Source organism: Pipistrellus kuhlii, unplaced genomic scaffold (assembly GCF_014108245.1).
Source record: "Pipistrellus kuhlii isolate mPipKuh1 unplaced genomic scaffold, mPipKuh1.p scaffold_m20_p_2, whole genome shotgun sequence".
Classification (NCBI taxonomy): Eukaryota; Metazoa; Chordata; class Mammalia; order Chiroptera; family Vespertilionidae; genus Pipistrellus; species Pipistrellus kuhlii.
Genome location: NW_023425515.1, coordinates 51,837,558 through 51,950,986, shown reverse-complemented (window position 1 = coordinate 51,950,986; position 113,429 = coordinate 51,837,558). Strand labels below are relative to the sequence as shown.

General features: G+C 40.6%; 1 protein-coding gene and 1 long non-coding RNA gene across 19 annotated transcripts; one reads left to right on the top strand and one right to left on the bottom strand.

Moving 5' to 3' along the window:
* The first annotated feature begins 16,318 nt into the window (after positions 1 to 16,318).
* On the top strand, positions 16,319 to 91,442 carry CD86 (CD86 molecule). Of its 18 annotated transcripts, XM_036445906.2 has the most exons (10): positions 16,334 to 16,427; positions 38,348 to 38,353; positions 57,302 to 57,351; positions 64,570 to 64,908; positions 67,463 to 67,768; positions 70,398 to 70,547; positions 77,752 to 77,797; positions 79,043 to 79,113; positions 89,494 to 89,614; positions 91,146 to 91,442. In XM_036445906.2, the coding sequence occupies exons 1-9, from the start codon at positions 16,420 to 16,422 to the stop codon at positions 89,577 to 89,579; spliced, it is 1,062 nt and encodes a 353-aa protein (XP_036301799.1). In that variant the 5' UTR covers positions 16,334 to 16,419; the 3' UTR covers positions 89,580 to 89,614; positions 91,146 to 91,442. The 18 variants fall into 18 exon arrangements, 13 of the variants coding, with proteins under 13 accessions (XP_036301798.1, XP_045439907.1, XP_036301799.1 ...); XM_036445905.1 differs by lacking the exon at positions 38,348 to 38,353 and having other exon boundaries at positions 16,319 to 16,431; positions 57,300 to 57,351; XM_045583951.1 differs by lacking the exon at positions 38,348 to 38,353 and having other exon boundaries at positions 16,319 to 16,433; positions 57,296 to 57,351.
* A 1,204-nt stretch (positions 91,443 to 92,646) lies between these two features.
* Positions 92,647 to 93,227, bottom strand: LOC118723530. The gene is made up of 2 exons (XR_004989290.1): positions 93,040 to 93,227; positions 92,647 to 92,803 (listed from the first exon to the last, which is right to left on the bottom strand). It is a non-coding gene; the product is annotated as an uncharacterized LOC118723530 (long non-coding RNA).
* Positions 93,228 to 113,429: the final 20,202 nt, after the last annotated feature.

Here is a 113,429-nt window from a genome sequence, read left to right as displayed (position 1 = left end):
CACAGCAGGCCTCGGAGGGCATCGTTTGCATTTACTTCTTCCTTGGCAGGAACTCACCGGGAGGGGAAAAGGAAAACAGGAGGAAGGCTCACTTTGCCTCTAGGATAAGGTGGACGCTTTTGGTGGGACAGTTCCGATTTTTAACGATTTGTCCCGCGTCCCCCGGCGTTAAAACTCTGGGGAGGGAGGGTATGTATGAGAGGGGCGGGGCAATGTTAAAATATGTACACAGATAATAATTTAATTAAAAAATGTAAAAAAAAAAAAAAGTCCCGATTTTTGGAAAGAATGCTCGGCAAGGTAGGGAACGGCGGCGGGAGAACTGGAAGGGAATATACGGTTTTCCGCGCCCATGTGCCATCTGCCCTTGCCCATGACTTCCTGAATCTACTTCCCATTTCCTGAAAGAGAAGAAACTACAAGAAAAACATTTAATGCGAAGAGGCCTATTTGGGGAACCAGTTGTCAGACCCAGTAGTGGAGCGGGGGAGGGAAGATGGGGAGAAGGGACTGTAGAGACCTCCCATCAGATTCAGGACAAGGGCAATCCTCTGAGGGAAGTGAGGCAGGGACACCTATACCGTGATTGAAGAGGACTCTGCAGAGCAGAGCAGGGCAGGGATACACTTAAGAGAAACAATATTGACTTCTAAGGTCAGTGCCCAGAATGGAAACTTCCAGAGGAGCAGAAACCATGTTAAATGCACCTTTTTAATGCTTTTGTTGAGGAAAAAGCTGGTAGCTAGGAGGGAAGAGAACTGTGTACCTTACAGAAGGGGGAGCATGATGAAAAATCCCTGATAAGCCGGGACCGGTTTGGCTCAGTGGATAGAGTGTCGGCCTGCGGACTGAAGGGTCCCTGGTTCGATTCCGGTCAAGGGCATGTACCTTGGTTGGGGGCACATCCTTAGTAGGGGGTGTGCAAGAGGCAGCTGATCGATGATTCTCTCTCATTGATGTTTCTAACTCTCTCTTCCTCTCTCTTCCTCTCTGTGAAAAATCAATAAAATATATTTTTTTTAAAAAAGAAAAATCCCTGATAAGGGAGAGGCTTATAAAACAGCTTGCTGTCTATTCACATTGACTACTGTATGGTGATTTTCCAAATTAACATGGTTGGTTGGTTCCTAACAGTATGTTTAGGAGCCTTAATATCTTGCACTGTGGGAGCCCAGCACAGCAGCAGCAAGATGTAATGTGAGTGAGGGGTGCTCTCCTTCCCCTTTCCAGAGACCCTGTACATACTCCCAGGAACAGTGTATGTGTCTGAGTGTTTGTGGCCCTGAGGGATTTTGGGTGGTTGCTGGCTTAGAGAATTGTTGTGGGCAAATTTTCAATCTCAGTCTAAAAAAGTATGAACACTCTCCTTCCCACACCTACACCCATGCCCCTCAGCCCTTGCTCTGGTATAAAGGTCATTTTAATATTCATTGAAGCCAGCATTTCTCCATGTTTATTTCATGGAACAGTAGTTTCATGGAATGTTAATAAAGAGTATATGGGGGAAAGGCTCTGGGATCAAATAAATTAAAGAAATGCTGGATTAAATGAAATTAAACATTTTTTTCAGAACTTGTCAAACCTTTACGGTGCTAGTGTACATTTGAATTTCCAAGGGAATATTTCACAGCATTATTCAATCACAATTCCCCCCCACACACACACACACATATCTCAGGCAGATGTTCCATGAAACATATTCTGAGAAATCCTAATTGGCAGGGGTTGGAGACTTCTATAGGAACAAAACAAACAAACAAACAAAAACACACACTACTTTAACAAAAGTTATCCAAGAGCAGAATTACAATTTTCTTATTTTCTCTTGGGAATCACTTAGTTGAACTTCTACCTTCATTGCTTCTCTTGCAGTGAACTCTTTATGGTTAGCTTTATATGTTCCTTTGTCTATTACACACATCATTTTCCTTCACCATTTAAATATTATAAACCAAGCAATGTTCTATGTAATTTACAAGCATTATCTCATTAAGTTCCCATAATTGCTGTATAAAATAAGCACTTTTAATCACATTTTAAAATAATTTTGATTCATTCAAACCAATGGCTATTGTACTGCTGTTGTAATTTTAAAAAATCTTCATTGTTGAAAGTATTACATACTCTTTTCCCCATGGACCCCTTCCCCCTCAACCCACACCCGCTCCCAAGCCTGTGGCCTTCACTACACTATTATCTGTGTCCATGGATTAGACATTTATGCATATAAATTCTTCTCACTCACCCACCCCTGCCTCTGAAGTTCAACAGTCGGTTCCATGCTTCTGTGTCTTTTTGCTGGTGGTGAGTGTTGCCTTCAATTTGTAAAAAACACAACATCTTTGAAGCACAGTAAGGCGAAGCTAAATAAAAGATATTCCTTTTTTTTAAAAGCACAATAAAATATATTCCTATATCTTTTCTTTATTCCACAAACTAAATTCCAAACTGATTAAAATCTGTTACAAGAAAAAAAATTCAAGCTTTTAGAAGAACATCTGATAGAATACCCATATGATATTGAAGGAAAGAGTAAATTCTTAATAAAAACAAAAAGAATAATTTATTAAGGAAGACATACATAAGATTAAATTAAATTTAAGAGTTCTACAAACAAAAGATAGCATATACAAAATGAAAAAAAAACAAGTCACAAAATAGAAATAGATATTTGCTATGCATTTAAAAACCAGTAAGATTTTAAAAATTTCTAAAAAGTAAGTAGGAGACAACCCAATGGTAAGGGAGATGAACAGACAGTTCACATAAGAGAAAATCTGATTAACTATTAAGGATACTAAAAGATGCCCAACTTGACTGGTAACCAGAAATCATAAATTTAAAACAATAAATGCTATTTCACATCTGGAAAACTGGTTAAGATATAAAAGTCTGAGCCAACCAAATGTTGGTCAAGATGTCAGAAGTGTAAATTGCCTCAACTACTTTGGAGAAAAATTTGAGAAAAACCTCATAAAATGGAAGGTGCACATATCCTAGAACCTTGAGATTTCCCTTCTAGAGGTTCTCACTCTGTGCAAACAGTTACATGTGCAAGGATGTTCATTGCAAAGCGATTTGTGCAAAACTGGGAAACAAACTTTTCATCAAGAAGAATAAATAATCTAGGGCCTATCAATGTAATAAGATAATATGTCATAGTTAAAATGAATTAACATCTACAGCATGGATGAATATTGAAAATGTAATGAATAAAGAAGTTGAAAGATACTAGGTATAGAAATTTGTCAAATGTTATGACCAAAAATAAAACAAACTACCAGTATCATATAGGGTGTCCCCCCAAAAATGTATACATACACTTTGAATAATTCTAAAGGTACATTCATTAAAATACACTTCATTTTTTAAATTAGCTGTTGGAATTGTGTATACCTTTTTGGGGGTCACCCTGTATTGTATTATGGAAGATACATATATATGCAGAACAAAGTATTAAAACAACCAGGAGACTTGGTATTCCCCAACCTTAGATTGTCATTACTCCTGAGAGGAAAAAGGAGAGCAGTGTGTCGGGAGGGACATTAGCTGAATGTGTACCCTTTTTTATTAATATATGAAACAAATACACTAAAAATGCAAAATCCGTTACATTTAAGTGGTAAAATGGTACTAGTTATACTATTTTATGTACTTTTCTGTACCTTTGGCATATTTTGTAATTAAATATATCTTTTTTTTTTTATTGGTTTCAGAGAGGAAGGGAGAGAGATAGAAAGAAACATCAACGATGAGAGAGAATCATTTATTGGCTACCTCCTGCATGAGAGGGGATTGAGCCCACAATCTGGGCATGTGCCCTTGGCCCGAATTGAACCCGGACCCTTTAGTCCGCAGGCCAGCACTCTATCCACTGAACCAAACCGGCTAGGGCTTTAATATACTTTTGAGACAAAAAAAAAAAAAAAAAAAAAAAAAAAAAAAAGGCAGTAGGTGTGGAATCAGACCAAGTATGTTTGTGTCAGGACATTCCCACCGACATGCAGTGTAACGTTATAGATAAGTCACTCTTGGGAAACTGGATGAGACTCAGGATCTGCTAAAGTCATGCATGAAACCAAAGTGCTTTAACTGCATGTGTCCTGTAAAGCCTAAGAACCCGGTTCTCTCGGTATTTCATTCTAAGAAGAGAAACCAGTGGGGGGGGGGGGGGGGGGGCAAGTAGGGGACTGCATTCCTGAGACCAAGGCCATAGAGAAGTCACAGAAGCAAAGGTAGGGAGCCTGAACGTCTCCTACCACTATAGGCATTTTTTAAAAAATGTACAGTATTTTTTCTTTATTGATTAAGGGATTACATAGGTGTCCTTATTCTCTGGTGTTTCTTCCTGTTGTGGGAAGACCACAAGAGCAGTTTTCTGTTCAGTCTCTTCTGAGATAACGAACCAGTCCATACACCTCTTAGTAAAGCTCCAATAAAGGTCAGAATATCCAGTTCTTTCCAGCTCCCTCCAGAAAGCCTGGTTATATTAGTCCTTGGGGAGGCCCAGGAAACAGTATTTTTTTAAAAAGTTCCCAGGGGGTTCTAATGTGTAGCCAGAGTTGAAAGGCTAGTTAAAGGGTTTGTTGCCAAATAGGGCTTTCCCCAGGGTTGTCCCTCACTGGAACATTCTCCAACACATTTCCTATCTGCGCTTCTCTTTGCCAACATTGCTTTGCCACTACATCGAGTGATAGGAGAGTTTCTGTACCAAAGCCCACGCTCCTGAGATGTGTAACTTCCTCTTCTGGCTTCTTCACCAAGACGGTGTAAGAGACTCATGATACCAATGGAAGTTAATCTTAGGACATTACCACCAAGCAGCTGTGTAGGACAAGTAACACCGTTTCTCTACGTCTCAGTTTCTCTATTTGTAACACAAGGAATGTCGACTAGATCAGTGGTTTTAATACCGTGTTCTAAGAAGCTCTGGTATTATGCGATGTCATACCAAAAGGGTTTCCTTTGTCAGAGAGGTTGGTTTGAAAAAAATCACTGGATCAAATGATCCAAAGGTCTTTTCCAGAATCCATTTGAGATAATTCTAAATTCTACAGGAATAGATTTATAAGCTCCTACCAAAGTCTATCATAACACATATGCTTTGAGGCCTGCCAAAGACGGTACTTACCAAATGTGGTCTATAACAGATACTACAAACTGTCTACTTGACATCCAAATTTAGCACACAGACAAGCCTGTTTTGTTTTTGCCTGCAGAATACTTTTTTTTCTTTCCTTGGTATCTTTTCTAAACTTTCCAAATGTGAAGTATAAGATAATTCTGAAATCTGTACAAATCAGAGGTGCATGGCTCAATGAACTATCATGATGTACAAGACACCTTTGCAACTACCGCTCTGGGCAAGTTATGTAGCGGTATCCCCATTTCAGAAGCTCCCCCTCATATCCCTCTTATTCATACCTTCCTTTCTCCTCTCCAAAGGTAGCCACCATACTGACTTCTTATCCTGACAAATTTTGCACCTTTTAACATTTATATAAAAGAAGTGATGTAGTATACATTTTTGGAGTTTGTCTCTCTCTCTCTCAATATTATGTTAGTGAGATTCATCTATGGTTTTGCATGTATTGGTAGTTTAGTTTGTTAATTGCTATTTTTGAATAGTATTCCACTCTTAGAATATACCTCAAATTATTAATCCATTTTATTCTTGATAGACATTTGATTTGTTCCTACTATTTAGCTAGTAGCCCTGCACATGAATCCATCCGCCAGTTGCTCTCTGCAGGGCCTGGCCCCTCCACGCCCTCTGCTCAGAGGCTCTCCATAGTTCAGAGGCCCATCCAGGACTGGGCACAGAACACTTGCCTCTTTGTTAGGATGATGACACAAGTGTCATCGTCGTTGTCGTCCCCCGTCCCCCCCTCCCTCCCGTATCCCAGCCACTCTGTGCCTGCTGCTCAGAGGCCCTCCCACCTGGGGTGGAATGCTTGCCTCATCGCCATGGTTATGAAGCAAGCATTCCACCAGGCCGCTCACGCTCCCCACTCTCAGCGGCAGCTCCCACTTCCTCCCAGTACTGGGGGACTCTGGCGGAGCTGAGAGTGGGACTCTCCACCATCTTGTGGCTATAGGTGCCACCATCTTTGTGATGGAGCAACAGTTAATTTGCATATTACCCTTTTATTAGGCTGTCTATAAGACTGTTTATAGCACCATCCGGGCCTGGAGTGGCCAGGCCCAGATGGTGCTATAAACAATCTTATAAATGTCTGAACACTCAGCCATTTTTGCTTCTACAACTTGGGGTCAAATTGTTTGGTCAATAAAGTGTGTGTAGTAATTTTAATATATGTCCATAAATTCTTTGATCCTTCTCCCTTCAAAAGCAGTGAGTGTGTGTGTGTGTGTGTGTGTGTGTGGGAGGCTTGGGAGGGTTAGGGTGCTTAAATCTATGACCCTCAAGTGTATGCATTATATCTTCTTCCTTGTCCGCCCCGGGGAAGCCAGCTGCAATATCATGAGGACACTCAGTCCTATTGAGGGGTCTACATTGTTAAGAAACTAAGTCCTTCTTCCAGTAATCATGTGAATGAGCCATCTTGAGAGGAAATTTTCTAACTGCAATCAAATCTTTAGAGGAGCTAATATCTTGACCATAAACTCATAAGAAAACCTGAGCTGAAAACCTAGAGAGATAAGCTACTTTTCAATTATAGCTCTACTGGTGGGTGTGTGATAGTATTGCATTGTGGTTTAATTTGCATTTCTCTGATGACTAATGAAGTTGAGCACTTTTTTTTGTATGATAAGTGAACTTTTGGATATACTTTTGTTGGCTTTAATGGAATCTTTAGCTTATTTTTCTATTCAGTTTTATGTTCTTATTGATTTGTAATAGTTTCTTATATATTCTGGATATGGTCCTTTTGTGGTTATATAGGTTAAAATATCTCAATTGTGACTTGCCTTTTTGCTCTCTTAACTATATTGATTGGTAAACTGATATTTTTATTATTTATATTAATTAAGTTAATTTGTTAATCTTTTCATTTAATATCCCAAGGTTTTAATGTTTTATTTGAGAATTACTTGCCTTCCCTAGGGTTATGAAGATATTCTCCTCTATTGACTTCTAGGAGCATTATATTTTGCTTTTCACATTAAATCTGTAGTCCACATAAAACTGAGGTATGAGGTAGGAAATCAACTTCACTTTTTTTCATAGGGATATTCAATTGACCAAACCCAATTATTGAATATTAATTTTCTTCTCAGCAGTGTCAGCTTTTCCATAGTCAAGTGTACATACATGTGTATATCTGATTCTGGATTTTCTGTTCTCTTCCATTGCCATTTGCCATTTGCCATTTGCCAACCCTTTTGCCAATACCACACTTATTTAATTATCATAGCCTTGTAACAAGTCTTGATATCTCCTAGAGCAAGTCCTTCCACATCATTTTCTTCTTAAAAATGCCTTGACTATTCTTAGTCTTTTGCATTTCAACATACATTTTATAATCAACTTATAATTTCCACAAAAATCTGGTAGGATCTGAATTAAGATTGGAGGGGTGGGTTGCCATTTTTATATTATTGAAATTTCCAATTTTTGAACTCAGTGTGTACCTCCATGTATTTTTATATTCTTCACTTTATTTCAATAATTTTTTTTTAGTTTCTTGAGGGGTAGGGGGTAGAAATGTCACACAAAAGGGTTTCCTTTTGGTATTAATATAGTTTGATAGTAAATTGTATCATTAATTTTTAAAATATTTTTTTATGGCTGGCATATAGAAATTCAGTTGACTTTCTTTTCAGCAAACTTGTGTATCTAGTTATTTTTGTTGAGTCCCAAAAATTCCATCTGAAGAATTATAGAAATTAATTCTGGTTTTACCTCAGAGATATAGAGAGCTATAACAAGAATTATTCCCACCCTTACAATAAGAAAATGCTGGACAAACTGCAAATTAATGTACATTCTTGACACCTTAGGAGAACTTCTGTCACAGGACAAAAATGTAATCTAAAATTTAGGAGAGACAAGATCCTACATGGTAAAACAAGATCAGAGCACTTGAGGCAGATGCCTCCAGATATCATATAATCAGTAACAACAGTCAGCTGGAATCTGTATATATAAAAGCCTACTATATTAAGTGTCTGACTAATTGGTTTACTGGTCAACTGCTCGGCCAGTCACTCTGATGTGCACTGACTACCAGGGGATGGATGCTCTGACCAGTAGGTTAGCTTACTACTGGGGTCTGGCCGATCAGGACTGTGTGAGACAGGCCAGACATGCCCTGGAGCCTTCCCGCAGTCCCATTTCAGCTGGCCAGCCCCTATCATCCCTGATTGGGACTGGGAGAGACTGCCCCAATCAGCCCTGATCACCAGCCAGGCCAAGGGACACCCCCCCCCCCAATGCACAAATTCATGCACAGGGTCTCCAGTAAAATAATAAATGACTAAAGGTTGAATATAGGCTAGTGAAACCCCTGGAGCTTTGCACCTTTTTGCAAGGTTTTTCAGTGAGATCCTCACCAGGAGCTCACAAAAAAAGATTGGAGAAAATCCTGTGGATATTTTCCTCACAGGGATGGCTGGATGATGGGAACTAGAAATTGCTCTTAAAATTCTGCCCAAACCCATCTATTCTATCTCCCTTGTTGAACAAAAAACTTAATCTGCAGAAATAATGGAAACAAAAACATTGGTGTGAGCACCAATCAGCACTGGGGAAGAAAACAATATGAAAAAATTTACCCCAATTGATTTTGACTCAGCACTAGAGATCTGGAGGAGGGGAAAAAACACTAGTCAAGGCCCACAAGAAGCAGGTTGGCAATGTCTGACTAAAACTGAAACAATGAGAAGACCAGAGAACTTTGACTTCCTTACCCCCCTCCCATAACCACTCTAAAAAATGTCAAGTAAAAATAAAAATGGAATACAGCTAAAAAAGATGTAAAAGACAGATTCTTCCTGGGGAAAATTTCAAAGGAAGTACTCAAAACAAAGCAGAGACATAAAGCCATGATTCCCCGTGTTTCCCCTGATAATAAAACATCCTCCGAAAATAAGGCCCCCCTAGGGTCCATCTCAGAATGAAAATTAATTTACCGTAAACTGATCACTAGGGCCACCCTGACTGGTGTCAAGCAACCAGTGACGTTACTTGGACTCCTGATGTCACTGCTGTGTGGAGGCGGAGCGGAGGTCAGAGGGAGCGGTGAGTGAGCGCGGGGCAGGAGAGAGGAGGAGACTTTCGCAGATGTGTGTAGAAGAACGAGGATTAGAGCAAACAGGATGCGGCGAAGGTGGTGAGTGCTGGTCTGTCTCTGGTGACACTACCTGATGCTCGCGGCTGCCCTCATGATGACTGAAGGTTCTCAGTCAGTGGCAGACCCTGCTCCAGCCCAGATCCAGGCCCTAGCAAGCCCAGCGACAGTCCCCAGGCAGGCCCCAGGGGGTAAATGTCTGATAAAGGGGTAGAGGGAATGTCTGGTGAAGGTGTTCAGTGGCACAGGGGTTGGGGGAGGGAGATCACTTAAAATGACACAGGAGGATCAGAGGGGGCAATCAAAATGGCACAGGAGGATCAAAAGGGGTTACTAAAATGGTAATCCCCCCTCTGATTCTCCTGTGCCATTTTGATTTCCCCATCTGATCCCCCCTGTGTCATTTTAAGTGATCCCCCTCCCCCACCTTGAGACCCAATTCCTTTTTTTTTTTTTTACCCCTAGAAATAAGCGCAAAAAGAAAAAGCTATTCTGTGGAGTACAGGAAAGAAATCGTGGAAGACTCTTGGGGCCAAAATCTTACTGCTTTTTGCAAAGAGAAGATGTTGAGTATCCGATTGGTCCAAAAATGGTGAGCAGAGTATGGTAACCTCATTGAACAAGTGGACAAGGGAAATGCTAAAAAGCGCAAGTGTGGATCAGGTCGGCAACCATTATTTTTCGAGCTGGAAGACCTGATCTGTGAATGGGTTGTTGACAGGAGAACAAAGGCTTTGGTTGCGAATAGGGCTCAGATTCAAGAATTTGCCCTTGCAATGGAACCACAGTTTGACATAGCCCCTGAAGACTTCAAAGCATCACAACACTGGCTGGATAATTTCCTTAAGCAAAGTGAACTGTCTTTAAGAAGATCTACAACATTGTTTAGGTTGGAAGATACTCAAGTTATTAAGTGAGTACTTGCATTCAAGTCCTTTATTGATGATGCTGACTTCTCTAAATACAATCTTTCCAACATGATTGCTATGGATGAAACTGCAGTGTTTATGGGCCAATCATCTCAAACAACCATTGAACAGTGGGGTGCCTTCTTAGTGTACATTTTCTCCACTGCTTATAAAAGTGCACGTGTTTCCTGTATTTTGGCAATTCATCTGGATGGCATTAAAAACCCACCTTTAATCATTTCTAAGGGCAAGAAGGAAAAGATTGAACATGTTTTGGGCGTTTTTATTCTTGAAACTGAAAAAGCCTGGGCCACACAAGCAGTTAAAAGGAAGTGGGTCGATTTAATGCTGCTGCTTGTTATGCGAGGGAGCCAAAGAGGTCTGCTAGTCTGGGATGCAGCCAGCACTCACTGCACTAAAGACATGAAGACATTTCTTCACGAAAGCAAAATAGATCAGATAATGATTCCTTTAGGAGTGACGGCCTATCTTCAGACTCTTGATATTGCAATAAACAAGCCATTCAAAGACAATTTGTGCATGGAAATTAATGACTACATTGAAAATAGAATGGAGAGAAATCAGCGTGGAAACTTTGTGAAACCTAAACTGCAAGAAGTTGTGACTTGGGTGAAGAATTCATAGGAGAAAAATCACTGACAGTTGCATTGCAAATGCACTGCGAGCAGGCTACCTTGACAAGAAGTACTCATTTAAAGACTGTGCTATTGCTAAACATGAGAGATTTGGTCCACTGATTCTGAAAGAAATGGAGTCACAAGAAATTCACCAGGAAATTCAGGAATTGGATTGTTATGATAATGTTCCAGAAGATGATGACATGATTGTCATTGAATAAATTAGTAAATTCTTAATGCTGTAGGATTCACAGTTTGTCTGGTTTGTGTTGACAACTACCGTACTACTATACCCTATACAGGTAATAAATTTCCTTTATTTTCATTTAACAATAAATGTGTACCATATTCTTCTTCATGGAAAAATAAGACATTCCCTGAAAATAAGACCTAGCACATCTTTGGGAGCAAAAATTAATATAAGACACTGTCTTATTTTTGGGGAAACAGGGTACACACACACACACACACACACACACACACACACACACATACATATACACACTGAGTGGCCAGATTATTATGTGTTCAGAGATCATAATAATCTGGCCACTCTCTCTATATATATACTAGAGGCCCAGTCCATGAAAATTCATGCACTGGAGAGGAAGTCTCTCAACCCGGCCTGTCCCCTCTCATAGTCCTGGAGCCCTCAGGGTCAGAAGTCGACCTTGTGATCAGAGGAAAGTGACGCCCCATCATACCTCTGCTGCTGCCACTGCTGGCAGAGTAACCTCAGCCAGCCCTGGTTACCTGAGCCTCAGGTGGCCCTGGGCAGCTGGGCAGCCGCCATCTGAGGTTTGCCTGAGCCTCAGGCCTTCAGGCAGACCCAGCCTTGCCACATGCCTGCCACCCCAGCAGGGCTGAGGGCATTGGGTGCTACCATCTTGTGGCTGTGGGCACCATCATCTCTGAGGGCAGGATAGTCAATTAGCATGTTCCCTCCTTATTGGCTGTGAGCACTGCCATCTTTACGATGGCGTGAGTGTCGATTAGCATATTCCCTCTTCATTAGATAGGATAAAACATCTGAGTTTGACAAAAAATAATTGTGAAATATGGTGCTCAGACTACCATTAAAAAAAATGCCATTGACTAGGTGGCTTAAACAGCATAAATTTATTTTCACAGTTCTGGAGGCTGCAATGTCCAAGATCAGGGTGCCAGACTGATTGGGTTCTGAGGAGAGCTCTCTATCTAACTTTCAGATAGCTATCTTCTCAAGTCTTCATAGGATGAGAGAGAGAGAAACATTTACTGGTGTCTCTTATCAGATTAGCACTAATCTCATTATAATGGCCCCATCCTTATGACCTTATCTAAGCTTAATTACCTCCCAAAGGCTCCATCTCTAAACAGGGCCTCAACATATGATGGGGTAAGGGGTACACATACAAAATGGCAAGAAAAATAAAAATCTTAAGAGACAAAGCAATAATCATAACCAGACAAAAATATGACACAGTTGTTGAAACTATATTACAAGGAATTTAAAATAATTATAATTAAAATGTTAGAGGAACTAATGAAAAAGTTAGATAGCATGCAGAATCAGACAGATAGCAGAGAAATGCCAACTGTAAGAAAGAATAAAATAGAAATGCTAAAAGAAACATATTCACTAACAGATATGAAAAATGTCTTAAAGAGGGCCATCAGTAGACTTGACACAGCAAAAGAAAAATAATGATGAAACTTGAAAATAAGTCAATAGAAACTCTATAAACTGGTAAGGAAGAGAAAAAAATAAAATGTGGAAGAAACAGAGCAACCAAAAGCTGAAGAAAAATATCAAGTGGTAAAATACACATGTAATTGGAGCAGAGAGAAATAATATATGAGACAAGAAAAACATTTGAAAAGATAATGGCTAAGAATTTTCCTCAAATCACAGACCCAAGGAGCTCAAAAAACACCATGAAGGATAAATACCAAAACCAAAACAATAACCCAGTTCTTGGCATATCAAATTTGTATTAGTTTGCTAGGGCTACCGTAACAAAATTCCACAAACTGGGTGGCTTAAACAACAGAAATGTATATTTCACAGTTCTGAAGGCTGCAAGTTAAAGAACAAGGTGCTTGGCAGGACTGGTTTTCTCTTAGCCACCTCCTCTTCGCTTGCAGAAGGCTGTCCTCTTGTTGTCTCTTCACATGGTCATCTGTCTGTCCATGGATGTCAACCATGGCGTCTCTTTCTCTTCTTACTAGAGGCCCGGTGTATGAATTTGTGAACCAATGGGGTTCCTCAGCCTGGCCTGTGGGATTGGGCCAAAACCAGCTCTCTGATATCCCCTAAGGGGTTTCGGATTGGGGGAGGAACAGGCCAGGCCATAATCAGGGCCAGGGAGAGACATGGAAGGTTGGCCAGCCAGGGAAGGGCTGCAGGAGCACTCCAGCGCATGTCCAACCTGTCTTGCTAGTCCCGATTGGCCGGACCTCAGCAGCAAGTTAACCTACCTGCCAGAGCATCTGCCCCCTGGTGGTCAGTGCATGTCATAGAGACTGGATGACCGGTTGAATGTCTGCCCCTTGGTAGTGCATGTCATAGTGAGTGGTTGAGCAGCCTTAGGATATCATGAGCATATTACACTTTGATTGGTTGAATGAACGACCAGACACTTTGCACATTAGGCTTTTATTATATGGGAAAAGGATACCAGTCATAATGGATTAGGGGCAAACTTTAACAGTCTCATTTTAATTTAATCACTCTTTTGAAGGCTATATCTCCAAATAAGCCACATTTGGAGGTATTTGGGATTAGGACTTCAACATATGAGTTTTGGGGAGATATAATTCAATTTATATCAATATTCAAACAGCTAAAAACAAAAAGAAAAACTTACACAGAAATATACACAGAAAAAATATTACCTACAGAAGGACAAGGATAGAAATTACAGCAGACTTCCTACCCCCAACCCCGAAACTGTGCTAGTAAGAAGACAATGTACTAACATATTTAAAATGCTGAAAGAAAGAAAACTGTTAACCTAAGTTCTTTGCTCAGCAAAAATACTTTGATTTTTTTACAGAGAGGAAGAGCGAGGGATAGAGAGTAAGAAACATCAATGAGAGAGAAACATCGATCAGCAGCCTCCTGCACACCCCCTACTGAGGATGTGCCCATAACCAAGGTACATGCCCTTGACTGGTATAGAACCCGGGACCCTTCAGTCCACAGGCCAACGCTCCATCCACTGAGCCAAACCAGCTTCAGCAGCAAAAATACTTTTCTTAAATGATGGAGAAATACTTTTGCAGACAAATACTTATAAAATTCACTGCCAGTATACATACTTTGCAAAAAATACAAAAGGACAAAACAAAAACCCGCAAACTTTAGGCATAGTACTTATGTGAGATGATGATGTTAATTACCACTGTTGTAATTATTTTGTAATATGTATGTACCCTATATAATAAAAATGTAATATGCAAATTGACTGAACAGCAGAACAACCGGTTGCTATGACCACATTAACCACCAGGGGGCAGACACCCAGGAGCTGCCCCCTGTGGGAGTGCACTGCTCAGCCAGAAGCCAGGCTAACGGTTGACTAGTGCAGCAGCTATGGTAGGAGCTTCTCCCACCTCCGCAACAGCATTAAGGATGTCTGATTGATAGGTTAGGAAGCAGGCCTAAGCCATCAGTTGGACATCCCCTGAGGGCTTCTGGACTGGGAGAGGGTGCATGCTGGGCTGAGGGATCCCCCCCTTCCCCCGAGTGCACAAATTTTGTGCACTGGGCCTCTAGTATCAAATAATCACACACTGTACATCTGGAACTTATACAATGTTGTATGTCAATTATATCTCCATAAAGCTGGGGAGGAGGAGGAACTTTAGGCACAAAGAATGTGAAATAGATCAGAAAATTGGATATACACAAAAATTAAAATGGAATAATGGAGTAAATGAAATGGAATAAATGAAGGTAAAAATCTATTTTTCTTTAGATTTAAGTGTGCTAAAGGATAACATCTGTTTAAAGCAAATTAATAACAATGTGTTGTCTTATATATAGCTTATGTAAAATTAAAATAAATGATGAAAATAGCACAATTATAAAATTTACTGGTAAGTTTTTAGAATACTAAAGGAGGATTTATTTTTAAATAAAAAATCACTCCAGAATATAAGCAGAAAGAATAATAACTATTACTTGAAGATTTTGAAAAAAAAAAAAAAAAAGAAGAAGAAGAAGAAGAAATAAAAGAAGATAGGCTTAATAGACACTACAAGTATCTGTTGTGGTCTGAATTGTGTGCCCCCAAATTCATATGTCTCCTTAGTAATACATTTCTATTGATTTTATATTTAACTGGAATCTTATCTCGGTAGAGAATGTTCTACGTCAAAACTTTAGAGAGTCCTGGCCAGGTGGGTCCGTTGCAGGTTTGATTCCCAGTCAGGGCACACACCAAGGCTGCAGGTTCTATCCCCATTCAGGGCAAATACAGGAGGCGACCAATCTATATTTCTCTCTCAAATCCATGCTTCTCTCGCTTTCTCAAATTAATAAAAACATATCCTTGGGCTGAGGGATCCCCCCACCCCTATCTATGGAGGTTTGTTAAAAAACCAACAAACCTCCATAGATATGGCTTCATGTTTTTCTGATGTTTAGGGTTGAGTAAGAGCCAAGCTTATCTTTCTTGGTAGTTATCCTACTTTTAAATTTTGTTTTTAGCCCTTTTTGTCTTTGAGATTTAAAATTTTCACAATAATTATCTAAATAAAAATGTATCTTCATAAATGTTTTGACAAACCCTTTGAGTTCTATAATAGTACCCTTTTTAGTTCCTATGTGGAGATTTTTTTCTGGTAATAGTCTCTGCTTCATGAATGTTCTGTTTCTCCTACAAGTACATGTCTTAAGGTTAGGATACTGCTTTTCCTTAAGGCCTCTATTGAAGAATCTTCTATGTGACCATTGTTATCTTCGGCTGCAGCAGGAATGAAATAATAAAAGCAGTAGCTTTTGTGGCCATTCTTGGTTGTGCAGGTCTTACAGGAGGACACACCCTTGCCCTCAAAGTTCATTAAAATCCCCCATCATCCCCGCGGTGGAAATCAGCAGGAGGAAAGCTGCTCACTCCCAGTCCAGATGCATAATAAATAACCTTTATTTTCTTACCAAAATCTACAGAATTTTCTTTGATTCTATTTTATGAAAATATACCCGCACCCCTCCTCTTTTTAATTATTTTATTTCCTGTGTGTGTGTGTGTGTGTGTGTGTGTGTGTGTGTGTGTGTTTTATTAAGGAAATTCAAGAAGGGGGAAACTCATTTTTAGTCTGCCTCTCTCCATGTTGTACCTGGAATTCAAGCTACTAATTATTCTTTAAATATATTTTTAGATAAGGTCAATGAATTCAAATGCAAGGAAAGGGTTAAATTTCTTCCACAAGTGTCAGCAAAAATCTAACAAAACAGAAAAGAGGAACAGCTTTTATTAAAGAAAGTTACGGGGTACACAGTCATTGAGAAAGTCATTGAGGAGGAAGGAGTGGAAGGGATTGCTCCTCCTTTCACTATAAGGCAGACCAGCGCACACAGACAGACAAGAGGAGTCATTCCCAGACGTTAGCCCAACGGTGAACACAGCCAAGATGGCTCTCCGACGACGGTAAGTGGGAGTTCTTCTTCTTCTTTTATTGTTATTTTCTTACCAGAGGACCGATGCACGCAATTCGTACAAGGAGCTGGGCCCTCGCAGCCCCAGGTTAGACCAGAAGATCATCCAGACGGTCCTCTGGACCATCGTTCTGCTGTTCTTTCATATTAGCATATTAGCTCTATTCAAAAATAATACAAGATTATTTTTGAAAGGCAATTTTTAATGACGTGACTTCAGCGGCAGGCTGAGGTTAAGGTGCTGTTTTCTTTCTTTCCTGCCCAAGATGCTAATACGCATTAAGGATGGTCTATGCCATGAAACATTAGCTAAAGTCCCAAATCCATTCTTCCCTTCTTGGAGTATCCATTTTAGGTTGATTCCAGAGTTCCAAGACAGGGAAGCTTTTTAAACATTTTCTATCAAAGACATTTGACACGCCACTTGAAGGAGGGAATTATTGAGCTGCTCAAATTGTCATTGCTTCTTGTTTTTTTTTTTAAGTGGTTAACGTTAATTTTGTAAAATTGTTTTTCAAATATTTCAGTGTTGCGGTTGTTGACTTTAAAAATCATGACATTTAAAAATGTCTGCATAAGCATGACTTACAGAGAGCAAAATTGTGTGTATATCAACGTCAGTTTGGCAGGGGGCTGAGTTAATGCGACAGAGAAGGTAGAAAGGGACAGGCTGCGGCTCCCGAGCCACATGCGGCTCTTTGGCCCCTTGAGTGTGGCTCTTCCACAAAATACCACAGCTTGGGCGAGTCTATTTTGAAGAAGTGGCGTTTGAAGAAGTTTAAGTTAAAAAAATTTGGCTCTTAAAAGAAATTTCAATCGTTGTACTGTTGATATTTGGCTCTGTTAACTAATGAGTTTGCTGACCACTATGAGTTTTCCTTAGCCGCTAAGGAAAAGGAAGAGGAAGAAGAGGTATAAAAGGAAAATACAGACCCCAGGTGATGAGTAATAAATAAACCATGGGAGATTCTGAGTAGGGTGAGGTGATGGAAAAAAAGCAGAGTAATTCAATTAGCTACTCAGCGTTGAACATGCTTGGTGTGCTGTGTACTTTACTGTTATTTCACTGAATTTTAATCTTTGCGCTGACTCTCAGGCAAATACTATCATCACCGTGTTTGATGAATGAGCTAACTAACTGAAGAGGCTAAAGCTCACACTGCTCACAAGGGTTAGGGCTAAAACCTTTCTTGCTGGTTGGCTGTACACCACAGGGTTTCTCCATGCCCTGGCAGTCCCCTATGGCTGTGACTTACTGGAAGGGGTCACACCTCCCTTTTCTTGGATCATGGCGGCTGGGGTCAGTTGTTATTTACTACTGGTCTTTGAAAATCTAAGTAACCCTCGTCTACCCGGTGCTTACTGGTTTGGAAAACGGATTTGCTCCTTTTATTTCAGAAGATTGGAATTTGATTTCCAAGTAAAGATTCCTTTTTCCCTCCAGTGGAATTTTGAAATGTTACACATGTCTGAAAAATATTTTCATAATTTATAATTTTTATGGAGCCACAGAAGTGGTACCACTTAATTGTGTTAACACTGCTTGTGGATGTCTATAGAACCACAGGCCACTGTCTAGATTCTCTTTGTTTCAAAGTGCTTGAAAATTGATTGTGCACAGGAAATTTTAGACTGTAAGTGACCAATAAATAATGTTTAGTCTTATCTGAAATAAGAGAAATACAAATTAAAACAGTGAAATCTTATTTTTCTTTTATCAAAGTGTACTTCTCAGGAGGGAGGAACATTTATGTCCTTATTACCAGACAATGGTAATATCTTTCTGGACAATAATCTGTTGATACATATCAAAAGCTCTTAAGGTGTATATTTCCTTTAGCCAACCAGTTTAGCTTTTAGGAATTTATTGTAAGAACATAATCACGAATGTCTGTAAAGTTTTAGGACATGAATATTTTTCTTGCCATTGTTTCTAATAGGGAAAGTCTTGGAAATAAGTGTGTGAACATAGGTAATTATGAGATTTTTAATGTAATAATCCTTGTAAAGTGCTTAGAACCTAGTTCTGATAATTACTTAGTAATTATTACTAGTTGTCTTTACTACTATTACTCTTAGGATTTAGAAATAGAGAAAAGTGATTTGCCCAAGGTTATACAACTATCAATGGCAACATGATGGCAATAGGAAGGTTTTTTTCAAGCAGGTGGTTAATACCCTCTGAGCCCGTAAGACAGCCCCAGGCTTGGCTGCAAGGAGAGCTGACCAGAGCCTAAGTGCAATGCCAGCCACTTCAAGGGAATGACTCTGATCACAATGGGAAACCAAATGCTGGAGAGGAGGGTGCAGCTAAGGAAGCTAAGAACCAGGCTAGGCACAGAGATAAATCCTGGAGCAAAGAGCTAGTGTGGGAGGAAAGAGATAATGCATCATTTTTATAGACCGTCATCTGTGGGCTTCATGGGGAAGGGTGTCACATTGGTTTAAAGATCCAAGGTTTGGGTGATTAAATAGACAAATAAGGTGCATGATGGAATTGCAAGCATAGCTACAAGAAGGTGCCTTACAGATAGTGATAAAAGAGGTTGAGGTAGAAGCTTGGAGGGACGGGGACAAGGAGCCTTCAAGGCCCAGGCATCCAGTCAAGATTATCCTAAAGTCATAGCCTAAGTTTGAACAGTCATACATAAACAAGCAGAGATAATGATAAAATTTGCTTTAAAAATTCTTCTGGCAGCAGAATGCAGAACTGATTTGATATGACAAAGAGAACATTTAGAAAACTATTGTAATAATTCAAGAACGGGTGTTAGGGACATGAAACCAGGTACTTATGGTGGGACCAGAGAGGCAAGGATGCATTTAAAAGATTTTCAAGAACTGCAGTTGTCAGGATTTTGGTTTTGACAGACGTGGAGCTTGGAAGAAGAGATCTAAATACACAGTGGCATCCTTCCACCCAAAATAGGGGATATATAGGAAGTGGATTGGGTTTGGGCTGGGGGAGAGGGCAGAAGTTGAGTCCATTTTTTAATAAACTGAATTTGAGATCATGTGGAGCAGATGAATAGTAGACAAGTGGATATACAGGCAAAACTCAAGAAAGAGGTATGGGCTGGAGTAGACATTAAGAGTCTTTAGCATAAGTACAGCTGATAATTGAAATTCCTGTTGTGGGTGAGATCACTAGGGAGAGATGGTAAAATGAGAAGAAGCCAAGGATAGAACCTGTAAAACTTTGACAGTTGAGGAGGTAGATGAGGATGAAGAGTCCAAAATAAATTCCAAGGAGAGACTATCGGTGGGAACAAAACAGGAGAGAGATGCAAGAAAGAGGAGGATGTGTCCATGGAAAGACAGAACATAGTTACCAAACTTCTACATGGAGCACATGAGATACAATAGAAAAAGTGACTCTAGGAACTCAGTGTTAGGTTGAATTGTGTCCCCTCAAAATTCATATGTTGAAGTCTAAACCATCAGTACCTCAGGACAGGATCATGTTTGGAGATAATCAAGTTAAAATGAGGTCAATAGGGTAGGCCCTAATCCAAAATGACTGGTGGTTTATAAAGAAGACATTTAGATGTAGAAACACAGAGAGAAGATGATGTGAACAGACAGGGAGAAGAGGGCCACCTACAAGCCCAGGAAAGATCTGTCCTTGGAACAGATCCCTCCCTCACAGTTCTTGAGAGGAATCAGCACTCCCAATATCTTTATTTTGGAACTCTGACTTCCAGAACTACGAGACAATACATTTTTGTTGTTTAAGCTACTCAATTTATGGTACTTTGTTTACTACATCCTGTCAGCATAAGAATGTCTAAACCTGTAGAGGATTTTTGTAAGAGTTTATTTGATCCAAATTGATGACAATTGCTGGGAAGCAAGATCTCAAATGCTCTGAAGAGTGACAGTTTTGCAAGTTTATTTTATGCATTTGGAATTAAGAAGGGAATATAGGGAAGATAACATGAAGGTGAAAGAAAGCAGGCAGGGATTGAATGACAGGCTAGTTAATAAGATTATGTGCTCTCTTGAAAGTGACTACACTTCTGAGGGGTCTGAATAAGAAGCATTTCAAAGTTGTATTAACCTAGATGCACAAAAACAATGGATAGGGCTTGGTCAAGGCAAAGATAACCCTTTGACTAAAGAAGCTATATTCCTAGGATCTGTCCAGCTAGGATTTTTTGTTTTTTTTTATCAGATCACTCTGTGAGGTTACTCTCAGTTAGATTTCTTACAGTGCCCCTTTTCATCCACTACCCCTAATAAACTAATACATTTGGTAAATGCACATAACACCTTAATAAGAGTGCATACAGCCAGAGAAAGAAACTGAATACATGTCTCAGATGTGGGAGGGGGAGTGTCCAAAAAGATTAGGTTACCTAAGCAAAGAGGAGAAAAATGTTTCACAAAGCAGAGGGTAGTCACAGGATCAAATTCTGCAGAAAGGCAAAGTAGGAGAATGACTGAAAATGTCAATCCCGAGGCTTTCAGTGACCTTTGTAGAATACGCCCAGTTAAGTAGGAGTAGACCTCAGAGAGCTGAGAACATGGAGACAGACAACAGTCTTTTGCTGCAAAACATTCGCTGATGAAAGGGAACCTCTTCACTGGACCAAACTCACCTCTACTGTCCATAGAGAGCCACATGGAAACAACTTGAGTTGTGTCAGCTGATCCTGGAGTATTCTCTAACTTAACAGCTAAACATGGGAGAAAAAAAGTCAATACTTCTTATTCCATTCAAAACTGGTTTGGGAAGGATTTCAGGAAAAAACGATTTTTGTAGTTGTCATTTTATATGTTGGGATTGTGGTACAAACACAGATTCCACTCTGTTTTGTTAAGCAAAGAAAGTTATTATTCAAGGCTTCTCAAAGATGAAATCCATGTTAATTTGGTGATGAAAAGAAGAAAACAAGTTTGAGTGAAATTTTGGGGATCACCTGTCATTTATTTCAATAAGTAGGGGAAAAAAAACCCCATAGACTTGGAATGGAGAAGTATTAAAGCACTTTCTTAGAAAACTTTGAACTCAAAATGAGTCTTAAATTTTCTTTCTGTAGTCTCAATGATTTGATTGGCCAAATAACCCAATGTCACAGTTCTATATTAGGGAATCAAATAATCAGATTTGACTTTTAAAAATCTGATAAAAGACTGAATAATAATAAAAAGAATGAAGTAAACCAGTCACTACCAGTCAGAAATTCCCATGGAGTAAAACCTTAAGTAAATAACTACCCAAAAGATAAATTTAGGTCCTCACGCCCATCTTAAAAATATTTTCAACCAACTAAAGAATAAATCTTTATCAAGAACCTGATAGTTCTAAGGCACTGAGAATAATAGCCACCATGAAGTTTTAATAGTCTAACTGGGAATATAAAACAATTATAAAATGACAAAACATTTATAAAAATGCCCTACCTGGTGTGGCTCAGTGGGTAGAGTATAAGCCTACAGACAGAAGGGTCTTGGGTTTGATTCCAGTTAAGGGCACATGCTTGGGTTGTGGGCTCGATCCTCAGTGGGGTCATGCAAGAGGTGGCTAATCAATGATTCTCTCTCATCATTGATGTTTTTATATCTCTTTCCCTCTCTCTTCCTCTCTGAAATAAATAAAACTATCTTTTAAAAAAATAAAATTAAATGACAAGAGCAATCCAGTGCAGTTAATAACTGTGATTAAAAAAAATAAATATAAATGACAAAAACATTCATTCTCATTTGATATTAAAGAAACATCAAGTCAAATACCAATTGGATATTTTCACTTATCAAATTAAATAGTAAACAAACAAATGAATGAGCCAATTAAAAAATGGGCTAAACAGATAAAAAGATACTTCCCCTAAGAGGATATGTAAGTACAGGTGACAAGTAAGTACATGACAGGATGTTCAATGTCATTAGCCATTATGAAAATTCAAACTAAAACCACAGTGAGCTATCACTACACACCTATCAGAATGGCTAGAATCTATCTATATATATATATAAAAGCCTAAGTGACCGTTCAACCATTCAACTGTTTCACTGGTCAACCAGTAACGATGATGTGCACTGACCACCAAGGGGCAGATGTTCAATGCACAGGCATGGAAACATGGAACAGATTGATGGATCTCAGAAGGAAGAAGGGAAGGGGGATAGTGGAAAGAAATTAACCAAAGATCTTATATGCATACTAGAGGCCTGGTGCACAGATTCATGCACCAGTGGAGTCCCTTGGCCTGGCCTGCGGGGATTGGGGGAAAACTGGTAGTCCGACATCCCCTGAGGAGTCCTGGATTGTGAGAGGGCACAGGCCAGGTCGAGGGATCCTAGCAAAAAATAAGAAAATAACCCCATTGTAAATTGAGAAGCATCTGTACAAGCAAACTCCCATTCTGCCCACTGCCTATTTCTCTATGGTTTAGTGTTCTCAGTTCATTCAGCACCTTTGTTCCAGGCTTTGTGCCACACATTAGAAATACACCAAAGATGAGTAAATATGATGTCTCTCCTCAAGGAGCTTCAAGTTAGTGGTAAATATAGCAACTGTGATGATTTGGAACACAAAGGTAGCTGTTTCATTTGTCTGTAAGGCAGCATTGTGTCTTGAATAAGTGCCAGAGTTTTTAGTCAGTCAGGCTGCTGTCAAATAATAAGTAGTTTTATATTACTAGCGGTATCACCTTGGGGAAGCTACCCAGCTCCCTAAATGTCAGTGCCCCCATCTGTAAAATGTGGCTATGAGTACTTACCAGTGCCATGAGGCTTATATGAATCTATAATAGATATAAAAGCTTGTGGAAATAAAATATTTTAGGCTTCACATTATTTTCTTTAAAATCTATTCTTTCTTTTTAACTTTATTTTTTCAAGTACAGTTTGCATTCAATATTATTTTGTAATAGTTTCAGGTATATAGCATACTGATTAGATTATCTATACTTTACAAAGTGTTCCCCCTGATATTGCCGTACCCAACTGATACCCATACATAGCTATTACAATATTGTTGACTGTATTTCCTATATTGTACTTTACATCCCCAGTATTCTGTAACTACCAATTTTCAGTTTTTAATTTCTTCATCTTTTTCCACCTAGTCCTTCAACCCCTCTCCCCTCTGGCAAACATCAGTTTGTTTTCTGTGTTTATTAGCCTGTTTCAGTTTTGTTTGTTCATTTATATTGTTCTTTAGGTTTCACATATAAGTGAAATAATATACCGTGTTTCCCTGAAAATAAGACCTAGTGCATGGAAAGATAAGACATCCCCTGAAAATAAGACCTAGAGCAACTTTGGGAGAAAAAATTAATATGAGACACTGTCTTATTTTTGGGGAAACAGGGTAGTACTTATCTTTCTATGGCGAGTTATTTCACTTAGCAAAATATCCTCCAGATCCATCCATGCTGTCACAAATGGCAAGATTTCATTCTTTTTTATGGCTGAGTAATATTCCATTGTATGTATGTATATGTATATATATATATATATATATCACCTTTATACTAGTATACATTTGCCTATTGGTAGGCACTTGGGTTGCTTCCATATCTTGGCTATATTACCTAATAATAGAGAAACACGTAAATTGACCATACCTCCTCTACACCCACTGCCAATCAGAGTGAATATACAAATTAACCCAACAAAGATGGCGGTTAATTTGTATACATACCTGGGTCCCAGGAACCTCCTCAGCACCCAGAGGGAAGGGGGAAAAAAAAATCAATGGAAACATATCTTCAGGTGAGGATAAAAAGAAAAATAAAGAAAGAAATGTCATATCTTATAAAAGACACATCTTGAAAATGCTTAAAGAAAGTTGTCATTTTTTCATGGTGAAGGGACTGGAGTCCATGTTGATAAAAATACCTTGGCACCTGCAGCGACTGGCAGTGGCTGTAGCAGCGGAGTGATGTGGCTGGTGCCTTCCCCTGATCAGCCCAGTCACCTCCCAAAAAGGGAGGCCAGACTGTGGCTTAGGCCTCCTCCCAAAGGGGAGCAGGCCTAAGCCATCAGTAGAACATCCTCTGAGGGCTCCCAGTATGTGAGAGGAGGCAGGCTGGGCTGAGGGACCCCTCCCCAGTGCACAAGTTTTATGCACTGGGCCCCTAGTTGTAAATAATGCTGTAATGAATATAGAGGTGCATATAATCTTTCAAATTAGTGTTTTAGATTTTTTTGAATATATACTTAGAAGTGGAATCTCTGGGTCATAAGGCAGTTCCATTTTTAATTTTTTGAGGACTCTCTATACTGTTTCCTATAGTGGTTGCACCAATTAGCATTTCCACCAATAGTTCACAAGGGTTCCCTTTTCTCCACATCCTCATCAACACCACTTTTTGGATTCCTATATTTTAAGTTAAGACTCAATTTTCTTTAGATCTGCCTTTTCTGATTCAGTTCTAGCAAATAGATTTTTACCTATAATCTAGAAGTTGCCATAGTAGAACTCCTAATTATAGACAATGAAGGTGAATAAGGTGAAAGCCACCTAAAATATATTTTATGTAAAAGTAGGATGCCAAAAACATTAAAATAAAATCCTGTTCTATAATTTGTAATCATGAGCATATGTTCTGAACTTTAAATAACTCATGCTTATCATGTCTGCTTTTAATTTCTAAAGACACTAGGGGCCTGGTGCAGGAATTCATGTAGGGGTAGGGTCCTTCAGCCTGGCCAGCGATCAGGGTTATCAGGGCCAGCCAGAAGGAAGTGGGGTACGGAAGGGGTGGAGTGGGGGGTGGGGGGAAGCGTGTGGGTTGGCCAGCCACAGGAGGTTGGCTGGAGGACGTGCACTGACCAGCACGGGGGCAGCTCTTGCATTCAGCATTTGCTCCTTGGAGGTCAGTGTGTGTCATAGCAACCAGTAGAATATCATTCGGTCATTTGGTGGTTGGGTCACTTAGGTTTTTATATATATATAGATGTTTGCTTATTAGTCATCATGGGCAATCTATTCAAATTTGTATTTCTAATTCCAGAAGATATGTAAACTACCATTTTTCTTTATGAAAAGTGCTCATTCCTCTTGCTCTAATAACTTCACATTTAGGGATTTATATGATAAACTAATAATAGATATGGAAATATATGTGTGCACAAAAATGTTCATTACAACATTATTTAATATAATGAAAATAAGAATTAACTAAATTTTTCATAATAGGTGAGTGGTGAAGTAAATTAAAAAATGAAATTGATAATGACTTTAAATGACAGAAGAAAACATAAGGCTATGAAATTATAAAGAAAATAATGCATAGGAACAAGAGAGCAAGTGAATATGTCAAAATAGTCATAATGTTTGCCTCTAAATTGCTAAAGTTACAAAAATAAGGTTTTTCTTTGCTTGAAATCGTTAAATCTACAGTGAATTCACATTACTCAGCAAAGCAGGATGAAATCAAGTTAAAACGTAATCTAGAGGTGAGGTATAGAGTGTCAAACACAAGGCCCGCAGGTCAAATCCGTCCTGCCAGGCCTTGCAATGTGGCCCGCACCGCGCTGTCATCACTGCACTCCGCTGCGTTTCCATCACAATGACAGTTTATGACTGTTCAGTAAACCATTCGGCCCGCGATTTAGGCTGGATTTTAGATTTTGGCCCCTTCTCTGATTGAGTTCTACACCCCTAGTATAGACTATGAGTCAGGAGTGGCAAACCTGGAGTGCCTACAGAGACCCTTGATTATAAGTGAATAAAGGAGGCCTGTAGGTTATTACACCTTCATGACGTGTGTGTGAAGGGTGGAGCCACGCTACACCAGCAGACGAGCCGCATCTGGAGCATTGCTTCTCATCACCGCTGTGCTGTCCTGTGTGCAGGAGTGTGGCCCAGCACACCTCAGTCTTATTTTTCAAGGGAAGTCAGAAAGGTAGACTAGTAGGTGAAATGTCCTGATGTTTACATACATAGTACCTTGTTGTCCGGATGGGTTGATTTGGCCCAGGCCACCAGCATTTACCTCTGACCTGTGTTGTGCAACAGAGGATGAGAGGAGAGGGAGGCCATTGTGAATGGAGTGGGTAAGGAATATGTCATGTTCCAGGCTGTCGGGAATCAGGGCTAGAAGGGAGGGGGCTGGGACTGTCTGTTTATAAACTTATTCAATAAAGTTTTATTTAATCTTGAGACAATGAAAATGAATCAAATAGAGCTCTATTTAGAAGCTACTCAGGAAGGAGATTTCCCCCCAGCTAACATGGCTTACCATATGGCAGGCATTTTGGTATACCGTATTACATCGTATATTATTTCATTTAATCCTCACAACGCCAAGGGGTAGATACTATTATTGTCGCCCACTTTCCACACATGGAAACTGAATCTTAGATGTGTGAAGTGACTTGTCCAGGTTATGTAATTGGTAGCAGGGCCAGAATTCCAGACCCCCATCTGATTCTAGACCATCGCTCTAGACAAGCATGTTATACATTATGAAGATCAGTGGAGGAACAGATAACTCTCAGGTAGCCAGAAAAGTGTGTGGATGGAAAGGTGTGAGGTTGGAAAGAGTTGTGTTGGGTCAGGGTCTAAAATAAGCTCTGGCAACCGAATGACAGGGAGCCATTGGTCTGAGGAAGAGGTTAAAAACTAAAGCTGGTAAACCAAAAATACTACATGGACAGTAGACTTTAAGAATGATTTTTTTAAAGAAACTTTATAATTAATTATCAGTACTTTAAAAATCTGGAGAAGTCACATAAATTTGGATGTCCAGCTCCTCTGGGAAATCAGAATACCTAGCAACACTGGGCCTATGTGCCCTTATGGCAGCAATTTTCAACCCTTTTCATTTCATGGCACACCAAAAAACATATCATACTTTGTTGCTGATCTGACAAAAAAAAAAGATATAATTTTGATTCATTCACACCAGATGGCTATTGTTGTGTTGGTTGTTGCTATTTATTTATTTACTTGACAGTCTAAAGGAAAAGAAGTCCATGACCCTGACTTAAATAGTCAGATACTGCATGTCCTAAAAATTCCTCCGGCACACCAGTGCCTGCCATAGCACAATGGTTGAAAATTGCCGCCTTGTGGTAACAACTGGTGAATCAGGATGTAGGAAGGAATAACTCAATGGAGCAGGGCGGGTGAGAGGAGTGCAGAAGCTAAGGGTGTTGGGAAGTATGAACCTAGAAAGACACTTTCTGAGGCCACCAGACCCTAAGGCAGAGGCCGTTTATCTTGTTCCCTTCTGGCTGGGTTGGACATGGTCCCAAGATTTTCAGCTGGGGTTGGAAGGAAGTGGATTGGGTGCTTGATTGAAGGCTCAATGGAGAGGTGGAAATTAGAGGGATATGGAGGATTTAGACCACAGGAATAAAGAAGTTAATGTGACCATTTAGTGGCTCACTCAAGATTCTGGTTCCTAGAGAATTTCCTGAGTTTCTAAGTATTCATGATTGCCAGGAAAACTAGTGAGGGGAAAAAGAAACAAAAAATCAAACCCAGTCTTTTTAATGTCTCTAGTTATATCTTCACACATACATGCAGAGTGATTCCTTTACACACTACTGAAGTATTGATCTGAGAGTCCCATCAGTTCTGGGGACCTTAGGAAAAACTTTCCTTAGGTTAAAGGAACTTTGGACAGGTTACTTATTTATCTAAGCCTCAGTTTCTTCATCTGTTAGAACCATGGTCAGCAAACTGTGGCTCCCAAACCACATACGGCTCTTAGACCCCTTGAGTGTGGCTCTTCCACAAAATACCATGGCCTGGGTGAGTCTATTTTGAAGAAGTGGTGTTAGAAAAAGTTTAAGTTTAAAAAATTTGGCTCTCGCCAAGACCAGTTTGGCTCAATGGATAGAGCGTCGGCTTGGGGACTGAAGGGTCCCGGGTTCGATTCCGGTCAAGGGCATGTACCTTGGTTGCAGGCATATCCCCAGTGGGGGGTGTGCAAGAGGCAGCTGGTCGATGACTCTCTCTCATCGATGTTTCTAACTCTCTATCTCTCTCCCTTCCCCTCTGTACAAAATCAATAAAAAAATATATATATATATATATAAAAAATTTGGCTCTCAAAGGAAGTTTCAATCATTGTACTATTGATATCTGGCTCTATTAACTGATGAGTTTGGCAACCACTGTGTTAGAAGGTTTAATAGTTTCAAATTTTCAGAGGGTAAAGATTAAGTGAATGAATGAAGAAATATGAAGAGCATGGCTCATAGGAAGGAATAAATGATTGCTGTGATGAGCAGGGATGGGGCTAGAAACCTTACTTATGTTGTCCCTGAATCTTTAGAATGACCTTGTGAACGAGGTGTTATTCCCCCCCCCCCCCATTAAATAGTAAAATGAGAAAATTGAGGTTTAAATTGGGTGTAGTAACTTACCCAAGGTCATACTATTAGTAGGGGGCAGAATGGAGAGGCTTACTCAAAAAGTGCCAAGCTATGCCCCCAAAAAGTATGCTACCATCTGTCTGACATTCTAATGATAGTCATATAGTATTATTGGCTAGTCATTCAAACAGATTCAATTCTATATCCTGCTAAACTCTTGAGGTCACCAGCTGTGTGTCTCTGGGCAAGTAGCTTAACTTCTCTGACATTCAGCTTTCTCATCTATAAAACTTTGATATTTATTATATAGATTAAATAAACCAATACTTTTTAAAAATATATATATATATTATTGATTTTTTTACAGAGAGGAAGATAGAGGGATAGAGAGTTAGAAACACCAATGAGAAAGAATCATCGATCAGCTGCCTCTTGCATACCCCCTACTGGGAATGTGCCTGCAACCAAGGTACATACCCTTGGCAGGAATCGAACCTGGGACCCTTCATTCTGCAGGCCGATGCTCTATCCACTGAGCCAAACGGGTTTTGGCAATAAACCAATACTTTTAACATTCTTAGCAGAATGTTTTAAAATTATAAGCAATCAGCTCAGAGTTATTAACTTTAAAAACATTTACTGGGCTTCTTACTGTACTGGGAATGCAGGGGGGAATGAAAGATGTTTCCTGCCCTTAACTCAGGACAGGACAGATGTATACGAACAGTGGCATTAAAAATATATATATATTTTTGCTTGGCTGGTGTGGCTCAGTGGTTGAATGCTGACCTATGAACCAGAAGGTCATGGTTCCATTCCTGGTCAGGGCACATGCCTGGGTTGTGGGCTCAATCCCCTGTGTGGGGCCTGCAGGAGGCAGACAATCAATGATTCTCTCTCATCATAGATGTCTCTCTCTCCCTCTCTGAAATCAATAAAAATGTATTTATAGAAAATTTAAATCTTTACTTGAGGACATTTTTCTATTGTTTTTTTTTTTTTTTTTTTTTTTTTTTTTTTTTTTTTAAAGAGAGGGATACAGAGAGATGGGGGGCATGGAACATTGATGTGAGAAAGAAACATGGACCAGTTGCCTCCCTCCCTCCCCTAAGTACCCTAACTGGGAATCAAACCTGCAGCCTAGGAATATGCCCTGATTGGGAATCAAACATGCAACCATTTGGTGTATGGGATGATGCTGCAACCAACTGAGCCACCTGGCCAGGGCATAAACAGTGAATTTTTAACACAATGAGGAAACTGTCTTAATGGAAGAATAAATATTGTTATTCAAGAGGGAGAAAGATACAGAGATGGTGAAGAGAGGGAAGGATGGCTGGGAAGTGTTCAACTGTGAACTAAGGAATAATCTGGATCTCAGAGGAATAGGAGAGTTTTGCAAACAGAAGGCAGGAAAGACATTTCATGCAGAAGGAATATCTTGTGCAAAAGCAAAGGAGGCAAAAAGTCTAAAAAGGTCTGAGAATCAGGGAGTATTGAACAGTTCATGTATGACTGGAGGGTAAGTTATATGGGGTGATTGATAGAGGCAGAGGAGAACAACTAGATTCAGGCTTTGAAGGGCACTTTGAGTGCCCTGGTAAGAAATATGAAGAACAAAGGTAAAGTCTTTAAAGGATATTTCATAATCAGATCATTTTGATGAAGGGCAGTAGTAAGAATAGTGAGAGTGGGAAGGAGACTTGACTTGGGGTGTGTACATATACAAAACGATATATAGATGATATATTATAGAACTGTACACCTGAAAACTTTATAATTTTGCTAGAGCCCGGGGCATGAATTCATGCATGGGTGGGGATCTGATCAGGCCCACAGGCTGGGGGTAAGGGCCACAGGCGTTTGCTTTGGTGCCGCCCCCTCACCTGCCTGTGCTCTACTATCCTGCCTGTGGGGTGATCAATTGGGACTGGGCTCCCTACTCGGCTCCCTCCGTGCTGGGAGCTGGTTGGTGGCCCCAACCCCTGCCGCCACCATGGGGCAACTGGAGAGGTGATTGGGGGTCCCCACTTGCACCTGCCTTGATCTGGCAGTGCTCACTCACCTGCCGCGGTCCCACTCATCCTGCCGCTGTCCCATTCTCATTGGGGCCCATAAAGGCCAGCAGCACCTCCACTGCCTCCAGCTGCCAATGCCATGTTGCCAATGCCTGCCATGTTCCGCACCACCCCCTGGTGGTCAGCGCATGTCATAGCCCAAGGGGACAATTTGCATATTAGACTTTTATTAAATAGGATTAACCAATGTCACACCAATAGATTTGATTTTTAAAATGTTAAAAAAAAAAAAAGAATAGTGAGAGGGAACCAGCCATAGGCTATTACAGTAGTTCAGACAAGAGATGATGTAGACTCCCCCAGATTAGCTGCCAATGAATTGGAAGTGGGTGGTGAGAAATAGAAAGTGAAGGGTGACATAAATACAATAGTGAAATCCAAGGTATGAAAATGGTTTGGTCCAGTCTTGCTTACCACAGTCATCCCAAAGGACCAAAACAAAAACAAAGTAAACCTCTTTTAAAAATAATCTCTTTTGTTTGTATGCAAATAGGCCGTGCAGAGTGAAAATGCAACTCGAGTGAGATGAGAGTGCAATATTTTGTTTCCAATCCATAAAACGCAAAAATTGAATGGGTTTGCCAATGTTGTCCGTTTTAAATGTTCCAATTCCTCACATTAAAACGGTAGCCAACCAGTACAAGACTGATGTGTGATTGTTTTCGAGCATAAATCAGATTTGAGGAACGCTATTTAAGGTCCTTTACTCATCGCTAAAGAGTAAGAGGAGTAGCATCTTATTTTACTGGAAAATTCCTTTAAGTAGCAACAGCTCTGTGTAGTAGCGGACTTTTGCAATATTTTAGATAAAGATATGCAAAGAGAGCTGCAAAAATGATGCCTCTTTGGTTCTGCACCAATACTTGAAAACTACAAGTACGAGTTGATAAATGCATATTTTAAGGGTTCTCAGAAGTCTAAGAGCATTACTCTTGGTTACTAAGACGCCACAAGGAAGTGAACCTTGGGGGTGCAATGCCCTCTCCCTTAACCCTGTTGTGAAATGGAAGCTTTAAAACATCCAGTTTTGTTTTGTTTTGTTTTGTTTGTTTTGTTTTGTTTTGTTTTGTTTTAAACAAGCTTAGTCATATTGTCTGTGTTCTGTATGCTCCAATCTATTTTATCTTACTTTGTAGTGCACGATTTACTTATACTCTTATATAAATACTTTGCATAAAAAGGTGCTTTCACACATCTTCATGCTTCCCTAAATTTGAAATCTGCTGCTATTTGTTAAAATGTGCTAGTTTTGTTATGCATTATGTTTTTTCCTCTGCACACGTAGGAAAAAAACATATGGACTTAACTCTTCAAGCAACTTTTACATTTGGGAAGTTAGCTCATTTTATTTCTTATGAGGTTGTAAAGAAAATGGCAGGTGGCAGATACTTTATGAAAGAAATGACAGTTTATCAGAATGTGTGTGTACCCTTAAGCAAATGGGCCACTTCCCATTCAGAGATCACCATCTTCTGAATTGGGGTTTAACATTCCCAGGGAACTGTAAAATTGAAAGGGTAGTAAGCTTGGAATCAGATATTTACTTTGTTGAATTTTGATTTTTAATTTTATTATTATTTTTTTTTTATTTGTACAGAGAGGAAGGGAGAGAGATAGAGAGCTAGAAACATCGATGAGAGAGAGTCATCGATCAGCTGCCTCTTGCACACCCCCTACTGGGGATATGCCCACAGCCAAGGTACATGCCCTTGGACCGGAATCGAACCCGGGTCCCTCAGTCCCCAAGCCGACGCTCTATCCATTGAGCCAAACCGGTCTCGGCCTTTGTTGAATTTTGAAAGTGCCATCACTGATGCTGGTAATTTATTGATAATTTGTAAACTTGCTGCTCTATGTGTTTCATTCATCTTGGAAATATTTTACTTAGTCTTATTTGTTCACCAAGAGGCCATCCTTTGTGTATTGTATTGTAAACTTTACTGAATGGCTACAATATAGAATTACTAAATTAGGAGTTCAGGACCACTTAGTTTACTCTTCCGGTGAGTGAATTGTCTTTACTGGGTCATCCATGACTAATTGTCATGTAGATACCATGGCCATTATAAATTATAAAGTGAAGGAGAACCCATATCTCTTGGAGAAGCCCATTCCTGAGATAGATGGCCTGGGGAATTTTTTGTTGAATTTTTTTTTTTCTTCTTCTTTATTGACGAGAGAGATACAGACAGTCAGAGAGAGAGAGAGAGAGAGAGAGAGAGAGAGAGAGAGAGAGAGAGAGAGAGAGAGAGAGAGAAAGAGAGGGAGAAACATCAACTGGTTGCCTCCTGCACACACCCTATCCATAAATCAAGCCCACAATCTGAGCACATGCCCTGACTGGGAATTGAACTGGTGACCTTTCATTGCACAGGATGGTGCTCAATCAACTGAGCCACACTGACCAGGCCTGGGGAATTTTTTCTTAATTGTGACCTATATGACCTAGTAAATATACATCATGCTCTTAAGATGGTATTTAATCATTATGATACATTACTGAAGTTGTTTATGTTGAAAATCACTTGGTGGCAAGTACCTTGACATTATTAGATGGTACAGGTTTCTTACACTCACCTGCAGGCTCTGGGAAGGAAGGACCCTCTGCTTGTACTCACCTTGGATCTCAGGACCAGCCCAGGGCCTGTATTCAATCAGGACTGGTTAAGTATTTGTTGAGTGAATGAAGGCAAAGTAAAAAGTGGAAATTCCAAATGGCGCAATTATAGCTATTGATACTAAAGTATTGTTGGAAAATATTACTGGTATACAAAAATGGGTAGGAAGAAATGTGAAGCATAAAAATGTGTGAATTTGTGTGTCACTAGAGCCTATGTTTACTACCAGTTCTGATGGACACCCTGGCATCACCCCTACAACTCTGTCCATGCCCTTTCGTGAGGTGTTTGTGCACGGCCAGACAAGCAAGCTGGGACAGCTGCTCTGGGTGTGCTCTTGCGGTTGTAATCCTGATCTCTAGTCTCCAGGGTGTGAGTTATGAATCCCTCAGTTCCACAAACTGCAGTCCTTCTCTGGCTTAGCCTCATTTCCTGACCCATCGTCCAGTTCCCCATTGGCCGCTGGGGCTGATCCCCCAGGGATGGACCTCATTCCACAAGGAGAAAGGATGATGTGTCTCCTTCCACCACACTATAAATAGCACACTTCCCAGAAGCTCTGGATTCTGGGGGTGCCACAGCACTCTCTCCCTCTCCCCCATTCTGCCATGTTTCCACCAGAACACCAACCCCTCTCAGACCCTGGGTATAGAAAGATTGGCTCCTCACTCTCTGGGGTTGTCATCCCTAGCCTGAACTCCATCCAACCCCATCTTCCTCTTCTTGCCCACTTACCCACACTGCTAAACTCACAGGTCAGCTGAAGGCCACACCTACCCCTGGTAAGACAGTACTCCTTTTTTCTAAACTGCATGCATCATGATGCTTACCCTTTCGACATTTTTTCTTAACCTTTTAATTCGTGCTAATGTAATTTTCACTGTATTTTGCTGCTGAAGCCAGGTATGTTTTATTTACCCACTGTTTGATTTTGAGAGAAAGTGCAGACAAGAATCTTTTTGCATTCACTTGATAGAATCTTACAGACAACTGTTGGTGTCTTACAAATAACTGGCTTACCTTTCTGAGTTTTTCTTTTTTTTTTTCAGCATGCATGAATGATGGTTGTGAATTTGCATCCTGAGAAAGTCATAAAAGACGGTACCTCAGGGCAGGGAGACCAAACAAGCCAGCCTGTGGTAGAGATTATAAGAGTGAGGGTCTTTCCCTAACTCAGACTCAGTTATAGGATATAAACATGGAGGCAGCAAAATTTTGACTCAGACAAAAAAAAAAAAGACTTAACCTCTAATGCTTTACTGTATTAAATTTTCTTTTAAGTGTAGGTCAAGACTGCATCACCACCTCAAAAAAAAAAGAAAAAAGAAAAAAAAAAGAAATTTACTACATTTCTAAGAATGTTCCTCCAGAAACATGGAACTGAAAGCTATTTTTTAAATTGCTCTGGTCCTGAGAAAACATGGGGCTTTTTCTTTAATTTACCTAAGTAATTGACATAAAAATCTATGGACCTGCACCAGCAATCTGCAGAAAATGTCAAAATAGAGGGCAGAAATACAAAACTGGAGATTTTTCACAGCAACGTGGTGTGTATGGTGTTTGATTATGTGTCTGCAGTGTGGAGAAGTGAACCTTTGGACTGTGAAATTGATGCTAATTTTCTTACCCACTAGTCTACAAGGCCTCTAAAATGTCACACCATTAATTTCGTTGCTTTACCAGGAATCAGTGCATGTGGTTAGTGTGTGTGTGTGTGTGTGTGTGTGTGTTTTAAAAATGAATAAACTTTTTTTTAGAACAGTTTTAGATTTACAGAAAAATTAAGCAAACAGTACAGAGAATTCCCATATACCCCCGCCCTTCCCTACACAGTTTCCCCTATTTTAACCATCTTGCATTAGTGTGATATGGTTGTTACAATGAATGAATCAATATTGATACGTTATTAATAACTAAAGTCCATACTTGATATTAAGTTTTTCTCTGTGTTTTATAGTTCTATGGATTTTGACAAATTTATAATAACAAATCCACCATTACACTGTCATAAAGAATAGTTTGACAGTACGCCACATATTTATCTGTCCCCACATCCCCTGGCAACCATTGATTTTTTTTTTTTTTTTTTTTTTTTTTTACTATTTCTGTGGTTTTGTCTTTGCCTGAGTGTCATCTTGTTGGAATCACACAGTGTGTAACCTGTTCAGACTGGCTTCTTCTGTTAGTAGGCAAAATGCATTTAAAGTTCCTCCATATCTTTTTGAGGTTTGATAGTGTGTGTCTACTTATCATTGAGCTATATCCTATTGTATGGATGTACCATAGTTTGTTTATCCATTTACCTATTGAAGGACATCTTAGTTGTCTCCAATTTTTGGAGTTAATGAACACAGATGCTATAAATATTTATGTGCAGGTTTCTGAGTAGACATAAATTTTCAACTCATTTGGGTAAACACCTAGGAGCATGATTGCTGGATCATATGATAGGCTTATGATAATTAATTTTTTTAGGAAACTGCCTGAATGTGTCCCAAATGCCTATATAATTTTTTTTAACCAGCAATGAATGAGAGTACTTATTAATCCATGTACTTGCCAGCAATTGTTGTTGTCATTTTTTTTTTTTTTTGAGGGGGTGGATTTTAGCCATTTGAAAAGATATGTGCAGGAGTAGCTCATTGTTGTTTTACTTATCAAATTCTTAATGACATATGATACTTGCATCTTTTCATATACTAATTGCCATCTGTATATCTTTTTTAGTGAGGTGTATGATCAGATGTTACCCAGTTAAAATGTCATTTTTCAATTACAGTTTACATTTAACATTATTTTGTATTAGTTTCAGGTGTACAGAATAGTGGTTAGGCAATCATATACTTTACAAACTGGTTCCCCCATCTATATTTCACATACCCACCTGATACTATACATAGTTATTACAGTACTAGTGGCCCAGCACACAAAATTCATGCACATTAAAAGGGAATTAATTAGAGGCAATATATTAATATTGCTACTTACCCTTTCTCTATAATAGAAGTGTCAGAGATGAAAGAAAATTAGTAAAATGTATATGAAAATCTCCCTCCTGACAGAGTATGGGGTGCGATGCAGGACCTAAGTCAAGTCTTCGCCCACCCGTGTGTGCCTCAAAATTGCACAAGACCCAGACCCAGCCTGCTCCACCTGCATCAAGCCCCACAAGGGGGAGGGGGGGAGGGAGAGGGGCGCAGCCTCAGGTCCCCTGTCAATCCCTGCCAGTCAGGGGGGGTGTGGCCTCAGGCCCCCCAGCCCTAGCACTGGGGCAGAGAATGCGGCCTCAGGTCCCCCATCAAGTCCCGCTGGGCAAAGGGTGCAGCCTCAGGTCCCCCGGCCTGGCCTCATGTCCCCTGGCCTCAGCATAAGGGCGCAAGGGTGTGACGACCATTTGCATATTAGCTCTTTATTGTATAGGATTATTGGTTACATTCCCTATGCTGTACTTTACATCCCCATAACTATTCTATAACTACTTTTTAATCTCTTCGTCTTTTTTATCCAGCCCCCAACCCTCCTCCCCTCTGGCAACCAATCATCAGACTGATTTCTGTGTCTGAGTCTTGTTTCAACCTTGTTTGTTTATTCTTTTGCCCATTTTTAAATTGATTTGTCTGTTTCCTTAACTTTGAGTTTTCAGAATTCTTTGTACATTTTGGATACCAGTCCTTTATCATATATATGTTTTATAAATATTTTCTCTCAGTCTGTGACTTGTCTTTTCATTTTCCTAGCAGTTAGGATATCTATGTTTTGAAGAAAAAGGGTTCTAAAAAATGGAATGTTACCACAGCAGCAAAAGGAAAATTTCACAGCAATGCTCTGTGTTCTCCCTCAGGCTGTGTCAGGAAGCCCTGCCTGTGAACCCAGCAAAGTTCCATTGGAAGGGGAGGGTCGGGTCCCGGAGGCTGTGGCTGACAACCCTGCCTCACTAGAGGTTGTGCCACAGGGTTGGGAATAAGAACAGGACTCCACCCGGGGCTGCATCACTTCTAAATCAAGAACAATTTGGGAACTGTGTTTACAGTCCAATCCTGCCCTCTCGCTCCCGCATAGATTCTACTATGCATCGGATATGAATTGCTGACCATGAATTCAAGTATGCAAGAGATTATCCCTCTTTTGTCTCCTTTAATTCAACCTAATACCACTTCTTAGCCCTTATTTTACCAATTGGACAGGAGACTCTATCTTGATCATACAGGGGTCCCCTATCCCTCTTTCAGCCCAGTCAGAATTCAGGAAGCTTACCCAGTGTGCCTAGAAAGTGGTGGAAGGACCTCAACTCCTCTGTCTGTCTTGGTTGTGATTGGTAACATCACTACCTAGTCCATAGTGGTCTGTGAAGTCTGGCAGCTGTCTGTCTCCATGCCACAGTGGGGGACGACATTATCTGCTAGGCTGGGCCCCCTGAGCCAAGGGCACCTCCTTTGTGGGAATGAGCCATCACCCCTGAAGTTGTTATCCCCTTGGGATCACTGAGACAGGATGCCTGGTCCCACAGTTGGCAGTATCCTCACATCTGTGCCCTTCCCTCCCTTCCTCTTGCATATCAAAAGCACTCTGTCTCTTTCTCTCACCTTCTAGGGTACCTGTATTCCCTGGGTGTTCTCAAGAGTTCAGAAGTACCTTTGATATAGGTTTCTTCTATTTTCTCCCCCACCAAAACCCCTGTGTCAAGAAAACTCAGAAAACAAACACTAATTAATAGTGTTTCAGTCAATAATGTTGCTGCAATTATTTGTGGAGACTATTTTATCCTATACTGGCACCCCCACCACCTGGCATAGTTTTAGATGGCCTCTTGACCACAGGAAGCCACTTACAGAGAGCAACAAACACATGGCTGGAATGGAAACTTTCAGGTAAGTGTTTAGATGTTTCTGAAGCTTCCAGCTTTGCCTCACAGAGTGGATCCTAACTAGATGGTCCTAGGGACCTCTCTTGTGGGCAGTGTTGACCTGATACACCAGGAAAGTGTCTGTTTCTCCTGCCCCACTGCTATCTGTAGCCACTCCCTTCCTGATGCTTAGCTTTGGCTTCCTCAGACTGAGAGCATCCGGGAGTGAGGCACTGGAGGAAGCAGCCCCACACAGAAAGCAGCTTTCTGAGGTTACCAGCAACTTCCTTCTCTCTAAACACAAAGAATTAATCTTTATTCTTCCATACCTCCTCTCAGTACTTGATATTGCTGACCACTGTTTGGCCACTATCACAGTCGAAACTTCTCTGTGTTTGGCTCTTATAACTCTTGGGTAAGGCCTCCTTCTCAGATTTTGGAGTGGCACAAAACTCAGAGAAATGGCAAATACAGTGGATGACATGTGGGAGATTCAGAGTTATTTTCATTGGCCCCAAACCCTGACACACAAACAAAATGAGGCCAAAGGGGTAGTGATCTGATTTGACATTAAAATTTTTCTTTTAAAAAAATCATGGCCAGCCCTGACCGGTTTGGCTCAGTGGATAGAGCTCGGCCTGAGGGCTCAGGGTCCCAGGTTCGATTCCAGTCAAGGGCATGTACCTTGGTTGCATGCACATACCCAGTAGGGAGGGTATGGGAGGCAGCTGATCTATGTTTCTCTCTCATCAATGTTTCTAATTCTCTATCTCTTTCTCTCTGTAAAAAAATCAATAAAATATATATTTTTTAAAAATTATGGCCAGCCACTTTCCCAATGCAAGTGTTTACAGGTAAATTTGATTTCTGACCCATGAATGAAAGTAATCTTGTCATTGCCCATTCCATCCTGTGAGCCCCTCTGCAAAGAGGTATGTTGACAAATTCAGTGGCCCTGGGTGCCAGAGGGAGAGCTGTCAAGTTAATTAGGTCTAGAGACCACATCAAATGAGGAACAGTTGAGGACACTAATAAAATCTAGTTGAGAGAAGAGAGTATTAAGGAAACTTATAAAATCTGCTTTCCAGTATTTGGAGTGTTTTATATAAAGGGAGAAATTTATATATATATATATATATATATATATATATATATATATATATATATATATATATAAATATTTTATTTTTCACAGAGAGGAAGAGAGAGGGATAGAGAGCTAGAAACATGGATGAGAAAGAAACATCGATCAGCTGTCTCTTGCACACCTCCCACCGGGGATGTGCCAGCAACCAAGGTACATGCCCTTGACTGGAATCGAACCCAGGACCCTTCAGTCCGCAGGCCAATGCTCTATCCACTGAGCCAAACTGGTCCCAGCGATATACATATTCTTATAATTCCAGAAAACATGACAGGGACAACTGGATGGTACTTACGGGGTTGAGGAGTGGGGGCTGGGAGATTGGGGGTTATTGGAAGTTAGACTTTTCTTTCATAACTGTTTTACCAGGTAGTGAGTTTTTCCAACATAAGTGAGAAAACAAAGCCTACCCATCTATCAGAGATGACATCAGGGGGTCCTTGCTTTAGTGAGAGACTGGAATGATTTCTGAGATTCCTTAAATACCTTGCAACTCTGTCTTCGAATAAGAGAATTCCATGACACCATCTCCTTCTTTATTTCTGCTGCCTGGCTCACAATATTGAGGGAGAGCTGCTCTAAGAAGAAATGAAATAAGTAGATGAAGGGAGGGTCATGGAAAAAAACAATAAAACAGTTTTTTGTTTTTGTTTTTTTGTTTTGTTTTTAAAGAACTTACTATATGCTGGATCTGTGCTAAGTACCATATGTGTGTCATCCTCTTTAATCTTCACCACAAACTCGTGAGATAGTATTACTTCTGTGAGAAAACTAAAGCTCAGAGGAACTAAGTAACTTCCCCCAGAACACATAGGCATTAACTAGTGCAGCTAGGGTTTGAACACAGATCTCTGTGATTCTAAAGCCCAAGGTGAAGTGTTATTTTTACCCATCCTTTATTTATGGCAAATGGTATTGCTTTGGAAAAAAAAAAAGTTTTAGTATTCACATAAAGATACTGTTTAAAATAAATTTACTTAGAGTTAAGAGAAAAATATTGTATAACAAATGACACAGATTTTACATGGCTATAAAGTGGTACTAGTAGCTAAAAGGAGTATAGTTTGGGAAATACCATTCCAAATATTTTGATACCAAAATTAGCCTATCTTGTGTTTTGACTGCTGAATACCAGGAAAAGAAGAAAAGTGAAAAACTAAGTAGAATGTGAATTAATTATCCTGTGCTCTGATGGCGTGGGTTATTTCGTGTGTTACAAAAAGAAACCAATGGACCCTTGCAGATTAAAAAAAAAAAAATGATATGATTGTAAAATCCAGAGGAAAACCCCAGGTGGAGCTACTAGAATAAAGGATGAAGTTTCCAAGGTATGCACATAGACTGGCTGAGAGGAAGTGATGACCTGTGAGTCAGGGCCCAGGACCCACACAGGAGTCGTTTGGGTTGGAGAGGCCCTGTGTGGAAGGTGAAGGGGTTTACAGACCTGTTTGGGGAAGAATGATCATCACCTTTCCAGTGATAGAGGGAAGATCTTTGCGGAAAGTTCAAAGTTAAAATTGGAAAGTCCACAAAGAAGGTAGGAAAGTAATCATGAAGACTAAACAACCTGCATGGCATGCTCTGTGCCAGGTGACTTACTTGCAAATCTCATTTGTTTTGCACAACAATGCAGCAAGGAAGCTGTTGCATTTCACAGGTGGGAGGACTGAGATCTGGAAATGCTCAGTCATTTGCCCAGAATGCCATGGTCTAGCCAGGATGTGACTGTGGACCACCAGTTCCAAGCCTGCACCGCCTCCCCTGCACCACACATCCTTGCTTGAGTGAGCGTCCTCAACCCAGACAGCAACAGCTTTCACTTCGTCTCTTAATTTCTCCAGCCATGCAGGCCCTGGCCAGCCTCCAAGAGAGTGGGGAGATGGGCTGGGAGAGGGCTGCCTCTCTCCTGAGCTCAAATGCTGCAGACTCAAAGGCACATAAATGTCTCCCACCTTGAGCAGGAAACTTTGCAGGGGCCTGACAAGGTCAGAAAAAGAAGCCATGAATGTGTGAGCAGGATTGAATTTGTAAAGCCTGTCCCTGCTGAAGTACTAGGCTTGGGAAAATTCACTGGGCATTCACATCCATTTCACACTTCCACTTGGACTTGTTCCCAGTCCACAAGCGTACCGCTCATTTCTAGGAATAGTAGACCAAGGCAACAGAAACCTTCTACATTAGGACATCTAGGATTAGATTAGGATAATGTGAAAGTAGGGGCTGTGTGTATTATTGGCTTCTAGCAGGATCCATGGAGAGGTAGGTCCTCCATGAGTGATTTGGGGAGAAGGAGGCAGGTGGAACGCCTGGTCTCCTTGCTCTCTCTGGTCTTGAAGTCCTTCCACTCCAGACACGGTGCGTGGTAACACATGGCTGCCCGGTAAGACATATGTTGAACTGAACCGAATCTTTACCTTGTTGGTAAAGGCTGCACGCCTGGATCTGTTACTCTTTTAGGGAATGTGCCTTTCTCATGTTTGTGGCCGGGGCTGTCTTTGGGGGTTTTCCTCAGGGCTTTACACTCACTCTCTGAGAGTCATTCGTAGTCATCACAATCAGTGGAAATGCCCACCTGTCAATCTTAACGGGAGTCAGAGCCCAGCCCTTTTGGGTGTTATTTCTCTCTAGTCAGTTCCCCTTTTTGCATTTGAGTTCTGGCCTCGGTCCTCCTATTTCTCTCTCCACGGAGTGTTGGGGGAAAATGGGTGGCTCACTGTGGCTCCTCTTCATTTATTCTTGATGCCTTGCTGCGGTGTTCCTCGGGAATGCCACTGGGCTTACACAGCTGGTCTCCGGCGGCTACGGTGGATGGGCGTTTATGCCAGGTATGTTCTAATGAATCTCCTGTGCCTGGGGAGCACGGTGTGGGGTGAAGGTGCATCTGGGGCAGATGTTCAGTGGTCGGGCTGGTGGCTAGCAAGAGAGAGGGTCAGAAGGGGTGCGGAGTACATGCTTAAAACCATTGGCCATGAGGCTTGATTCTCAGGCTGGCTATCTACAAGGCAGGGCATTACAAAACTGTGGTTCAGCCAGATTCCTTTGTTTGCTTTGATGAGCTTAGCAACCGAACAGGCAGGAAATAGAAGGGGCCACTTAAGCCACTGATACCCTCCCTCGGCCCCAGAGTGCTGGGGCTCCAAGCAGCTCTGCTTCAGGAGAAACTATCCAAGGATATTGGTCTGAGCCCTTTGCGCCGGTGGGAAGCCAGTGGTGGTGGTGGTGATGGTGAGGAGTCAGTAAAACCCACAGCCTCCGTGGTGGCATCTGCTTTCTTCTTTAGTCCAGAAACCGTTCCCCATTTCTTCTTCCCATCCCAGTGCCCCAACCCAATACTGGCCCCTCCTGGCATCAGAGACCCCAATAGCTCATTTAGAAAGAAATAGGAAATAGTCTGGGCAAAAAAAAAAAGAGCCGAGGCAGTGGTTTACTGTGTTCTGCATACCATGAACACATTTGCATTTGCAAATAGGCTTAAAATAATGCCTCCATTAATAGTTATTTAAGGTTCTGGAGAGACAGGTGAAAGTAATTTGGGGCCGAGGGAACTTCCCACTCCTCTCACATTTTTATAACTAAGGAGATGACCTGCTTCTTTGACCTGTAACCTCAGTCTTGGGACTAAGGCTCGGAACTTAAGTGAGTCTGTTTAATTATGTGCACAAGTTCACAGTTCTATAAGATGTCTTCTGCAGACACCATTAATGCTATTTACACGAGCTGTCCTGTATATCAGGGGAGCTTTTTAAATTTTTTAATTCTCTCTTCATTTGTGTCTGTAAATATGTATACTGAGTGCTTACTATGTCCCAGGTGCATAAAAGACATAGTCCGTATATTCTTGAAGCTTCTAGCCTAAAAAATAAATGCGTAGCAACTGCGCTTTGAAGAGAAGGAAATAAGTCTTTGTGGTTGTGCTCATGGTTTAATAACTATGTCTTTGAGTTTGATATTTGGTTACTCTGATATCCCTGGAGGTCAGATGTCCCTTCTTGGTGGAGTGGGAGTGGGAATGGGAAGGAGAGGTGGAGAACATGAAAGGTGAAAAGGTGAGCCAAGCCAGGTTCTTTAGGAGAAAATCAAATACCAGAGAGACATGGGAGTGAATTTAGCGGTCTTTGGGCCAGGAGATCAAAGCTATGAAGAGACAGAACTAGAACCAATGGTGTCTGAAACTAGCAAAAAGGTGAGGGAAAGAGTGGGGAGGGTGGTGGGTGGTTATCCAGAGTCAAAGCAAAGGTTGACAATTAGCCTTTTATGGTCAGACAGATAAAAGTCTTGGGGAGTTAGGAAAGGAGAATGTCCATAGGCTGAGCACACAACCTTTATTGGACCCTTATCTTCCTCTTTATTCTTATATACAGACTTATTTTTTAACTGTACCTTGGCATATACTCAGGCTGAGGTTTGGGAAATAGCTGAGATTTTTGAATTGTTAAGAAGAAAAGTGTCCTCTGTGCTTTTCATCTCCCATCAAGATGAGAAAGGCCCCATTTTCTTCTCTCTCTTTTTGTGAGTCTGATTACTCTCTGAGTTCCATTTCCTACTTAGATAAAGTAACTTGAACTTAACTTTGAATGGCTAAAAAACAAAAACTCATTTCCCCCTCCCAGCTAGCACTCACATTTTAACAGGGGTTTTAAAAAACGCCTTAACCCATAGAATGAGTAATTTGGGAATTCCAATCACCAGAATAGGGCTGGTAACTTGAAATGGAGAGAGGAGGACACCTCTCAGATTGTGCCTTTGAAATCTCTCTTTGGCCAGAATTCTGGTCCTGAGAGAACAGGAAGGGGCTTTCTTCAGGGGCCAAAGTTTGCATGGCTGCCTTTTAGTGAGTTCTGTCTGTGGCTTTTGTTCTTGGCATGTAGAGCACTTGACTAGATGTGCATGGACTCAGAGCACCTATAAAACTTTGCATAATGCTTACCTATAGGCACTTTTTGGCAAAATGGAAGAAGTGGTTTTCAAAGCCATTGCCAATTTGAAAAGACATGCTACTCCTTGACCCAGAAAGGTCTGATTCTAGATATGCCTAGGAGAGCGGGGCATCTGTCTTGCATACAGACTTGCTACTGGGAGATGAGAAAAGATGAATGCTATTTCCATGCTGTGCTCCTTCTTCTGATTGTGTGAGGAAAATGGACTCTTAATTTTAACCTTTAGTTCTTACAATATTGGGGAGTGAATAAAAGCTTCCTCTGCTCCTTAGGGTTCTGCATTGACATGTCTTCTTGGTACCAAATACCTCTTTGTGCCTATACCCTCATGTCCATGTGGAAATACCATCTTCCCAAATGGGTGAGGGAAAAGACAGCTAATGAAAGGAAGACAGTGTTAAGTAGAAAACTTCTCTGAAAATGGGGGCTCAAGAGGACTTTCTCCAAGAAGAGATCGGAAACCAAGTCAGACATCTGATCCAGCCTGAGCTAGAAGGAGACGTGGCTGGTGGGGGAGCACAAGGAAAGCAGAACTTGGGATCGATGACATGGATTTATAGCCAGTCATCTCTCATATCTACCAGACACCGGCAAGTGTTCATGTTTTCATTAAGGTATCACCAATGCTCCTCTCTTTTGTATAGGTCTACTGTCTGAGGCTGGTTCAGCCTCTCCATGTCAAGTCCATGAGCCGTTAACACTGGCATTCTTGAGCACTCTGCTGTCAGTCCTCACTTCTTTTCTCAGGCTTCTGATAGGCTTCTGATAGTTTTCTTTAAACTTTCATTATATAATTGTTCTATTCCCAAACTCCTAATTCTATATAAAATCAAATAAAAACTCATTTTCTCATTGTCTAGGTCCCATTAAGCTATCCTACCCTATTTATAGAAGCTAATGTCCCTCTATTGTCCAAAGGCAACCTCTCTTCCAGTCCAGTCAGCTTTTCTTAGTATCCTACAAAAGGCCATGACCATGCCTCCATTTCCATGTGTCCTTATAGATTACAGATCCTATTTATCTGTGATTTAGAAAGTTGCCAAAGACTATTATACCAATAAGAAACATTAAACATAGAGTGATGCCTCTGTTCTTATACATGTGTATATCAAGAGTATGGCCAAAACATTTATCCAGTGGAATTCAATCTAACATTTAAAAGTGATTCATCAGGAGGCAGTAGTTCTTGGAGACAAAGCAACTGGATGCCTGGGATGCAGGGTTATACCTCTTTAAGAATTTGCTTGAAGGGCTGTCATAGAGAATTGTTGTAAGCTTAAAAGCGTTTTAAGGACAGAAGCAGAAGGTCACTACATTGAATTCTAAGAAATCGACAAATGCTAATATGAAAACAGCAATTCTCTATAATATTCTGTTAAGCCATGTAAGCCATTCTCCGGAGTGAGAGTATCAGAATGAATGGACTCAGCTGTAACTAATTCTGGGTAAAAGCCTCCTCTGCTCTAACAGAAATTGACTCTCCTGCAATTGTCATTATGCTGACCTCACCATGTTCTGTCACCAGGTTACAAATCTGAGACCAAGTCTGACCTACTTTTAGAACTTCATCCCATCCTCTGAGCTATAGGGTTGCTTGCAATTTCTTCATCTCTTCTGAGGTCCTGGGCCACGTGTAGTCAGCTCAGCAGATCCTCTATAGACAGGTGGATCCTGTAAATGCACCTTATTGTATACTATGCTAAAAATTAGAGAAATGGACTCTGGGGCGGAGGAAGGGGGCAGAGAAAGGTGGTGTGTCCAGGTTTTCTCCTTTATTTTTGCTTCTTTCTTGGAATGTAAAGAGAACCCTAAAGGAAACTTAAAAGTTATAGAATTCAACCACCCACCCAACTCAATAATTCCTCCTGACATGTCTCCAAACATTGTTACTCCACTTTTGCTGGCGATGAGGAACTCATTATCTCGCAAGAACATCCAGTCTTTGATCGTAGCACTCTATTCAAAGTTCTCCCTTAGCTGAAACTGAAATTTGGATCCCCGTGGCTTCCAGTTATTGGAACTACTTGCCCTCCAGCAACAATATACGTGTCCCACAGAGGGCCTTTAAATATTTGCAGACAGCTGTCATGTGCTCGCAGGTTTCTCTTCAAGTTTATTGCCCCTGGTTCTTTTGACTGTTCCTCATTTGACACACTTTCATTATTCTCTAGAGAATTTGCTGCTGCTTCTCTTAAAAAACTCTGATTTGTCATTGTCATTCATGTATAACCAACCTCACTGAACGTGATACCACAAGCAATGTGGTCTGATAAGCACAGAGTATAGCAACCACATTCTCCACTAAGATTAGAATTAATTTTTTGTTAGCCATGCCACACTAACATTTATGTGATTTTTTACATTGACTATGGATAAGCTATTCTAGTTCACAGTGGTTATTTTAAAACTTAAGTTCTTTATGCTTTTATGGATTATGAGATTCATCATATTAGCATCAGACTCTCTTTTCAGGATTCATGATTATTAATTCAGCTGACCAACTGACCAGTAGCTGCCTGGCTCATTTTTGGGCCATCTGCACATTTGAAAGCAGAAGCATGTTTTCTGTGTCTTCGTTCATAGTTTTACTAAATATGTGAAAGTGAAAAAGTAAAAAACTGAGCCTTGAACATCCACTCTGATATCAGCCTACTAAACAAGAATGATTCCTGGCACTTGGTTGTTGAATAAATAAATGAACGAATCAATGAACTAATTGATATCTTGTCTTATCCCCCATATTTAATCTAATACCGTATCTTGTTGATTATAATCCTACATACGGCTTCTCTCAACTTCTGCCCCTTCCAGCCTGGCCAAACAGCCATCTTCTTATACTTGAATGTCTGACACCTGATTGGTCTTCTGGCATTTGTTCTGGCTTTCCTACTGTCCATTTGCTACACAGCAGCCAGAGTCATCTTTTCAAAATGCTAACTTGATTATGTAACCTCTCTGCCTTAATTTCTTCAATGTTTCACATTGCTCTCAGAATAAAGACCAAAATCCTTATCTGTCCCATAAGGTAAGCATGTTCTGGCTTCTACTGACCTCTCCAGCCTTGTCTCCCATCTCTTCATTCACTTTAGCACTTCTATCTTTTGCTTCAGTGCCTTTGCACATGCTGTTTCCTTTGCCTAGAATTCTCCCAAGCCATTCCCCAACCTTGGACCTACTTAGCACCTATTCAGTCTCCTCTGACTATCTATAGGTGCATCACGAACTGCCCCCAAATTTATCAGCTTGACACAATAAATATTTCTCCCCTGCATATATCTCTCTTTCTCTCTCTCTCTCTCTCTCTCTCTCTCTCTCTCTCTCTCTCTCTCTCTCTCTGTTGTGAGTCAGAAATTTGGGCAGGCTTCTAAGTGATTGTTTTGGTTCTCATGGCATCAACTGAGGTCAGTTGATATTAAGCTAATGAATGAATGGACTCTTCTAGAGTTTCACTGTCCACTTTGGCAGTCACTAGCCACATGTGCCTACTGATCACTTGAAATGTCGCTTATCTTAATTGAGATGTGCTGTGAAGTATAAAATAACCACAGATTTAGAAGATTTGATACAGAAAAATATTATAAAATTTCCATTAATAATTTCTGTACTGATTCCATGTTGAGATTATACTTGACAGATATTGGATTGAATAAAATATATTATTAAAATTAATTACACCTAGTTTCATTTTTTTAATGTGGCTACTAGAACTGTTCAAATTATGTGGCTTGGCTTACATTTCTATTGGATAATGCTGATCTGGAGCAAGGTATCTATACTAATAAAAGAGTAATATGCTAATTAGACTGGACATCTTTTTGACAACTTCCAGATATCCTTCCAGACAAAACCATGGTGGCAGGGGTCGAGGCAGAGGTAGTTAGGGGTGATCAGGCTGGTAGAGGAGAGCAGTTAGGGGGCGAATCAGGCTGGCAGGAGATGGCAGTTAGGGGGTGATTGGGCTGGCAGGGGAGCAGTTAGGGGGTGATCAGGCCGGTAGGCAGAAGTGGTTAAGGGCAATCAGGCTGGCAGGGGAGTAGTTAAGGGCATCAGGCTGGCAGACAAAGGTGGTTAGGGGCAATCAGGCAGGCAGGCAGGCAGGCAGGCAAGCAGTTAAAAGCCAGTGGTCTCAGATTGCAAGAGGGATGTCTGACTGCCGGTTTAGGCCTGCAGGGATTGGGCCTTAACCGGCAGCCAGACATTCCCCAAGGGGTCTTGGGTTGGAGAGGGTGCAGGCTGGGACGAGGGACCCACTTCCCATGCACGAATTTTGTGTACTGGGCCTCTAGTTTTTTTCTACAAAAGGCCAGATAGAGGGTATTTTCAATTTTGTGGTTACATAGTAGTCTCTATTTCAGCTACTCAACTCTACCATTGAGTGCAAAAGCAGCCACAGATGATAACTAAATAAATGAGTATGGCTGTGTTCCATGAAAACTTTGTAAATATAGTTGATTGCTAGATTCTGTTTGATGACCTCTGATCTAGGGAATTCCAGCTACATGCCTGGTGGCTTGGCAGAAATGGAAAGCTGGGCTCAGCTGAGACTATTGAACCAAACACCTGCACACAGCCTCTCTAGCACAGAGGTCTCAGGGTAGTAGAACATCATAGATGGCAGCTCCAAACTCCAGAAAGTGTACTCCAAGAAAGACAAAAGCTGTGAAGCTTCTTTTCATCTAGCCTCAGAAGTCTCAAACCTCCCTTCTGCACATTCTATTGGTCAAACAAGTCTGTGAAGCCAGCCCAGATTCAAGGAAAGATTAGATTCCACCTCTTCATGGGAGGGGTAGCAAAGAATATATCCACGTTTAATCTACCACATTGTCCTTCATGTTTAGACTATTCATGGTATAGACTTTCCTTTATAGCACTTGTCATTATTGTAATTATATATTTATTAGTGTGATTATTTGATCACTATCTTGCTCTTCTACTTAACTGTAAGCAACCCTATGAAGGGAAGCTGTTGCTGGTTTTGTTTATTGTTGTATTCCCAGCATGTAGCATCATGCCTGGCTCAAATAAAAATTTGTTGAACGCCAAAACCGGTTTGGCTCAGTGGATAGAGAGTCAGCCTGTGGACTGAAAGGTCCCAGGTTTGATTCCGGTGAAGGGCATGTACCTTGGTTGTGGGCACATCTCCAGTGGGGAGTGGGGGGAGGTGCAAGAGGCAGGTAATTGATGATTCTCTCTCATTGATGTTTCTAACTCTCTATCCCTCTCTCTTCCTCTTTGTAAAAAATCAATAAAATATATATTTTTTAAAAAAATTGTTGAACAAATGAACAATATTAGGGCACAGCTTTTCAGCCAAGTAAGCATACTTTAATATCAATCCCACATTTCCCCATACTGCTCTTAAGCATATCATGTGACATCTTGTCAAAAGCCTTGTGAAAATTCAAATACATTTAATTCCCAGAACTCTTCCTAATTTGAAGTTAAGGGACTTCATTGAAAAGGGAAGTAAGCCTAGCTTATTCCTCCTGGTACCTTCAAGGTAAGACTAGCTATTCTAAAGGTTTTGGTGCTCTGAGAAGTAATCCAGGAAAGCCAGGGCCTTGGGCAGCTTGTGCTCCTCCTGCATGTCACTCTCCTCTCACCTGGCTGACAGTGCCCAGCCATCGAGGTTGCCTTGTCTGGTCACAGTATGAACTGGTGAAGGCAAAGGGCCAGGCCCTGAGCGTGGGCTGAGGCCACCCTGGTACTCCCTCCCTAAAGGCTGTGGTGTCCTGCTTTTTTGCTTGGAACAAGGACTCTTGTATTTGCTAGAAAGAGTTAGGTATTGCCACCTTCCGCACTAGTCCTGGAGCTCGAATTGTAGTTATTTGTGGACCCTATATTTCTTTTTAGGGCTGTGTGAGGGACCAAGGCCTACACATATTTATATTCCCCCAAAATCTCTAAAGCAAGCCTGACACTAAGTTCAATAAATGTCTGCATGAGAGCCAGTCTCAGTGAACAACCTTCCTAAGACAACAATAAGCTTAGCATTTTTTTTTTCTAGTACCCTGATCACCACTAATATGTATTCTAGACAAAGTTGTGAAATAAGGAACATTTTATCTGCTGCCCCCCAACTTCTGCCTTGGAATCCTTGTCTCACTTTCCGTGTCGTCATTTCTGTACTTCCCTGTTCCACCCCGTTGCTGGCCACCAGCAGTCCATATCCCTTCATACTACCTCTTGCCTGAACTAGATCTCACATGTGCTTCAGACCGGAGACGCAAAAGGTCCCTTCTGTGTATTTCCTCCTTTTTCTACTCAGTACTCATCTTTGCCCAGAGCTCTTCTGGGTGAGGCTTAGTTGTAACACGTGCCCGGAGCTAAACCCACAACAGGAAACTGATGACCTGCCCAGGGCTGGAGGGAAGAGGAGCATTCTCTGCCTGGCTCAAGCAATAGTTGTGGAATGAATGGAAGCTCAGAAACTCCCCTGATACAAAGAGACTCTTTGGGACCCCTCCCACCTCATCCCATCATATTACCCTGAGCATCACACTCTGATTCAGTAGCTGCCAGCACAGCTGGCCTGGGGACGTGCTGCTCCCGGTTACTCTAAGCGTGGGCAGAATTAGAATCCTTTCCACTTGCTCCCACGTCACAGCTGAAACTGGCTGGGACTTTTAAAGGAACCACACCGGTGCTTGAAAAGAACACAGAGAGGATGCGTGGGTGTAAAACCTCAGCTCTGTCATTTACTAGCCAGTGGCTAGGACAAGTTTCTTAACCCCTCTGAGACCCCATTTCTTCATCTGTAATATGAGGGCAAATAATCCCACCTTGTCACAAGGACTAATAGTATAGTCATTCAGCTGCTTCTCACTCACGCTCCATGATGCAGAGGTGTGGAATGTCCTGTGGTTGGCAAACTGAGGCTCGTGAGCCACATGCGGCTCTTTGGCCCCATGAGTGTGGCTCTTCCACAAAATACCACGGCCTGGGAGAGCCTATTTTGAAGAAGTAGTGTTAGAAGAAGTTTAAGTTTAAAAAAAATTGGCCTCTCAAAAGAGATTTCAGTCGTTCTACTGTTGATATTTGGCTCTGTTGACTAATGAGTTTGCTGACCACTGGACTCTGGCCCATGGGCCATATAAAGCCTGCAAAATCATTTGGTCTGGCCCAGCCAAGGCATTAGGAGTGAGTGAATTAAATGTTTGACCAAATATAGCAGGCTAATTTGTAAGTTGATAGTTTTGTATGGTCTGCGCAAATGATGTTCTGGATATCCAAATGGCCCTTGGCAGAATAAAGGTTCCCCACTCCTGAAGTAAGGGAAAGAGGTGTAGAGTGGGGGTTCTTCTTTGTTTCTGAAGTGACCCTCCAGCTACACGAAGGCTATTCATTTCAGGTGTGCGGCCAGTTCATTCACCTACAGACCCTATTCTGCTCACAGATGACAGGAATCTCTCAGAGAATCCCCCCTGTAAACTCTTAGGTTCTTTCCTCTCCCATTCCCCTTTTGGCTCTCTCCCTCCAAAAGCAAGAGTTTCTACTTTGCAGGCACTCTGGAGAAAGCAATGACTCATGGTGTGGCTGAGACCTCATTCCTGAGGGAGCAGAGACACTTCTGTTCTTTTTCAGAGCCAACAACATTGAAGAAACGGGCTTACTAACCAACCCTTCCTCCTCTCTTCCCCCGCCCCCCCGCCTGACCCCCCCAGCCCACAAGACAGCTAGAGTTGAAATTCTTCACATGAGGCATGTATACTTTTAAAAGAGAATCATGTCAGTCTCAAGAATTTCAACACCATATTTTATTAGGTCTCTGACAAATCTTGTGTCCAAAGTGTTGTCCAAGACACCACACACTCTCCAAATTAATATTATGAAGTTCACTAGGACTGTCATGTTGGGCAGGATTTTGAGGAGGAATGTGATCACTGTGCCCAAATCCCTGAAGGGCTTTGGAAAAGTGTGTTGGGCTTATCCTGAGCAGTTTCAGAGAAGAACACCAGTATCGATGAGAGGAAGTTACCAGGAGACAGCTTGTCACTCAGGGGAAGAGAGTTTCCAAATGGAGAAGTCAAAAATGGTGTTGACTTCCTTGTCATGTCCCAGTGCTCCTTCCCATAGTGCAACTTATGGGGATGGATCATTTATCCAAGATTTCTCAGGGCCAATAATTTTTTGTGATTATTTGAATTCAAGGTGATTTGTTAAATTTATAACAAAGTATAATTTGATGTTGGCCCCTGTTTATTTATTTATTTATTTTTTATTTTTTTAAAATATATTTTATTGATTTTGTACAGAGAGGAAGGGAGAGAGATAGAAAGCTAGAAACATCGATGAGAGAGAGTCATCCATCAGCTGCCTCCTGCACACCCCCCACCGGGGATATACCGGCAACCAAGGCACATGCCCTTGACCGGAATCGAACCCGGGTCCCTTCAGTCCCCAAGCCGATGCTCTATCCATTGAGCCAAACCAGTCTCGGCGATGTTGGCCCCTGTTTAACTAATTATTGGTTTGAAAACAATGGAAGATTACTATATTACCAATTGGTGGGAGTTCAGATTCAAAGGGTTTCCAGCTGTCAGAATCTGTGATTAATAGGATGTTGGTGATGATTTAATATGAGGAAGTGCACAAGAATCAAATAGAGAGCTCTGTTTCCAGGTTCTACCATTGAGCAATGTTAGCTTTGGCTCAACAGATAATGCCCAAACTCTGAGATCTATTGAACTCACTGAAAGGGCAAGAGAGAGCCGAAATCGGTGTGGCTCAGTGGATAGAGCATCGGCCTGCAGACTGAAAGGTCCCAGGTTCAATTCCGGTCAAGGGCATGTACTTTGGTTGTGGGCACTTCCCAGTGGGGGTGTGTGCAAGAGGCAGCTGATTAATGATTCTCTCTCATCGATGTTTCTAACTCTCTATCCCTCTCTCTTCCTCTCTGTAAAAAATCGATAAAATATATATTTAAAAAATAAATAAAAATAAATAAAATAAAATAAAAGCCAAGAGAGAGCAATCAGGAGCAGAGTGAGGTTCATATGTTGACACTCACTGTGTATTTTACTTATTGATTCCAGAGAGGAAAGAAGAGAGATAGAGAGACAGAAACATCAATGATGAGAATTATTGATTGGCTGCCTCCTGGCATGTGCTCTTGACCAGAACCAAAGCCAGGGCCCTTCAGTTTGCAGACTGATAATCTATCCACTGAGCCAAACCAGCTAGGACTCACCTTGTGCTTGAGTGACTAAATATATTTGCACCTCATTGTTACAATGCACTAATTTTCTAATTAGTTAATAACTAGCACTATTTTTTTTTTAATATAAAAGAGCTCCTACAGATCAATAAGAAAAGGACCTAAATGAAAAGTCAGCAAAAGAAATGTATACACAGCATGGAACCAAAAACATAACCTCTTATACTTTTGAAAAGGTGCTGATATTAATAATAAAAAACATCTATTTAAAAGTCACAGTGAGAACTACTTCACACTCATTGGAATGATACAAAAAACCCACATACACACAGAAAATAAATGTTGTCAAGGATATGGTGACATTGGAATTCGTGCACTATTAATGTAAATGGTGCAGCTGCTATAGTAAACAGTATAGCAGTTCTTTAAAACAAAACAACTTTAAGTGTGACTCAGTAATTCCACTTCTGAATATATGCCCAAAATAAATGAGATATTTATGTATCCATGTTTGTGACAGCATTACTCATAGTCTCCAACAGGTAGAAGCAACTCAAGTTATCTTATACTCTGCCACATATGTGATTTGACATATGATCAAGGTTTCCTCACTGCAACATGACTGGAAACAACATAAATAGCCATTGAAAGGGGCTGGAAAAATAAATTATTACCATCCAATATATGCAGCTGTTATTATGATACACAGTATGTGCTGACATAGAACAATCTCCAAGTAGTGGTTAGTGTGTATAAGTATGTATACTGTGCTACCAGGTGTTTAAAAATAAATTGGAAAAAATGTTAGTTTGTTTTTCCTAAAATAATTACAAGTAGAGGCAAGAAACTGCTAATAGGTAACAGTGGTCACTTCAGTTATGTCTACGGAGGAAAACTAGAGAGCTAAGGGACAGGGTTGGGAGAGAGACTTGCCTTCCACTAGTTATCACCTTTTAAATTTAATACCATATGCAGGTATGATGTATTCAAAAATTTTTTTAATTAAATAAAAAGAAAGTCAGCCCTAACTGGTTTGTCTCAGTGGATAGAGCATCGGCCTGCGAACTGAAAGGTCCCAGGTTCGATTCCAGTCAAGTGCATGTATCTTGGTTGCGGGCACATCCCCAGTAGGAGGTAAGCAGGAATGAGGCAGCTGATCAATGTTTCTCTCTCGTCGATGTTTTTTCTAACTCTCTATCCCTCTCCCTTCCTCTATGTAAAAAATCAATAAAATATATATTTTTTTAAAAAAGAAAAAGAGAGGTCACTCTGGCCAGTGTTGCTCAGTACAGTGTCAGCCTGCTCACTGTAGAGTCTCGGGTTGGATTCCCGCACAAGGACACATACCTGGGTTGCAGGTTTATCCCCAGCCCTGGTCGGGGCACATTCAGGAGGCAACCAATCAATGTGTCATGTGTCTTGCATTGATCTCTCTCTCTCTCTCTCTCTCTCTCTCTCTCTCTCTCTCTCTCTCTCTCTCTTTCTTTCCCCCTCTTTCCCTCTCTCTTCCTCCCTTCCTCTCTCCCTCCCTCCTTCCCTTCAACCCTTCAAATCAATGGAAAAAATATCCTTGTGGGAGGATTAACGAAAATAAATAAATTGATTGATCAATAGGTAGATAAAAAGAGAGATTGCAATGCATTCATATAAGCATAATCAATGGGCACACACAGTAGGGGGGTGAGGGCTGTGCTAGGCAGTGGGAGCGGATGGGAAGAGGTCAATGAGGGGGAAAAGGAAACATATGTAATACTTTCAACAATAAATAATTTTTTAAAATAAATAAAAAGAAAGGTACCTGTGGACAAGGGGAAAAAACACAGAATAGACACTTTGAGCTCAAAGCCCTGTGCTCAGTGCCATGGGGACAGAGGAAAGGTAGCTCCCATAGCCTGAAGGGATAGGCCATAGCTGCTATCCACCCTCAAGGAAGAACTTTCTGCTACTGAATCAGGAATAGTTGTGCACATTTTCCTAAGCATTGGTTTGATTGTATCTTCTAGACCAGTGGTCGGCAAACTCATTAGTCAACAGAGCCAAATATCAACAGTACAACGATTGAAATTTCTTTTGAGAGCCAAATTTTTTAAACTTAAACTTCTTCTAATGCCACTTCTTCAAAATAGCCTTGCCCAGGCCCTGGTACTTCGGTGGAAGAGCCACACTCAAGGGGCCAAAGAGCCGCATGTGGCTCTCGAGCCGCAGTTTGCCGACCACGGATCTAGATAGATCTATAAATAAATTCACCAGTTAGGTTTTCCTTTCACTTTGGCCGTTGAACACTATAAGCCAAATTCCTGACCTGCCACTATGCAGCGTGGGCAGATTTCTCTGGTAAGCATTTAGCACTGGCCTTGTACTTGGATCCACTGTATATTTCTGCACTTGGTTTTCTTTTCACCTCTTTCTAATGCTCATCTTTCCTTATTCTATGCTTCCCTGTAAGCCACTCTATAGCCTTTTTGGTCTAAGTTGGGATAAGTGGGTGAGTGCAGAAATGGGGAGGGAGTGAGGGGAAGAAAGAGGAGATAGAGGTTATAAAGCAGTGCCTATCAATTTTATTGGCTCCGTCATGTAGATTCAGTGAATGCTGTAGCGCCATTGTTCTCAGAGTGGGGTTCTCAGACCAAGCAGCAGCATCGTCATCATCATCTGTGAGTTTGTTATACCTGGGTCTTCGCCCAACCTACTGAATCAGAATCTTTGTGGATGAGGCCCAGAAAACTGCTTTCACATAATCTCCCTGATAATTTGTATGCACATTAAAGTTTGAGAAGCACAGGGAAACAAAAGGAATGTTGATTTCTAAACATAAATACTTTCCATTTGCCCCATCATATCCTTTGCATTGGCCAAGTAATGCTAGCCACTACAATAAATAATGTCAAAAATTTTATTAGCTTTCTACAGTAAAAAAATATATATTGTTTTTTTTTTGCTTGTGTCACAGTCCAGTATGGATCACTGTGGGGTGGAGAAAGCTGTCTTGTTAATTTGTTCAGCCAAACAGCGTCCTTTCACAGTGAGGCTTTGCCATCCTCTACTACACCAAACATGTCAAACTCAAAGGCTAGCACGGCCCAAATGAACAAGGTTTACATTTATGTGGGCCACAAAAACACACACTCACACACACACACACACACACACACACACACACAAGCTTCAATTTTCATAAAAACATACATTTATTTCAATAGAGACATGCTGAATACAAAGGGCTGAAATAAACAAGTTATGAGTATTTGTTGTGGGCCACGTGCGGCCCGCGGGCCCCAAGTTTCACATTCTTGCTCTATACCCTTGGACTCCTCCTCTGGATCCTCTGCATTCAGGAAGGCAAGGGAGTGGTGGGTCTGAAAGTAACACCGACTTTTCTGTCCACAGTTCCACTGGCCAGAACCCAAAGCCATGAGAAGCTAGGAAATAGGTGTATCTGTGGAGCTATGGCCATGGTCGGCAAACTGCAGCTCACGAGCCACATGCAGCTCTTTGGTCCCTTGAGTGTGGCTCTTCCACAAAATACCATGGCCTGGGAGAATCTATTTTGAAAACATGGCATTAGAAGAAGTTTAAGTTTAAAAAATTTGGCTCTCAAAAGAATTTTCAATCGTTATACTGTTGATATTTGGCTCTGTTGACTAATGAGTTTGCCGACCTAGGGGGAAAAGGAAATAGCTTTGGTAAACCATCTCTACCCCACACTCATGGACCTAAGTGAATCTCATACTTCACTTGTCATGTTTTGTTTTTGTTTTATCTTTTTAATCATGTTTTATCTTTTCTTTTTAACTCCAGCACTATGGGACTGAGTACCACTGTCTTAGTGATGGCCTTCCTGCTCTCTGGTAAGAACCTTTGGTTTTATAAAGTCCTAGAATCCTTCCATTGTTTTAAGTCTGACAGATGCAAGCCCAGGCCTGAAATGAGGTGGGTTGTACTCATTTTCTACCCTGTGTTGTACAACATCACAGGCAAAAAAAAAAAAAAACTGGTGGAGAAGAAGGAACCATCAAGATTGAGAACAGGTATCTCAGCTGATGGCAGGCCTGGCCTCAGATGGAGCCCTATTTCTCCTGCGCATCCTTCTTTTCCATCTCACAAAGGAGAGTAGATTCTCCTGTCCAGTGGCACCTAGGGAGCAAAGAGAAGTCTGCTCTGATATCCCTTTTGCTCCACACATTCTCCTTTCTGGTATTCTCTGTTTCATTTCTGGAAGTCTCGGGCTTTTAGGAAACAGCTCATGGGCTTCTAAAAGCCTCCTTTCATTAAGGAGCATTGCTTTCCATGTTCCATACCTTTCCTCTCTTCCTCCTCTACCTCCCCCACCAGCCCATACCCATAGGTCATGGTAGCCACTGCTTACTGGGAGAATAAAAACCCAGCCCTGCTACTACCTACTTCAGTGACCTTCAGCTAATTGTATCAGCTGATTTACTATGACGCTAATGAAGCTGAGCTGCAGGGTTTCTCACTCAAGCTCTATCCAAAACCCCTTCAAGATCCCATGAGGGGCCTTACCAATATGGTCACATGTCTTTTGCTTTGGTAAAATTTTCAAAGGATATCTTACCCACAATAAGTCAAGAACACTGCCTTTCTTTATTGCGACTTTTCTCTCCATCTCATTCTCTGCCGGGTGGCAGGTATTATACTGGCCGTGGGCATTTTGAACTTGAATTCTGCATTTCTTAAAGAGCTCCCTGCCCCCAAAAAAGGAATTTTAAAAGTGTCTGTGTTTCACAGAAATAGGATCTTCCCTGTTTATAGCTCCACTCTGAGTTTCAATTTCTTCATCTGTTAATGAGTTGGTGGTTTCCTGCCACCCTGTGACTGGATGCCGTTAGTGTCCACTGCCCTGCCCCTTTCAGCTGCTCAATTACACCACCCTCAGCACAGAGAGGGAGCCCTCTCACACACCCAAATGGTGTGGGGTAGACAGGGAGGGGGGGCTGAGCCTGCACTTTGGCCACAGCAGCAACAGGCCACTCCTGACTCCCCAGCCCAGCCATGAGCTCAGCTCTGCCTGTGGTAGTTCTAGATCTCCTCAGCCCCACTTGGCAGACCCTCTTTGGTTGTTTTCTCTTCAGCCACACCTGTGCAGACCCTCCTTAGGTGTTTCTCCTCAGCCACACCTGTGCATGCCCTCTGGGTTTTGTCAACAGATGATTGGTTACTGACAGCAGCAAGTGGGGAAATCATTCACTGAGACAGAGGACAGGGAAGTGTGAAGGGGAGAAAGAGTAGCTATGGATATCTGAAAAGCAGTATCCAGTAGGCAATTAGATATGGATGTCTGGAACTCTAGTGAAAGTTATTGGTTGGAGATAAGCATATTGAATTATTAGTTTATATACACTGAGTGGCCAGATTATTATGATCTCTGAATGCATAATAATCTGGCCACTCAGAATATATATATTTATTTATTTTAGAGGCCTGGTGCATTAATTCATGCATGGGTGGACAGGCCAGCCTGGCCAGGGGGAGGGGACATGGGTAGTTGGCTGGCCTGCCTGCTGGTTGAACTGCTGATTGAGGGGATAATTTGCATATTAACCTTTTATTATATAGGATATACACTGAGTGGCCAGATTATTATGCTTTCAGAGATCATAATAATCTGACTACTCAGTGTATTTGGTAGATGAATCATGTGTATTTGTCCTCATGAATTTTCTTTTACTAAAGAAAAGCTAGAAAAAGTGTAAAGAGTAAGGAGATCAAGAGCAGGCACTCAAGATAATCAGTGATCAGAGAAAACTGACCAGATCAGAGATTGGGAAAGAATAGTTTCAAGGAGAGATGACCAGCAATGTGATGGTCAACAGAGTGGTCAAATAAAGTGAGATATGAAAAGAGCTCTGAATTTAGCAATGGTAGGAAGTCACTAACAATCTTTGCCAGGGAAGTTTTGGCAGAGAAGTGGGGGACAGAGGTTGGAAATGAAAGCAGCAACTGCTGCTTACTCTTTCAGGGAGTTTGACTATAAAAGAAAAAGAAATTAAAAGTAGTAACAGAGGGAACTGTTGTAAGGAAGGGAGAGGATTGTAAGCAGGGTGAGCAGCTCAGAGGCCAAGTTAAATGGGATAAAATTTATAATGTGACCAGTTCAAATAATTGAATAATTTCCTTCAGGGGTGCTCAAACATTCAGTTGTAAGAAAAGATATGTAGATCAAAAGTACAGTGTTTTTAGGATGAATTCTGCACAAAGGGGCAAGTTTATTGGAGTTGCTGGCAAAAGAATAATTGAGCCCTAGCTGGTTTGGCTCAGTGGGTAGAGGGTCGGCCTTCAGCCTGAAGTGTCCTAGGTTCATTTCCAGTCAAGGGCATGTACCTCGGTTGCAGGCTCCATCTCCGTGCATGTGGAAGGCAATCAATTGATGTGCCTCTCTCACATAGATGTTTCTGTGTGTGTGTGTCTCTCACACTCTTTTCTATTCTCTCTAAAAAATCAATGGGGGAAATATCCTTGGGTGAGGATAACAGAGGAGGGGCGATCGGGGGAGAGGGAAAGGGAGAGGAAGAGGAAGAGGGAGAGGGAGAGCATGATTGAAAAGATATAATGTCGCCCTGACCGGTTTGGCTAGTGGATAGAGCATCGGCCTTCAGACTGAAGGGTCCCAGGTTTGATTCTGGTCAAGGGCCTGTACCTTGGTTGCGGGCACATGCCCAGTAGGAGGTGTGCAGGAGACAGCTGATAGATGTTTCTCTCTCATCAATGTTTTTAACTCTCTATCCCTCTCCTTTCCTCTCTGTAAAAAAATCAATTATATATATATATATTTAAAAAGATATACTGTCACTTTGCTGTCCAATATGATAGCAATTAGCCACATGTGGCTATTTAAATTAGTTAGAATTAAATAAGATTAAAAATTCAGTTTTCAGTCACACTAGCAACATATCAAGTGCTCAGTGGCTCAGTGATAGTGGCTGGTGACTGCCATATTAGTCAGCACAGATATAGTACTTTCCATTGTTGCAGGGCTCTTTTGGAAAGCACTGAGCTATAGGGTCTAGACTGGTTGGAGTTGAGGTCTTGGTGAAGTAAAAATCAGATATAGGTGAAGTAATTGAGCAAATCTTAGAGGAAGAAATGCTGTGGACAGAGATAGGTACATTGATGTTTAAGGTTCTTAGAGCCGAGCTGTTCTTGGAAATGAGGTTTAGAGTTATGTCATGGGAGAGGGGGCTGCTAAAATAATCTGTGGATGAAGATCTTTGAAGTGGAAAAGATCAAAGAACTTTTTAGCAAGTGTGTTGGTGAACTCGTCCTTGCTGAAGTCACTCAAATTGATAGTAATAATTAATTGAAAAGAAAGATCTGTATAGGATGCTAAAATGCACGGTGAACAAGGAAGTAATGATGTTGCTGTTAGCAGCTGACAGCAATGAGACACAGGGGCACCTCAAAGGGGAAGGGTGTTGTTGCTCAAGGTCTCCATGAAGTATGCCAAAAGAAGCAGTGGCTGGGACAAATGACGTCCTTTGGGTAGGGCCAGAGTTCAATGAAAGCACAACCTTGGAGGAAACATTTGATGAAGATTGAAGATATAGTTTACTACAGTGGAATGAAGCTTCCAGAGGGCCTCATACAGGGCGTGGCAAAAGTAGGTTCACAGTTGTGAGTACATGAGACAGTTTGTTCTTGTATTAATTTTTAACTAGAGGCCTGGGGCACGAATTCATGCACGTGTGGGATCAGGCCAGCCAGCGCTGATTGGGCTGATGGGGGTGGGGCCAGCTGGGGGAAGGGGCTCCGAGTGGTTGGCTGGCGGCCCCACCCTCTGGTCAAACTCCCAGTCGAATTTCTGGTTGACGGGACAATTTGCATATTAGCCTTTTATTAGATAGGATGTCTTATTTTCCATACCAACAACTATAAACCTACTTTTGCCCCACCCTTCATAACATTGAAGGAAGTTTAGTAAATGGAGAAAAATTACTGAGTACAGATGATCCTTGACTATGTAAGACATGCATTTGGGGTAGTAGGCAGGGAATAATGAAGTCCCACATGGGGTCAGAGACCTCTCCGGTTAGAAGACTATAGTTTTTGTGTGATAGTCAAACAGCACACTGCTGAGGAAGTTCTCGTGTGTCTTTTGAAACAAACTCCTTTAGCTGTTTAGGGAGGTATCTAGATGGATTCTTGAGTGCCTAGCTCCTGACATCATCCTAGCAGCCAGTTATGTCTAGACCCAAAACACATCTATCACCCACGTGCTGGAGAAGGCGAGAACCTCAGTGCTTTCCCACCAACGGAGTCTTAGTGAGTCCGGGAGCTGTGTGGTCTAGGATTTTGGATCTTAACAGGGGATGCCTGAAGCCACTTAGGGAAAATAGACGTTTAGCTAAATCTTTCCCATATTGTAAGAGAGGGGCTTCGCATGCCTAGCTCTACGTGATGTCATGGAAGACAGTGGTTGGTGAGGAACTGTGGAGTGAAAATTGTGAAATACTTTTAGTTCCACCCAGAATGGGCTTCAGAGTGATTTCCATTCCAGAGTAGGAAAGAGGGTTTGGATGGAAACAAACATTCTTGTCATAATCTCCTCTGTTTTACTCAGAGACAGAGGTAGAAACCCATTATTGCAGCTTCTCAAACTGGAGGTTTTTTTCCCCCCCTAAATATATTTTTATTTATATCATAGATAGGAAGAGAGAAGCAGGGAGATAGAAACATTAATGATGAAAGAGAATCATTGATCAGCTGCCTCCTGCATGCCCCCTACTTTGAATTGAGCTTGCAAGCTTGGCTTGTGTCCTGAGTAGGAATTAAACCTTAACCTCTTCGTTCATTGGCCGATGCTCAACCACTGAGTCATACTGACCGGGCTCAAACTGGAGCTTTTATTAAAATGCAGAATATGGCTTAGTAGGTCTGGGTGGGGCCAGAATATGTGCATTTCTGACCAGCCTTCCCTGATGCTGATCTCTTTAGAACATAGGCCACACCTTTGGCTGGTAGGTGAAGAGGGGAGCAGTTAGACATATGGATGAAAAAGCCCTTTTAATCTTTTGGAGAGGTGTCCTGGGTCAGAGAAGTTGGACTGATTTGTGAGTGAAGGGAGTGGTTGGGAAGAAGAAAAAGTTCAACAGAGAAACAACCGAAAATCAAAAAAGCAGAAGCCTAAGGTTAAGTCAACTCCAGGCCCAGTAGGCACAATTGATCACCCACAAAAGGTAACGTTGACCACTAACTGGCAGAATTTCCAACCGTGTTTGGTTTCTCTGTTAGGGCATTTGCCCTGTATCATTTGGCAAGTCACTGATGTAACACAGTGATAGCTGCTAGAAGCTTTTACAGTAGGTGGCACTCTTACCTTATCTTTTGGATTTTAGCAAAGAAGGAGCAGGAGCCTCAAGGTTGATTTGTAAGATGATTACTCAATATAGTAAATCTTTAAGGCCTCTTTTTATTATTGTTTCAGGTTCCCAGGTAGGTTTTTCCACTTCCCTCCAATATGGGAATATATTCTATATGGATCCTGCATTTGTATACTTACAAGAGGTTCACAGATTTTACTGAGCAGAATGTAATAGATGGTTATTCAAATTTGTGCCAGCTCTCACTGATGTCTAGAGTCCTCTTCCCTTCAAATTTAAGACCACTGCAAACCCCCTTGATTATTTGTTCTCACTGGGCCATTCTGCACACAGTCCAATTTTGCCAAGTGCATGTCATTGTTATTTGCCCTTCTACTTTCTCTTGGAAGAGAAACCCATGGATCAGATCATTTTAACTTCTCCTACCAGCCCTCAACGAACACCTCAAATGAAACTACTCTTCTTTCTCTCACCAGCCCAACTCACTTTCCTCCTTAATATAGTCCTAAACAATGGAGCTTTACTTAAAACTCACCTTAATTTTCTCTCCAAGGTGGAAGCTAACTTCATATTAACTAAGAAACAGCATTTCCTCCCAACCCTGCAATTCTCACCCACCACTAATTTCTTGGCCATGTCTGAAATAATTCTGTGACCCAGAGTAGGTCCTACAAAAACCCTATAATCAATCACCTTTTTTTTAAAAAAAATATTTTTAATTACAGTTTACATTCAATATTATTTTATATTAGTTTCAGGTTAGACAATCATATACTTTACAAAGTGTCCCCCTGATATTTCAAGTACTTGGCACCATACATAATTATTACAATATATAATCAATTACACAAAATTCCTTCCACAAACTTCAAATGTCCTTGGGGAGGAAGCCCTTTCTCTGAACTCTCCCAGCTTGTCCTCCAGGGGTTGCAAAAACTGCCAGAACAGTGCATCCTGGGAAGAGCAAGTATATAGTAATTTGGGTTTCCCCAATACTCCAAAAAGCTCATTCTCACCTTCCCATCTATAATTCATTTTTAGTCTTTCATTCATTACCTCAAATAGTCTTTGACTACCACAACCCCAAATAGCTATCGCATTTGCTCAGTTATCTTTCTGATCCCTGAAAGAGCTTAGAGAGGTCAGAGATTAGAAGCCCTGGTTGACTATTTATGTCATTTCCAAACTGTACTGTATCCTTGGAAGAGCTGGCCATTAAATATGCAGTCATAAGGGAAGCTCTATATAGGCTAAGGAATAAGGGGATGGGGAGAAAAAGGGAGCATTTTTAGTGATAGTGTAGAAGTAATGGGGGCTGTAACAGCTATAGTGAATTAGTGTTCAGGTTATAGGAAGGTAACAGATGGACGAATGAGTTGTCCAACTGCTGGTTTTCCCTGTTCTAGGATTTAAATTCATAGACCCATAGTACTGGACAGATTCTTAGAACGTTTGATTCACTTCTTCATTAAAAAGAAAAAAACTGAGCCTCATAGTAAATGAAGTTTACACACGGCCACACAGATTTAGTTAGCAATAGAGTGAGAACAAAAATCCCATCCTCCAGATGCCAACACGTATGCAACTGTCCCAGAGTTTAACATCTAGTTCCTCGATCTCGTTTCTGATAAGGTAGCATCTGGGTATTAAACAAAGAAAAATGGAGTTGTTGCTGTTGTTCTTCCCTCTTGTTTCTCCTTCCCCAATAGCCACCTTTTTTTTTTTTTTTAGGTGCTGCTTCCATGGAGAGGCAGGCATATTTCAACAAGACTGGAGACCTTCCATGTGAGTTTGTAAACTCTGAAGAGATAAGCCTGGCTGACCTGGTGGTATTTTGGCAACACGAGAAAAAGATGGTTCTTTATGAACTATACAGAGGCCAAGAGAAACCTCAAAATGTTAATGCCATCTACAAGAATCGCACAAGCTTGGACCAGTATAATTTGACCTTGCGACTCCACAATGTTCAAATCAAGGACAAGGGATTGTATCAATGTTTCATCCATCATTTCAAAGAGTCCCAAGGAATGATTCCCATCCACCAAAAGGATATCAACCTATCAGTGCTTGGTATGTTGTCAATGGCATATCCAGTTCCCTGGCCTTTTAGATGAGACTGCAATAATCAGGGAAACACTGGTGGGGGTCAGGGGTGACCTAGAGAGAGAAGGCAAGGGACAGTCATTTCTGGGAAGTCCACTTGAAGGTAATGCAGGGTTTGGGAGTAGGGAACTAGAAGTCCTTTACACTTTTTATAGTTTGCCTCTGAAGGATCAGTAAGAATCCACTTTGGGAACAAAATTAGCTAACTAAACAGAAGTATTGTGGCTAAGTGAAAACCATGGGTAATTTTTCCATTACTAAGTTTATATATCACATAGACCTCAAATCTCTTTTACATTCATTTTCTCCTTTGGTCCAAGATTTCTTACCCCCTGAATCCTTGCCTGTAGCTCCTAGTGAGGGTGGCAGCTAATTAATTTGGGTTTTCCCTTCAACCTTCCAGAGATTGTTTATGAGTTGTTTGCTGCCCAACCATGAGCCTGGCAGACAGAAGGGAAATTGCCCAACCATGAGCCTGGTAGACAGAAAGGAAATAACCCAATGCATAGAGTTTAAAAACTAGTAAACCAGCTCCTTTGTTCCTCCAGGCCTTGAAGAACCTAAATGTCAATATAGATTTTTAAAAAATTATAATACAATAAAATGTGTTGTTTTTAATTTTTTAAAATATATTATTATTGATTTCAGAGAGGAAAGAAGAGGTAGGGAGAGATAGAAACAGCAATGATGAGAGAGAATCATTGATTGGCTGCCTCCAACATGCCCCATATTGGGGATCGAGCCTGCAACCAGGTCATGTGTCCTGACAGGAAATGGATCCATGACATCATGGTTCATAGGTTGATGCTCAACCACTGAGCCATGCTGACTGGGCATAGACACAGATTAATTTTTTATTAAACTGAAAAAGGCAGATTAACAACAATTCTGAAACCAGAGTAAAGCAAAGTAAAAATAGAATTAGAATGGGAAGTTGCTCCCTTTAATCCCTGTGTCACCAACTGGGCTGTAGGGCTTTGGGGACATGTAACCAAATGCTACAGTGATGCTTTCAAAGTGTGGTCAGGTTCTATAGAGAAACATGGTGTGTTTTAGGTGGGACACAGACATTCATGTTTTAAAATATATATCTTTATTGATTTTAGAGAGGGGGAGGGAGACAGAGAAGCATCAATGATGAGAGGGAATCATTGATTGGCTGCCTCCTGCATGCCTCCTACTGGGGATCAAGCCCTCAACCCTAGCATGTGCCCTTGACCGGAATCAAACCTGGGGCACTCTGCAGGCCAATGCTCTATCCATTGAGCCAAATGGTTTATATTATTTTAATATGGCTTTATATTATTTTAATATGTACTAGAAAAACTAATAAAACCTATAATTTCATAGATATTGCTAATAAGGCTACAGTAGGTGTACCATGGCATTCCACCTTTGATAGACCACATATAGTTACAAGCAGAATGCTTAAGTAGTGTGTTGATATAGCAGAACTTGTAGTATGGCATGCAAATCAGAGACATATGCTAAAGTATACATTAGTATGTAGAACCTGAAAATGACCTCATAACTCTTGAAGGAGAGTGAGTTATTTTTCTGGCAGAAGGAATAGGTGCCAGCATTCCTCAACAGCCATAAAAATCTGAATGGTAAACAAGGCAAGAGAAGCTCTGTGTTTATTAACAGCATATATTTTTTCCTAAAAATAGCTGGGTTTGCCCTTCATCTTAAAGTATATGATGAAGATACTTTGACAGTCCTTCCCAAAATCAGTATTCTAAATCTAAAGTCCCCACCCACTCACTTCCCACCATCCTATGTGGATTTCTGGAAAATAAGGCCCAGAGAAAAACCAGCACCCAGAACTCTGTTGATTCCTAGTGGAACTTTAACCTCAATCCCATTCTGTTCTCTTGGTCTGGTGACCTGAACATATTCCATGGGACACTTAGGTCCTAAAGTCAGACCACTTCTCCTTCCAAAGACTTTATTCCTTAGAGAAATGGCCTCATTATAACTTTTTTTAATTTTTGTTAATCTTCACCCAAGAATATGTTCCCATTGATTTATAGAGAGAGTAGAAGGGAGGGAGGGAGACACACAGAGAGAAACATCGATGTGGAAGAGACACATAAAATGGTTGACTCTTGCATGCACCCCAACCCGGGCCAGGGATCAAGCCTGCAACAGAGGTACATGCCCTTGACCAGAATCGAACTCTGGATGGGCTGACACTCTCCACTGAGCCAAACCAGCTAGGGCTCATTATAAAATTTTGATTATTTAAATTTAGTCCTCCTATCACTCAGACAGCATTGCCTTGATTTGGGGAAACAGAAAGTAAGCATGGTCCCAAACTCAATTCTTAAAAATTCAATATGGGGCCTTTATGTGGCTCTCACCATGGTCTGAGAACCATGCATGAGGCACTCTGGGGCTCTGAGATGGGCCCCCTGAGAGTTCACAGAACAGGTACCTAGCCATTTGCTATTCTCTTCTAAATGCTCTTAAATTTTGATTGACTTTTCTCTCTCTCTCTGTATCTCTATTCTGATTTCAGCGAACTTCAGTCAACCTGAAATAATGCTAATTTCTAATAGAACAGAAAATTCAAACATAAATATGACCTGCTCATCTGTACAAGGTTACCCAAAACCTAAGAAGATGTATTTTCTGCTAAAAACCATAAATTCAACATACGAGTATGATGCTGACATGAAAATAATCCAAGATGATGACACAGGACTATACAATGTTTCTATCAGCTTGTCTTTTCTGGTGTTTCCTGAAACAAATACGAGCATCTTCTGTGTCCTGCAACCCGAGTCAACCCAGATACAGCTTCTTTCCCAACCTTACAATATAGGTAAGGCTTCTCCCCAAGACAATGTCTTTTACCAGGAATTATATACAAATGCTATGGCAGATCATCAATGTCCCAGGAAACCTCCAACTGAGCCATTTTATACTGACAGAGGTCGTCTGAGTGCTGCAAGGTCCAGGACGCTATGAATCTACAGCCACCTTTGTGAACCTATGCTGCACTGGAGGAAGCATGTTCTTACGTCCTGACACTAACCCCGTCTTTTGGGCTACCTTTGGATAGACAATTCTGAAGTTTAGGTCAGAAAATGCAAGATTTCTCCAGGCTAGAATTCTATCATTCATTAAAATACACACAATACCCCCCCCCCACACCGACCCGTCACCCCCAAAACACACACCAGGCATATACATACATATAGCACTTGTTGTGAATATAGAACCATTCTAGAAATTCTTGGTTGCAAAGATGAAAACTAAAAGGTATGAGATATGCTCTCTGTCCTCAAAGACCTCCCAATAGAATTAAAAGTCTGTGATGTAGACACATGAAAATCTGCATTTTTAAAAAGATTGGATTGGAATCTAAATTATATTCCATAGAAATAAGTTGTAAGATTAAAAACTAAAGTGATGTAATTAGTTTTACAAGCAATCAGATATAGGCAAGTTCTTGAGGGTCAGGGGAAGTCTTTTTGAAGGAGGTGAGATCTTGTAACACAACAAAAGAAAGAACTGGTGGTGAGGTGATGACAGGTGAGGACCACAATGGACTAGCAGTATCCAACGTGGGCGCAAAAGGTAACGTACATATATGTCAAGGAAAGACACAGAAGCAGAAATTCTCTTGGCCTGTTGACAGTGCAGTATGGAGACCAGTCCAGCTGGAGGAATGCATTGAGACTAAGCAGTGTCCACGAATAGGAGTCTGCCATTTTAAAGTCATGACTTTGCACTTGAGGGAATGCGTCCATATTTGAAACCCCACTTTTGAAGAGCAGTGACCGCAAGATTCTTTCCTGGAATAGAGGCATTCTTCTCCCACACTGACTCCATCACTGCTGGTTCTGATGCTGACCCTTCCCCAACCTATCTGCCTTCTGCTTGCCTTGGCCCCTTCTCCAACTCTGGCCCCATGCTTTGTCTTTTCCTAAGTCATCCATTCAACTCCTAGATCCATCCTCTGGCTTTGCTGCCTTCTTATCCTGATGTCTTCTTATTCAAAGGTATTTTGGCCTATGGACATATTCTTTTGTGCAGCCTCTGGGGCCTGTTCCTACCAGCCAACTTCACCAATAGGCCAATTCTCTCTCCTGGTATGGTCTTTCTCCACTCAGGCACTTCCCCCTCTGAGAATCCAGTAAATGGTGTGGGACACATGGCAGAGGTCCCCAAGCCTGTCCTGGTTGTTTCTACTGTAGCCTGATATAGGCCTCTCCAAGCCACCTCTGAAGTTCAACACCTTGTTGGAGTCCCTAATATCATCACACATGACATGCTCTGGGGCCCTCTGCCAGGGCTCCCACAGTCGACAAATGAATAGGGCCTCATCATGACTCACTTTCTCTGCTTCTCAGCTACTGCTGAAACCTTCCAAGCTACTACCATCTTCAGAAACTTTCAGCTCCAGCTGCCTCAGGAAGCGAGGGCTGGCCTCTCCATGACCCTATTCTATTGCTTGATCAGAGATAGTTTAAATTCTGAGTCAAGGAATTTTGGGGGTTATCAAAAGGTAGCATTCTCCATGTTAACAAGTATAAACCTTGCCCTCCCACCCAAATAAGCTGAATGAGATGAACTGGGACAGACTCAAAAAGTATTGAATAAGACTTCCAATAACTCCTCTTCTTAATGCCCCAGGATCAGGGCATGGGTCCACAAATTGCAGCTAAGCTAACAGGAGGTCCTGTTTTCCTATAATTTAGGATTCACTACCGGAAGTGTTCTCATGAATGTTTATGAAATGGGTCCCTCAGTTCTCAGTTTTTCCCCCCAAAGCCTCTTTTTCAACTTCTTGGAAACTTATGAGTATCCATGCAAGGAAATAAGCCTTAGCTTCCCAGGAGCTGAGAAGCTAAGGGTACGAAAAGACAGCAAAGTTTTTCTGGTAGGTGAGACATGCTGACAGCCATGCTTGGGGAAATCTGCTGTGACCTCCATGTAAAAGGCAAACAAACAAAAACAAAACTGGGGACAGAACACCTGTGAGGAGATCATTATATTTGTCTAGGTGAGAGGTGTCTGAAGCCTGATCTAGAGATGACAGTGGATGGAGGAATTATTATGAAGGAAACTTTAGGACCTGGGCCTGACTACACAGGGAGCTGAGGATGCAGACATCACACAGAGGACTGTACTTTCAGAGCCTTGGCACAGGTACCTTACCCAGATTCCAAGGGCAAGGTCAACCCTCTTCTAGATCACAGTCCTTTTCATCCCAGCCTCTGGGAAGGTAAGAGAGCTCAGTCCAGGAATTTGGTCAGAAGCACTGGCTTGTTTACTAGTGAACCGCTGAAGACCCCGAGACTGGGACTTTCTAACACTTCATATTGTATAAAATTTCTGGCTTCTCTGGCAGTAGAGCCCTGGGGAAAAGCTGGCATGTAAATAAGAGAGCAGCAGTCATAATAACCAATCTTCCTGGCTGATTAAAAATTTGTGGTCATTTTTAGATGCGAAGCCACCTCAGCCACCCCTGCCTGCCCGGGACAATGTCCTCCTGACTGCTCTGCCTGTACTGTTCATTGCGTGTGCGATCCTAGTGTTATTTATGACACTAACGAAAAGGAAGAAGAAGAAGCCTGGCCCCTCTCATGAATGTGGTGAGTCAGTGCTTGTCCTCTCTGCAGAGTGCCACTTTGCAGGGACTTCCCTATCTGCTGCCTCCCGCAGCTCCTTGGTTGAGCCCAGACTGGCAAAAAGTCAACAAGAAGTTGGAAGGCAAGGTTTCCTTGCAGGATCTGGAATCTAGATGAGACTCAGCAACTGATAACATTGCTCTGGTTTTCTAGGAAAGGCACTGTTTCTAACCTATGACTTACACATATGAAAGATTATTCCTTGCTTTACCTACCTCCCTTCGTAAGGTTACTTTCAGAATCCAATGAAGTAAAATGGTGAAAACACTCATAGACCTGGTGATGTTCAAGCAGGGATGTGTGGTGGGAGGAGAGGAACATGAGATAACCATGAGATTTGCCTTCAGATATCTAAAATAGGTCTCCTGAGCAGTTAGATGAATTGTTCCTCACTGACTTTAAAAAATAATATGAACTTTCATTGATTACCAAGCATTACATATGCATTACTAAAATATACAGGGGGAGGGAGGGGTAATCACCTATAGTTTCAGTAGTGATATATGTGTGTGTGTGTGTATATATATATATATATATATATATATATATATATATATATTGCTGATAGCATTTAGTGTATATCATCCAGATACTTTTTATGTATCAATTTGTTCTTTTCCATAAGTGGGATACTATTATAAGGACTATTTTGTTTTACAATTAGGTTAATCTCACATGTTTTCTAACTTTTTTGTACTAAATGTACAAAAAATATTCAATGTCATTAAACATTATTCTATAGCATCACATTAAATAGCTGTGAGATATTCCATTATGTGGATATACGTTTATCTATTTAACCAACTCTATACCGTTGGACACTTGGATACTTTTGCTATTATAAATAGCACTGGATTCAGCAGCCTCCCATATATGTTGTAAAAGTGGCCTGTGTTTGTTTAGTGGGGAAAATGGTTCCTGAATTTAGAATAATCTCTATATATGGTTTGGGCTGGTTTGGATAAAGTTGTAAAATAAAGTTGGACTTCATCTCAGTAATTGCCTCTAGTAAAAGTTGGATTGGTGTTAATAATTAGGTAATCTTACTTATGGTAAAAAGAATAATGCTTCTGGTCAGCATCTTATTTGAAACTTCATTATTAATATATTGATTTTAAGATCCATGTAGAAAATAGATGGATGACATTATCAGTTATTTATTTCATCCCTGCTTTAAAACAGGAAATTTGAGAGTGATTATCCAATTTCCATAAATTAACACAAAGCATATGGCAGAGCAATTCAAGCTGCTAATGTAGGAAAATTCAGTACACAGGATCAGATGTTTGGATTTATCATGCTCATCCAGGCCTTGACTTTTCAAGGTCAGAGTTTTGAGCTTCTCTCTCTTTTTTTTCCAATCTCGTTGCCTTTAGAATTGGCTAAATGTGCAGAGGCAACTTTCGGTTAGGGAAGAAGCTGTGTCCTAAATTTGCTTTCACATTTGGAATGATTAGTTTACAAATGAGACAAAGAAGAAAGGATAGAGGAAAAGAGAGTAAGAATGTTTCTTCCTCCAAGAGGCAATCAGAAAAATTCAGGAGACTAGAGACGGGAGTTAAAGAGGAGGATGTGTGTGACACATGAGAGAAATTGGAAAGAGTTTTAAGAAGCTATATGTGTGCATAAAAGATGGTCAAATTGAGCTATGGGTGGTAAAAGGCAGAAGAGAGCACAGCACATATATGAACCTTTCCTCCCCTCCCCCAAGAATGTGATAAAAAGTACTGATAGGAAAACGTTGTCTGGCCAATCACTTATGCCAATGAATTTGGTAAAAGAAAAGAGCCTTGATATCACTGAAGGAAGGGAGATGTACTGAATAACTATGATGTGTAGATATGAGATGTTTATAAATTTGGGTTCCATAACTTCAGCAGTGTCTATATTTACTTTGTGAATTCCTCTCGCATTGGCTATGTGATAAACAGAATAATGCCCACAGTAAGGTATCCACCTCACATACCCCAGAATCTGTAATATTTTCTTTTACAGCAAAGAGTACTTGCATATGTGATTAGGACACTGACCTTAAGATGATGAAATTATCCTGGATTATCCAGGTGGACCCAGTCTAATCACATGAGTCAGAGAACTTTTCCCAGCTTGGTTAGAAAGATAAGATAGAAGGAGAAGAGAACGTAAGACAGACTTAACCCACCATGTCTGGCTTTAAAGATGGAGGAAGGGGCCATGAGCCAAGAAATGTAGGCAGCCTTTAGAAGCTGAGAATGGCCTTCACCTGAGAGCCAGCAAGGAAATGGAAATTTCAGTCCTACAACCACAAGGAACTAAATTCTGCCAATAGACAAACATGAAAGTAGTTGTGTTCTGTTAGAGAGAGACACAAGTTTACTAATAATCTATAGGAATTTTTCCAAAAATGGAGCTTCCTCCTAATCCAAAACTAATCCTCTTCTCAGAGGAAAACAATCCTCAAACTAACTTGTTATCAAAAGTCCTTTCCAGTGTTTGTTCATAGTTATATTGGTTTCTCCCCCCGCCCCCAAACCATACATATTTACCCTGTTTAACCTGTTAAATTAATATAAGGGACATGGCATGGTTATTCTAGCTGGTTTCCAATCTCTCTTCTCTTTTTATTTTTTATTTTTATCAAATAAGACAGATAAGGCATGAGAAAATGTCATCTTGAATTACCGCCTTTTCCAATCAAAAGCTACCTGTCAGCTCACCCTCTCAGGAGAAAGACTAAAAAAACTCCTCCTGGAATTTTGCTTCCTTGTTTTGTGTGACTGACATCTATATGTAATAGTGCCATAGCAACCAACAGTTGTGCTTTTTTTCCTTGTTTTTTTTTTTTTTTGTTTTGTTTTGTTTTTTTTTCCAACTTGCCTTCTTCCACCAAATCTGAGTCTTGGGTTTTCCAGGAATGATCTCTTAAAGGGCAAGTATTTTCTTCAAAATAAAACATTTCAACCACCGTTTAAGCAGAAACCTTTACAGGTTTCTGAAAGTTGGTGATATCATCATATCTGCCCTTCAAAATGCTAAATTTATAACCAAACCTAACAGGTTAGAAATCTATCTTTATTATCTGCTTTCACTTTAAAATAGAAGTGTGTGTGTGTGTGTGTGTGTGTGTGTGTGTGTGTGTGTGTGTTTAGTGGTGATGATTTTTGTCACGGACATAAAAGGATAATTTAATTATTCTGGATTGGTCTATAGACATTTGAAATACTCCTTTCAACTGTAAGCACCATTATTTTCAAGAGGAATGTTTACATATATAGAACCTAACCAGCTTTATTTTGTCTGGAAACTAAGTCAAATAAGACACAGCTCTGATGGTAGGGGAAACCCTGATATCAAAACTAAAAAGAAAAATTACAAGAAAACTACACATATCTCTTATGAACATAAATATCAAAATACTTAACAAAATTAACAACTAAAATCTAACAATATTGTAAAAGTATGATACATCGTGATCAAATGGGGTTTATTCCAGGAACATAGATAGGTTTAACATACAAAAACCAAACACTAAAATCCACCATATTGACAAACTGGAAAGAATAACCATGAGATCATGTCATTGGATACAGATAAAACATTTGGCCAAATTAATATCCATTCATGATTTTAAAAAAGGAAGAACAGTAGGAATAGGGAGGAACTTCCTCAACCTGACAAAGGACATCTACCAAAACCTTTAATTTAACATCATATTTAATGACAAAAGACTGATTGCTTTGTCCCTAAGATCAAGAATAAAGCAAAATGTTCACTCTCACGATTTTTGCTCAACATTGTACTGGAGGTCCTAGCCAGTGCAACAAGTCTAGAAAAAGAAACAAAGACATACATAGTTGGAAAGGAAGAAGCAAAGCTCTCTTTTTTGCAGATAACATGCTCATGTTTATAGAAAAGCCTAAGGAATCCATTAAGAGCTATTAGAACTAATTGAATGTAGCAAAGTCACACGATATATAGTCAACACACAAAATAAATTGTATGTTTTTTTACAAAAAACAATTAGACACTGGACAAAATTTAAATGCCATTTACAGTGACATCAAATAATATTAAAGGTTTGGGAATAAAATTTTAAGAACAAATTCAAGACCTGTATACTAAAAACTAAAAAAAAATTATAACCCACAAAAATTTTAATTACCCAAGTAAATGGAGAAATATGCCAAGTTTATGGATCAAAAGACTAGATTTTAAGATACCAATTCTCCCCAAATTGATTTATGGTTTTAATGCAATACCAATCAAAGTCCTTGCAAGCTATTTAGTGGAAACTCAAAACCTGATTCTAAATGTCATATGGAAATGCAAAAGACTTATAATTGCTAAAAGAATTCTGAAAAATAAGGAAACAGAGGACTTATACTACCTAATTTTAAGGTTTACTATACAGTGATAATAATCAAGGCAGCATGATATTGCTGAAAGTACAGACACATCAGTCAATGGACCAAAATGGAAAGTCCAAAAATAAATTCACATGGTCAACTGATTTGACAAATGTGTGAAAATGATTTCATGCAAAAAGGATAGTTTTTCAACAGATGGTATTAGGCAATTAGATATCCACATGGAAAAATATGAACCTAGGCACACACAAAAATAACTTGAAGTGAATTATGTATCTAAATATAAGAGCTAAAATTAAAAGACTTTGGAAAGAAAACAAGAAGAAATCTTTGTGACCTTACCTTAGCCAAATCTTAGAGAAACACAATAAACACAAATTGATAAACTGAAATTCATGAAAATTAACAACTTTATCCTTTGACTTTATTAAGAAAATGAAAAGTCAAGCCACAGACTGGTAGAAAATATTGCAAAAATGTGTATCTGGTAAAGGGCTTATATCCAGAATATATGATTATGTATTACTACTAGGTGATAAGAAAAAAAAATCCACTTAAAAGGCAAGGAGCAAAAGACTTGAACAGATGTTTAACAGAAGAAAGAATATAAATGACCAATAAACATAGTCACACAGTCACAACACCATTAATCATTAGGGATATACACGTTAAAGGCATAACAAGATACCATTACACACCCACTACATGACAAAGATTAAAAAGATTAATCAATACCAAGTTTTGAAGAGGATGTGAAACAACTGAAATCCTGACGCACAGTCCTGCAATTCTAGGTATTTACCCATCTATATAATAAAAGTCTAAGTGACTGTTACTGCGGAATGACTGAAACAACCAGTTGCTTTGATGCGTACTGACCACCAGGGGCAGATGCTCAATGCAGGAGCTGCTCCTTGGTGGTCAGTGAGCTCCCACAGGGGGAGTGATAGCTCAGCCAGAAGCTAGGCTCATGGCTGGTGAGTGCAGGGCAGTGGTGGTAGCCTCTTCCACCTTCACAGCAGAGCTAAGGAGCAGTGGGCCAAGCATAAGGAGAGAGGGATCCTGGATTGCGAGAGAAATAATCCAGAGGGATCAGGCCTAAGCCAACAGTCAGACATCCCATGAGGAGTCCGGGACTGTGATGGGGTGCAGGCTGGGTTGAGGAGATCATCCCTCCAAAGTGTACAGATTTCATGCACCAGGCCTCTAGTGAGAAATAAAAACCATATCTGCACAGATGTTTACAGCAGCCTATGGTACTAAAAACATGGCATCCCGAATTTTTATCAATTGGTGAATGAATAAACTAATAGTGGTATAGTAATGGCAACATGCCACAACTAAGATGAATTTCAAAAGCATTATCTATGCTAAATGAAGGACTCCAGACACTAAAACACTACACATTATATGATCTTACTTACATGAAATTAAGCAAAACTCTTGTAACATTAAACAGATCAGTGGTTACCAGGGAATAGGGTGGGGGAAAGGGGCAGCAGGGAATTTTGAAGGCTTATATAAATGTTCTATATCTTGGTTATGGTGGTAATTATATGACTGCATACATTTGTTAAACTCACCAAAATCTATATGAAAAATGACTGGGTTTTGTATATTAATCTTCCTATATAATAAACGGCTATTATGCAAATCAACCAAATGGTGGAAAGACTGGTCACTATGATGTGCACTGACCACAGGGGGCAGATGCTCAACACAGGAGCTGATCCCTGGTGGTCAGTGCGCCCCCAAAGGGGGCACACCGCACTCAGCCAGAAGCCGGGCTCACAAGTGGTGAGCATAGTGGCAGTGGTAGGAACCTCTCCCACCTCCACTGCAGGCAGGTGGTGAGGAGCGAGGGGTCCCAGACTGCAAGAGCCCCAGACTACAGGAGAGATGTCTGACTGCTGGCTTAGGCCCTATCCCCTGAGGCATCCAGGACTGTGAGAGTGTGCAGGCCCAGCTGATGGACACCCTCTCCAGTGCATGAATCTCATACACCAGGCTTCTAGTACCTCAATAAAGCTGGTTATTTTTTAACACACACATGTGCATTCACAGACATACACACACACACACACACACACACACACACACACACACACACTCACTCACGAGCGTGCGCTCCTGTGTTTGCATGAACTGCCCATGATAGAAAGTATTCAAAACCATCAGGGGAGCTGTTGAGAAAATCGCCCTGGTCCCTAAGTTCCTCTGTGGTCACCCAGGTTAACAACCCCTGCTGTAAGGCTCCAAGTGGGACAATAGCACTGTCACAACCTAGAGGACTTTACACCCCAAGTTGCATCAGAAGTAAGTCTATTCCAGTAGCAACTCACGCTTTGGGAGATCTAGCCAGCTGGAGATTTCTCAGGTGGGTCTATCCATGCAATATTGTGTAGTTGGTAGTATCAGCTGGCTAATCCACTTCAGCATCAACATCTTCAAGATTTCCTTTTCCTCCCAAGTCTTATTTTCAGAAAAGGATTAGAAATTCTTGTCTGATCACTAAATGATTGCTAAAACTAAATGTGTTCCCCGCTCCCACTAGTATTTTTATTTTAGCAAAGACTAGATTTGTAAGTGAAAATCCTATTTCCAACATTAGAACTGAAGGCACAGTGGGCAAGTAAAGGCATTTACTTTTTGGATGCAAGGAGCTCCTTCTCAGGCCCCCTGAAATTGCATCAATTATTTCACACTTAAGACTACAAGGACTTTTCTCTGAGTCCTAGGACTTTGGAGTCCCTTCAAACTTTCCCTTTTTTAGGGAAATGAATGGGCAATTCATTTTCTGAGATTGTTTTGCTCTCTTTCAGAAGTCATCAGAGCAGAAGGGGAAGAAAGTGAACAAGCCAATGAAAGGTGAGCCCAGACCCTACAACATTGTTGAAAGAGGTCTGATTCCCAGAGGGTCTATAACTTGAATAGACTTATGTCTGAGGCATGTTGAGACCGCAACAAACATGAACTAATGGAGAGGGAAAGGAAAGCGAAACCAATAGGACCAGGAGGAAAATGTCCTAGATGTCAATGGATGGCAGGGAGTCCAATGCACAATGCTCAGTCATGGCCAAGTAAGCAATCAATACCAAAGGGGCCTGATGCGGGGAGCATGGGCTGCATTTTATTCACCACGGTAACCACAGTACTAGTGGATTTCCTACATGTGTGGAACGAATACCTGAATAAATGAGGAATGATAATATGTTCCATTTAGCTTCTGTGTCTTTGAATCTGCTGTGCCTTCTGCTTGGAATATTCTTCTGCCTCTTCTTCATCTCACTCTTCAGATCTTGATTCAAACAGCACTTTCTTAAAAACCCATCCCAAACTAGATTATGCCAGCCCATTATAGTGTCATGTGGATACCTATCCCTTTTCTTTATAAGGAAACATTATTTACTATTATTAAACTCTAAAAATTGAACTCATCTAGACTCTGTCGAATGCAGGATTCATATTAGTTAAACTAATCATTGTGCTGCTAGCAACCAGCATAGTGCCTGGCATATAGTAGGTGCTTAATAAGTATTTGTTGAAAACTTGAATGAGTACATGAAGGAATGCATGAAGATTCCTGGTGATCAGTCCTTTCACAACATGATATAATTGGATTGCCCATACCTCCATCCCTCCTGAGGAACTGAGCTTGTCAAGAATATTAAAAAAGAAAAAGAAAAAAAAGAATATCAAGACTCTGGCTGCATGTCTGTGGGCTCAAAGCAAACCTCAGTGAAGAGCCTGGTCACAGAGACACAGCTAGGACCCAAGGGCACATATTCCAGCCACTGTGAGTCTAGGGATCCTGGATGGTGAGCCAGAGTCCTGAGATCTTGCCTTCCCTGTCAGACTTAGTTCAGAAATGGTCCAGAGGAGCCTATAGAGGGAAGGTGGCAGGGACTCAGGCTAGGGCAGGGGCAGGCCCAGACAAAAATATAGGGTAGCTACTGAGAAAAGTGTGGGTGACACGTCACATCTCTCTTCAATAGTTTGTTCTTCCTCGTTGTTATTGCAATGCCCCCTATATTTGGCCTTCTCATTGAAATCTAGAAAAGGAAATGGCTCCACTGTGAAATCTGACCAAATTCTTTTTTTCTGTTTCTCCAGAGTAGAAAACCGTACACCTGAAAGATCTAATGAAGCCCAGTGTGTTGTCAACATTTCAAAGACAGACCCAGGTGACAAAAGTGCTGCACATTTTTAATTAAAGAGTAATGTCCATTTGACTATTTTTTAAATATGTGGGTTGTTCCTCTTTCTTTTTCCCTTTTTAAATTAAATGTATTGGAATTACATTGGTTAAGATTATGTGGGTCTCAAGTGTACAAATTCTATGATACATATGCTTTCCTTTACAAGTTTTGGGGTGACTTTTTTTTTTTTGTCTCTCTAAACCTTCCCAGTTTAGAAAATATTACCATTAATAATAGTGGAGGCTCTAGGCCTCCCTCTAAATGAAATAGCCTCCTTATAATGCCAGTTCTGCTCCCTATGCCAGGAGCAGATTTTATCTGCTTCTTTTCAGAGCACACGGATTGGATCCTAATGTTTAGGACTAATGCCTTCTGTGTCAGAGTTGGTCTCTTTTCTTAATTTTACAAACTGTGCTTTCTGTAGAACTCCCACTTCCTAGAATAGTGACTTTTATCTACTCTGAATTCTAAGGTAATGCCACAAGCTATCTTGTATACTTATGACTGAACACCTACCTTCTCAGTCTGAGAGGGAGCTATATATTTTATGTCTTCGAAGTGTTAATATTAACATTTTGAAATATAAAAAAAGTACTCTACTAATGTAGTAATTATGATGCCTTGAGAAATGTCCACCCTTTGCCAAGGAGTTGTTGTTCTTCTCTGATGATCAGTAAGGAAAGCAGACAAACTCAAAATTTGGGAGACTAAGTGAGTCGGAGATGGCAGCACCATGGATCCTGGAGTCATTTCTAAATGGGCTGTTGCTAACACCAAGGAAGACCTATGTGCCCTACAAGCTATTGATAAGCCTTAGGAGAGAACGCTGGATAAAGCAGGACAGTGCCATGCTTCATGAACCCTACTTCTCTTCTAGAAAATACTGACTGAGATTGTGGCCTAGGCAACCGTGCAAAAGCCAACAGAGAGATCACAATACTCAAAAGAGAGGGGGGGGGGTGGGAGAAGATCTTGACCAACAGAGATGCACATGAATGTTCGTCTATCCAGTCCTTCAACAAGCCTTGGGAACAAGCAACAGATGAACAGTTTGTCCAAATGGACTTAAGACAGACAGTAGTTTTCTGGGTGATCAGTGGAGGGTTTTGATGATACCACGTGGTTGTGATGTTTTACCTGACTGAAAGCAGAGCTTGGGGTAGAGAGCTATCATCTTGATCATGGGGTAAATGGAAGGAGACTTGAAACGTTTCCAACTAATGGCGGAGAGACAAAGAGCTGGAATAAAATTAGTTTGACCAGCATGCAAATCATCCGGAAGTTGACTTAGCCCACAGATGCCTTAAGAACATATTGGCTAGCCCAGAGCAATGCTGGTGAACTTGTGTCTGAGGACTATGAGCATCATTTTCAACAATAAGTAAACTGGGTGCAAGAGAAAAATATACCAACCCAGTAGGAATAAGTTGAGAGAACCTGGCTCTAAAGCAACATCAGTAAAGGATGGAGCAGCTTCAGTTCGAACCTGAAGAGGACTATGGGAGGCCCATGCTATAGAAATGGTTCTGTAGACCCTAGAGGGTTATAGACAGCTATGCTAACCGTGCTTGTCCTTATGAAATTGTCATTTGTGTGCTCTACCCTGCTCCTGCCTTCTTTAGATTCTCAGCATCTTGTTTAGAGTTTTGTACAGAGCAGCTCTCAGTAAATTTTCATTAAACTGATGTAAAAATTTATGTTTGGCTTCCGGAGTATTACTCAACCCTTGTAGTCTGATGCTCTGCCCTATACTTCTTTCCTCTTGACATCTCTGTGGTAGCTCCATTCTCCAGTCACCCTAGCTAGAAGCCTCTGACTCACCCCAAACCTCCTCCTCTTCCCTTTCCCCTAACCATTGTATGAGAAAGAGGCATGAATATAATTCTATATGTTAATCTCAGTAATAAGACATAAAAATTAGTTAAGACAGGTTGTTTCTGAAGGCAACTGGAAAATTTAGAGTGAAAAAAGGGATACTTGCTTTTCAGTTTATAAACTTTCATACTGTATAATTTTAAAATTATGTGCTTATATATACACTAAACAAAGGCTAATGTAAAAGTATTTCTAAAAAATACACTATTATAAAATAAATTCATATAACTGTACTCTATGTTTGAAAGTTGCTAAGAGAGTAGATCTGAAAAATTCTCATCAGAAGAAAAAATAATTTGTAACCATGTATGGTGATAGATGTTAATTAAACTTATAGTGGTAACCATTTCACAGTATGTAAATATATCAAGTCATTATGTTGTAAACCTAAAACTAATACATTATATGTCGATTATATCTCAATTAAAAATAAATAAATAAATGTAGGGAAATTCTGGGGAAAAACTATCTAGGCTCTCTGAGAGCAGGGATGTGATTTAACTTCTTCACCAACAAATCCCAGGAAACTAATATAGAATCTCAAAACTATTTATTTAACTATTAAATGGAACATTAAGTATTAATGCTTCATTCAATATTAATATCTGGTAAAAAAAACAGAACAAAACAAAACAAAAAACCATCCCTCCTTTGTATACTAACTTTTCTAGATCTTCTGTGTTCCAAGTCTGGGGAAAAGAAAGCCAAGAAAGGTTAAAAGAGTCTCACCTTGTAGCAGAGACTCCTCTAAACCTTTAAATGTGTTATCCCACTTGTTCCTCATAATGACCCTGTGATTTCATTATTGGAATATGATGCCCATTTTGCTGATAAGGAAACTTAGGCACATAGTGGTCAAAGCAATTTATCCAAGGTCTCCAACTTAGTAAGTGGCGGAGCTGGGGAAACTTTTTAAAAGCATAACACCCCCACCCACCCCGAATCCCTTTATTTCCCAGCCCATGTTTTCTGGCCATAGAAGAGACAGCAGGTGAGTGCTCACACATCACATCTTTCGATACACTAACTGAGTCACCCAAGATGGTGCTGCAAAGAACCCACCATTGATTTTCCAGAAACCATTCATCATCATCTCATAAGGCATATGATGTGGGCAGTGAAAATGAGTTTTTGGTCAGGAGGGAAGTGAAATATACTCCTGCCACTTATTCTTTTGCAATTCACCCTCCTCCCTCCACCATTCTGAAGCCAGTTTCATCCACTCAGTGCCTTCACGTGTTAACCCACGCTAGAAAGCACAGAGTCATCCCTGACTACTGTCCTGTGACCTTTCCCTCAACACCCACTGCCCACCTCTACTGTATTTGGTCATAACCAGGTCAGGCAAGGTCCCTCCAGCTTCAGCACCCACCCCTTCTTTCCTCAGCCAGGCTCTTATTTCTAAGAAGTGACAATCAAAACCAAACTGACCCCAGTCTACTCTCTCTTTTATCCTGGATTTTGTTCAAAACATCAAAAGGCACAAGGGGGGGGGGGGGGGGCGGCAGGGGGAGAGTAAGAGATCAACCAAAGGACTTGTACGCATGCATATAAGTATAACCAATGGACACAGACACTAGTGGGATGATGGCATGTGCTGGGGGTTGGGCGTGGACAGGGAGAGGTCAATGGGGAAAAAGGAGACATACGTAATACTATTGTAATACTTTAAATAATAAAATAAAAAATTTAGAAAGGGAACAAGGAGATGGAGAAAAGATCTCTCTCACATTCTTTTTTTTTTCTAACCACACAGAAGCAAGTTTAATCTCCAGCTTCTTATGTATCCTTCCACACATCATATATATATATATATATATATATATATATATATATATATATATATATATATATATATATATATATGATGTGTGTATGTGAGTCTATGAGTATATATAGTGCATGTATACATAAATATACACACATATATGTGCATATATTTATTTTATCTATATGTGTTCCACATGTTTCATATATATAGTTCAGTCAGATTTGGTTTTATTCTACACCTAAACAGCCAACATAAACATAAGGCTCTTGTTAAGAAGATTACAAACATACTTCTTTATTGTATCTGTTTGCAGTCTCATCCATATACCAGCATTCTTATGGAACTTATAATAAAAGTGAGGTTCCATTGGCTTTCATCATCGCCACCAGTGTACTCCAGGAGGGAAAATACAAGCATATACAAAGTCCTGTACTGTCCTTAGACACAAAATTTTGAACATGCTCCAATCATAACAAATTATACACTAGGTCTGGTGGATTAGTCATTCTGAACTGGATTTCCTATTTCCTGCATTTCATATATTTGTCTTTCTTGACTTACTTCTTCACTTCAGTTGTACATATCCACTAGTAGCTTTTTGAAAAAGAATATGTGAGAAGTAAATTTAATGAGATTTTGTGTATCTGAAAATATCTTTATCCTTCTCTCCTACTTAATTGACCATTTGTAACAAACAAGTGTAACATAAAGATTAGAGTGCCAGGACTTTTTAAGTGTTTTTATTATGAAAAGATGTATTTTTAAATTATATACAAACTTATTTCAGATATAGAATTTGGAGTTAGAAATATATATATATATATATATATATATATATATATATATATATTATATATATATATATATTTTTTTTTTTTTTTTTTTTTTTTTTTTTTTTTTACAGAGAGGAAGGGAGAGAGATAGAGAGTTAGAAACATCAGTGAGAGAGAAACTAGCAATGAGGTACTTTCTATCTGAAAACAAACATCCTTTACTCTAGGGAAATTTCTTGAATTGTTTCATTGATTTTTCCCTCTCTATTTCTCTAATCTGTCATTCTAGGATATTGGATTTCAGTGTGGGCTCTTCCAGGTTGATCTTCTTATTTTCTTATCTTTCTGTCCTCTTCCATCTTTTTGTCTTTTGCTCTGTTTCTTAAAGATTTCCATAATTTTATCTTCCAAACTTTCTGTTGTATTTTAAATATTTCTGCTATCAAATATTCATTTCCAATAGCTCCTTTTTGTTCTCTGAATATTTCTTTCTCTAAGGAGCCTATTCTTAATTGTTTCTGTATAATTTTTTAACTTTCTGAAGATGTTGGTAGGTTTTTAAGTGTTATTTTTTCTGTATTGTCTCTGTATCCTCCAAGTTTTTCCTTCCTATTTGGTTGCCTTGGTCTATAGAAACTATGTTGGAGGCTTCTTGTGATTATAAGACTTAATAAAACATACATACCTCATTAGATGTCTGATTATCTTTGATTGTCTATTCATGAGTAAAAGTGAGAAACTAGAAATTTGTTTGGAGGATCTGAGTCTATGGATTGGCTTATTAACTTTAGCTTTATTATAAAAGAATCTGGTGAGCCTTTTTTAGGAAACCATCTCTAAAAGGCCTTTTCTGTTGGGCTGGTAGCTTTGTAGTATTTTGCCTGGAAGGTAGAAGTCTGGCTGCCAGCATTTTGGGAACCAAATGAGAGAAGAGAAGAGGTTTGTGTTTGTATGTGTTCCTCCTGATCCTGGCACCAATCATACTATTTCCTATTGGTATACACACAAGAACAATAATCTACACTAATAAAAGAGAAAGATGCAAATTGACCGTACCTTCGCAACACTCACCAGCCAATCAGGAGTATACAAATTAACCCAACACAGATGGCAGGTTAATTTGCATACACAGGCGACAAGCAGCTGGGGGCGGGATGCTTGCAACATTGCCATGGCAACAATGCAGGCAATTGGCACCGCCCCAGCGGCTCCAGGCCTCTAGGCAGCTTGGGAGGGTGGAAAGGCAGCTCCAGGCCGGAGCAAAGGCGGTGCCTGCAGCCTGGGGAAGGAGGGCCCTTTCTTTGTGCATCGAGCCTCTAGTGTATTTTTATAAACAAGTGTAACATAAAGGTTAGAGTGCCCAGTACTTTTTCTGAAAAGATGCCTTTTTAAAATATTCACAAACTTATTTCAGAAAGTATGTCTCTTGCCTGACAGTGGTACCAGCTCAGTGCTACTCATAGCATATGGCAAAGTGGCTTCTTCCCAAAATCTAATTGTATATCATTGTTCTGAGATTAAAAGCTGTGAACTCATGGGTTTGCCAAATATATAGAGTGCAGAGTAAAAGATCACTAATTGTCCCAACAGTCTATTAGAAATGGAAGAAATGTAGAAAGCATCCATTTTGTTTGTGTGTGTGTGTGTGTGTGTGTGTGTGTGTGTGTGTCTGTGTGTGGCAAATGAGAGAAAAGAGAAGAGTCGTCGTCAAACACCAAAGAGAGCCATGACCAGAACTTAGGCTCCCGATCTTCAGACCAAGGTGCTTTCCACCTTACTCAGCCCCTCTTTTCTTCCCGTTCCCTGGAAGAGCTGGGAAGTGGGTGTCATCACAGTGTAATGCAGCCAGAGCATGGACTTTTGGTCAGATAGACCTGACACTGTTTTAGTTGGCCTGTGATCTTAGGCAAACTTCTTAATCTCCTTGATTCTCAGTTTCCTTATGTATAAATAGGCTTATTAAAACATACCTACCTCATGAGATCAAAGACAACTCAGAAGATATGATAATTAATCAAATATAAGAGGAGAGGAGAGCAGAGGAGAAGAACACCAACAAACCTGTAATTAAAGTGGATTTGGGGGGTGATGAAGAAGCATTAGTAGAGGAAGAATTGGAACAGGAAGCTATCATGGAGTAATAGGGGTGGGTGTGAATTTACATATGACTCTCAGCTCAGAAGTCCCTGCACACTCTGATGAAAGCCACAAATGCTCCTACAATCATTGCTACATCAGCATCACATGAAGAATCCTTCCAGCATCTCAGCCCCGGGGACTTTTCCATCTTTACTGTCTGAGGCCAAAGCCACCTTTCTAAGGCCTTCCTTATTCTCCCCTTTGTAAGATTATTTCCAGACATTCCAAAAATATCTATTTCTCTGTTGATATTTCACAAGAGCTCTGTTCTTGCTAACTAGAACATAAAATTCTAAGCAGTCAGGTTGAGATCAAAAGTGGGGGTCAGGGATCCCTAGCCAAGATTTTGAAAGACATCCATTTTAGAGGGCACTCGTACAGAAGATGGTTTGTTGGGGAGAGGAGTGTGTATATCAGAGGCAGGAGAATCAGTTAGGAAGCTGGCACAAGGATGGCATTTCTAAGAAGCTGAACTAGGCAAAGCCTCCTGAATTTCCAGAGTGGATCTTGGTGCCTGGGCTCATTTACCAGGGGCATGGCCAAGTACACTCCACTACAGAAGCAGATCCAAATGGAAACTCAAGGGAGTTGCTCTACAAGAGAAGGACCACAGGAATTCTCTATACTCAATCAGGACATGAGGAAAGAAATCCTAACATATGATGTTGGAAAGGCTATATGATCTGCTATAGCTAGAAGACTAAAGATAGTATTATACATCAATCTTTGATTTAGTCACTACAGTGAAAGGTTCTTTTCCAAATCACACACCCAGCATGAGTTGGGGCAGAGGTTAATTTCAAATATGAGAGACAAGAGACACAGAGCGGCCGAAACAGGTTTGGCTTAGTGGATAGAGCGTCCGCCTGCGGACTGATGGGTCCCAGGTTCGATTCCGGTCAAGGGCATGTACCTTGGTTGTGAGCACATCCCCAGTAGGGGGTGGGCAAGAGGCAGCTGATCGATGATTCTTTCTCAACAATGTTTCTAACTCTATCCTTGCTTCCTCTCTGTAAAAAAATCAATTATATATATATATATATATATATATATATTTTTTTTTTAAGAGACACAGAGCGGAAAGCAGGGTCTATTTGCTTCCTGATCCCTGACTAAAAAATAATTAAATTTCCATCTCAAATTCACATTTGCAGCCCAAAGCATATATGTGAAGTTTAAAATATGCCAGGGTATGGTTACCTTGCTGACTGGTAGCACAAACTCCCAGTTATATGCTGTTTCCACCAGTCTGTCTGCCACTTTTTCACTGTACACATCAAGTATTCACCCTCAGGCTTCCGACCTCACAACCTCTGCCAGAACAAGTGAGCTGTGTCCACTTGATGGGAAAACACCATCTATTTCATTTTTAAAAAGCTGATCCAAATAATCAAACCAGTCCTCTTTGTTTTTTTTAAGGATTTACTAATATTTTCTCTAGTTTTAAATTTATTTATTGAACTCATTTAGTGAGTCAGAGTTTGAGACTATCAATTTTAAAAGAAAGAAAAGGATTGCTTTTTTAACATTAAAAATAAATTTGTTCCTGTGTCCAAACCAGCCATGTATATTATTAGCATCTATGAGTATTCTCAGAATTTAAGTAGTCTTGGATGAAAAAAAAAAAGTACTGTAGCAAGACTAAAAGAAACAAGATGGCAGGTCAATGAGAATTTTAAAAACTTTCATTGTCTCAGAGTAATTGCTTATATCCAGTATTTACTAGCAATGGTTTGTTTATAGTAGAAAATATTGATGAAATATGAAGAAAATCTTACATTAAGGTATTAAGCAGTGGAAGTGATTTTCAAATCTTCCCAGACCTATTTAAAGAAGAGATGTTGCATCATCATCATCTTTATCTCTATTTTTTGAGCCCACCATGTGCCAGGAACTATATTAAACAGTTTACATGTATTATCTTGGGAAGAAGAGAAAAGGCTGCATCATCTTGTAGAAAGTTTAATAACTTTCTCTGAGAAGCAGAAGGAGAACCAAAAAGAAAGCATACTGAAGTAAAATAGTATGAGAACATAAAGAAGATAAAAGAATTATGAGAGCAGCAGATTAGTGAGCAACCATTTTGTTGTATTGGGGCAGGATGGTGCAATGTAAAACCAAATTGTCCTTTACTAAGGCTCTGGTATAAGTGATCATGAGGAAAGAACTGATGGGGAAGAACTGATGGGATTCGGAAATAATTTATCCTAAAGAAAGAGAGAACCCAGGCAGAGGTGTTTGATTCAGGAATCATGGAACTATTGTCAAATGGAGTAAGTAGAATTTGAGGAAACCAGAATATCTGTCACTCAGCTTATTGTCTAATTCACATTTAACCCAAAGATGGAGCCAGTCCTAAGAAAGCAGATCCAAGAGATGAATCATGATGAGGTCAGGCATGCCCCTCCAGCCACCTCTGAAACAAATCTACTCCTGGGCTCTTCAGTTATGTGAGCCAATAAGTCAGTTTCTTTCTCTCTCTCTCTCTCTCTCTCTCTCTCTCTCTCTCTCTCTCTCTCTCTCTCTCTCTCTCTCTCTCCTCTCCTCTCCTCTCCTCTCCTCTCCTCTCCTCTCCTCACACCCCTTTTTACTCCTTGAGTTGATTTTATTCCTTAAGTTAGACTTTCTGTTCTAGACAACAAAATGTTCCTAACTGATACATTACAGAATGGAAAAGCCTTGGCTTGTCTGAGAATACAGAGAAGATAAAGGAGTTATAGAGCAATAGATTAGTGACCAACCATTTTGTTGAATTGGGGCAGGATGGTGCAAATCAGTATTTTCAGGCCACTCTCTCTCTTCAATTTATTTTTTGGCTCAGATTTCTTGCCTGCTGATATCCTCTCCTGTTATAGGCAAGTTCCTTCAATGCAGCCGGGAAAGGTGGCCACAAGCAGCTCCAGCTTATGTTGTCCAGAGTATCTTCTCTGTTGGATCCAGCAGAATATCCTTGAGAGGATGCTGTTTAGGTCACAAGTTTATCCCAGAAGCTATGACCATGACTAAGGATTTTGGCCCTTGTTCTCTCTTTTTTCCTCCCCCAAATACTAAAGGAACAGAATCAATCCAAACTTAAACACATGGACTGGAGGAAAGGTGTGTAATGGTTGTTGGTGGTGGCCCACCCAGGACCCCTTACCTGGCCAATGCACCTCTTCCCCAGATGCTGTGAATGTTGAATGATAACCCACAGCTGCCCTCTCTCTGAGACTTGCCCTTACTCATATGGGAACCTCCTCCCCTAATCCTATCTTCATTTAAAACTTGGTTTTATCATCGACGGACAATTAAGTTGTTTCCTTGTCTTAGCAATTATACATAACACTGCAGTAAACGTGAGGGTGCATATATGTTTTCAATTTAGTGTTTTAGTCCTCTTTGTGTAGATATTCAGAAGTGGAATTGCTGGATCATGTGATGGCTCTATTGTTAATTCTTTTAGGAACCCCTATACTGTTTTGCATATTGGCTGTACCAAACTGCATTTCCGCCAACAGTACATAAGGGTTCCCTTTTCTCCACTTTCTCACTGACACTTGTTATTTCTTGTCTTTTAATAATAGCCTTTCTACCTGGTGTGAGGTTTTTGCTTTATTTATTTATTTTTTAATTTCAAGAAAAACTATTTAAAATATAACATTACATTTAATAAATATTAAATATTTCAAGAAATATTAATGACCTACTTTGTACCATTCCTTAGAGCACCCCTCTGGTTGCTAGATGGGGTGCTGCCTGATTCATGAATCACTTAATAAAGCCAATTAGATCTCTAAATTTATTTGGTTAAATTTTGTTTTATAACAGATTTGGGGGCAGGGATGCCATCAAAGGAGATTTCCAGTGGCGTCAGAGAAGAGAAACATGGGCGTGGAATCCAGGAACCCTTTTGAATTCACTGTCTTTCTCATCATTTCTGGGGCTGTCTGTAAGTTCCTCTCAGTTTTGAGCTCCACTCTTTTTGCATTTAAGCTCCCGGTTTAATCGGCTTTCCCTTACTGGGTAGGTCAGCTTGAGCTGGCTCAGAGGTTCTCCCTAACCTTTCAGACCACAATTGCTAAGACTCAGTAACATCGCTTGGTTGCTGACAATATTGTGGAGAACCCTAGCCCTTGATTCTGCTCCCAAATTCCATATTGGGAACTGTCGGTGTGGAATTCTCCATTTGTTTGGAATCAGTCCACAGTCCCATTCCTGTGATTTGCTGGTTCATTTCTTTCTCTAATCCATGGTTCCATGGGAATTGTCAGTGGTGTCCACAGAGCTTTTTCTTGGCCAGGACACAGTAATATCTCTTGGTTATTGCTGATATGTTTAGGTGCACAAATTTGTTTGTCCTTTTTTCTACAGATAAAGGTTAAGGGAAATGGCATCTTTTATATCCAAAAAAAATTTACAACTATAGTTCCAAAAACTGCAGATATTTAGCAAAATGGCAAAGTATTAACAATGGTCATTATAGGGAATATTCCAATTAGACAAAATTGTTCACTTAAGAAATGCATTTGAGAGCAAAGGATGCCAGTTAAACAAAAAGAAATGGTATGGCTACTTTAATTGATATGCAGAACCTAAAGAAAAAAAAAAAAAAAAAAAAAAAAAAAGCCTTCTTACTCCAAAGTGCTTTCATTGAAAGATTCATTGCAAAATGCTAACAATAAAAAATTAAAGCTATGAAAGGTATTTAGGCCTTCTTGTTATACCCTTTCCGGTATCAAAACACTGGCCCAGAAATTGATGTCTTAATTGTAATCAACTGGCACACTGGAGAGGAAACTGTCCTCAAGATTCTTTGCAAATTCTCCAATGCCTTCACACCTGCCTTCAAAGGAGGGCCACGCAGAAGCCCCTCCTAAAACTGATGGGACCCTAAAAATGAGAGATTTTCTAGAAAACTGCCATGATATTCTCTTAAACAAACATCAGGAAACAGAAATATTTACTATTTGTCCTGGTTAAAACCTGATAAGATATTTGAAAGGAATTAATAAACTTTGATCACAAATTTGGTCATATTGGAAGCTGACATTCAGAGCCTGGTAGGAATGTTTTTTAATACCTTCCCCCCTATGTTAAAACTAGGAAAGAACCATTCCAACCATAAGTGGATGGGTTATTGCTTTGATATTATTCAAGCTGCAATCCAGTTCTTAGGGAACTGGAAACACTATCTTTGTCTTGCAAGTCTCTGTAAGGCCAGAAATGTGGTTCTAGTGGTTCAAAGTTGATCTGCTAAAAATGGCCCCTCATTGCCAGACTTTTGCCATCCTGGTGTTCTTATAACATGGTAACAGTGTGCTCCAAAAGTAGAGTGTTAAGATGGGTAAACAATGTTTGTAAATTACATGAACAGTTAGGGATATGGGATATAACCATCTGCTGATCCCTTTGTGTCCATGCTAGTATGACCAGCTCCTGTAAGTCTTTAATGTCTTATAACACAAGTCTATTGTCAACAGGTTAAAGAAGCCTTACCAGATCCCAATTCAAAGATTCCTGTTTGTTACAGTCTAGACGAGCGTGGTGCTCGTATTCCGGAAGCATCATGAGAGGAAGACAGCCCCCGAGCCCCATTAGAAAGTACCTTTCCAAGTGCTCCTGCTACAAAACTGAGCTGTGGATGTGCATCAGGCTCTACCTGACATCCGGTCCTGTACAGACACTGGAGACCTCCAAACCAAATTGATTAAGACGGGAACGAGCTGACATCAATTAGAGTGCTTCTGTTCAATCAAAGGATCAAGACTTCCCACTTCTCCCAGCTGGGTGTAGGTCAGCGGTTGAGCGTGGACCCAGGAACCAAGAGGTCACCAGTTCGATTCCCGGTCAGGGCATATGTCCAGGTTGTGGGCTTGATCCCTATTGGGGGGTGTGCAGCAGGCAGCCAATCAATGATTCTCTCTCATTGTTGATGTTTCTATTGCTCTCTTGCTCTCCCTTCCTCTCTGAAATTAATAAAAATTATATTTAAACAAAAAACAAAACAAAAAAAACACAATAAAAATAAGAAGACTTCCCACTTCAATAAATTTGGAACATTTCCGCCTTCTTTTACTTTCCTTTACTCTAGCATTGGCTTGGAAAGCTAACACCAACATGCATCTCGCAGGCCATTACTAAGAGGATAACCTTTCAGATTGTTGGATCGTTATCAAAGATTCCAATTTATACATAATTAACAAGCTACGATTTTCCTCCACCCATTAGGAGTCCTCCACAGCAGCACCCATTGTTACAAGGCATTTAGGATGACTCTTTGTTTCATGCTAGGAGAGTCTCTTTTCATATGCATTAAAAATCTAACTAACCCCTGGTTTGAACAGGTATATGCAGCAATTCCTGAAAATTTAGTCTATTCACAGTCCCACCATAGCACACAGGCAGGCAGTGCCTCTTAGATTACCCTAACTTCACAAATGAACTGGGATTCCTCATTGGTCAACTTCTCTGAGTTTACATTGTTGAGTTAGAATTCTTACGAGGAGGCTTCATTTTAAATTTCAAAAGGACCTTCGGCAGGTCCTTGCTTCCCTGGTTTAGGAATAAATACAAATGAAGCAGAAATCTGTATTAGCAATAGCTACCCCTCATCCCCCACCCAAATCCTTACATTCTCTAGCCAAAGTTGTTCTTGATAATAGAATAAACTTCTATTATATTTTTGCTGAGCAAGGAGGTGTCTGCTGTGGCCAACACTACCTGCTGTACCTGGTTCAACTCTCCTCGGGAAGTTTAAATGCATGTTCACAGGTGCTAACTACTCAGCAAATGACCTCCCTAGGACCTGAGAGGGAAGAGAAAGTGACAGTCTTGAAAGTTGTGGGCCTGGGGCCATAGCCTGTGAGAGTTCCAAGATTCAGCACAATGTCATGACCTAGGATTACCACACAAAGGATCAGCAAAAGCTGCAAGAACTAGAGAGTGGTTGCTGAGAGTGTCTCTAATGCCTTTATTGTTTCCCACATGTCTCAGGCTGAATTTGATCAAAAGGGCGGGATTGTTAAAAAAGAAAGAACATGCCCAAAATGGAGTCATTTGCCCCCATGACAGCAAAACAAGACCTAATTGCCAGATCCTCTTTTAGGAATGTAAACTTCAAGCAGTTAATCAAAATAACCTGATTAGCCGAAATCGGTTTAATTTGGCTCAGTGGTAGAGCGTCGGTCTGCGGACTGAAGGGTCCCAAGTTCGATTCCGGTCAAGGGCATGTACCTTGGTTGCGGGCACATCCCCAGTAGGGGGTGTGCAAGAGGCAGCTGGTCGATGATACTCTCTCATTGACGTTTCTAGCTCTCTATCTCTCTCCCTTTCTCTCTGTAAAAAATCAATAAAGTATATATTTTTTAAAATAACCTGATTAGCACTCGTAAGATAATTTTCATGAGACCCCTGCCACTCTTTTCCCCCTCAAATAAAAGATGACCTGGCCTGAAACAATTCTTTCTTTTATATTGCAAAAGCTCCATTGCACACCCCCCTTTTCTGTCTATAAAAACTTCCAATTTTGTTCAACTCCTCAGAGCACCTTTCTATTTGCTGCCCAATTCACAAGTCATCTAATAAAGTCCATTGGGTCTTCAAATGTACTCACTTGAATTCTGTGGTTGTTCCTTTTTTTTTTTTTTTTTTTTTAACACATTCTTATACACATGTCCTGGTATATACGTACACCAGGGTTTGTTTATGGGGTCATGGGGTATGCTTAGCTTCTGTGTTACTAGAGAAAGTCAAACTATTTTCCAAAGAAGCTTTTTCCAAATTAAACACCCATCAACATGTATGACAATTTCCACTGAAAAGTGAATTTATCCCTGCAGTATATAGAAATGACACAGTTACCAGATCACTCACTGAATTAGTTTCCTAAAGTTGCTGTAGCGAATTTTCACAAATTCGGTGCTCTCTTGCAGTAAATACGATGAAAACGAAGAACAGGTGCCGTGGGACAGGATGGGCATTAGAGCTTCACTGCGCCTGGCTCACCTCCAGGCCAGCTCTCACCGTCCCTTGTTCTAATTGTCTGAACCCTGGGCTTGTTTTTTTATGCCTTGGCCACCAATTCATCCTTTGCCTGACAGCATTTCTCTCTGAACCATCATCCCTAACATAGATAAACTCCAGGTTTGACTCCATTTCCCTCACTGGCCATCCTGCTGACTTAGCATGGGTATGAGTCATTCTTGCTCTGAGAAACAAAGTTCTGAGAAAAATGAGCCAACACACTGGTGACAGAAAAATAAAACTCCTAACGCAAGGGATTTGGAGCAGGTAGGGGTGGAAAAATCACTTCGGAATTATCAGATGAACCTGATCCAGATAAAATACTCCGTGCTCAGATGAACAAACAGATAGTGAAGTAAATAAAAGTGCATTTGAGTACTGTTTGAAACAGTGGTGTGGAAATGCCTCCAATACCTTGAGAAAGGCCCTCACAGTTACAATAGAAATCTTGTCACAAAACCAAACCTGACTGGGACAAAATTAGAAGACAGAATATGCAGCTAATTAATCCAAATTTTCCCTATCACCGTAGTCTGGAAAATAAGTCATCAGATCCTTTCAGAATCTTAGAAGTCCCTAAAATGACAGGAAAGGACATCCTGGTGTCTTCCTCAAGTTCAGGGACTTCCATTTACAATCAAATCTCTGCTCTACCAGGTGCATGATCATAGAGAGGTTTTTTCTAACCTTACTCTGCTTCTGTTTCTTCTTGTGTATAATGTGTAATAATAATGGGCTCTCATCATTTTTTTAAAGCTAAATATGATAGGCATTATATCTTTATAATATAGTAGAGGTCCCATTCATGAAATTCATGCATAGGATTGGGGGGTGGGGGTGGAGGGCCGGTTCCCTCAGCCCAGCCTGCACCCACTCCAATCCGGGACACTTTGGGGGATGTCTGACCACCGGTTTAGGCCCACTCCCTGATTCTACCAATCCTGAGAGATCAGGCCTAAACTGACAGTCGGACATCCCTCTCACAATCTGGGACCACTGGCTCCTAACCACTCACCTGCCAGCCTGCCTAATTGTCCCTAACTCCTCTGCCTGCCTGCCTGATCGCCACCAACTGCCTCTGCCTGCCTGATCAGCCCTAACTGCCCTTCCTTGCTGGCCTGATCTCACTCCCTACTGCCCCCCCTGCCAACCTGATCTCACCCCCAACTGCCCTCCTCTACCAGCCAATTTGGTTCTGATTGATCTTTTTCTATGCCAGTCAGCATCAAAAGCTCTGCCTCCTAGGCAGCCATTGGCCCCTTACATTCACCCAGATTTGGTTCTGATTGGTCAGTTTCTATGCCAGTCAGTGTCTCTGGGCCTATCAACCTGGCCTGATCAGAAAGGCAAGACTGATCAGCAGACCCACTGGAGGCCTGGAGAGAAATGGAGGCACTGCTGTTGGCCAGGCTGGGAGAGAAAGAGAGGCAAGTTCTGATCAACGGCTGCCACAGAGGCTACGTATCAGACCCTACCTCTCTATCTGCAGGCCTCTCTCCAGGCCTAATCTGCAGTCCCCTAGGCAGTCAGTGCTAGGTCAGAGGCTGCACGTCTGAGATAAAGTGGAGGTGGTCTCTGCAGCCCTACAGAGGCTTTCAGAGGCCTGGTGATCTCACCCAGAGGCATTCCAAGATGGCTGAGCCTAGCTAAGCCCCAGCATGGAAAAGACTTCCTTCCTTTACCTGATCCAAGGGCCTTGTTGGACTCCTTTATCGTCCACCTTCCTAGAAGGACACAGTCACAAAAGCAAGAGAACAATTTGAATATTCTATTTTTTTTTTAAAGTAGAATATAAAAAGCACTGGGTAATGCTTATGAACAATCCTAGTCAAGCTTCGCTAAAAGGAAACCTCTGGCTGGCCAGGGAGGCTTTGCCAACCACCTGCCCAACACAATATTGCATAGCGTTGGCTTTCCCCAGCAGGACAGTAGCCCAGTCCCAGGCCCCACACCAGGATTCTGAGCTCTCTTTCCTGACCAGAGCCCTATCCATGCCTGGTGGTCTTCAGGAAGCTCTAAGAACATTATTACTTTCCGAATGGAGCTGCAGAAAGCATCTCCTCTATTTTGTCATCTGCTTCACCACCCAGTTGAGCGCTGAGCACAAGGCCCCCTCTTCTAGCTAATTCCCTGGGTGTTTAATGGAAGCTTCAGCTCTGCAGGGACTCTGCTCATGGGAGCCTGATACCTAGGTAAAAGGAGGATCCCTCTGAACTGCCCCGTGTCCCGAACCAGCCTATGACACTGAATAAGAAGGGTTTCTGGCTGGCTGTCTGTCGTGGTTGAGCGTAGACCTATGAACCAGGAGGTCAGGATTCAATTCTGGTCAGGCCATATGCCCAGGTTGTGGGCTCGATCCCCAATATGGGCTGTGCTGGAGGCAGCTGATCAATCAGTCTCTCTCATCATTGATGTTTTTCTCTCTCTTTCCCCCTCTCCCTTCCTCTCTGAAATCAATAAAAAATAATAATAATAAAGGGGATTTTCCGGGGAGAAGAGAGACAGTCTGCATGCCTCTACCTGAGACGGTAAGGATCATTCTAGAAATTCTGATGGAAAAATTGATGGACCCAATTAATTAAATTATCTAAAATTCAGAGACAAGCTTTTATCACAAAGAAAAATAAGGCCAGAATTTTTTTTTCCTCAAAAGAGCCTGAGCCACTATTTGGAAAGGACGTTTGATATTTGTAATTATGGTTTTCTTAATACCTGGAAATAATTTTAAATATCAAGAATTGGAACATAACTAAACACTCAGATATGAACTTACTACAGTTAAGGTCAATACTGTGACAGTAAAATGATTGATCTTCGGTTCACAGCTGTGGGGTAAGACAGAAAAAAAAAAAAAAAAGTTTATTTCCTGAAAGCTAAAGACTAAGCTCTCTCTCTAATCCCAGACCGCATTATGCTGATAAATAAGGAAGCGGTGCTTATTAACAGGAGCTTAATAAGATTTCAGCCCCCATTAAATAATCCTGAAGACTCTGGCCGCTTTCCCCTCCAGCTGTAAACTGTGGTGAGCAATTTCAGGTCATTTCCTGCTTTTCCTGTGGACATGGCTGACCAGGGCACCGAGCCTCAGGAGTCATCTTTCTCCCAGCACATGGATATGAGAGCAGCACCATTTGTAGGAAGCACAATTTTGTCCAACGTGCTTCTGGGACAGCAAAAGCTGTCCCTATTCTGAGACTGCAGAATTTAATTTCCTCTCTTGCCTGTGGAAAGGGTCTCAGCCTATAATCCTATTTGATCACAGCACCTTAAATTCACCTAAGGTGGCCGGCTGATGGCTTCCCTGGGCCATGCAGATGGCAGTGCTATTCCTCCAGCCCCAGCAGACAGAGCTCTTGGCCGCCCCACCAACCACAGGAGACATGTGCGATAAAAACCACTATATAGTTCCTTAGTTCAAAGATGCATATTATTTTCTTCAGAAGGAAAAGAAAGCACAGTACTATTTTAACAGTTGGCACCAGAATACCACAGAGGGAAGAGAATTTGTTCCAGCAACAGTAATGTGCATTCATTTTTATGCTCTTTTCAGAACTATGTTCAAATTCCCCTCTGTTATCGCTACCCCTTCAGTATCTAGTATAGGCAACCACCTGTATTCCTGAAGCCTTGCAGAAGGAAGGAAGAAAGGTAGTGCCTGAGTGGAGTGAAGGCGGGGGGGGGGGGGGGGGTGGAAGGAGAGCTGCAGATCTGAAAAAATGCATAGAAGCCAGGAAACAATGGAAAGGAAGGCTGCAGTAGACATACTCAGAGACAGACACAAGAGAAACCCTGCCAAGGAGGGTGGGGAATAGGAAAATACACAGATGGGGATAGAAGACCTTGGGGCTTATATGGAAAGGAGCTTAATATGATAATTCATATTAATTTAGTACCCTGACATTTCTGCAAATATAAAATCAGAAACAATTTCTATGTTAATAATTCATTATCTTTGTAAATATATTTTTCAAATTATAGTCTATTGAGTAGATTTGCCAAGGATTATTTAATATACTAGTGGTCTGGTACACAAAATTCATGCACATTAAAAGGGGATTTAATTAGAGGAAATAATTTATTGTAATATTGCTATTTGCCCTTTCTCTATAATAGAAGTGACAAGAGATAAAGAAAATTAGTAAAATGTATATAAAAACCTTCCTCCTGTCAGAGTCTGGAACACACCACGGGACCCAGAGTCAAGTCCCTGCCCACCCACATGCACCTCAAAATTGCATGAGACCTGGCTGGCCCCTGCCCACCCTTGCCAAGCCCCACCGGGCAGGGAACATAGCTTCAGGTCCCCTGTCAAGCCCTGCTGAGTGGAGAGCATAGCCTGAGGTCCCCCATCAAGCCCTGCCAGGAGGGGCAGCACAGCCTCAGGTCCCCCAGCCCAGCACTGGGAGGGGGCCACAGCCTCAGGTCCATCAAGCTCGACCAGAGGGGGGAGTACAGCATCAAGACCCCATCAAGCCCTGCTGGGCAGGGGCACAGCCTGAGTTCCCCTGACCCAGCACTGGGGGGACACCTTGAAGTCCCCTGTCAAGCCCCACCAGGCAGAGGGCACAGCCTGAGGTCCCCCAGCTTGGCACCTGTGCAGGAGACGAGGCCTGAGGTCCCCATCAAGCCAAGCCGGGTGGGGGGTGTGGTCTGAGGTCCCTTGGCCTGATGCTAGGGCGTGGGTCGTGGTCTGAGGTTCCCCAGACTGGCACTGGGGCAGAGGAGCAGCCTGAGGTCCCCTAGCCCAGCACCAGGACAGGAAGCACACCCTGAGGTCCCCCATCAAGCCCTGCTGGGCAGGGGGGGGCATGGCCTAAGGTCCCCCAGCCTGACAGCAGGGCAGGAGTGCAGCCAGAGATCCCCTGTCGAGCCCTGTCAGGTGGAGGATGTGGCCTGAGGTCCCCTGTCAAGCCCTATGGAGATGGGGGAGGGCGTAGTCTTAGGTCCCTGCCGTTTGCTCATTAAAGGCTCCTTATGGGAAATTGGCTTCACCTGTGGGTGCAGCCATCTTTGTGATGGAATGGTGGTCAATTAGCATATTCCCTCTTTATTTTTTAGATAAGATTCTCATTTTGGACTTCTGAATAAATTACTATTTTTTTGCTATCAAGGTTGATGATGCTAGGAATATATTTATGTATAAAGGTTTTATCATAGGATAATTTTCTCACGACAAATTACCAGTAATGGAATTTACTGAGTCAGATGGTATGAAATTTTCAAACTTTTGATAAATACTAATAAAGTTGTTTTTACTCCCATTAATACTGATGAGAATCTGTTTTTTCTGCACAAGGGAAGCCTTCTATTAAGTTCCACTTATTTTCTAGAGGGAGATGTTACGATTGACAGGTATTGCCCTAACCCAGTGGTCAGCAAACTCATTAATCAACAGAGCCAAATATCATCAGTACAAAGATTGAAATTTCTTTTGAGAGCCAAATTTTTTAAACTTAAACTATATAGGTAGGTACATTGTTATTAACTTATCTAGGGTACTTCTAAGCTGGCCTTTGCTAAAAACTCAAGGGGCCAAAGAGCCACAGTTTGCAGACCAGTGCCCTAACCAGTTTGGCTCAGTGAATAGAGCATTGGCCTGTGGACTCAAGGTTCCCAGGTTTGATTCCTGTCAAGGACATGTACCTTGGTTGTGGGCTTATCCCCAGTGAGGGATGTGCAGGAGGCAGCTGATTGATGTTTCTCTCTCATCGATGTTTCTAACTCTCTATCCCTCTCCTTTCCTCTCTGTAAAAAATCAATGAAATATATATATATATATATATATATATATATATATATATATATATATATATTTTTTTTTTTTTTTTTTTTTTTTTTTAAAGACTGACAGGTATTTTTAGAGATTGACAGGCATTTCTTAGATACTGGTAGGTAATGCCAAATTGCCTTCCAACTAGGCCAGGCCATTTGAATTCCCATCAACAGTGTATGAAAATACTCAGTTTCTATACTCTCTGCAACCAGGCCTTTATTTTGTTCAACCTGATGGTCAAAATATATTATTATTTTAGTTTACATTAACCGCTAGAGAGGCCAAACATTTTTTCATATTACTAGCTACTTATATTTTGTCACCTGTGAATTATCTGTTCACATACCTTGTCCATTCTATTTTGATGGCTCATATTTTACTTAATGATTTATAAAAACCCTCTAAATATGACTAAATTATAGTGCCTATTATGTATATTGCAAATATTTCTCCCTGTCTTCTTTGTTTTTAATGCTTTTTATTGTACAGAAGGTTTAACTTGTGTATAGTCAGATCCATCTATCTTTCCCATTTGGCAACTGCTTTTGTCTAGCTTAGGAGGGTCTTACCCAAGATCCTATATAATAAAAGGCTAATATGTAAATTGACCAAACAGTGGAACAACCAGTCTCTATGACTCACACTAATCAGTGTGGTCAGTCTGCTCCCACAGTGGAAGTGCCACTCAGCCAGAAGCCCTGAGCTGGGCTCATGGCTGGCAAGTGCAGCAGCGGTGGCGGGAGCCTCTCCTGCCTCTGTAGCTAAGCATGTATTATATGACTGCTGGCTTAGGCTCGCTCCCCCGAGGATATCCCTGAGGGCTCCTGGGCTGCAAGAGGGCACAGGCCAGGCTGAGAGACAACAGCCGGGACCCGAGCCATATGCACATTGCGGACTACCAGGCTGGTAGGGGCGGGCCCTTAGGGGCAACAAGGAAGGCAGGCAGAGATGGTTAGGGGTGATCAGGCAGGCAGAGGAGCAATTAGGGGCATTAGGCAGACAGGAAGGTGAGTGGTTAGGAGCCAGTGGTCCTGGATTGCGAGAAGGATGTCCGACTTCCAGTTCAGGCCCGATCCCTAAAGGGGGTTTAATAAGGCAGTCAGACATCCCCCAAGGGGTCCCAGATTACAAGACCAGTGCTCTAACCCCTGAGCTATGGAGCCAAGGGGTTCCAGATTAGAGAGAGTGCAAGCTGGGCTAAGAGACCCTGCCCCCATGCACAAATTTTGTGCACTGGGCCTCTAGTTATAAAATATACTCAGAAGTTTTGTTCTAATCATTTTGATGTTTAAATTGGCTATTGAATCTATATGGAATTTAGTTTTGTATATATTATTAAGTGTAATTTTATTTTATTTTTTCTAAAAAAAGATGAATAATTGTCATTTATCACAAAATAAAGCCATAGTTTTCTTGGGCCTAGTTTCACATTCTCTAATTATTAACATTATAATAGCTTTTGTTCTACTAGAGCAAGTCACTCCTTGATATTTTTCCTGTTTTAAATGTTATTTGTCTTTCCTACGTATTTACTTCAGCAGATGAACTTTAAAAGAATCTGGAAGATAATTCTTTTTTAAAATCAATTATTATTTTTTTTAAATATATTTTATTGATTTTACACAGAGAGGAATTGAGAGGGATAGAGAGTTAGAAACGTCAATGAGAGAAATATCGACCAGCTGCCTCTTGCACACCTCCTACTGGGGATGTGCCCACAACCAAGGTACATGCCCTTGACCGGAATTGAACCAGGGACCCTTCAGTCCGCAGGCCGACGCTCTATCCACTGAGCCAAACCGGTCTCGGCAAATCAATTATTTTTTCATTGACATTACACTGAATTTATATATTAACTAGAGGCCCAATGCATGAAAATCCATGCAAGAGTAGACCTTCCTTCCCCTCACTGTGGGCAACAGCTTCCCTCCGGCACCTGAGACTGGGCTGCTTCTCTCCTCTGGCCACCCATAGGCACCTGGGACCTGGGTTGGCTTACCTCAGGCCCCAGCTTCATCAGGAAGGATGTCCAGAATGACATCCAGAAGTTGTCTGGTCTAATTAACGTATTACCCTTTTATTATTATAGATTTGGTGATAATTTCTTGGTAATAATGTTAAAACTTTCTTATGCATAGATAGAATGTCCATTACTCTCCATTTATTTACTTGGACTACTTTTCTATTTCTTCTATTTTTATTGATCTCTTCAAATAGTTAGTCTTGATTAAATTTTAATAACAGTTTTATTGAAATACAATTCACACACCAGAAAGTTCATCCGTTTTAAGTGTATAATTCAGTGGTATTTGGTATTATAATAGAGTTGTGTATTGATCACTACTATTTAACTCCAGAAGATGTTTGTCATTTTTTATAGGAACTCCATACCTATTAATAGTCATTCCCCATTCTTTATCTCCCCAAACTTGGCAGCTACTAATTTACTTTCTGTTTCTATGAATTTGCCTATCCTAGATATTTTCAAAAAGTTGAATCAGCCGGGACCGGTTTGGCTCAATGGATAGAGCGTCGGCTTGGGGACTGAAAGGTCCCGGGTTCGATTCCGGTCAAGGACATGTACCTTGGTTGCGGGCATACCCCCAGTAGGGGGTGTGCAAGAGGCAGCTGATCGATAACTCTCTCTCATCGATATTTCTAACTCTCTATCTCTCTCCCTTCCTCTCTGTACAAAAAAAACCAATAAAATATATTAAAAAAAAAAAAGTTGAATCATACAATTTGTGGCATTTGTATCTGACTTCTTTCATTAGCATAAGAATTTCTTTTTGTTTTTGTTAATCTTCACCTGAGGATATTTTTCCATTGATTTTTAGGGAGAGTGGAAGAGAGAGGGAAAGACAGAGAGAAACATCCATGTGAGAGAACCTCCAGAACACTGTTGAATAGTAGTGAGAGCAGACATACTTGTCTTGTTTCTTATCTGAAGGAAAAAAGCATCTAGTATTTAACCTTTATGTAGACCTCTAAAAGATGTCTTTTACCAGGTAGAGAAAGATCTCTCTATTCTTAGTTTATTCAATGTTTTTATTTTCATGTAAGGGTACTGTATTTTGTCAAAAACTTTTCCTTCATCTATTGGGATGATCATGTAGTTTTGTCCTTTATTTTATTAATATGCTATATCACAGTATTTGATTTACTGATGCTAAACCAAATGTGCATTACTGGAATAAACCCCAATAGGTAATGGTATGTTATTCTTTCTGTATGTTACTGATGGATTTTGTTTGCTAGTAATTTGTTGATTTTTGTTTCTATATTCATAAGGGATATTGGTCTATAATTTTCTTTTCTTGTGATGTCTATGAATGGTTTTGGTAACAGAGTAATACTTGCTTCATAGAAGGAGTTGGGAAGTATATCCTCCTCTTCTATGTTTGTGAAGAGTTTATGAAGGGTTGCTGTTAATTCTTTAAATGTTTGGTACAATTCATCTGTGAAGCCATCTGTGTCTAGACATTTTTTTATAAGAAGTTATTTTATTACTAAGGCAGTCTCCTTATTTGTTATAGGCCTATTCCAAATTCTCTATTTCTTTTTGAGTCACTCATGTAGGTTTTTTTTATTTGTTGAAATACTATCTATATATATAAAAGCCTAAGTGACCATCTGACCATTTGGCCATCCAACCAGTAGCTATGATGCACACTGACCACCAGGGAGCAGATGAATATGGTCCAAGAGGAACCAAAATGATTTTAAAGAATAAATTTAGAGATCTTACTGTACCAAATTTCAAAACTTAAAAGCCACAATAAATAAGACAGTGTGATATTTTGGCAAAAGAAATGACAAATAGACCAATGGGATACAAGGGTGATAGACAGAACAATAGGAAAAGATTGATCTTTTCAATAAATGATGACAAGTCAACTGGATATTCGTTGGGGAGAAAATGAAAGTTGACTCAGGAGGAGTGTAGATCTTAATGTAAAAGGCAAACAGTAAGATTCCTAAAAGATAATATTGAAGAATATATTGATGACTGTGTAGGAAAAGATTTCTTAAGCATGACAAAAACATACTAACCATAAAGGGAAAAACAGATAAATTTAACTTCATTAGAAATTAGAACTTTTGCTCATTAAAAAAACACACTCTTTAGAGAGTGAAAAGTCAAACCACAGTGTTGAAAAATATTATTTTCTATATTAATAGTTAATAAAGAACCTGGAATATATATCTAGATTTTTTTTTTTAATAAACACATATAGTCCAACCAGTGTGGCTCAGTGGTTGAGCATCAACCTATGAACCACGAGGTCATGTTCTATTCCCCTTTAGGGCATATGCCCAGATTGCGGGCTCAATCCCCAGTGTGGGGTGTGCAGGAGGCAGCAGCTGATCAATGATTTTCTCTCATCATTGATATTTCTATCTCTCCCTCTCCCTTCGTCTCTGAAATAATAAAGTATATTTTTTTAAAAATAAAAAATAAACACATATAGAAGAAAAGAGATCACTCAATCTTTTAAAAGGGGTGAGAGGGAGACATGAAGAGACACTTCATTAAAGAGAATATTTAAATAGTAAATATATAAAAAGGAACTCAAATTCACTGGTCATAAGAAAAATGAAAATTAAAACTGCAATGAGATACCACTTTACACCTATTCAATAGAAAAGTAATAAATATTTTTCAAAAGATATCTGTAATAACAAGTGCTGGTAAGTAGGTGAATAAATAAGAACTCTCATTGACTCCTGGTGGAAATATAAAATTTTATGACTACTTCAGAAAATCCTTTGATAGTAACTTCTAGTGCTACACATATGCATATCTTTTAACCTAGTAATATAACTGGTGAGATAAGGGGGAGAGAACAACAGAGGGACTGTATGCATGCATATGAGCCTAATCAATGGACACAGACTACAGGGGGAAATGGGGAAATAGGGACATATATGTAAAAAATAAAAATTAATAAATTAATAAATAAAAATTTTATAATAAAAATACATTAAATCTATGCAAGTGGTTACCACAACCTTAAGAGAAATTGTTTCTCCTGACAAAGATTTTTAAATGAAACTCTCTGTAGCCTGAAAATTATCATGAAAGGAAATAAAAAGAGATTTCCTTCAAAAGTCGTAAGGATTGTAATTGAAAGTCAATATATTTGGCCTCTTGAACTAAAGTAAATAATTTGTGTGTTTGCCTCCCTGACAAAGTTTATATAAAGTTACAAAAAGAAATTGACAGCCAGTTTGAAATTTAATTGCCAGGGCCCAGAGCAAAGAATATCCTTACATGATATTATCTTACAATGTCATTATAATTTTTGATATCTTACAACAGTATATTATTACCACCAAAAAATAAACAAACAAACAAACAAACAAACAAAAAACAACGTACAAACTAATTCTCTGAATGTTTGGCAGCAATTTTCAAAAAGACATGAAAGGGTTTAATCCCCTTCAGAAAAAATTAAGGCACTGGGAAGGCACTGGAGCATTCCATATTGTCCCCTCTTGCCCTTTTGCCAAGAGAGACCCTCCTTTTACAATCTAATTGTCCACAGCTATTGCCTGAGCTTTCTGTTCATGTTGAGGTTGAAACCTCGTGGTGACTGGTACCATGGATCTGTCTCTTGCCCAATGGTGTGAGTTGGGCCCTCCTTGGAGAAGAAACCTGAGTCCTCTGAGATATGTGATCAGTGCTGGGGCCCACCAACAGGCGAGGGGATCCCAAGACAGGAGTTGGGCAAGGAGGCCATAGGAGCATAGGCTACCAAGGAAACAGAACTGAACCTCAAATCACCCTGCTTGGCTCCAGAGGATGGCTGGTTAGCCAGAGACAGATAAGATTCCTCAGGGAAGGAACAACCTAAGACAGGCACAGTTGCAGAAGGGCCATCAGGAGAGAACATGGAGATCAACAGAGATGGGGCACAGATTCTCACCCCACCCCCAACCTTGCAGGGACCTGAACCTCCCTTCGGAGGGAGGTCTCCTGCCCACATGGCTGCTTTGCTTCCCATGCCCAGCTCAGATGGAGACCCAGGTAACAGATGGAGACTTGACTAACAGCAGCTGCCTTATATCTAAATCCAGCATAGCACCAGAAATGCTCATGGCCTACTCAAGAATGCAAATAATCTTTTCCACTAATATTTACAGGGTAAACTAAGATTGTTGTTAGAGTATTAAATTTTACAGTAAAATAGTAATCAAGTTTTCAAGTTAATTTAAATTGGTTAATAGAAATGAGTGAACATCCAAGAAAATTTAAGTGTACTGGGTAAAAAGCTGTTCCTAAAGTATTAACTAAAATTTCTATTGGTAGTGCATCTCATGGTAAAATTGCTTAAATGAACCTAAAGCAGTCTTATTTTTGTGCAAAAACTTAAATTTTGTTTTGTTTTGTTTGTTTTTTACATTTTTTTAAATTAAATTCTTATCTGTGTAGAAGGAATTCTCATCATTTGCAGCAACCTGTATGGAATTGGAGAACATCATGCTGAGTGAAATAAGCCAGTCAATGAAAGAGAAACACCACATGACCTCACTTATTTATGGATAATAAGAACATTATAAACTGATGAACCAAAAGATAGATATAGAAACAGTAAAACAACAAGCAGACTGTCAAATTACAGCGGGGAGGATAGGGAGATCTGGGGGAGATAATATTGTAGATCAACCGAAGGACTTGTATACATGCATTAAGTACAACCAATGGACACAAAACTCTGGGGAGGGAGGGTATGTATGGAAGGGGGGGAGCAATGTTTAAAAAAAAAAACCTTAAATTTTAAAGTTATCAAGACTGCATTACAAAATTTACAAAAGCATCCATTAAAAAAAAAAAAAAAGGAGGGATAGTAGGGTAATATCATGTAAGGAAAAATATCCTGTAAGTAAATTGCATCTAGAAAAATTTTAAGGTAGAAAATTAATTTTCATTTGTAATGCTAACAGCAACACACCTATAAAAATCACATGGTATCAAAATAAGCCAGAGGAAACTCGTTTGGGCAAAAATAAAAAGAATTCCAAGTCGATTTCATAGAAAAGATTCCTTTAGTAACTTTGGGTCCAGAATATGTTTGTATATTTTCAGAAAACTACTCCTGCAACAGAAAGGAGTTGTCAAGTCTGCTCCAACCGTAAAGACAAGAGGAGAAACAGTCCAGAGATGGAAGACGCTGACGATACCAGGCCACACTAGCAGTCAGCAGCTGTGCATTGCTGCAGGTTGCCCAGGACCAAAGCAGAGAGGGTCGGACCTGCATTGCCACCATCTGTCCATCATCCAGAGATCATTGCTGACATGTACACATAAGGAACTATTTGACATTGAAACTGGGCCTCAGAACTGTTAGACATTGAAATTGGGACTCAAATGTTTTGTTACTATATGCTTATTTCTAGTCTGCAGTTGCAAAATATTTCAAAGAAAAGAAATGGGGGGAAATAGTTATAGAGATAAAGAACCATCGAATAGACTGTCAAACTATAGCGGGAAGGCAAGGGAAGTTGGGGGTGGGCTGTAAGAGATCAACTGAAGGATTTGTATGCATGCATATAAACATAACCAATGGATACAAGACATGGTGGGGGGGCACAGGTGAAGGCATATGCAGGAGGGTGGAGGGGAGGCTAGGGGGAGGTCAAGGGGGGAAAAAAGGAGACATATGTACTACTATTTGTAATGCTTCAAACAATAAAAAATAATAATAATAAAGAAATGGTGATGGAATGGGTTGAATAAGGAAGAGGGGCTATGCTACTAAGAGCTAGACATCTCAAAGGAACCCCTCTCTGGAAAGGTAACATGAATAGAGAGAGAAAAAACAAACAAACAGCAAAACAAAAATCATGAGGGAGAAGAGTGTTCCATGCTAAGAAAAGTAAATGCAAAGACTCTAAGGCAGGCTATACAGGGCACATTTAAAGACCAGCAAGAAAACCAGTGTGTGTGGAGCCAAGAAAGATTTTGGGAAATTACATCAGAGAAATAGCCAGGAGCCAAATAATGCTGGCCATGGATTTTACTCTGAATGAGATAGAAAGTCATTACAGTAAGGATTTTGGGCAGAGAAGTGACATAATTAAAGTTAACTGAAATATATTGTTCCAGTTGCTGTGGGAAGAATATACTATAGAGAGGCAAAAACAGAAGGTTTTATGAAAGAAAAATGATGCTGGCTTGGATGAGGCCACTAGTGGTTGGGTGGAGCAAAGAGGTTTTTCTAGGTGTATTTGGAAATTAGAACCAGCAAGAGTTGCAGGTGGAGGAGAAAAACCAAGATGGTGGCATTGGTAAATACCTAAACTGCTGCCTCACACAACAATTTCAAAACTACAACTAAAAAACAAAACATCTCTCACCCAGAACCATGGGAAAGCTAGCTGAGTGGAAGTTCTACAACTAGATGGAAAGGGAAAAGAGCATTGAGACATGCACAGCGCTGAAAAGCTGAGGTACTGAGGGCATGAATCAGGCTGGTGGTGGGCAATTGGATGAGCTGCTTTTTTTTTTTTTTTTTATCCCAAAGGAAGAAAAGCTCCCAATTATTCTGAAATCCAGTTTTAGGGGAGATGCTGGGAACCCAAACTTCTATAGGGAGAAGCTGGACTGTTGGCCATCAGGTTGGAAAGTGAGGGTGACTTTCTTGCAGAGCCGCGCCCACCAATCATTGTTTACTGTGCTGGGGCACAGGATGCAGGGACTTGGCAGCCATTGCTGTTTGCCACTCCCTAGCCTAGTGATGCCCTGAGACTGTCCTGCACAATCTACAAACCCACCCAAGCTCCACGCAGCAGCTTTTGTATATAAATGGCCTGCCCTATCTCATCTTAAACAAACAAATTGCAGTTCCGGTCAGACAGCTCTAAAACCTCCAAACCCCAAGCAAAGAGGAGAAAACTATAGTTCTTGCTGTAGCTACTGCTGGGTGACCTCAGACAGTAGCTGACTTGCACCCCATTGGAGATCCAGAAGCCAGTGTATCTAGTGGTCTGTGTGAGATGACACCAGATTTCAACTACTCTCATAAGGGACACATTCAAGAGGAAGACTCAATGAATACTAAAGTCCCAGTGAAACAAGTTCTGCCCCATACGCTTGTCTCTAGCACAGCAATTCTTCCATTATAGACACAGCGGGTCCTCACAACCAATTGTCCTGGAGGTCAATTCCTTTCAGTGACACCAACAACAATCAAGACTTAACTACAACAATGCTGTACACACAGTCCACAAAGGGGTACACCAAGAGTGTGCACCTCAAGTAATTGGGAGGCCAACCCATTGGACCATATAGGGCACCTAGCACACAAGGCCACTCTATCAACTCAGGGAAGCAGCCAAAATTCGGAGACAAAGAAACAGATCACAAATGAAAAAAAAAAATGGAGGAAAACAAATGACTGGATATAGAGTTCAAAACCATGGTTATAAGGTTTTTCAAGAATTTCCTAGAAAAGGCCGATAAATTTAATGAGACCCTTAAGGGTATGGAAAAAAAAAAAAACAACAACAACTAGAAATTAAACATATACTGAATGAAATAAAAAAATATAATACAGAGACCCAATAGCAGACTAGAGGAATGAAAGAATCAAGTCAGAGACTTTAAATACAAAGAAGCAAAAAACACTCAACCGGAAAAGCAAACAGAAAAAAGATTCCAAAAAGTTGAAGATAGTGTAAGAAGCCTCTGGGACAACTTCAAGCATACCAACATCATAATTATGGGGGTGCCAGAAGAAGAGAGAGAGCAAGATACTGAAAACCTATTTGAAGAAATAATGACCAAACATGTCCCCACCTGGTGAAAGAAATAGACTTACAAGTCCAGGAAGCGTGCAGTACCCCAAACAAAAGAAATCCAAAGAGGACCACTCCAAGACACATCATAATTAAAATACCAAGGACAAAAGACAAAGAGAGAATGTTAAAAACAGCAAGAGAAAAATAGTTAATTACCTACAAGAAAGCACCCATAAATTGTCAGCTTATTTCTCAACAGAAACTATGCAGACCAGACGGGAATGGCAAGAAATAGTCAAAGTGATGAATAGCAAAAACCTTCAATCAAGATTATTCTACCCAGCAAAGTTATCATTCAGAATTGAAGGTCAGATAAAGAGGTTCACAGACAAAAAAAAGCTAAAGGAGTTCATCACCACTAAACCAATAATATATGAAATGCTGAGAGGTATTCTTTAAGAAGAGGAAGAAGAAAAGAGTAAAAATAAAAATTATGAACAACAAATACATATCTATCAACAAGTGAATCTAAAAATCAAATGAATTAAAAATCTGAGAAACAGAATAAACTGGTGAATATAATAGTATCAGGCACATAGAATGGTAGAGGATTGATAATTCTGAAGGGGAAAGGGCTTTGAGGGGTATGGGAAAAGACTGGACAAAAATCCTACACCTATGGATGAGGACAGTGTGGGGAGGAGGGCAGGGAAGAGGAGGGTAAGGGCAGAGGGTGGAGTGAGAACCGGATGGAGAGGAGCTATGGGAGGGGGGAGAGGAACAATTGTATAATCTGAACAATAAAGATTTATTAAATTAAAAAAAAAAGAGTTGCAAATGGATTGTATATGGAGTGTGAGACAAAGAGAGTCATCAAGGGCGCTCAGGAAAGAACTTGCTAACTCCAAAAAGCTGTCTGACATCGAATGAGCTGTCTCCAGATGCAGTTATTCAAATGGAGGCAGTTAGACCTTCAGAGGGCTCTTCTCTCTTTAGCTTACCTGCCAAGTAAGTTCCTTAGAACATTTCTACCCATAGAGCCAAAGGGCCCAGGTGACCTCTCAGATATCTCACGTGCCAATTCTTTAAGGCAGTAGGAATATGGTTCTGTACTTCATAAATTTTTAAGCTAAATGCTTGCAAAGTAAACACCAAAGTAATTTTTTGACTGCTGTGTACCTTTTCCTCACACACATACATTTTTATACTGATCAAAATGGGTTAAAAGGAACAGCAGGGACAGCTGCTTTAGGATAAGCAGGTACCACACAAAGAAACCTGAGAGTGGGAAATGCTAATATGTGGAAGGAAGGGGGAGCAGCCCCATCCTTTTGGCCTTTGGGGATGGTTATGAATAGAGTCTACACCAAAAGATGGTGTAATTGTAAATGATTTTTTTTATCAATAATAACTTTATTATTTTTTAAATTTTATTTTATTGATTATGATATCACATAATTGTCCTCATCCCCCCATTCCCATCCCAAACCCCTCCCCACATATGCCCCTACCACCCATGGCCACCGGCTAGGCCCATATGCATGCACACAAGTCCTTTGGTTGATCTCTTCCCCTTACCCCCACCTTCCCCACTTTCCCTCTGAGATTTGAAAGTCTGGTCGCTGCTTCTCTTTCTCTGGGTCTGTTTTTGTTCATCAGTCTATGTTGTTCATTATTTCCTCTAGATGTGTGAGATCATGTAATCAAAGAAATACCCTTGTAAGAACCGAAACTGAGACAAACCATAATGGTTATGCTGAGAGGCAAATGAATCAGTCTGTAGTGAGTTCCTTTCTGGGCCAACAATTCTTTTGTGTCCCAGTTTCAATGTCAAACAGTTCCTTATGTGTACATGTCAGCCATGATATTTCAGATCTGGTTGGTGGACAAATGGTGGTAATGCAGGTCCGACCGTGTCTGGTAAATGATTGAATTGTAAGCAAATACCCTAACATCTTCAAATCCCCCCAAATGTTGTCTCTTTCAAAACAAGAACCTTGGGGGTAATCTAGTGCTCCATAAACTATTCAGTTGTCATAGTGGCGTTGCCATTGCTCAAAGCTCCTTTGGAACTCTTCTTTGGGGTTTTTTCCTTGAAGAGAGCTAATGTAACTTACTCCAAAATCCAGTCCCTCCAGTGGTCAGGTCCCTGGGAAGCTCAGCTGTCAAGAACTTCAGATTCTCCTGGCTGGCAGGAACATTAAAGCTTCTAGCCTATCTGGTGTTTGACGCCCCCCCCCCCCCCTCCCCATGGCATCATTAGTGACAAGCAGGCTTCTAACCTCTAAGTCAAACCTGGAGTGAAGAAAATGTGGTTAACACCCTCAACACATCTTCCTATTCAGCTCTGATTGTCAGAAAGTTCTTTCATTTCTAATTAAAACCTGCCTCAGGTACCTTCCATCCACTGGTCATAATGGCGTGTGTAACAAAAGCCATGCATTTGTGTACCACCTCCATTATTTTGCCATTTTTATCCTACCCAAGTATCACTGGTCCTATTGGTTTTTAATATCTTTCTTTCAAATGGCCCAATTTTTATAGGTGGGTAATTTTACCTTAAATGCAAAGTACATCACTTTATAAGTGGAAAACCTCTATCAATTGGAGCCTGACAGCATAAGGAATAATATCAGAAGGAAGAGAAAGTGATGATATTAAATTCTACTTAGAAAGTGTTGCCTAGCAAAGGTGCTGAGCCTGAGGCAACCCCTCTCTGTTAAAACAGAGATTAGCAGATGGTGAGAGGTGTAGAGACAAAGCACCATGAAATGACTCTTCTTCCTTGTCACAGGCTCAGGAGAACGGAAAGGGGCATACTGTTTGCACCGTGTGGTCTCTTATTTAACCTCACTGTCTGTGTGCCACTCAAAAGCACCTCCTAGACGTCTAGTGGGAGGTGTACACACTGGGACCCCCTGGGGAAGGAGTCAAGCACTGTGGTGGTGGTCAAACTGATCAGATTGAGGTAACGGTTCTTCTACCTCCTGGCTGCTCGATCCTATACACCTTACCCACTGTAAACTTCAGTCTCTCCATCTTTAAGATGGGAGTAGAATTAGCTCTTCAGAGTGCTGCTTTCCTAAAGACATTTGAACATTATGCTGAATATTGAAGAATATAAATTCAGCCCAAGACGCCAGCATCATTCAGCTTTGGGGCTAAATTAATTCAGCCTTTGGACACTGACCAGGCTGTGCTTGCAGCCAACTAAAATGGCTGGGTTATATTGGCATGTTCTGCCTGACAACCAAATCCCCCATTGTAAACTTGGATTGCTAAGCATTTGGGCCCAAGGGAGGGCTTGGCACTTATTCCTATTACCTAGGTTCTCCCCTTCACTTTAATGTGGCGCTTGAACCTTTGTTCAACTCCTGCTACCCTGCATTTGACGGAAAAGAAGTCAAATGGACAGGGCGGGGCTATGATGAGAATGTATTTGAGACTCTAGATGTGGGTCTGCATTCCTTTGAAATAAGAAAATGGAAACTTTTTGATGAGTATCCACTATGTTTCAGGCACTTTCCTCTAACATCTCATTTAATAATCCCGGATCCCCTTGAAATAGGCACAATCCTCGTTTTACAGAGCAGAAATCTGAAGTTTTATTTTAAGTTGTTAAGCATGGTAATTATGCAATTTTTTTTTTTTTTTACTATTTTGGCTTAATATTATTTCATAAACACTTTATCTGCTTTATCATATTGCTTAATATTTTTCTGTTTTTCCCCTTTATAAATAAATGTCTTCTCCTTATTCTAAAAACATTATTTTGTTGTTATTAATCCTCATCCAAGGATATTTTTTTTTACCTTTTTAGAGTGGAAGGGAGAGGGAGAGACAGAGAAACATTGATGTGAGCGATACATTGATTGGTTGTCTCCGCACACCCCGTCCTCTCCACACTCCCCCACCTCCAGGCCAGATTGAGCCTGCCCTTGACAGGGATCGAACCTGGGACCCTTCAGTCCTAGGGCCTACGCTCTATCTACTGAGCCAAACCAACAAGGGCTCTCTAAAAAACGTTTTGAGACACGCTTTGCCTTAATGTTTAGCATTTTAACGGTTGTATAATAACCCTAAGTTACCCTACCTTAATTTATTTAACCAATTTCCTTTTGTTGACAGTTTAGCTTTGTTTGTTTGCTCTTTGCGGTTTTTTAAATTATTATTTCTGTAATAAATGATCCTGATAGGAACACCCCACACAGCTTTATTTTGTGCT

Bases quoted from the DNA above. Each gene is read 5' to 3' on its own strand.
- CD86 (XM_036445899.2), top strand. From the start codon at position 42,149: ATGCCTTGCTGCGGTGTTCCTCGGGAATGCCACTGGGCTTACACAGCT. The intron at 67,769-70,397 runs GTAAGGCTTCTC...GGTCATTTTTAG, and splicing joins TTCCCAACCTTACAATATAG to ATGCGAAGCCACCTCAGCCA. The intron at 70,548-77,751 runs GTGAGTCAGTGC...GCTCTCTTTCAG, and splicing joins TGGCCCCTCTCATGAATGTG to AAGTCATCAGAGCAGAAGGG.